This window comes from Nilaparvata lugens, chromosome 12 (genome assembly GCF_014356525.2).
Source record: "Nilaparvata lugens isolate BPH chromosome 12, ASM1435652v1, whole genome shotgun sequence".
In the NCBI taxonomy this organism is placed as follows: Eukaryota; Metazoa; Arthropoda; class Insecta; order Hemiptera; family Delphacidae; genus Nilaparvata; species Nilaparvata lugens.
In genome coordinates this window covers 11089406-11233584 of record NC_052515.1, presented here as the reverse complement: position 1 = coordinate 11233584, position 144179 = coordinate 11089406, and the positions used below count along the sequence as shown (strand labels likewise).

The 144179-nt window shown below is 34.3% G+C and overlaps 4 protein-coding genes, 1 long non-coding RNA gene and 2 pseudogenes across 6 annotated transcripts; 5 read left to right on the top strand and 2 right to left on the bottom strand.

Moving 5' to 3' along the window:
- The first annotated feature begins 12602 nt into the window (after positions 1 to 12602).
- On the top strand, positions 12603 to 20697 carry LOC120353820 (protein Abitram-like). 2 transcript variants are annotated; one of them, XM_039438886.1, is made up of 3 exons: positions 12603 to 13037; positions 14537 to 14607; positions 17201 to 20697. In XM_039438886.1, the coding sequence occupies exon 3, from the start codon at positions 18325 to 18327 to the stop codon at positions 18994 to 18996; it is 672 nt and encodes a 223-aa protein (XP_039294820.1). In that variant the 5' UTR covers positions 12603 to 13037; positions 14537 to 14607; positions 17201 to 18324; the 3' UTR covers positions 18997 to 20697. The 2 variants fall into 2 exon arrangements, with proteins under 2 accessions (XP_039294820.1, XP_039294822.1); XM_039438888.1 differs by lacking the exon at positions 14537 to 14607 and having other exon boundaries at positions 12759 to 13037.
- An 8412-nt stretch (positions 20698 to 29109) lies between these two features.
- Positions 29110 to 60473, top strand: LOC120353920 (uncharacterized serine-rich protein C215.13-like). The gene is given in 30 exon segments (XM_039439454.1): positions 29110 to 29221; positions 30766 to 30873; positions 32165 to 32218; positions 33282 to 33497; positions 35005 to 35278; positions 36545 to 36678; positions 37125 to 37217; positions 37838 to 37861; positions 38623 to 38649; positions 40681 to 40734; positions 41690 to 41734; positions 42790 to 42831; positions 43578 to 43592; positions 44228 to 44236; positions 44238 to 44303; positions 45474 to 45497; positions 46635 to 46847; positions 47486 to 47602; positions 48266 to 48301; positions 48807 to 48848; positions 49870 to 49926; positions 51245 to 51277; positions 51876 to 51899; positions 53270 to 53296; positions 54251 to 54304; positions 55097 to 55144; positions 56269 to 56310; positions 57033 to 57047; positions 57871 to 57969; positions 60062 to 60473. Coding segments are annotated over 30 exon segments (2343 nt in total). The 5' UTR covers positions 29110 to 29176; the 3' UTR covers positions 60368 to 60473.
- A 12231-nt stretch (positions 60474 to 72704) lies between these two features.
- Positions 72705 to 75906, top strand: LOC120353819. Its single transcript, XM_039438885.1, has 2 exons — positions 72705 to 73777; positions 74654 to 75906. Exons 1-2 carry the CDS (start codon positions 73463 to 73465, stop codon positions 75053 to 75055), a joined length of 717 nt encoding a protein of 238 aa, XP_039294819.1. The 5' UTR covers positions 72705 to 73462; the 3' UTR covers positions 75056 to 75906.
- A 23083-nt stretch (positions 75907 to 98989) lies between these two features.
- LOC120353919 lies at positions 98990 to 101119 on the top strand (annotated as a pseudogene).
- Positions 101120 to 101681: 562 nt separating this feature from the next.
- Positions 101682 to 104260, top strand: LOC120353918 (annotated as a pseudogene).
- Positions 104261 to 104353: 93 nt separating this feature from the next.
- On the bottom strand, positions 104354 to 126862 carry LOC111045042. Its single transcript, XM_039439453.1, has 14 exons — positions 126763 to 126862; positions 122495 to 122563; positions 119918 to 119956; positions 119144 to 119182; positions 118211 to 118231; positions 116267 to 116314; positions 113212 to 113253; positions 111826 to 111867; positions 109877 to 109897; positions 109205 to 109249; positions 108737 to 108772; positions 107661 to 107687; positions 106649 to 106711; positions 104354 to 104590 (listed from the first exon to the last, which is right to left on the bottom strand). The coding sequence occupies exons 3-14, from the start codon at positions 119942 to 119944 to the stop codon at positions 104354 to 104356; spliced, it is 648 nt and encodes a 215-aa protein (XP_039295387.1). The 5' UTR covers positions 119945 to 119956; positions 122495 to 122563; positions 126763 to 126862.
- Positions 126863 to 133078: 6216 nt separating this feature from the next.
- On the bottom strand, positions 133079 to 142526 carry LOC111045090. Its single transcript, XR_002605679.2, has 4 exons — positions 142421 to 142526; positions 138724 to 138770; positions 134289 to 134309; positions 133079 to 133144 (listed from the first exon to the last, which is right to left on the bottom strand). It is a non-coding gene; the product is annotated as an uncharacterized LOC111045090 (long non-coding RNA).
- Between the last annotated feature and the right edge of the window lie 1653 nt (positions 142527 to 144179).

Genomic DNA, 144179 nt, shown 5'->3' with positions numbered 1-144179 from the left:
CGTTGTTCCTCCCTCAGCACTTGATATTGAGGATCTAAAAAGTAGGATAACTGATGCAGTAGCTACATTCCGAGAAGACATCTAGCGAACAGTCTGGGATGAATTTGGCTACAGTCTAAATGTTGTCCGAGTCTCAAAAGGAGGGCACATAGAACACTTATAATACATCATCATAAACTTGATACTTCTGTGAGTAATTTTATGTAAAATTGGTGAGTGTGCACCAGTTTGAAAAATAAATATAAAACTGTTCAAAATTGGGTCATTCTTTTTGAAACATTCGGTATAGGAAAATAATTGAGACATATTGATTGTTGTGAATACCAATTTCAACCAAGTAATTCTCTCAACCTTCGTACTTATACAATAGCCTATTATTGTATTGATGTATTGTATTATCTTATTTGACTGAATCATTAATATCTTCACAATAAATTTTCAGGTCCTGCAGAGAAAATCTCCAATACTAAAGCAGTAAATAATGAATAATAGGTGAAAAAGATGAAGAATAATAGCAGACATGAAGGCTAGCGGAGAGAGAGAATAGAGCAATCGAATAAAAGAATCTGAACAAAAGATAGCCTTTGTTGAGCGTTTTGAAATACAGTAGACGTGAAGAATTCTTCATTCATTGTACTGTATAAGCGAGCGACTGAAGATGTCAAAGATAATGAACAATGTGCAGTGTGATGAACAAAGGCGAAAAATGAAAAGATTTTGGACGCGCGAAAAGAATAGGAGAGGGAGACAGAGAATGGGAAGAATAGTAGAGGAAGAAAGAGAATAAAAAGTAACTACTGTGTCAAAAGAAAAGCCGGTGATGCAATGAACGTGTCTTTGTTGGTCTAAATAGGTGAATGATAGAATTTTGTTCAGTGTTGGTGAATGTGTGAATGTGTGTGTGTGTGTGTGTGTGTGTGTATGTTGGGCTTGAGTCACCTGGTCTAGCAATATTTTAGTTCGAGGTTACAAAGAAAAGACGGAGAAACAATGCTGGTGAAAGGGGAAAGAAGGGGTATGTAAGAATGAAGGATGAGTAGGACAAAGTGAAGGATAATTATTGTAAGAGAGAAAAGTGATGATGAGGAGAAGGAGGAAAGTAGAATGAATGAGAAGTGGGAGAGAAAGATGAGAAGAGTGAGAATGATAGGAAGGGAAGAGAGAAAAGGAGAAATAGTTTACTGAAAATCAGAGAAAATGTAATAAATTTTTTCAGGAGAGGACAATAATAGAACATGAATTTAATAAATGGATTGGAACCGAAAGTGAGGTAATGTGAGAGAAAAAAAAGGAAAGGGGAAATCGCAATGGAGAATATGGCCAAGAAGAAAGTTGAGGAAAAGAGTGGATATAGACGAGAGGAGAAGGAGGCTATTGAGGACAAAGATAGACTATTTCATTCGTTGATGTGGCAAAGTTTGGACAGTAATGTCCACTCTACCAATCATCCAAGTCGTTTGACTATTTCATTCGTTGATGTGGCAAAGTTTGGACAGTAATGTCCACTCTACCACTCATCCAAGTCGTTAACAAAAAAACAAATACAATACAAAATAAAGGATTGATTGATTGATTGAGTACTTTATTTATGTAGATTACAATATATACACTGGCTTATACACTTATATACAATAGCTTACAATACATCAAAATTATAGATGAATTTACAAAATATAAATTAAGAAATTAATTATTGAGCTGTATAAGATATGAAAAACAGCAAGTTGAATAACAATATATAATATTGTTATACATCTACATAAATTGGCGGAGCTTTGGACATACCAATGTCCATTCTTCGGAAAGAATATTCGAAGTATCCTTCCCACTAACTCTCTACCAAAAGGATAAGAGATATAGGAATACAAATATAATAAGAAGAGAAAAAGATAGATTGAAGAATAGGATATGGAGTGAAATTAGAGGAAGAGGAAGTAAAGAAGAAAGCGAGGAGCTAAAAAAGTTCAAACAAAGGTTGAAAATTTACTAAAGCGAGAAATTTGGATTTCGAAATGCAGAGAAAATATTGACTATGAATGTGGAAGAGTAGAAGAGGAGTAGGATATAAGAGAGACACTAACGATAAGAAACTTCAAGAGGGTACATGAAAATAAAAGTGGGATAATTTGTAGAAGAAGGAGGAGAAGGAGAAGAAGAAGACAGGAGGAGAAGAAGAAGTAGTAGTAGAAGAAGAAGAAGAAGAAGAAGAGGAAGAAGAAGAAGAAAGAAGAAAAGAAGGAGAGTACGAGAGAAGAATGAGAGAAAGGGAAGAACAACAGCAACTGGTGGAGTTTACAAGAGAGAATGATTGATGCAATGCCACACAGTGTCTCAGTACACAATACTAACTGGAAGAAGATGGTACAGCGCATGACAATAGGAAGTCTAGTATTGCTCCATTAGGATAGTATGCCAGGAGAAAAAAAATTAGTCTGTTTAGGAGAAAGAGAGAGAAAATAGATAGTTGCAAGGGTTAAGATGAGACAGAAGAATAGGAAGAGAGGAGGTTACAAAGGAGAAGAATGTGTGGGAAAGAGAAAAAGAGTAAGAGAGAGTGTGTGTGAGAGAGAGAGAGAGAGTGAGAGAGAGAGTGAGAGAAGGAAACAAAGAAGAATAGGGAAAGAGGGGTGCAAGAATGAGGTAATAGTAAAGAATAGGTAATGCCGCAATCGCATAATAAGATGCTTGAAGATGGATAATGGATTTCAACTCTTTTATGCCTCCCAGTTTTTCTTCAGCTTCTATTTGTTCTGCGCCCTTCCTGTTTCTTTTCAGAGGAGTTGGGATCATTTATCAAAACCGATTACAAAAGATATCATCTCCCTCACGCGCTTCAGCATTGTCTGCTGTGAAAACAGCTGATCTATAGTTGAAGGGAGAAGATGGATTAGTGAAGGACATCTAAAAACTTGGTTTGAACTAGGATAGGTTAGGGCGCTCTCTAAGGTTTTGCTAGGTTGGTTTCTAGTTTCTTGTTTATGGATCAATTTGATAAGATCTTTCGTCCTTAAAGCAAATTGAGTCTAAAAAAGGTCTAATGGAAATTCGGCATTTATTCCTAATCTGAAGGAGAAAGTTGTTCTATTCAAAGATATTGAAGAGATTGCAGGAACTGTTTAAAGACAGACTTCTTGTTCTTGTCTAGATTGCTAGAAACATGATAGATATTATCATAGACTAACTAAACAGTTTAGATCTTAGAACAGGTTGAATCTGTGGTATTATTTTTATTTCCTCTCCCTATCATTTTAATGGTATCTTGTTGTGAGAAATAAATATAAGAAATGATACAGACTGTGTTGATTCGTACATGATGAAGTACTATTAGTAATCAATATGAAACAAAACTTATAAAAACGCTCGAAAAAGAAAAATAAACAAGATTCTTTAGTTGCTGCAAGAGTCTCCTGGATTAATATTAAAATTCGAATTTAACTATTCAAAGTGTGATAATAATTGGGAGATATAATACAATTCCTATAAAAATTGGAAGATAAGAATGTTGGAAGTTCAGTTGTACTATGATGATGTGGTATTTTTCCATAATAAAACAAGAACTCGAAGATTTGATTGAAATATAATTAGATGAAATAAGTTTTTAATACAGCCTGAATGGGAAGATCATCTTGTATATAATTAAAATTTTTTGATGAAATAAGTTTTTAATACATACTGAATGGGAGATTTCGGGTTCTTCAACTTGGATCAGTATAGCTAATTAGATCGATTATCGATTCGATATTAATAAAATTGTCAAAAAATAGCTTGTACCTTCCAAATTATGTTCATTCACTAAAAATTCTGTTTGGTCTGCTTCTAAAGTTGCATAATTGCATAAAAGTAAAGCGAATTCCACGAGATTTGTTATTGAATAAGAATCTACTGTTTTTGAGATTATGAGTATATTCAGGCTTCAAGGTAACCTCTAATGATGTTTATCCATAATGTTAATTCGAATTTAATGAGAAATATGGAACATCTAACTCCAAAAACAATGGGGAATAGTAACAATGAACTACAATTTGTAAAAGCGCTCATCTGAGATGAGAGTTGTTGAACTCAAGTTTTCACATACAATGTAACCGTAGTTGAATACTCTCATCTCTCTACGAACTATTGGATGGTGATGATTATAATGACGACATTTAACTGTATTTGAATGTAATAAACGTTCATGCAACCAGGCTCGAGTCTCTGTTTTGTGCTTTACTTCAAACACTCTTAACTTCCATCAAGTTCTTGACTTGCAGACTAAATGCCGGTTGCACAAAAAACGGTTAAACTTTAACCGTGATTAATGTCCAACCGTGATTAATTCCGTCTTTTCAAAAAGGCCCTCTCTGATTGGCTCTCGTGAAATTAATCACGGTTAAAATTTAACCAGCTTTTGTGCAACCGAGCCCAAGATAATTGTGGAAAATATGAAATCCTTACTCACTGAGAGAAGCAAGCTTTCGAATCACACATAGAACTCATTGTCAACAATTCAACAATTAATAATTGTCACTCCAGTGAGTAAATAGTGAGCAAGCATTCTCTACTCAGTGAGTGAACATTTCATATTTTTCACAACTATTTTAGTCTAAAAGTCATCATTTTAGTGTTAAAACCCGATGAAATCTATATAATAAGAGAGAGTAGGATTGTGTTTGTTCGTGTGTTCGTTTGTTCGCATCAAAACATGTCAACTTGTGGATTGCATACCGGAAAAACGGGAATGATTTAGATCTCCAAATTTTTCACATAGGTTCTAAAAATATCAATCTCGTGCACCTGGAAACCCAAATTTTAATTTTCCATCTAGATTTCTCAGAATTAATGTTTAAATTTCATTAATGGTACATTCGATTTCATTAAAAAATCACTAAATCATATGGTCGAGATTAAAAAAGGAACATCTGTTTCTATATTGCTTTCTACCTGAAAAACATAGTTTTGAAACTTCGTTTTCCTGATGCAATGTTTAGGCCTACACGTGGCATGGATTATTAATTTTTCAGATCGAAAATGTTTTGAGACAAATCAGTTTCATCAATGTTGTATCGGCAATATAAAAACGCATGCAGTTGATATGTATTTCAATGAAGGTGTTGTTATTTACATAAAGAAATTATATTCTTCCATTTTTATTTAATTAAAATTTCAAAATTATTCGAGCCCTGATAGAATGACTGACTCACTGTACATAGGCCTATTTTGAATTCTTCTAGATTTCATTACGTCAAGTTTTAAGAAAGACCCTTGCGAAGCACGGGTTACCTGCTAGTATTCAATAGAACAGTTGGTGATGGATCAAGACTTTTGACTTCGCCACTATAAGATAAAAATAATTCCGTTATACACCTGACTACAATATATGGAGCTCAGATAATCGCTTAGCTCAATCAATCTACGACTACAAATAGAGCAATCTAGATTCAAAATCGCAGGTGAATCCGGAAATGAGATCTCCAATCCAAATAAGTGATTCTTAACATGCAAGATAAAAGAGAACCGAGCATTTAATCGCTTCTCACGGAAATACGGAAGAAAAAACTATTAAAGAGACATTTTCTCACAGTTTGACTATATTTTTTGTCCACCGGTAGACCACAGGCTGGCTCATTCAGTTTTCTAAAACAAGGTTCCCAAGGATATGACGATTATTTAGTTTCAAAAGTGACCGCACTACTAAATTTATTAGTACTTGTAGCGTCCGCTATTCAGCTAAGAAGGAAAGTGGAAGAGGATAGCAGAAAAAAGAGGAAGAAGATGGTGGAAGATGGTGAGGAGGAGGAGGAGTAGGAGGAAGAAGAGGACGAGGAGGAGAAGGTGATGAAAGGTATCAAACGGGAAGTGACATTTTAAAGGAGGAAGGAAGAACAATCCATCCAATTCACAAATTCGGTCCCAGCTTCGGTACACTGTTCTATAAAAATTTCTCACGGGCTCATCATTCGTTGAATTTGGAGGTCCCGTTTCTGATGAGAGATTATTTGACAAAAAATATTGCTTCGGTGAGGAATGGTTCCAAATAGATTAAACTAGGACTTGCAATTAACAATTGCTTAACAATTATTATCAATCGATTAACAAATTCGATTGCAACAAGTAATTATATTCAAACATTATATATGTATGCCTCACTTTGGAAAGTCTTTACTCTACCTCTATAAGATAAAATAATTCCGTTATACACCTGACTACAATATATGGAGCTTAGATAATCATTTAGCTCAATCAATCTAACAGTATAATTGTAATACAAATATTACATTCTATACTCTTTGGCTACGATATGCTAGATTAACTTATACTGTCAAATACGAAAATAGTATCACATCACATTGTATTTCGAAATTATTATTCTCGTAGTTCGTATGATTGCATCCTCTGCTGCATGTAGAATTCAAACATGCAGTGTAACAATAATTCCAATTCATGTTTGTGCATGAACATGCTTGTGCATGAATAAGTCCAATTCAATCTGCATGCTTGTTGCTATTTTCAATTAACAATCAACTGTACGAAACTGCAATCCTGTTAACAAATTCAATGAAATGTGGATGTGACAAAACTATAACTGTGTTTTTACCCAATTATATTCAATAAACTTTATAGCAAGTAGTATTCCAAAGTAAGTACTCATATAGATGAATAATATGTACTTAGTAATTTGAAAATGATCTATATTTATTGTTCAGCTGTTCTTAGTGAGAATTTGTGTGTATTTTTGGCTTCAAAATTCATAAAATAACTTAATTAATACAATGTGCAGTGATAATTAAGTGTAATATTTAACTATAATTTGGTGTTTTAATTTTTCTAAATTTAAAATTTGCATCTCATATTTATTTTTGGACGAAAGTTGACCTTGAACTTCTTACAGAACAAAAATAACCTATTTTCTGGACATGTAATCAAAATTTGGGAATGGAATAGTTTTGGGCCAAGCCTGTTGTTCCTTCCCAATCATATTTATATGATTTGTTATTGTATCCACGTATAAATAAATAAATAAATATCTACTGTTTTACGATAATTATCAACACGAATTGACATGGGCTGCTTTTGAATTAATAATACAAAATAAAATCGTATATCACCCTTTATTTAAAAAAAAAACTTTAAAATAGTTGAACAACTAGTTTTGGTGATATATTACATCATCTTCAGGTTATAAAATAAAATAAAATTCAATAACTGTTTACCAAAACTAGTTGTTCAACTATTTTAAAGTTTTTTTAAAAATAAAGGGTGCTATAAGATTTTATTTTGTTTTATTTATCAACAAGATTATTTGCACAAGTTGGAGACAAGGCAATTGAACGATTGCTAGATTAATCGATTGGTAATATTTATTTATTCATTTATCATTTACAATCAACTTCAGGACAAAGAAACAGACTACAGTCCAAAACTTCTTTTCATCCCAATTTCATAGAATAAATTGTCCAAATAAAGGTTATGTGCGACATTCAATTCTTCACTAATTTCCACTTTGAAACAAAACACAAACACTTGAAACAATTAATTTTGATTTTAGAAAGATTGAGATCCGAATTTACAACAAAATTTCTTCTACTTAGTAATCAAAATCAAAACTTTCAACTAATTTTATCATGGATATAATTATTAGTGTATGCTTTTCGAGTATAGCTGAAACAAACGAACGAGCTAATAAAAGCGTAGTTTTGCATGCTGTTCCAGTACAGATTGAATCTATCTGTGGAATCTTTGGTTAAAATCCACTGTATTTCCTTCCAGATTTTCCAGACGGTTTTCCGATTGGAGAACGCTTTGCGCCTGTCTGTGAGGATCCTCCACTGACAAAGCGAGTCTGAAGCATTGTTGTGTTTGGGCTACAGCAGACAAGCGCTCTATTGTCATCCCCACCCCTGCCCGATTTTGGGGGAAACAGAAGTGGGAAAGGATGATGACGAGGAAGAGGAGGTGATGGTGGTGAAGATTGAAGAGCGGGTGAAAGAGGAGGAGGAGGAGGAAGAGTAGGAAGAGGTTGGAAGGAGACAGGACTACAACAGACAAGCGTCCTATTGTCATCACCACCTCTGCTCGATTTCGGGAAAGAAGGAGTGAGAGAGTATGAGGATGAGGAAATAGGAGTGATGGTGAGAAGAGGAGGTGGGAAGAGGAGGAAAATGAGGTGGAAGAGTAGGAGAAGGTAAAAAGGGAACAGAAGGAAAGGACTACAACAGATAAACGCCCTATTGTCATCCCCACCTCTACTCGATTTCGGAAAAGCAGGAGTGGAAAAGGATGAGGTTAAGGAAGGGGATAATTTGAAGGATGAGAAGGAGGTGGAGGAGTAGGAGGATGAGGTGGAAGAGTAGGAAAATGTGGAAAGGGAACAGAAGGAAAGGACTACAACAGATAAACGCCTTATGTCATCCCCATCTCTGCTTGATTTTGGAAAAGCAGGAGAGGAAAAGGATGAGGAAGAGGAAGGGGATAATTTGATGGTGGGGAAGGAGGAGGAGCAGGAGGAGGAGGAGGAGGAGGAGGAGGAGGAGGAGGAGGAGAAGGTGGAAAGGGAACAAAAGGAAGAGGACTACAGAGATAAACGCCTTATTGTCATCCCCACCTCTGCTTGATTTTGGAAAAGCTGGAGAGGAAAAGGATGAGGAAGAGGAAGGGGATGATTTGAAGGAGGAGGAGGAGGAAGAGAAGGAGGAGGAAGAGGAGAATGAGGAGGAAGAAAGAGAAAAGCATGAAGAGGACTACAACAGACAAGCGCCCTATTGTCATCCCCACTTTTCCGATTTTGGGGAAGCAAAGGTAATACAGGAAGAAGAAGCGAGGTGTTGGGGGAGGAGGATGAGTAAGAGGATGAGGACGAAGCAGAGGAGGAGGTGGTAACGAGGTGGGAGGAGGAGGGGGAAGAGAAACGCCCGTTTTCCACAACAATGCGCATGAATTTTCATTCCTCCTCTTTGAGCATCCCCTGGCATTCTCCCTCAAAGCTACCCACCCTTTGAAAAACAGACAATAAAGGGTTCAACAATGGTTCATAGGCTACTGTATATTATCTGCTCAGGCTATAGCTCAAAAATGAGATTCAGTACAAATTGTCAGCATTAATTCAACCAATTCATTTATTCCACAAACAAACATAAAACAAAATAACAAAAGAAATATATAAAAAGATGAAATAAAAGTGGAATAAAGATCCAATTAATTGAATGGGAGAATGGGGAAATATTTAATAGTATTTTTCTTGTATTATTTTTAGATGTTATAATATTAGATTATTATAATTGTGTATGTTTTTGAGAAATAAATTTTAAATATGAAAGATCGACCACCACCTCCGTAAACAAAGCCATAGTGCATTCGTGTGACGTCAGCACAGGTAGGGCTCCTACATCAATAGAAACACTAGCTGATATATAGATCAGCTGAAATCAACGAATTTCTATTGGTGTGGGAGCAAACTATTAGTGTGTGACATCAGCAAAGGTAGGGCTCCCACACCAATAGAAATTCGTTGATTTCAGCTGATCTATATATCAGCTAGTGCTTCTATTGGTGTAGGAGCCCTACCTTTGCTGACGTCACACGAATGCACTACGGCTTTCTTTACGGAGGTAGTGGATTGACACCATTTTCAAGTCTGAACCTTCGGCTGGCCACTAACATTAGAACATGCATTCTAAAGTAACATGCATTTTTATAATGCACATATTATCATCATCAGCGAGAGGCTTTGAACATGAAATAAACAGAGGATAACGATAAAAAATCCAATGGAAAATTACAAATTATACTGATAGAAAACCGTGAAAAACATGGTTTTTAGTCACTATCAGCCATTTTTCTCAAGAATATTACGGAGCTCCTGCAATTTTCCAAGAAATGAGACTAATGTCAGTTGATAGGGATTATAAATCCATGGTATAAATTTGAAGAAAATCGTTAGAGCCGTAAAGAAATATGGTTTTTTAGTAATTATCCGCCATCTTGAATTGAATTTTATTGAATTTCTTATTGTCGGATGCTCATGGTATAAGGACCTCAAGTTTAAAATTTCAAGTCAATCGGTTAATTAGAAATGGAGTTATCGTGTTCACAGACATACACACAAACACACACACAGACCAACACTCAAAAATCATGTTTTCGGTCTCAGGGGACCTTGAAACTTATAGAAAACTTGAAATTAGGGTACCTTAATTTTTTTTGGAAAGCAATACTTTCCTTACCTATGGTAATAGGGCAAGGAAAGTGAAAATGAACAACAAAAATCGGAGATACGAAAAAACAACCTCAAAAACTTTTGCTGGAAGCGATTCACAGCTTTGATGACAACTACAATGTATGACCACAGAATACAATATTATAGGAGTTTTCTCTGGTATGACGATTATGTATGATGCATATTCTACCGTTGGTGGCCAGCTTTAAATCTGTCACTAGATACCCGGTTTTATGATTGTGAAATTTTGCGTTTGGTGGAAAAAGCGTGGTTTTCCGCTGCAAGCTGTATTTTTCTTTCATTCCAATGACGCTGCAGCCGTGAAAATGGTCTTTGGCCCGGTTACACAACAGCCGGTTGAATTTTAACAGTGATTAATTCCACGAGAACCAATCAGAGAAGCAGTCTTCACAAAAACTCCTTCAAACCTTCAACTGGATGTCATTTTGAAGCATAGAATAGGAGACATTCCACAACACTGTGCTAATAATATAAGTGAATGTCTACTGCAAATAATATATTGTCCTCGCTTTCAAGCTTTTGAAGTACCGTATATTGATCATGAAAAGAGTTCATGATATGGATTGAATTTCTCGAATATTATAGTTTGGGTCAATCTGAACACTCTGGTGTTAGAATCAATCCGAAATCTCAAACTGTAACTGGATAACGACCGATATAAAAAATTCTGTCAATAATGCCAATGACAATTTTATAGTTCTAGCTATGTTCTATCACAGAGAAAAGATACCATAAGACGATATGCTATGTTATAGGGCATTCATGTTTCAAATTTCACTGTTAAATCAAGCCGTTAGTCCTAGTAGTTAATCAATTAAGTCCTAGTAGTTGTTTTTTGTGTCGCTGGTAGTCTCTTATACTGTGCCGTTCTTACACTCTCACCCCAACAAAACAGTGATAATCGACAGTAGTCGACAGCTATCAGCTTCAGTTAACAAAACAACGGCTAGAAAATGGCACATAAACGACCAATACCATGGGATGTCTGCTTATGCTATCTTTTCTCCATGGTTCTATTATTTTGTATACATACGTTACCTCATGCGTATGGAAGACCTCGTCAGAAACTGAAACCTCTCACATAGCTAAGCCACGCTGAAATACGTCCTATCTTGCAATGTTAAAAATTCAAGCTATGAATCTTGATTTACAGATTTGAAGCTTATATTCAACAATGGAAGATAGGAAGTATTTTAGCGTAGCGTAGCTAAGTGTGAAGAGACCCATAAAGAACATCGGGGAGCACATTATTATTGACTGACGTACGGTGCGTGAAAACATAACATTTTGAAGCTGAGAAAATTACCTGATTTTTATAGATTCAACACTTTCCAATAAACTCACCTGTTGAACAAGAATATTATCAAATAATTATTTTCAGAAAATGAAAGACAAATTGTAGAGTTTTGGAAGGTTGTAACTAATATTTAATATGAGTTTTAAAGGAAAAATTCATAATAATAATATGAATAAAAAATATAGAGAAAAAATTATGACAAAAAATTTAGAGGAAGGTTTTACAAATATTCTCGTACAAGAAAATTTTTTTGAATCATTAAGAGAAACGTCTGTACAGTATTAACCCCTTATTATCAATAACGCTCAAAATACTTGTAGAAAGTTCCCTTTGTTAATAAATTATCAATAAAATATTTTGTTAATTGGATTGATAAAATAGTGTTTTTTTGTTTGTTTCTGACTTTCATTGTGAAATGACGCCATCGATCCCACAAGTGTAGGTAATGGATGAAGAAGAAGGTATAAGTTAAGGTATTGATTTCTTCATTATTGAAAAAAGATCTGGCAACGTTGCAGAGCAAGAAAAGGATAGTGCTATCTGCTTTTTCGATTGATAGACAAGTAGCTAGCTATATAGTGATAGGTCCATGTTATAATGACAGTATTTGATCAACTTTGGTTTTGGTATCCTTGTCAATCATTCGACAAAGCCGGTGGTACTATCCTTTATAATGACAGTATTTGATCAACTTTGGTTTTGGTATCCTTGTCAATCATTCGACAAAGCCGGTGGTACTATCCTTTTCTAGGTCCACAACGATGCCAATTATGTTTTTGATAGTGTAGAAATATAATTAATTAATGCAGAGAATTGGCATCGCTATTCTTCTATCTTCATCCACTGTCATTATAACGTGGACCTCACTATAGTAACACCAATGATTAAATTTAATAATACCATTATAAGGTGAACCTCAATATGAGTAGAGAACAGAATGAAGAAGCTCCAAGGATTGAAGTGGAAATCGAGCTGAGACAGCATACACCATCTCTCGGTTTAAACTGAAACTACGTTCAAGAGCCGCACAAAAGTTCCATAGGATGCCGCACAAGTCCACAAACGTTCTCAACTCTGAATTATATTTTTCTGTTTATTTTGTTTTACTGAGAGAATTATTTTTGAAAGACATACCAATAAATTCTCTAGTTTTTATTTATTCATTTTTTTGTTTTATTTGTCTATGAGAAAAATACATTTATTTGGATTAGCTTTCCAATTTCTCGTTCAAGATGGCACTGACTTGAATATTTCGAGCGGCCTCTCAACTTTTGAAGGTTAAGTTCTTATTTGCTTGCTATTTCTGCATACAAACTTTCAATTTTTTATCCTAATATTGTAAAATACGGCATAGATAAATAATGACACTGCAGTATCTTCATCTACGAGCTACGAGGATAGTTTATTGAATTAATTCTCATTACTTGTGTAAAAAAACAAACTGTTATGCACGTTGACTTGTCACCTCATCTACATTCCCAAGAATGTAATTCATTGATTGAAAGTTACAGAAAATGTCTCGAAGAAGTGAGTATCGTATTCAATGTTTAGTTTTCTATCTTTTCAATTCTTTGCTTGAGACCATTGGGTACGTTTTGTTTAAATAGAAGTGTAACTCTGTACTTATACCTACCCTGGTCTCATGACTTCTTATGCAGGCCTATATTACATGTAAATTGAATTGCACATTAGTTCATTGACAATCATGCTGTAGCCCATTATCTTATTTATTTAGTGTTCAAGATTTAAAATAACAATAGTATTCAAGTAATCGACTAAAGCGGATAATTATGATTATGTTTTGATAGATTGAGGTTATGTTTTACTCAACCAACAAATCACACATTCGATATAAATTCATAGAAATTGAATTATGTTGAAACATCTTCTTTTAAGCTGCAATGAATTTTCAACATACTGAAGTAAACCTGGTCTACATTTACTTAGTTTTAAGTTCACATTAACAATTCAAAATGCTTTCAACTTGTTCACCATGATATGAATGTAGGTTAGATTAGTTTGTTATTGTAGGCATCTTGTTACTAGTTCAGTCTTCTCCGCATTCAGAGACCGAGGAATTGTCATTTTTTCCTCATTTTTGTGGAGGTCATGTGGTATCTGCTGCTTGACCAGGCAGGTGTTAGAATGTATTGTTCTCAATAAATTCCCTCAGCATAATATGGTCGTACTGTCAAATATCTCTTCAGTCTGGCAACAAAGATGTTATTGGTCTCCATGGCCCTCAGGTTGTTGGCAGAAAATTGAAGAAGAAGGCTCATGCATAGTCTGAGGAGTCTTTGAATTTATCAGGCGGTGTTGTGGTAGATCCATGCCCTTATTATTTCTTGTATTTTATTGATACTTGCCTCTCCTGAGTGCAGGAAGACACCTTAATCTTCCTCTCCACCTACACCTTCCAACACCTTACTTCATGTGTAGCCTAGTTGATAAGTAATGAAATTTTAACTACCTATTTATTTAATATTCTCATGTATATTAAGAACTCCTCTATTAATTAGGAATAGAATGATGCAGGAAATTATATGAATACCAACTCAGATAAAAAGTAAATTTTACATCCAAATGAGACCATCATTTGAGTTGGTCTATATTTTAAGCTAAGAGTATGATCACGTAGATGATTTCTAGGTGCGTTTATGTGCAAAGTGCAAGTGCACGCTTGGTTATGCAGCTATTTAGTATTTTGCAGATCAAGCGTGCAGTTGAGAAAAAATCGGGAAAGGGAAATAAGAATACTCACACTGATTGCGTGCACTTGCTGGTTGCGTTCAGTGTAAGCAGCTAACTTACAGACATCATGTCGAACAACGTGTTTCAATGGCTCTTTCCAGATTTTGTTTCTCGACTCATGCATGCATGATTCGACGTGTATTTGCACATACACACATCCAATGTGATGATACCCTAAGTTAAGGAATTCCAGAACCGTCTACTGACAAAGAAACCCGTTTTCTTTTTTCAGTTCATCTCAGTTCCAACTAATTCTTTCTTGTCTTTATTTTCAGAATAAATTCATGAAGTTTCTTCTGGCTTGTGATAGTATGGAAATTGCTATGGAAAATGCCTACGAAGAGAAGTGAGTAGGCTATACAAATTATTATCTCCAATCTCATTAGATATTCATTAATCTGTTGTATTATTCTAAGAAAATAAAAATGGATAAATCATTAACCTTCCGGCAGTCGCGCTGTTTTAAAAAGTACAGCATTGTCAGTTTTTTTTTTGCTGCACTAAACTATTGGATGGGGTGGTGTCAGTGAATGAGTCACCTATGCATTCCAAAACTTTCTCCCCATCACTCCACTGAGTTGCAGTACCAACCGAGCAATTGTTCAGTCTTTAGTTGCCATTTAGTCGCGACAGTCCATAAGTTGCACTGTGCATAAGATAGGGAAATACTGTATATGGGGACTGTAAACGAACCAATAACACAGAATTGATGGATTTGCTTGGTGTACCTTATTGGGCTATGAAATGGTAATCATCCAAATGTTCATATGCGTAAAATAATCCAAGAAGATGGGAAAAGTACTTATACAATTAATTAATATGTTTTGACAGTAAACAGAGTATATAACACTTGGAAATTGTATGTTGTAAAATGTACAACACGCGACTGCTCGTGTGATTGAGTAGGGCGCGACTAGTGGAAGGTTAAATAACATACAATGGCCAGTTTTACACTTACCGATTGAGGTCAACACTTATAAATTATTATATTATTATTTTCCTGTGATTCTCTGAGAATCAGATAACCTGATCGGCTAACAATCGGTAAGTGTGAAAACGACCAGTGTTTTATAAGAACACATAGTATCTTCCATCATTATAATGAATAGTTCAAGGATGAATAATATATATATATATAGTAATGTCCACCTTATAAATGACAGTATATGATTAAGGATATGATCACATTGAATGCGTTTATGTGCAAGTGCAAGCTTGATTATGAGATGAGAAACAAATCTGGAAAGAACAATAGGAGCATTCACACTAAACGCTTGCACTTGCTGGTTGCGTTCAGTGTGAGCAGCTACATACAAGTCACAACATGCTACATGTGTCAGCTATGACACTTCCAGCAAGTGTGTAATAGGCATGGCATAGGCCTACTGTGGTATGGATTTGTAATTTTAATATTCATTTATTTATTCATAGACAACAGATACAATGGAGGTAAAAACAACAGGCATTCGCCCAAAACTGCTTTAAACCTTAATTTGGAATACTTAGTCTAGAATTTTGATTTCAAATCGATTTTTCACTGCATCTGTGTTTGTATAATTCTTTCTATCTGATGACAGAAGATTGAGCCATCAATAGAAGAATTTTAACAATTATTTAGAACATTTTGTTCTACTAGTGAATCAGTTATCATGAGGAAGATACACACTATATTTTCTAGTGTGCTACTCAATGCTCTATTTACTCTATTCGTTTCGTTTCTAATAGATCTTACTCTAATCTATTCTATGACTTATAATAGCCTACCATTATAATGCACTGATTTTGATACTTTATGATGCGTTAAATACCTGAAGCTAGTCGTCTCTGAAAGAAAATAGAAGAGGATAGGCTTATCTTAGTGAGGTTCATGTTATAATGGCAGTGGAGGAAGATGCGAGAACAACGTTGCCGATTCTCTGGCTAGCCACTGCCTTCCATAAAGGATAGCTGATACCGATATATTTTATGTAATATCAAGCTGTTAAATCTTGTTTATAATAATAAATTATATTTTATTCGCCAAGAAAAATATTTTTCAATGATATTTAATTTCATTTATTCATGAAAACAGATACAATGCAGGTGAAAACAACAGGCATTCGCCCAAAACTGCTTTAAACCTTAATTTGGAGTACACAGTCTACAGGTTATGTAAATGATAACTTAATTCACACACTATTTTGATATGAATATTCATAATTGGGATTAGCCTAGTTATTTTGTTAATTATATTTCTTCATTGTTAATAAACGATCCGGCAAATTTGTGGAGCAAGAAAAGGAAAGCGCTATCTGGTTTGTCGAATGATAGACAAGGATAGCAACACTAATGTTGATCGAATACTGACATTAAAACGTGTACCTCACTATAGGAATTCAATGTAATAAACTTTCCATTGGCCCTATTGAAAAATACTGCATAATTTTTCGATGATATGAATTAATACGCTCCAAACCTGAGTACAATCCTACATATTTAAATAATAAAAATAATTATTCTCTGATTGGCTCTCATAAAATTGATCACAGTTAACATTTTACCGGCTTTTGCGCAACCGGGCCCTACAGTATTAACTATATAACTGATCTGATAACAATTGCTAATTCTTGTTGATAATATATTTATTTCTACAAAACAAGAAAAGAACAAAATAAACAAACAGCTTGTGCACTGTAAGAAACTGATAATGAAGTATAATATATGAAGGAAATTCATCATTTAAATATAAAAAGAGAAATAATAATACTGATAAATCTCATTTCTTGACCTACACTAGAGCTATAAGTAAAAAAATGTGTAAATAGTCAACCATGCAAGTATAAAAATCACATCTGCATGATGGAGTACAGTTAGAGAGCAATATTTAATCTATCTTGATCAAAATTTCGTCTACCAATTCAAAATTTTAAAAATTTTATCAATTCTAATTTTCATTACAGAGACTTGCAAGACATAAAGCTCACAACAAAATGGTGGAAGAGAAACGACGCAAAGCTAGTGCAAAGAGTGAAAGTGATTGATGAATTCGACACAAGATGGAGACTGATAATAAATAAAAATTTATTCATTCAAATTGAGGTAAATGTGAGAAGTGTAGAAGTAAGATAGTATATAAGAACTGACATCAACTTGATAATAAATACAAATTTTATTTGTTAATTGAAATCGAGGTAAAAGTAATGCTTTGACACCACAAAATATAGGTTGATAGTAAATAAAAATCTATTAATTTGAACAGAGGGTGGAAAGTTATTTTACTCCACCAAATATAGATCGAAAATTACTGAACATAATACTTACAGTATTTATTCATTTACACAAGTAGTACAAAATCAAATAATTGATTAGGAGATAATTGACAGGATAACAACCAATAGTGCTTCTCACTCCAAATTTGTATAGTTAGTACAGTCAATTGAATAATATCTAATAAATCATATTCAAATAATGTGTAGAGATTTCATAATTGAATAAGACCGATAATGAATAGAAATGTTATTTATTGATTCTCACATAGGATGAAGGTAGATTTGACTCGATAAATAAAAAACAAATAAAAAATAAACTAAACAATAAAATATGAATAAACAAGTAATTAGTTGAAAATTGAGATTGATTTCACGATTAAGTAAGACCGATAGTAAATAGAAATATGATTTATTTATTCTCAGGGTGAAGATTGGTTTGTTTCGATAGAATAAAAAACAAATAATAAATAAATTAAACATTAAATATAAATAAACAAGTGATTAGTTGAAAATTGAGATTGATTTCACGACTAAGGAAGACCGATAGTAAATGGAAATATTATTAATTGATTCTCAGGGTGGAGATTGATTTGACTCGTTAAATTAAAAAAACAAATAATAAATAAATTAAACATTAAATATAAATAAACAAGTGATTAGTTAAAAATTGACATTGATTTCACGAATAAGTAAGACCATTAATAAATAGTAATATTATTGATTCTCAGGGTGAAGATTGGTTTGTTTCGATAAAATAGAAAACAAATAATCAATAAATTAAACATTGAATATAAATAAATAAGTTCACGTTGAAAATGGAGATGGATAACGACAGTGAAAAACTGGCTAACTCTTTGGAGACTATCGAAAATAACTCCATGGATAATAACAGTGAAATACTAGGTAACTCAGTGGAGCCTATCGAAAATAGCTACAACAAAACCGAGATTTTTCCGTCAGTTGTCGACAGATACTACACAAAACGCTACGTCCTAGACGTCGGCCACAAATTCGGCGACTACTGCATACTATTCCACTCAAACCGCATCTGTGTAGTGACACTGGCTCCCTCGCATCCGATCCGAAGCATGAGGAAAAATATCGAAAGCCTCGACTTCCAGATATCGACTAGTATCGATCGACTCGACAATCGAGTTAGCGGAAAATCGAAACGCGGCGCCCAGCGGTTGGATGTGAACTCGGCGCTCTGCTTTGCCAAGTGCGCTGACGGGGAAATTCACAAGATATGCGCTGGAATCCCCGGGAAACTGGTGGAAATCAATGAAAATCTGCCGGAAAATCCAAGTCTGCTGGTTGAGTGTCCGGAGACGGAGGGGTTTGTGGCTATTGTGCTACCGTCTATACCTACTAGCGAACGGTTTAAGGCTGAATTGATGAATTATGAGCAATATTTAGAGGCAGTTGCTAAGAGAGAAGGTAGCTGTGGAAAAGAGGAAAGAAAACAGGGCGGAATTGATGAATTATGAACAATATTTAGAGGCAGTTGCTAAGAGAGAAGGTAGCTGTGAAAAAGAGGGAATAAAACAGGGCGGAATTGATGTATTATGAACAACTTTTTGTGTACTTGAGAAGTTGATATTGTGGTAATTATTCATATTGAATGAAAAAGACTAAGAAATTGTCAAAATCCACAGATTTATTGATACTTAGAAAGACCGGTTTCGGTTATTACACCATTGTCAATCTCTGATAAACTCGTTTATCAGATAGAAAGACCGGTTTCGGTTATTACACCATTGTCAATCTCTGATAAACTCGTTTATCAGATGACAATGGTGTAATAACCGAAACCGGTCTTTCTAAGTATCAATAAATCTGTGGTTTTTGACAATTTCTTAGTCTTTTTCATTCAATTATGAACAATATTTAGAGGCAGTTGCTAAGAGAGAATTTGAGAAAGGTGAGGTTTCTAAGTGAGAAAGGTTGCTAAGAGATCAAGTAGTGGTGAGAAACAGGATCGGAAATAATAGGGTTTACGACGGTACCGACTAGAAAACGGTTTTATGAATTTCATCTCATTTCAATTTTCTAATTTCATTTTCCATCTTCCATGGACCACCTATGAAAGTGGATTTGTCAATAAATTTAACGAATTAGTATGAACTGTAAGAGACAAGGTAGTAGTGAAAAAATACCTCAAAGATACCTCAAATGCCTGAAAAAATACTTCATTCAACTAGACGACATAAGCAGTTTTTAATTCTATCATATAAATGTCCAACAGGAAAAACATTCTATTATTTACAATCAAATTTTATAGACCGTGCATTGTTCTTTACATACATTTAGCAAAAATTCATTTAGTCTTTATTGAAGTTGAAATAAGTTTTGATTGATCAAAATTGGAGAATGCATACAATCACTTTCTTTTTTATTATTTTTTTCTCATCTGAGCAAAAAGTTAGCTAAATCTGATTATAAGTGCAGTATGAATTGAAGCAAGTTGGCAGGTCTTGTCCTGAATACTGTTATATTTAATTTGAAGTAACTAAATGGATTAATAGAAAAGCAAATATACAAAACTGATACTCCATCCTCCACAGGCTTAGCCTCGGGATTTTGCTCTTTTATTTCTACTACTTTGTAACTATTGATCGTTGTGTCAGCGGCTATTGATTGTTGATTACTCAATTATGCTTTGTGTTTCGTTATTTTCTTCACATTTGTTTGTTGTTGTAACACATATTTATGTTAATGTTTTTCTGTAAGTATGGGAAATGAATTCTATTTGATTTGATTTGAAAAAGATAAGGAAAATAGGTTTTACGACGGTACCGACTAGAAAACGGTTAGATTAATTTCATCACATTTCATTTTCCATCTCCCATTGACCACCTATGGGTATGTGGATTTGTAAATAAATTTATTAAATTATAAACTGTAAGAGAAGGTAGTGCTGAGTTAGAGGAAGGAAAATGATAGGGTTTACAACGGTATCGACTAGACAACGGTTAGATGAATTTCATCTCATTCAATTTTTTAATTAATTTTCCATTATCCATTGACCACCTATGAAAGTGGTGTGTGAATTTCTCAATAAGTTTATTGAATTATAAACTGTACAAGAGAAGGTAATGGAGAGAAATATGTAGGTAATATAGAATAGTAGGTTTTAGTTTAGGATGATTATCTGTTAATTTTGATTCAATAAATTGATTGTTGGAAAACACTTTTCTTATTTATCACCTCTTTACATATAGATGTGATAGGATAATACTTTTTAGTTGCACAGAATCAAGATTTCTGAAGTGATTACAATGTATCCTCGATGATAATAGTATTATTATATATTATAAGACTGAACAATATTCATTTTCTTAGTGAGGGCTACTCGTATTCACATAAAAATTAAAAAGCTTCTATATTAAAAGACTGAACAATATTAATTTTCTTGGTAAGGGCTACTCGTATTTACATGAAAACCTGTCAAATTTTAAAATTGATTAAATGTCAATCGAACCAATTAGAGAAGACTACTTTTTGAAAAAGCCTTCTCTGATTGATTCTTGTAGCATCTAATCACGATTAAAATTTAATTGGCTTTTGTGCACCTGGGCTCTAGTATTCGAATTGAGTGAATGAGGGACATAAATCAATCTCATAATTTCAACCAGAATTAATTGTAATCACTATGAAGGTGTGATTAGATGAGCTAAGTGATAGTAAATAAAATGATCATTTAAGATAATTCTATCAAATCCAGAATAATTTGAAAAAAATTGAGGCTTCATTTTTCTAAATGAGATGAATTTTCACTTTTCACTTAGAATGTTAATAACATTCTACTGTACAGCTTTGTCCAGTTACAGCGTAGAGAGTATTTGCTAAATTAAATATTTAAATTCTTCTTTCTTTATTTTAGCCCAGTCAATAAAGGTTTTTTCGATCCGAAAATTAAATAAAAGCTGAATCTCTCACCATCGATAGAACCCCCCCAGAGGGTCATTCTACCAAAAGTCCCAAGAAATCCCCCTGGAGCTTTCACCCCTAGCCACCCTCAAAGTTGAAAAATGCAGGTAATCACGGAAAATCAAATATCTCTGTAACCATTGATCGGAAAGAGTTCTATTATATGTCATTCGATTTGTTACATAATGGACTACAATATCAGTTACATTCATTTTCCCAATAAAACTAACAGTTTTCTTGATAAACTGATATATATGTTAAAATTTAGGGGGGTTGCGATTTGATTTTTTTGTTTTCTCCGATTAACTTCGAAGCAAGTGATTTAAAAGAAAAATGAGCCAAATAATTAATGTAGTCACTTCCATTGCGAATCCATTGATGTATATTGTTACGTATTTTCGATTTGATTTGACGCCGTGGAAGGGGAAACAGCCGACGCGGTACAACGCGGCTGACTCTCTTCGCCATAGTAAACAGTAAACAGGAAATCTATTATCTCTGTAACCATTAATTGAAAAAAAAATGTATCATATGTCATTCGATTCGTTATATTATTGACTACAATATTAGTCGTAATCATTTTCTCAATAAAACAAACAGTTTCCTTGATAAAATAATATATATGAAAAAATTTAGGGGTTTTTCGATTTGATTTTTTGTTTTCTCCGATTAACTTTGAAGCAAATGATTTAAAAGAAAAATGAGCCAATAATTAATGTCGGCAATTCAATTGCAAATCTATTGATGTGTATCATTATGTATTTGTGATTCAATTTGACGCTGTGGGAGGGGAAGCAGCCGACGCGGCTGACTCCCTTCACCATAGTAAACAGTAGGTAATAGTACTGCTTTCTACATTGCATCGTATTTACACTCTTGCGCTCGAAATAATCAATTTTGTCTATTGTTTTGACATTTTCTGAATCTAGATTTTCACTTTTCAATACTCTACAGATTATTATAATTGTCTTGATTTAACTACGCTGATGATAAAAATCAGACTTTCGTTGTATGCTCACAGAATTTATCTATTTTAAGTGTGTCATCTCAATACGAGTCACACGTAGTATCAAAATTTGAAAACTCTTAGTTTCAGATATTGATGTTCTTTAATGAAGTTCGTAGATTATAACGTGTCCGACTTCTTCACCTTATCCTTATTTTGTGAAAAATTAAGATTCAAAATCTCTTTTCAAAGCTTTTTTTGTTTCTTCTTGTTTGATTACTTTTTATAATTTACTGATTAATTTAAAAACACTAGTCTTGATAATGGAATGAGTATTTAATAAAATTAATGTAAAGATTTTAGAAAATAAAAGAAAAAGGTATTTGAAACAAATAGAAAAAAAACTAGTGATAATGCAACTTTTTCTAATAGGTACGAATTTCAAGGCTCTCAATATGACTTTTTCCCAACCACAAGCAGAAATTCCAATGATCATCATAATAGTACCTACGGTAATTTAATTAAAATTCTTTGTATTGTTCAACGTAAGATAAGCTACATCCTTAAGGTAATCAACTTATTTGGGATTATCATGTTTATGAATGAAAGCGATACTGTGATAAGAGATTAGTCAAACTAAAATATAAACATTATATACAATGCATATCTCTGATCAACTCAAATTAAAAATGATAGTATCAAGTCGAAATGAATAGAGCAACTGAATCAAAGTGACTATCCACTGTTCAATTTGCACTGTGATTTCCTTTTACTTCCAAATGGATTAAATTGCTTGACTCTCCAATGTAACAATTATTGTAAAAAAACAAATGGAATGTGAACGTCATCCAAATAGCATTTAAATTTGAATTTTCAGATCATGGAATTCAAAACAAACTAATTCTTGAGAGAATAGTGATGAATATTGCAAACAGTGCATGTAACATTGATACAAGCGATACAATGAAAAACATAGATAATACTGGGCTTATCAAATTCATGTTACCGTACCTTTAAAGCTTTTAAAATATAAAACTAACATTTTCAATTTTCTCTACTGGAGTAAAACATCGATAGAAAATAAAGAAGAGCCCATCATAACCACAAAATACTTGTACTAAAATTCACTTGAACTAACTCACTTCAACCCTTCAACGATCACAATCAACTAGAATGCTATGAAAACTATAATATTGATAATCAGATACCGTACATTTTTCAAATATCTTCACCCAACTAAATTTGTGAATGCCAAGTCATAAGAAATCATGTTTAATAGAATTAATTTTAATGCTTCAGCATATAAATAAAAATTGGTCTATTCTTTTGGTGCCCGAAGCAAAACCAATATAAATCAACATTAATCGACATCAAGAATAGCTTCTACCAACCTTCTAATTCCAGTATGATTCTGCTCATGCTTTACTTCCATTTATGAAGTTCTCATTGAGGCCCTTGTGTAATGAATGACAAGATGAGTGGAGTTGGAGCATTGATGTGTTAACAAATAATAGAATATGATGAATCATCTTTCAATTCATCTAATACGGTAGGCTACTTTTTACTTGGTTCATGATTCTTTACGAATTTTCCATCTCCAATCGACTGTACATCTAGTTTTCAATAAATTGAATATTCAACCTTCTATCCTACTTGTTCAACTTGTGATTAAGAGGGTAGAATGTAAAACACTTTCATGATTTTCCTACTTCTTATAAATGCTTACTCTTCCTTAATTTGTATTTTTGCATGGCTTTCATCTTTAGAATCTACTGAATTTTCATACTGGACTGTTTAGATATGTAGATTCAACTAGTAAGAACGGAAGATAAGCTACTTTTACAGAGAGAATCATAGAAAGTTTCAACTCAACAAGCGCAATATATAATTTTCATGCCTCAGCCGTCATATATATTTTGGCTCAACTGTAGGTATATTATCAACTTGGCTTGGAGAATATTAACTGTGGAAAACAGCAAACACTGCACGCAATATGATTTTTCAGGAACTTGCCACTGTTAACAATATTGTAATCTATGATTTATCTCTGTTTTTGACATTCATAACTTATGATGGATTGTAACATAGATTTATGATCGTATACATGAATATTTATCATATTATGTAATAGTATGAATATCTTATCGGTTGCAAACAATATCTTTGTCTGTCATAGAATGCATAATTAGAAGCACATAAATATAACAACGAAATGATGAGTTAATTATCACATTTAAATCGAAACATAGACATCAATAATGATGAATGTATTGTAATAAAGGCATTATAATAATTAATACACGTAGAAAATATTGATCTCCAGAACCAGCAATGAAAGCTGTATTGCTGTAATCAACTTGGTTGAATCTCGAAAATTATAATATTTAGAATTTAGAGAATTAAAAGGTGGAAATTTAGTTTCAGCGCATGTCTAAATAATCTGTAGAGTATTGAAAAGTGAAAATCTAGATTCAGAACATGTCAAAACAATGGACGAAATTGATTGTTTCGAGCGCGATAGTGTAAGATGCAACTCAGAAAGCAGTACTAGAGGTAGATATTACTGTTTACTATGGTGAAGAGAGTAAGCCGTGCCTTACCGCGTCGGCTGTTTCCCCTTCCACAGCGTCAAATCTAATCGCAAATACACAGCAATACACATCAATGGATTGCAATGAAATTACCGACATTAATTATTTTTCTCGTTTTTCGTTTAAATCATCTGCTTCAAAGTTAATCGGAGAAAACAAAAAAATCAATTCGAAAAACCCCTAAATTTTTTCATATATATTATTTTATCAAGGAAACTGTTTGTTTTATTGAGAAAATGAATACAACTAATATTGTAGTCAATAATATAACGAATTGAATGACATATGATAGATTTTTTTCCCGATTAATGGTTACAGAGATAATTGATTTCCTGTTTACTGTTTACTATGGCGAAGAGAGTCAGCCGCGTTGTACCGCGTCGGCTGTTTCCCCTTCCACGGCGTCAAATCAAATCGCAAATACGTAACAATATACATCAATGGATTTGCAATGGAAGTGACTACATTAATTATTTGGCTCATTTTTCTTTTAAATCACTTGCTTCGAAGTTAATCGGAGAAAACAAAAAAATCAAATCGCAACCCCCCTAAATTTTTACATATATATCAGTTTATCAAGAAAACTGTTAGTTTTATTGGGAAAATGAATGTAACTGATATTGTAGTCCATCATTTAACAAATCGAATGACATATAATAGAACTCTTCCCGATCAATGGTTACAGAGATATTTGATTTTCCGTGATTATCTGCATTTTTCATGTTTTAGGGGGCTGGGGGTGAAAGCTCCAGGGGGATTTCTTGGGACTTTTGGTAGAATGACCCTCTGGGAGGGTTCTATCGATGGTGAGAAATTCAGCTTTTATTTAATTTTCGGATCGAAATTGCTTTTTTGGACCTTCATTGACTGGGCTATTTTTACAGAAAGAACATTATTAAAGTGATCGGTAGAGATAAACGAGTTTACTTTGAGCTATTCCTCTCCCGAATTTAGATTAGATAACAAAGTCCGGAATAGGACTTGTCTTTTAGGTTTCCACTCCAACCTTTCGGTCCAAAATGTCTGTAACATACTTTCATCTATTATGAAATTGATATTTATTATTATTTGCGTCTAGCTCTCATAGTAGAAGTCGCTAAGGACGTCTACCAATACATTTCTGGGTACTCTCCGTTTTTTGTCCTCCCAGTATTCCTTCTCCTTCTCTCTCTGAGAATGCCTTCTTTCTAACTTCAGTCCATCTAGTCCTGCTCCTTCTACAAGCTTCCACTGGCCTCACCTCCCAATTTTCAAAGAATGTCCTATATTTTCCGCTGTCAGTTATACTTACTCTAAGAATTCTGGCTAGGTTGAGATTATTTTTAACATTATTTTTTTATCCAATCTCCTGAATTTATAAGGGAGCAGACATATTCGACTATTCTTCGTGTTATTCTGCTCACGGGAAGTCTTTTAATATGGCCAAAAAACTTGAGTCTTCTTTTTCTCATGTCCGAGACCATAATAGAGTGTTGTTCGACTACATAATTTTTCTGAAGTCTAAAGGTGCGTACAGATATACGCGCCGCGAACATGAGCAATTCACTTTTAATCAGCTGATGCCAAGCTTTTTATATCTGTATCTTACCGTTTCTGTAAAAATACAGATATAGTCAGCTGATTAAAAGTGAATTGCTCATGTTTGCGGCGCGTGTATCTGTACGCACCTTAAAACCATACTCTGTATTGATATTTATTATTTATACCAGCTTATTCTCCATTTTATTCAAAAAAGCAAGTCAACAATCATTTAGTACAAAATAATTGAGTAACAGTAATACTTTTTAAAGAATTTAGGATATAAATCCACACTTTTCTTAGGAATTTAAAACCTTGCGATTTCAAAACTTTCCATACTAAGGTTAATTAATACTATAAGAACAAAAAATAGCTTCTATACAATCGACCCAATTCTATCATATTTTTGTCTATTCTAAGGATGATTTCTAGAAAGCCAAATTAATTTCTATGATCTCATGGTAATATCATAGATAAAGGATAAGCATAAGCTATATTTCTTGTCTCTGGTAATATTCCGTTATGGCTGAGTTCAAGTAGATTAGAAGTCAAGGAGATTAAATTTAGACATGAAAATCGAAAATTTAGTTTGATTTAAAAAAAATAATTTGTGGAACAGACAATATTTGTCTATGTTATTCACCTTGCGATCCATAATTATACTTGAAGTATACCAGCAGGTAACCCGTGCTCCGCAAGTGTCTATTTTTAAACTTGACAAACTGAAAACTTGACCGAGTGGAATCTTGAAGAGTTTGAAATAGGCCTATAACCATCCTCTGTAAATTGAAAATCTATATGCAAAATTTCAAGTTAATAAGTCCAGTAGTTCAGACCTGATGATGCGTCAAACATGATTTTCCTATTTAAGCCAGTTTTTTCCTTCATTAAAGTATAGATTTTCTGTTATCGCTCTCACATTACTGGACAGTTATTACTGTCATACCTTGTGTTATTGGATGGGCACGTTAAACTGTTCCGGCTGAAGTATGACAGTCGTAAGGCCTATTGACGGCTTAAATGATATATTCAGGCGGTGGGACCTTCCCGCAAAGGACTCCCCACCAATAAAAACCATACGAATTTACTTTTTACTGTCATACCATACCTTCGAAGCCATGTCAAATTCCAAACCGGATAATTTCTTCTAAAATTAATATCTGACTATCTTAATAGCAGGAGTCAGTCAAATTAAATCTGAAATCATACCCATCATCACATCATACAAACGCTCAACCAACAAAAACAATACAAGAGTATTGAACGTCAACCATAAATTAGCTGCAATATAATCTCCCTCCTCCAATCTCTCTCTGTCTGTCTCTCTCTTCCAAATATTCTACTATTACACTCTTTATAAACCTCATTTCTCATCTTGAAACTATTCATCCGTTTCTAAACTATTCAAATTAAACAAACCTGAAACGTTCTGCACCTTCTTACTTCCCTAATTTGTAATCTCTCATCAATTCAACAATATGATCTCCACCTATTACCACACTGATTTACAATCTTATATCAATTCAACAATGATCTTCACCCGTTATTACGCTAATTTATATCATTCAACAATATGGTTTTCATATGTTATTAACCTAATTTTAAATCGTACATCAATTCAAAAGTGACTCATTAAAAATCAGTTTTGAATCGTGAATTGATCTGACAATAATTTTCACTGGTTATAACGCTAATTTCCAATCATCTTCCATTCAAAAATCATCTCTTCAATAATGTTAATATACGAGTTTTAAATCTTGGATGGATTTAACAATGATTTTCACTGGTTACAACGCTAATTTTCAATCTTTTTCAATTCAAGAACAGTCTCTTCTCATCAATTCACTGATTTTAGATTTCTTGAACTACTGTCTTGTTAGGCAGGCCTACTTCAAGCTTTGATCATCCAGTCGGTTTTATTATGTTAATTTGCAATTAATCCCTGAGTAAAACTCTACTTCTTAATACACTGAGTTTGAATCTTACATTGGTCTATACAACTTGTTATTATCATCTTTTAATCATCCAACACTGTATTCAACGTTGTTATTATACTAATTTGCAATCAATTCCTAGGTGAAACTCTACTTCTTAATACACTGGTTTTGAATCTTAAATTTGTCTACACTATTTGTTTGTTACCTTTAGTTTTAATCATCCCGCAATGTGTTTAACATTATTATACTAATTTGCAATCAATCCTTAGGTGATCTCTACTTCTTAATACACTGATTTTGAATCTTAAATTTGTCTATACTACTAACTTGTTTGTCACCTTTTAATCATTCCGCAATGTGTTCAACTTTTTATTATACTAATTACAATCAATCTCTGAAGTGGGATGCACATTAAACTGTCAGTTTTCCCTACAGTCTACATCAATGCCTCCCTTACAATCAATGATGACAATTTGAAGTGATTGATAATCTTTCCCCAATGTGCGATTCACTCAAAACTGTCAGAATTTCTTGTAGATTACATTAATGCTTCTCATTCTGTCAATAATGACAACAATAAATTTGAAATGATACTCGATTACCGAGCCCTATTCTTTGGAGTTGTGACGTGTGGTTGGATGGAGGTTTATGGAGCTAATTTTTTGAGTTTTTCGAGTATATAAGCGGTGACAAGCGATGGAGAAATCATCTTCTGGGGTGCATTCACTACAGCAAGAGCATCAAGATGAGGTGTTTCTCAGTTATCGCACTCCTTGCTGCATGCATTTCTGTAAGTATGCCTTCATTTTATTGAGAAAAAAATACTTAAAATCATTTTAGGAGTGCATTTTAGCATCTCCCAGCGCTTTGAAACTGTTCAAAACTATATTGAACACTATAAACATTCAGGAGAGCTTTGAAACTTTTTCGAACGCTCTTAAAGATTGTAATCATTCAGAATAAATTTATTGAAAATAGATACCGTAACATAAATTCAGCAGTGCATTTTATCACGTCCTAGCACTTACTAACAGTTTAAAACTTTCATTGAAACATTCAAGAACACTTTGAAACTTTCCAAATCCCTAAAAGATTTTAAGAATCATTCATTAGATCTATTTATTGAAAGTAGATTACATAGAATCATTTCAGGAGTGCATTTTAGATCTTTCTAACAGATTAAAATTTTCAATGAAGTATTCAAGAGCACTTTGGTATTTTTCAAACGCTCTGAAATATTTTTTATCATTCAGAATCCTTTATTGAATCTATTTATTGTAAAAAATTACATATACATAATTTTAGGAGTGCATTTTATCACCTTCCAACACTTTCGAACAGTTTAAAACTTTCAATCAAACATTCAGGAGTATTTTTAAACTTGTCAAACGCTCTAAAATATTTTAAATTATTCAGAAGCATATTGAAAACTTCTAAACACGTTTCAAACACTCTGAATTATATTCAAACGCTTGAAAAGATTTTTAATTGTTCAGAAAAACATTGAAAAACTTTCCAAATACTTTGAATTACTCAGAATTATTTTCAAACGCTTTAGGCTACAAGGTTTTTAGTTGTTCAGGAAAACATTGAAAACTTTGAAAAACGTTCCAAATACTTTGAATTACTCAGAATTATTTTCAAACGCTTTAGGCTATAAGGTTTTTAGTTGTTCAGAAAAACATTGAAAACTTTGAAAAACGTTCCAAATACTTTGAAACACTCAAAATCATATTCAAACGTTTTAAAAGAGTTTCAATTGTTCATAAAAACCTTGAAAAACGTTCCAAATGCTTCGAAACACTCAAAATCATATACAAACGCTTCAAGTTTTTTAATTGTTCAGAAAAACATTGAAAACTTTGAAAAACGTTTCAAATACTTTGAATTACTCAGAATTACTTTCTAACGTTTTACAGGGGTTTTAATAGTTCAGAAACAGATTGAAAACATTGAATCATAAGAAAATACCTGTTAAGCCGCGTTCACACCAAGTTATTAACTTAATCCTTAAAGATTCTATTTGAACGGAACTTGACAAACACATATGATCATCATGTGTATGATAAGTTATGTTAAATCTAATAGAATCTATAAGGATTAAGTTATTAACATTTTGGTTATAACTTTGGTGTAAACGCAGCTTCATTCCTTCAAATCTCAACACTTTGAAACATTATTTAGAAGCACCCAGAACCACTTTGACACCCTTGGAAATACACTTACACTTGCAAATATTGAGAGGCGTAAATACCCAATATGTATTTTATCATTTGATATGGATGCTTTTCATGTTTGTCTGCACTGAAAATGTTTTGTTGTTGTTGAATTTAGGCTGCAACATGCATGAGCTATGGAAGTTATGGTGGCGCCGCTGCAGCCTATGAAGCTACAGCTGGAGCTGCCCAGCAGTATGGCATGGAACAGTCCCAGTCCCAATACGTAAGTAAAACATTTAAAAATGTTCTAACAGAATAAAATTGTACAAAAAATAATCTCAAAATCTAGTACTTGAACCATCATCGACATGCTGAACATTCTCCCAATATGTAAGAAAAAATAAAATGATGAAAATGTTTTCAAAGCCGAAACTATACTCCGTGCAAATTTACTTCAGACTTGGAGGAATTTGCGGCGCAGAGAAATGGAGGGAGATCAGCCAATTGCAGTGTTGGATTGAGTCATAGGTGGAAGCGTAGTTGTCAATTTGTCGAATAGTCAGTCGAGTCTGTGATTGCAGAGAGGAAACTTCCTAAGTTCAACATGAGCGCTTGAATACTCACTGGAAATTGGAGAACGCTGGCCGGTACACAACGGCAACATAGCCGCCGTTGTATGCCTTCTCTGCTGCGCATGTCCATTCCAAGTGCGAAGTAATTCTGAACAGAGTATAGTGTTGTGTTTTATATGAGTGTTTATATAAGAACGTATTGATAAAAAGGGCACCATGTATATTGTATATCTCTATTAATTGACAATTCAAGTAGCCCTTTCAAAATACTTTATCAAAACATTTATAGGTTTTAACCGAATATAAGTGTACAAATTATTACAAAATCTAGTACCTGGAAAAGCCTGTAATAGCCTTGATGATATATGGACGTAGATTTTGATTTAGACTGTAGTATAAATTTGAGAAGGGACATTTTTAGAATTATAAAGCTGTGTTTACATCAAAGCTATTAACAAAATGTTAATAACTTAATCCTCATAGATTCTATTAGATTGAACGGAACTTGACAAACACATATGTTCATCATATCTATGATAAGCTATGTTTAATCTAATAGAATCTATAAGCTATTAACATTTTGAAAACACAAAAAAGTGGTTGACAATTTCAATGTGTGTTTTCATTATGGAAAAGTACCACAACATCACTCACAACACAACTGTAAGGTTAATATTAACATTTTGTTTATAACTTTGGTGTAAACGCAGCTTGAGTCTGTTTTTAGCCAGTTAGCATACCCTACCATTCTACTATATCATACCGTAGGCCTTTAGTAAATATACCGTACTACTGTATTTCTAGGAAGTAGATATATTGAAATCCACTTCAAACTTTCAGAATATGTTTGATGGGAAACATTGATGTTACTAATGTTTTTTACTGACAGTTGAAAGTGAGTGTGACTACAATATCCACCATGAAAATGTAGTACTACTATTATTTGATCAACGAATTGAAATTTCATTTTTTTCATAATTTATTATTGTTTTGTTTTCTCAGAGCGCAAGTCAGCAGGAATCATCATCATCATCCAGCTATGAATCTACAGAATACGTAAGTAACTTTGAACTATAATATACTTTGTCCATTTTCATTTTGACATAAATCACACACCATCAGAATGATCCAGAGATGAAAAATAATGTTGCCTAGTGTCTCCCGCTCCCGAATGTTGTCCAAGATGTCCAAGCCAAACTCGGTGTTTAGCCAAAGTTCTGCATTCAGTCATTATATCGCAATTACGCATTTCGTTGTCACTCTCGCTCTATACACTATTATACTTCTTATAATATATTCACTTCTTCATATATAGAGCTACAACAATTTTATTGAAATAAAAAAAGTTCTTTATTGAAGCCTACGAGATTCTTACAGACTAGAAAAAATCTATAAGAATTTCGTGGGCTATGCTGGTATTTTAAAAGAGTTCTGTATAACTTTGAAATATTTGGATATTATGTTGTTCTCTAAGGGCCGTTTGCACAGTGTAAGTTCAAGCTGAAGCTTAAACCAAATCTGGATTTTTTTTTGGTTTAACCTAAAATTCCGTTTGCACAGTATCAGTTTCCTCTAAGAGTAAAAAATCAACCAAAGTATTAAATTAAACATGTGGATTTTAGAAATAGATTATATTTTTAAACTGAAATTTCAATTTTCTAGCCGTTACAGCATATTCTACTGTAATGAAACCATATGTTTTCTTTACAGTCGAGTATGTTTCCTAGTTCCGAAATAGGAACAGCAAAACTGCTACAAAAAACAACCTTCAGCGCTCCAGGTGGAAGTTTTGTCAACTTCCACAAAATTCCTGATTCTGAATTTGTAAACTAGGTTATGTTTATAGAATGTGTGTAGTAACTTCAGCACAAGCTGGTAATGTTTTCTATTTCTCAATTATTCTTCTTCAGATTATCAGTACAAAAAATAGTGTACGCTACTTGGACGTGGATGGCTTTTGCAGTGCTCGAATGGAATTCTAGTCTCGGCTAACGCCTCGACTAGAAACATCATTCTCGCCTGCAAAAGGCCCCTTCCCGTCCATGTGACGTAAGATACCATTGCGGATAATTTAATCAATTCAAATTTTAAATTTATTTTTCTGAATTTGCATCAACAGGATTATGCTGCAGGTGCCACCAGTGGTTATGTTGGTCAATCTGCTCAAGCTGCAGGAGCTGCTTATGGTGCTGCCACTGGCGCTGGTTATGGTGTCGCTGGCGCTGGTTATGGTGCTGCTGAAGCTGCTTATGGTGCCGCTTATGGCAGTTCGGCTTATGGAGCTAGTATGGCCAGTGGAGCCTCAAACTACGCTGCCGCATCCTCCTCCAAATTCGTGAGTAGTTTCACTCAAACAATCGAACAAATATAAGAACCAGTTGGACACAAACTAAATTAATTTTAAACTGATAGACATTGCTAATCTAAACTGAACTAGTACTATATAGTAGTTGTGTGAGCAGTAGACCCCGCGTAGTTATAAACCACAGCCTCCTCTTATACTGTCCATCAGAGTAAATTCTGTCTGTATGTCGTGTTGGCGAGATATCAGTGTGAAAACGGCTAATATGGCTGTTGGGGATGGTGTATCAAAAATGCTAACATCAAAAGCTAACCTCCTTCAAGACATACAGGCAACAGGTCAGCCCGAGTTAAAATCAGAGAAAGGTCGGGGAAAATACTTTGTTACTTTCAGTTATGAAAGTCCACCTGACAGCTGATTTTTTAGTATGCTACTTTGACATACGTAAGTACTTGCCTGGGGTGTTGTGGACATCCCTGTTGAGTTCGACATAGCTGTATAATCAAACAAATCAACAAAATATTATAAAAGTTGGTTAGTCCTACTAAGCAATATCTAGTTTGAAGGTACTGGCACAAAGAGCTAGCTAGCTAACCACCACATCGAAAATGAATGAAATTTACAACACTGGGGTGTTTTGAACATCCCACGCGACTACCACACATGGGTCAGAATATTCAGATCCTTCTGGGGATTATTTTTGAGGATTATCTTGAAGGAGACAGAATATTCAGATCCTTCTGGGGATTATTTTTGAGGATTATCTTGAAGGCGACAGAATATCCAGATCCTTCTGAATATACCCATTGATTTTTGGTCTTTATTCATCTTCTTTTTCGTTTTTCAATTTTTATGTGGTTTCTTTGATTTCCTGTCTAGTTTATTTAATATTTACTAAACTCTCTACAGTGTTGTATATTTCATTTGATTTTCTTCAATCCCCTGTTAAGTTCAATTACAATTTGTGAAATTATCTTGAATGTTTGTATATTTAATCAATTCTGAAAAGGTTTTTCAACATTTGTTGAATTTACTTCAAAGTTTGCACACATTCTATTATCCAATCTTTGGCATATTTTCTTTAAGCTTTCTTATGCCTAGTCCTCCCTCACTTCCGCCCAGTGGCTTGCCAAGTCGCTGGTCAAGCTTACGCCAAGCTGGTAAGCTTGGCCATGTTGGTCTTGTCATCCACACTGCAATGTGGTCATTTGTGGATGCTCGGCTGGTCACTCGCCTTTGCTTGACAAAAATTGGAGCAAAGGCAAATGAAGGTGAGCGATGGCAAAGCAGCTATCCCCACTCTGGCACTTTTCATCTTTTCAGAATTTGTATTTATTTTATTGTTTTGTTAAAAATAATAAATAATGAAAGACGCATACATGTACATTTTGATGTATGTTTTGAGTTAAATATATTGCTGCATTGAACAATAGTGCGAATGCGACAAAAAACTCTATCCAATTTTGTTCATTTGATGCGATTTAATCTGATTTCCAGCCTACTTTGCTCACTGTTTTTTACATTTTGTGTTTTGTCAAAGAGCTCCGCTTCGTCAATGGCTGCCTCTTCAGCTTCATCTAGCGCCGCCATGTCAGCCTCTGCCTCTTCCTATCAGGCCAGCCTCGACTACTACCCAAAACTCAGAACTATTCCTTTCTTCAACAACGTCTTCCAGGCCATGTCTTGTGATGACATCTCATCTTACAGCAGCGTAAGTAACATAACCCAACCTAACAATAACAAATCAACAAATACAAATAACCATTCACAATGTTGTTCCAGCCAGCTAAAGTGCTTTTTGCTAACTCTGGTTTGTGAACGCCCCATCTAAAATCAACTGCTATAAGCCAAGGTCTATAAATACAGGTCATGGCACTCATGCTCCTTATGGAGCGGCCATTATGTGGGGTCTTTATAGCAGTACATTTGAAATTCCAATCTGCTCTTAACAAAATCATGCATTATGCTTTTTAAAAACAATATTCTGGTTCAGATAATATGTGAATTCAGGTTTTCGATTTTTAATACTGTAATGAAATTTCAATAATAAATGGTTCAATAATTCATTTTTTTATTATTAAAAATATTGTTATTATTCTTGTAACTTGTTATGATTCATAAGGCATTGGGACAGAAGGCTAACCTCAAAAACAGTTAAACCTCCCAATCAATTACAGTAAATCTAAAAATCAACAATTCAGTTCCTAGTTGGAATCTAAATTTGTTTATTCTGTCGGAAGAATTTATTTTACAATTCAAAGCCAAGCAATATCCCTTGAAAATATAACAAAATAACACATCATGTTGCTCAATCTATAATGACAACAGCTGATAAATTTGAAAGTTGCGAACTAGAACTCCATAAAATGGCGATTTTTCAATGCATCACGGGATTGTGTCATGACCTGTATTTATAGACCTTGCTATAAGCTAACTGCAATAGTGCTCCAAGCGGATAATTTACTCAACAACAAAAAATTTGAGTGAGGAGAAGAGGTTAGTTTGAAAAATTAGGGTTATAAACAAATATGGCCGCCGTTTTAACAGAGTTAGCTAGAGTTAGCAGACTCAAACCTGGCATGAGTAACAAAATAACCCACCTAAATAAAAAATTCCACAAATATGAATCACAAAGTTCTAAATACTCGAAGTACTTGAATACTTTAGTCTCTGTTTGGCTTAGTCTCTGTTTGGCTGGTGAAACACCAGCACGAAACGCGTCGCCACACCAATGAATGTGAGTGTTTTTTCACTTTAAAGTTATATAAGAATATAACAATAATAATCACAAAGTGTTTTTGTTTTACTAAGAATTATCAAGTGGTTAAAAAACATTGCTTTTTCACAAATCAAGCTGAATTTCCCACATTAGTATCAGTGAACATATCTGCTACAGTAAAAATATAATTTGCATGAGTTCTTATGTGACTATTCATACTAGCTTCTAAATATAATTCACATGAGTTCTTATGTGACTATTCATACTAGCTTCTAAATAATTTGCATGAGTTCTTAGATAGAAAGCTTTGATATTGACAATTTTTTTTTCAATTGCTTTACTCGAACGTAAAATTACAATATATCTAACAGATCTGTTAAGAGATGTAATTATTTACTTATTATAATGATTCCTTCATCCATTCCTTATATTTATCTTTTCATTTTCCAGACCAGCATGTTCCAAAGCAACTCCCTGTTTAAGAGCTACTTGAGTGTAAGTATTCATTCATTTCAATCAAAATTCATCATTCATTCGAACAATATTGATCACCCATTATATTATATTAATCATTTAACCTGTTATATCAATCAATCAAATAGCCTACAGAAGAAAATATTAAATAAATTCCTCAACTGTGAATTGTAGCTATGTTTCAATCTTTCTGGTGAACTCCATTTTTAATTTTCGTACCTTAAGCTGCGTCTACACCAAAGTTATTAACAAAATGTTAATTACTTAATCCTTATAGATTCTATTTGATTGAACGAAACTTGAAGTTATGTTCAATCTAATAGAATTTATAAGGATTAAGTTATTAACATTTTGTTAATTAATAACTTTGGTCTAAATCCAGCTTCAGAGTTGTGTTATGAATGGATATATTTTCAATATTTTAAATATAATAGATACCATTTTTATAATTATTTTTCGTTTTTCAGTGTGCCACCGGTATGAGCTTCTCAAGCTTCCAAGGTGCCGAATTCTCTAGAGTTTGCTCTGCCTTCTCATCGAACAAGGGTGCTTTTGTCGGAGTGAGTATCAAGAAATTCAAACTTTTTCTACCAAAAATACAACAATATTTTCAAAATTCTTCTCAATTTTTTATCTCAATGTCAACGTCAAGGCTCAGTTTTGAAACTACTTTTAGAACGAATAACGGTATAGAGAAATGAACGAAATAGAATACACATTGTTTTTCTATCAGAAATACACCAATATTTTCAAATTTTTTCTCAATTTTTCATCTCAATGTCAACGTCAAGGTTAAGGAATACACATTGTGACATAGAGATTATAGAACCCAGAGATATAGATGCCTATGGTGAAAGAGCTCCAGAATCCCATTTCTTTTATAAATTCATTGCCATTAGAGTTGACAATGTTACAGAGTAAAAATGAGATTCAAACAAAACTTAAAGTGCACTTCATAAGAATAAATAGTTTCGATTAGTTTCAGGAATGAATATTACTACAATACGTAATTATATAAATATGTATATTTCTTAATTCAATTTGCCATTACTATTTAGGAAAGATGTTTGATATTTGACTTTCATTTTTTGTGTTATTAATCTTTATACAGTTTTTGTTTGAACTTGTGAACTTTTCTTGTTTCACTATATCTTCAATTTCAATTTTTTTTTCATTACAGCTCGTCAGGAACTTTGCCAGACGCGTAAGTTTTACAACTTTTTCAACGTGTTTCTTAATAAATTCACATCCATTCTTTCAATAGTTTCTCCTGAATCTTGTCTTTAATCTTGCATCAATTCGTCCAAACATTGTCATGTATTTTGTACAATGATCGACTCCAATTTTACATCAATGAGTCTTCAAATGTTGAAAAATATGCATTTAACCGTGTAAAATTATCCAATAATTATGATATCATTTATCATAATATTATTTCATGATATGATAATATTATTTCATAATATTCCATGATATTATTTAACATTATAATATCATCAAAAATCGCCTTGACAATGTTACAGAGAATCGGGAAAACTTTTAATAATAATAGTTGATAATTAAATCATGACCAGCAAGAATATTCTCAGACAATTCTCACCGAAGAAAGTATAAAACCTGTCATGAGATTTGAATTATTTCTTCAAAGATGGCTGTTTTAAAGTTGCCACTTCGTAAATCTATAGTATGAAACTATAGGAAGCCTACTATCACATTATTTTAATCATGAATTATTATAGTACAAACTCAAAACACTTATTGTATGACTTCCTAAAATTTCTACAAGAATTATTCATTATTTGAATAAGTTATATTTTAGTGACTCTTATATTATTATGTTACTCTTACACGAGTATACTAACATTTACAAATACAGTAATGAAGTTTTAAAATTGATTATTGTTGTTTCACTTTACAAATGCCAGTTATCTAATTTTTTATGTGTTTTTTCTTTGCCTCACACAGGGTTACATCTACAAATCCAGCTTCGCTGTAAGTATTACTATATTTTTCAAGTTTATTTATTGTAAAAATGTCCACTTCCTACATCCTATTAACTCATTTACCAAAATATATATCATTTTTGTACTGCTGTTTCTTTTTAATTCCTTTATTCATTTTTCTATACTCAAGTATTAAATTTTTTGTATTCATCACAATATATCTCTGATAACATCAATTTCTCATAATTTTATAGGTACTGCAGTACATATACCAATTTTTTATTCAATTTTAAAAGCCAACGTTTCTAAATGTTGAGATATTATCCGGATATTATGAGAGACAAAGTGGGAAATAGACTGTATTCTATTCAGTTTTGGGCTTTATTCATTTCCCAATCATTCATCGTTGAGAATGATATTGCATCTATCAATGTATAAATGAATAGAGTAAATAATTTAGCTATAATATAATAATTATATTGAATTATTCTATAATATATTATATGGATAATATATCATGTATCCATCTACCTATCACAGACATTATATCCCAGAAACGAAGAAATTCATTTGAACTGATTAACCTCAATCCTTGCACAAAGGATTTTTTAGTGATTGTAATCTAAGTAATATTTTACTTGTACTTTTGCTTTGAGCATTGAAACCACAAATAGCTAAATAATAGTTTTAACCTGATTGAACGATAACTATAATGAATTTCGAAATATTACTTATATAGATACCAGGTGTCCCACGGAGAGGTTTACACGTTTGATTTTATATTACGTGCCCATTCATGCACAGAACTTTTTCAAATTTTACACAGTTTACAAAGTAGGTTCTAAAAATATTCTGGGAAAATTTCAAATCCCTAACCTTATAAACAAAATGGCTGCATATTGGAAAACGATACTTTAAAAACATTAAAAAGGTGTTTTTGGTTTTATAAAATATTTTTATTGTTTCACTTTAGGGCAATATAACTTTTTTATAAAACAAGGCCTAATAAAAAACCTTAAAAGTCCAAAATTATTGAAATTGAAACCCATCCACAGCAACACACTGATAACAGCGCTCAAGAAATGATTCGTAAGCTCTTACAAAGAAACTCTGCGGTATCAGGAGAAGTTCCTCTTCTATTGTTTGCTTTAGTTCCACATCATTATTGAATTTATAGGCATAAACTTTCTCCTTCAAGTAACCCCATAAAAATAAGTCGCAAATAGTTGAATCTGGTGATCTGGTGGCCAATCTCAAAAATCACTTCCACGACCAACCCAACGGCCATGAAGTTTGTCATTTAGTAATAATAATTGGTTAATATGGTTTGCGAAATGAGGTGGAGCACCATCTTGTTGCAAGATTGCTTGATACCATCAAATGAGGCAATACTAGTAGTTCTGTGAACAGTAGACCTCACGCAGTATTCTCATCCACAAGTACCTGATTGAAACTATAGACCTTATGGAAATGGCTTCTCCACACATCTGTGTAATCACTTGTCAGCTGATTTATGATGAATAATTCTATAGTCTAATTTTTACTCTAATATTGGCGTATGAAAGAGGCTCCTTTTTCCTTTTATATTATCCTTGAAATGCAAAATTTCCAAAAACCTTGTATATACGTCGACGCGCAATTAAAAAAGGAACATACCTGTCAAATTTCATGAAAATCTATTACCGCGTTTCGCCGTAAATGCGCAACATATAAACATTTAAACATTCAAACATTAAGAGAAATACCAAACCGTCGACTTGAATCTTAGACCTTACTTCGCTCGGTCAACTACTGCAACTTAGTAAACAAATGAGATAATAACTCATGAAAGTAGTAAGCGAATTGGTAAAATTTTTAAATTTGCCGCCATTTTGTTTCTACGAAGGTTAGGGAGCTGGAATTTTCCCAGAATATTTTCAGAACCTACTTTGTAAACTGTGTGAAATTTAAAAAAAAACTGTGCAAGAATGGGCTCGCAGTATAAAATTGAACGTGTAAACCTCTTTGTGGGACACCCGGTAGATTAATGAATGTGTAATAATAATTAAAATTGATTAATGATTGTTTTCTTCTTCAACAGACCTCTCTTTTGTCCTACACACAATCCACAGAGATGTGGAGTGCTGCTTCCCGTGTATGTATTCTCAATTATCACTTATCATTATTATCATTGCTAGTTATTAATTCATTTTAATGAGGTTTAATAAAACCAGATCAATTACTTATAATTCAATAATATTTGAATTTCCATTGTTCATTCAATCATTATTGATATTTTCATATAGTTTTACGATTAACATTATATTGAAAACCATTCACTAATATTCACAAATTTAGAGTGTTGGAGCTCTCATTCTTTTAATACGTCAATTATTCTTTTGGAATCTTCTATATTGAAAAGGATTTGAAAAACTACGATTAACATAACTAATATTGAAAACCATTCAATAATATTCACAGATTTAGAGTGTTTTAACGCTCTCATTATTTTAATACGTCACAATTATTCTTTTGGAATCTTCTATTGATAAAGTAGTCTCAAGTATTTTGTAATATCAATTTATTATTTAATAATTTATAATATTAATAAAAATTTAGGAGACTGACAGTTTTTGGCTTTGTTGTCCTCTTTCAATAATTCTCCACGTTCGTTTTATACTAGTTTTCAAATAATTGAAGCAATGTGAATTTCATTCTATTATAACAGTTTTTTTTTCTTTTTCCATCGAATAGTATTACCTGATTTTGCCAATATTCTTAAAAATTAAGCTTTTAGTTTAGTCGTTCGATGATTTCTCTAACAGTCACACCACTTGATATGTGCACAGTTTTATAATGTTGGATGAATAATTACCAATTTCGTTTTTTCTATCTGATGAGATGAATAATAGATATTACATTATGAATTTCTATTTTTTTCCTGCCAGAAATTGGAAGTTCCTTAGAAGTATTACACTTTAATTATGAAATAATTCATCAATTCACTAGAACATATTCAATGAAATTGGACGAGGTTTACAATTTAGTAAGTTGATATTTTTTCCTTATATTTTAATATGATGTTCCATAAGTTTTATTTGTGATTCCAGTTCTCTTCATTCTCCAACATGCAGACTTGGTCACAGTGTGGAATCGTGAGTAAAATTAATAATTGAATAATTAATTATCAATCTATTCACACCATAAAACCAATATAAGTTCGCTTAAAATTTTAGAACATTTCTTTGGAATAAAATAGCCTGTAGGCTACTTCATGCATTCAATCTGTGCTGGGGTGGAATAAACTATTATAACTATTTTTGTTTCAAGTGAGGTAAAACATTCCCTCAATATTTCATTGGTATTCATTAATTATTACAGTCTAAATGTGTTATTCATAATTTGGAGGATATAATTTTCCTCTCTCTTAAAATTGAATTCTTTTTATAAAAAAGATGGTAGCCGGTATTCAGTTTTATTTATTCATTTATTCGTATGGCTTTATCGGCAGAGAAATCCATTTGGATGTTCTGCCTCGCCGTATTTCCCAATGTCATTTCCTATAAACACTCAAGTTTATAGGTTATGTATTCGGATCTTTATGTTTTCTCACTAGAAATTTGCACTTTAACTTCCTGAGCTTTTATTTTATAATGTTTAAAATCAAGAAAACTATTTTCAAACACAAATTCACATTGTAAAAGCAAACAAATATAAAATTTTGATGATAATATTGAACTGAGAATTTCACATTACAAATTTTTCAGTTTTATTGAATTCTTGTCTTATATAGATAATAAAATTAGTAGAATTGATGGTGATGTGAAATCTCTCCATAATAAGAAAACAAAGATATTGTCAAATTTCACAGAAAATACTGAGTACAGCTGATGATGCGTTGGTTAACTACGTGAAACCATGGTTCTGTTTTAAAGTTTTTAATAAATTTTCTGTGAAATTTGACAATATCTTTGTTTTCTTATTATATAGATAATGTTTATCGATTAAAATCCATAGATAAGAAGAACAACAGATCTTTCCATAAGGAGCTATTTTTTGCTATTGGAATACTTGATAATAGAATAGAACAATAAATTTGAAAATCTGCGTTACATATGAGTGAATCCATACATATTGATCCAATTCATGGTTTATAAAATTTAAAATTTTTATTCGTTTTCTAATTTTGTATTTATTTTTCTGTTCACAGAACGCTTTCTTCCAGCACAAGGCTTACAGGAGTTATATCATGGTTAGTATAAATTTTAACATACTTTGAAATAATTTTTTGTCATTGAGAACTCATTTAGAGAGACAGATTCCATGCTCTCTTTTATCTTAGAATTTTACTGGAAATAACTAATGTACCAAATCTCTCTGATAATTTAATTTATTTTTATCAAATTCAAATTTATTTCTCAAAACATACACAATAATTATAATAACATCTAAAAATAATACAAGAGAAATACTATTAAATATATAAAATTTTAAATTACTCTGATGATTTGTCTACTTCACCCCAATACAAGAATCAGAGGTTAATACAACTCGGAATATCTTCTTGAAATGTATTTATTCAGGGCTACTAATTTTCATCTATAAAATAACAATATAGTACCCTTTTTAAAAAGTTTTTAAAACTATTAGTTTAATTTGTCATTTTATATTGAAAACTTTTCAAAAAAGGTTACTACAATGTTATTTTATGGATAAACAACAGCTGGGAATGTCTGTTTCATTATTTTTTGACACGATTATTGAAATTGATATTGATTCCAAGAGATAACACTAGAAACTATACTAAGTTATAATTCTTAGTTAAATAAAGAAATATTCATGTATATCTCTTTATTTCCTCTTCACCTCTAGGTTTCTCAATTTTCTCTCTAAGAGCAATTCCATCAGAGTAGAATATATAAAAATTACATCTATTTGGAAAGTTTATTCTTGTTAAAATTTGTAATTCTAATGATATTCCTCTTTCATTTTTTTCAGAATTTCTGTGGTGTTGTAAGTAGAACCTCGACTTTTGATACTTACAAATAACAAGATAAGTACCTAGATCTAAGTTATAGTAACTATTGAGTAAATAAATAAATTAGTGAGAACAACAAGTGCCAAATAATCAATTGGAAATTTAAGATACAGAATATTTTTATTGTAACAATTATTCAATCGTTCAAATGTTGGCAGTTTCGATGATATATACATATTTTACAATAATTATTACAACTTTTGAATTTTTAATCTATAATGGCTCAATAGAATGAATACTGTAATATTATTCTTTCTTCATTATTTTTGAATTCTTTTCAGTTGATCAAGAGTGATCTTGGTTAATTCACAGCTTAAGCTTCCATTCAAGAAAAGTTAATGAATTAATTTTATTTCCTCCTTGAAAGTAGGTATAACAAGTAGCCTAACAGCTCGTATTCAACTTTCAATATTATTATGATTTTTCTGCCTCTATTTCATCTTCTTGTTCTTCCTCCTCATTCCTCCCTCTCCTCCTCCTCATCCTCATCCTCATCCTCATCCTCCTCCTGTAAAATAGTTTCTCCTGCTATACCCATTTTAAAACTCATCATTCTCTTCCGCCATTCTTCAAAATAATTTTTCAACTTTTTACATCATTATTTTTAAAGCAATCCTGGGGACGAAACTGCTATTTCAAGAACCCTTTCCGGATACTTCAGATCTAACCCAGTCGCAACCTCATTGGTAAGTTTATAAAATTGTTTAAAAATGTCTTAATTATCCGTGAAAATCAAATTCTTCCATATCTTAAAACGTCGCAGTATATGGTACATTATCAGGATAACTGCTACTCTTTCAACTTCGGATAGACATATAGATTTAGGTGGCAGCCAGTTTTTACAAAACCTGCCGATCAGTCTCCCAAAAATTAAATAATTTTATAACTTACAGTATATGTTAGGCCTTTATTAAGGCCTATACCTACCTATATGGTAGGCCTATGGTAGGCCAGGATAAATAACTACTAGCCCAGACAAGAATAGACAGACTTAAATCTATGCTATCAGGTTTTCAATTTTAAAGTGATGCAAGATTGGTTGAGAACCAGTTGTATCTTCTGTTTATTATCAGTATATTGTATTAAATTATTAATACACATAAAGATTTCCTGGTGGCTAAACCAGCATCAATAGCCTACTTAAATACCCTGGAAGCATGCCTCTAATTTCCAGGTCAAAAGTAACTAAGATATTTTCATTCGTTTTATATATGAATTTTCTATTGTTTTCTTTTTTCGAATTTTGTGATCATAAATGTGTTGTGTATACTGCCATACGCTAAATAAATAAATTAAATTATTGAGGCAGTAATATATTGCCGATTATATATATCAGCAATTGATATATTATTAATATATTGAGAGATTGTAGTATATCATTGGACGAATCATTGTGATATATTTGCTGAAAATGAAGAAGCATTTTCTAATCTCCTTGTACTACTGAAGTTGAAACCTATAACATTAAACGCCGCTTGCTTAAAATATAGCGAGAATATTATTCTGATTATAGTTATAATAACTATTATTCAGAATATAAGTTCTAATGGCAATATTCATACGGTCGGGCTGAGTGAGAATAGCCCCATTAGAGCTCATAGGAATTATATTTTCACTGAGATAGTCACGTTCACTGTGTGGGAATTCAGATTTATTCAATACAAACGTTCTTTCAAGCTTTTGAAAAGTGATGAAACTCTTTTATCGCCCTCAGACCATCTTCTATTCAATTATTCATTGATTGTATATTTATTGAATGAAAAAGACTAAGAAATTGTCAAATATATTGAGTAAGAGATTGTATATTTGCATTATTCTCAAACATGTTTACTAACTGATTTTTCTTTTCTTTTCAGTTCTTCAGACATCTTCTCCTCAACGTGAGTATTCAGCACATTAATTGGTTTGATTCAAAATTAACTAGTATAATTAAAAAAAATATATTGATAATGTCAATCATACTTGATAATTTCAAAATGAGGAAGGCTAAAAATAAAGAAGCCTTTCAAACAAATGTAAATTCAATTTGTGCAGACAATATCACTTTCACTGCTCTTATAACTTATTGATGATTCAGCAATGAATGAATTGAAGTTTTATAATTTCAGTGTAACATTCACTGTGAAATGAAAATTAATGAGTGGTCATTATAGCAATCATACATAGCCACCAATTCTAATCTACAAGATATTTTGTTGTATTTTATTCAGTCTCTAAAAGAGAAATTAAGTTGGAAAACGTTCTTTACTTGATGTTCAGATGAGTTAATGCTCATCGTGTTGATACGTCAAACATTCCTCAATATTTTTCTGAAATTTTTCAGGAAATTTCATTCCTGAAATTTTTCAATATCATTAATAATAGGATAATCTATGATCGATAATCTGTCATCTGTTATCCATTGAAGCACTACCGTACCTCCATAAACTACCTCCGTAAACAGAGGTAGTTCAACACACTTGTAGTTTACCTCTGTTTGCGGAGGTACGGTAGTGCTTCAGAGGTAGTTTACGGAGGTAGTGATTGAAGAGATTATTTTTTCAATATCATTAATAATAATATTCGTATGGTTTTTATTGGTGGGGAATCTCTTACGGAAGTTCCACCTCGCCTGAATTATCATTGAAGCTGTCAATGGGCCTTATGACTGTCATACTTCAGCTGGGACCGACTGTTAATCGTGCCCGTCCAATGGCACGGGAGTGACCTGGTCAAAAACTTCTGGTGTTGAGCGGGGTTTGAACCTGGGATCTCTATGCTGCTACGCAAGCACTCTATCCACTAGACCACGGATCACTACATAATAATAATTGTACATATTTGAACGTTATGGATCTCACTGAGGTCTTTTATTAATATTGGAATTTTGTATGACATGAGCCCAGTTCAAAAACTTTTGGTCATGAGCTGGATTTGAACCTGGGATCTTTATGCTGCTACGCAAGCACTCTATCCAGTAGACCACGGATCACTCCTTTTTTTATTGATGTTGGAGAACGTTTTGATTTGTTTTTCAGAGGGTGAGCTCATCATGCTCGTTCCAGCAGTACGCCGCTTTGAACCAACAGTCGTACATGGCTACCAGAAGCTCCAGCTTTGCCTACTACGGAGGTTTCTACAATGCCTTCCAACAATCATCATCGTCATCGTCATACGCCAGAACACAAAGCATGTCATCTTCTTCATCATCATCAATGAGCTCTTCCTCCTCATCTTACTCTGCCTCAAGGGTCAGTCAATTCTCCTCATCTACTCACAAATTACAATTCCTCATTATAATTTTAAACAAGAATGAACAGTTAATATTCAGATATACTGGTATCAGCTATCCTCTATAGTAGGCAGTGGCAAGGCTGATAATCGGCAACGCTGTTCTCATAATGAAACTGGTAATATAGTCAGTGGGAACCTTAGTTTACAGCATGGAACATGTTATCTCTTACGTCATCTCAATCATGGAATAAAATAGTGTGTTAATACTTTGCCAAGTCCGCCTCCTCATGGCAATATCACTGCAAGCAATTTCCAAGCAATAACACTGCAAGCAATTGGGCATCAATGATAGTTTGGAATGATCAAGAATACGGTTATCATCATCACTAAAAATGAGTAGGCCTATTATTAAATTGAAAAATGACAAATTCAATCAATCAATTATTTATACAAATAAATTGATTGATTGATTGACAAATTCAATTTTCAGTCCACCAACTATATTGAGGATGAGTGTTAGGTTAGGTCTAACCCAACCTAACCTAACCAAACAGTTTTATTATATGGTAGGCTACATTTTTCTATTTTTGTATTTGTCATGTTTATCACTTAATTTGATGAATAAATAAATTGAATGGAAATATGTGTTTTCTAGTCATACCAATCAGTCCAGCAGTACTACAGCTCCACCCTCTACCAGAGCAGCCTCTTCCGTGGATGCTTCGAACTTCAATCCGTTGACACCTCCAAACAAGCCGGTTTCTACAGCAGTGTAAGTGAAAAATGACTATAATATGTTTTATCTATTTAAAAGCTTATTTACCTTTGTCTCTCATTTTTTTTCAATTCCTCTAGGCTAGAACTAGTTTTGATTCGTGAAACTTTGAATTATAATTTGTCCTGTCAATGTTTCTCTCAAATTTTTCATAATATTCAATTAATTCATCTCAAAACAAACATAGGAAGGCTCACAGACTACTTCCAGTACGAGCTTTTATGACATAGACTATATGATAGCATAGCAGTATAGGCTACAATATGTAGTATCCTTTTATATTGCTGTTTTTTTTTTCATAAAAATGTATCTACTATTGAGAAATATATCATAGGGCACGGTGTGGGAACACGAAAAAGTGGTAAATTGTTCTAATTCCAGTGGTAAATTGTTCAATCACGTGACTATTGCAAAATGTTCCCATGGAACGCCATTTCAAAATCGTTGGTTCAAGCTTTTGGCGCGCAATTATGAAGTTGATTTATACCAAAATGTGTCGTGTACTATAAGATATCTTGCAGCTTATTTTTTTTCAATTCCTCTAGGCTAAAACTAGTTTTGATTCGTGAGACTTTGAATTATAATTTGTCCTGTCAATGTTTCTCTCAAATTTTCCATGATATTCAATTCTCATCAATCAATTTTCTTTTCAATTTTCAGGTCTTCAGCCAGGGCTACGACTATTCAAGCAACTTCGTAAGTATAGGCTACAATTTATAAATAAAAAAAATAGAAAACTTACATATAGAAGTTCAACAAGACATGATGTGATGAACCCGTGAGGGCTTCAGCAATTTTATAACATTATATTTTCGAATGGAAGATTGCATACACCTTTTAAAATTGAAATAAATAAAATCAATACAATTATTTATATGAAAATTAAAATTGAATTACTCTCAAATTAATAAAACCAATATAACTTTTTATAAGTAGGTCGAAACTAGTTGTTGAAATGTTCTAAAGTTTTTAAAATGTTTTAAATAAAAAGGGTACTACAAGTTTTATATTGTTTTTATCAACAATATTTATGTTCAATGAAATCTGAAAAAAATGACTATCTGTGTGGCAAAGTTTGGATGGTAAAATATTCACTCCACCACTTAACCACGTTATTTTGTATTCCAATATCTCTGCACTATCATCCAAGTTTGTAGCATTGCTCACTTCTTCACTAATTCACGTATTTTCATCTATTCAGGGAACCTGCTTCCAAGATGCCTACTACCGTAAATACTTGTTGGTAAGTAAGAATTTATAAATCTATTTGATTCTCCAATATCTAGAGAATATTCTTTGAATATTTTTAATTTGTTCAACGTCAATTAAACATTATTTCCATATTGAGATAGTGATAGCAAAATATTCTTAACGGAAAAATTTTACTGCAAATGACATAGAACAAACATTACAATTTTGTAAAATGAAAGATCGTTGGAAAATTGATAATAATAATAATAGGCTAATAATAATAATTAATTCCAATGTTTATTTTGTCCACATAGAACAAACATTACAATTTTGTAAAATGAAAGATCGTTAGAAAATTGATAATAATAATAGTAATAATTAATTTCCAATGTTTATTTTGTCCACATAGAACAAACATTACAATTTTGTAAAATGAAAGATCGTTAGAAAATTGATGATGATAATAATAATAATAATAATAATAATAATATAATAATAATAATAATAATAATAATAATTAATTTCCAATGTTTATTTTGTCCACATAGAACAAACATTACAATTTTGTAAAATGAAAGATCGTTAGAAAATTGATAATAATAATAGTAATAATTAATTTCCAATGTTTATTTTGTCCACATAGAACAAACATTACAATTTTGTAAAATGAAAGATCGTTAGAAAATTGATGATAATAATAATAATAATAATTAATTTCCAATGTTTATTTTGTCCACATAGAACAAACATTACAATTTTGTAAAATGAAATATCGTTAGAAAATTGATGATGATAATAATAATCAATTTTCAATGTTTCTTTTGTCCACATAGAACAAACATTACAATTTTTTAAAATTAAAGATCATTAGAAAATTGATGATGATAATAATAATAATTAATTTTCAATGTTTCTTTTGTCCTGTATTATGTTTTCTTCTTCAGCATGAAACCTTTTTACACATAAATTTTGGAATTCATTACTAACTTCTATCATAAAATAGATTATGTATTACTAGTGAATTTAGTACTTTTTTCTTCACAGATATTTATTTTTATTTAATATTTTTACAGGCATGCACTGGATATTACGGCGAATACAACGCTCAGATGAGCAGCACCCTCTTCTCTGTAAGTCCACATCCAGTATCAACTCATAAATTATTTATATTTTTATTTTAAAATAATGATAATTCCAATTTCGTATTTCCAATATTTATATTCTCAAAGAATAATAATTCCAATTCTGTATTCTCTCCTACACCGATACATATTATACAATAACCTATATACTTATTCACTTTTTATCTTATTGAGCAATCATTTGATGATTGGGTTTTATTCTCTGCTTGATAAATAAATAAATAAGGCCCGTTTCTAGTAAACTTATTGCATATAATTGACCATTAAATCTATAGAGTTTTTGAAAACCTATCATGGAAAGGCTCAACTTATTTTCCAGAAACTGACTCTTCAAAAAGTTTTCAAGAAACCTCAATTTTTTCGCTAGATTATTATTGAAAAATACAGTCTGTTAACAATTTATCTGTGTTGAATATTATCATAGATAAACAATAGCGTAAGTAGATATCCCATGATATAGGGCGTTTATGTCGCAACTTTTACTGTTATCTCAAGCCGATTATTATCGATTACTGTCGGTTTTTACTGTTTTGTTGGTGTGAGAGTGTATGAACGGCACAGTATGAGAGACTACTAGCGCCACACAGCTTCACGGGAAAGAATTATGTGGACTATCGTCTTGAAATAACAGTAAAAGTTGCAACATAAACGCCCTATACCATGGGATATCTACTCTTGCTATTGTTTCTCTATGATATTAACTTCATGAGAATCTCTTATTCATGGTTGATAATTGAGAAAGTTCTATTATCTTTAAAAATGTATAAATTCAGGACTACTTTCTTGTATTTATAAAATAGAATTATAGTAAAAAAATTATATAATAATAATAACAAATAATATAATAAAATATTCTATTAATTTCAAAAGGGTACTACAATTCTATTTTATCATCTTATTCATTTATTCTACAATCTTCTGTTCGGAGTTGCATCGGTGTATTGATACATATGCAGTATCAACATTGGAGTAGATCAGATCATTGTTATATTATACAGTGTAAAAAGGGAGATATCAGAATATTATTGGTACTTTTCGGATTGGTTTCTACTGTTTTGCAGATTTGACTCCTAGTGAGATCTATTGTCTATACATCTTTGTCTACAGAATTCTTACGTAATAATTATTTAGCTGTCTGAAGTTATTCACACTATTATCCGATTTTTAATTATTGATACGTGTATCATTTTAACAAGTGGCTAACTAGTCAATACAATGAGTTCACTCTAAACACTATTATAAGATTCATTTCTTCCAGCTTCTATTATTTTTTTCATTCAAATTCTGTATTTTTATATGTCCACAGTACGCCCAGCAGCATCCAGGATTCTTCGCCAGGGTAAGAAATTTCAATTTTTCATTTCACATTTAAATTTTTTTGAAAATTTTACATTTTCATTTCCTCAGACAATTTCAAAATATTACTTTTTTACTCTGAAACAAGTATGTTCATTGCCCTTGTTCCATCTTCCATCAATATTATTCATTATCTGCTCACATTATGTACTCACTGCCGGCGCACAAGTTTTCTTTGCCGGTAGTGCCATTTTGTAAGTTAAAATATTTATTTTATCAATCTGTATTATTTTATGGCAAATAAATGAATTTGAATTTGAATTTGAACAATGGAATTTTTCTGAAACACTGATGACATTCGAATTAATAAATCTTCATCAAATATCTGTATTCTATTACTTTTTCAACCAAATTTCTAAAATTTGACAGATAATTACACATTACTAGACTTGATTTGACCTGTAAACTGATATTTTATTTTGTTCTTTGAATCATGTTTTACAACACAGTTCGTTACAGTACTTGAAGAATGGCAGAAAAATGAAAATTCAATTTAGCTTATAATGTATACAGTTATTTTGCAATATTTTAATAAATTGTTTCTTTTTATCTAATGATTTGCTTTATTATTTTTTTTGCAGAGTACCAGGCTTTATGCTAGAAACGTGAGTAAATGACAACCATGGCATCAACTGTAACTTCTCCTTAATTTTTTCACTTTTAAATGTGAAAATCTCACTTAGAGATTATCTCCTCCTCTAATTTTTCACCAGTACTTCCATTTCAAGAATCGTTTTCTCTAGTACTTTCTCCTTCATCTTTTTATTTTCCTCCTCTTCTTTTGTATTTATTCAAATGATTTAAAATAATTTATACTCTATTAATATGTTTTACTATTTATAATCAACTTGAACTGGATTGTAGCTGAAAAGTTGTGTGATTAGAATAGAATACAATTCCAACCATTAAAGATTGAAGAATAGCTTACTATTGAACGCATGTAATGCGAAGAGATCTATTGGAAATTAGTTTTTCTCAGTAAAGTAAGAAATTTATCAGATAGTAGCATGCTTTCAACCTAATCACTTAAAATAATTATATTTCTTGATTTCATAAAACAACATAGAAGTTGCTCAATTCAAATGAACATATCAATTTCAGCATATCAAATACAGCAAAGGTTTATTTATTCATTTATTTACAATGTCAAGGAAATTACAGAACAAGCCAATATCACAATATCAGAATAGCACAAGCCATCAAGCTCAAGTCATAAATAATTCGATCACTCAATTTCAACACAGTTATCTCAGATTCATGTATCGTTCAAAACGTATAAACTATATAATTATAACTAATGGATATATATAATTATTGAAATATAGATTATGGCACTATTAATATTTGGAAGCCACTTGAATAAGACAAGAAATGAATCACAAGATTTGATTCAGCATATTATATTCTATAATGTTAAACTTTTACAAAAATTACAATGTAAAGCTGCGTTTACACCAAAGTTATTAACAAAATGTTAATAACTTAATCCTTATAGATTCTATTAGATTGAACCAAAGACCTTAAAGAGATATAGACCCACAATGCCTAAGCCTTCCCAATGATAGCTCTTACTTGAAATTGAAGGCCGCCATTGGGGTATTTTAGCACGAGATATTATATCTATATATTTGTAATACTATAGATTACAAAGGCATTGGTATGTGATAATCTTATAGGTTGCCCCCTCAATGGCCGATTTCAATTCCAAGTACGACACTAGCGCTGCATGTGAGTCTATGCATCTTTAAGGTCTTTGGATTGAACGGAACTTGACAAATACATATGTTCATCATCTGTATGATATGTTATGTTCAATCTTATTGAAACTATAAGGATTAAGTTATTAACATTTTGTTACTAATAACTTTGGTGTAAACGCAGCCTAAGATTCTTTTAATGTAATAATACCAATTCAGATTGAAACTATCAATAACTGATAGATATTAATTGTTTGTTATTTTCTTCATTATTACAGGGTGCTTTCTTCTCATCACAAATTGGAGTAAGTTGAATTCTAATATTTTTTCAATTTTTAAAATTTATAAATCAACCAGGTATTATATTTTTTGTAACATAACAGATTTAGGGCCATATGCTAACACTACGACGCTCGCTAAACCACGTTTACTTGTAGATATGGTTGCATTTATCATAATGTGTTCCATACGAGGTTCAAACGAACAGCTGACATTTCTCCGTTTAAAACATAGAGAAACAATAGCGTAAGTAGATATCCCATGGTATAGGGCGTTTATGTCGCAACTTTTACTATTATCCCAAGCCGATTATTGTTGATTTCTACTGTTTTGACCGGGTAAGAGTATATGAACGGCACAATATGAGAGACTGCCAGCGTCATAAAGCTTCACGGGAAAGAACTACGTGGGCCATCGGCTTGAGATAACAGTAAAAGTTGCGACATAAACGCCCTATGCCATGGGATATCTACTTATGCTATTGTTTCTCTATGGTTTAAACCGAGTGACTGCATACGGCCTCAGTCTATGGTAACGTATTCACTCATAGGAAAAATACCTAGCTATTCTTAGGATAAGAAGTAGTAACAGTTGTCTGAAATTATGATTCTCATTAATTTATCATAATTTTATACTAATGATTCTCTAACAAATTGTAATTGTAATGATTCTATCTTTGATATTCACAACTTTTTATTCTTGCTATATAACTTAATGATATTTAAGCGATTCAAAGCACACATGAAAAAAACATTCTACCTGAAGAGTTGTAGAATTTTCCTGATGCTGCCTTCCAACTTTTATATATATATATATATATATATATATATATAATATATATATATATATATTTCCATTCTCAGTTCTGTTCTAGAGGAATCAAACTTCTTGATGCAAATATCTAGTGCAATTCTTGATAGTGTTGTTCGATTCTGTCTATTTTTCGTCTATTATATTGTTTATTCTTTGTTTGTTTTCAGAAAATGTTCGTGGACCAGAATTCCAACTTTTTCTTCTCACAGCAGGTCCAACAGGTATGTATGAAATTATAAGTTGATAGGAATAATTGGAAAATAACAAATAATTCTTATCAGAAGCCACCTTACATATCATAACAGTTCAGAGATCTGAAATCTTTTTATCTAATTCTAAAATGAATAACTAAAAATCAACTTATCATTTGCAGAATAACAATAGTGAACAAACTTTCTAATGGAAAGTTCTTGTGTAAATGGGGAAAATAGTTACTTTTGAACAATTGATTATGACATAGAAGTCAGGTATTTATATAAATAAAAGCTATTAGCTTCTACTTACATTAGTGTAGCGCTTTTATCTTTATAAATACCTGACTGCTATGTCGTAATTAATTATTCAAAAGTGATTATTTAACAAGCAGCTCGTAATGAATCAAACATTGAAGAGAAAAATAGTTATTTGTATATCTAGAGTGAAAAGTACTGTTTTTTCTCCCCGAGGGAAAAGTTTGAAGCCCGAGGCGAAGCCGAGGGCAACAATTTTTCTGAGGGAGAAAAAACATTTTTCACTCGTGATATACGCAATATTTTTCCTCCACCTACATTTTTATAAAAACTGCAAATAAAAGTAAATATTTGAAACTGGGCGTTTCATTTGAGAATTGAATAAATTGATTATAATATGGGTCTATAGTTTTAAAATTCTTTTATGGAGGATAAATAACATAAAAGTTCATTTCAAGAATAAATTGTTGAAGGAATGAAGGCTCATTAGGATTAATCTAATAATTGTGAAATTCCAATTTTATTATTTATTATGTAACTTACTCATTAATTTTTATTTTGCAGTACCGTTCGCAATTCTTGAGCGTCCAAGCTTGGAATTCATTTGGACTGGTGAGTAGGCATATTTCCTATAAAATGTTCTGCATTTCAGTATCATTCAGATGTATTGTAAAATACTTTGTGACGTAGCCTTATGTACGACTAGCCGTCAGGCTCGCTTCGCTCGCCATATCCGTCTAGCCAGGGGGCTCCGCCCCCTGGACCCCCGACTGGATCGTCCAAAAATTGGGTCAACGGGCTCGCTTCGCTCGCCTACATAATGTAAACATTGCTGTCTATTACTTGATGAAAGAAGTGAGAAAACGCAAAAACGCTATTTTTGGGCGTATCTTTGGCGTTATTTCAAATTCCTTCTAACACAACATTATTACACCCTAGCTTAGCTTCTGTACTAAATTTGGACAATTTCTGTTCAATTATTCTCGATAAAGCTGAGAAACGTTAAAAAACGCTGGAAAAACGCAGATTTTGGGCGTATATTTGAAAATTTTTCCAAATCTGTTCTTAGTGCGCCTCTAAAGGGCCAACTGAACATACCTACCAAATTTGAACGTTTTTGGTCCGGTAGATTTTTAGTTCTGCGAGTGAGTGAGTGCCATTTCGCTTTTACATATATAGATTGTATCTTCAGGCTAAATGAATTGATTGATTGATTCTCTGAATCAATAATTATTGTCAAGTATGAATAAGTAGGAGGAGGAGGAGGAGAGGAAGACCAAGACGGTCTTGGAGGGATGAAGTGTATGAGGCTATTGTAATGAGGAATTTGAGGGGTGATGAATGAGAGGACAGACAATCTTGGAGGCCTCTGCTACTACTAAAAGAAGGAAGACAGTAAACTACTGTAAAATCCTAATTTTATTAATAAATAAATATTTTTGAATATTATAATGTTATAAAATTTGATATATTTGTAATTATTCATCAAACCTATTCATCTTTGGATGCTTGCCAACTTCGTAATCAATAAAAATCGTATACCAGATACATCCGATTTTTCAAATGGACTCCTAGTTTTGTTTGGAAGTTATCAATGATAGTTGCATTTTTCTATAGGAAAATAATCTAGGGTCTCTCACTCACTATCTCTTCATCTGATTTCTCATTTTGTTTGCTACAATGATACTTGATTTTGTTTATTTTTCTAATTACTTTTTTTTCTGTTTTGTTTTCAGGCCAATCTCTTCCAATGTCGTTACTACCAACGTAAAATCTGCGTAAGTATTCTATGTTCTTCCAAAAAATCATCACTTCAAACAGTTTATGCCAATGAAGAATAATGCACCGTAAAATCTCTCTCTCTCTCTCTTTATTCATTTATACAATAAGTACATTATCAAAATGATAATTATAAAAATTTTTTAATAAAATAACAGAAAACTCACAACATACTACCCTGAAGTAGAATTCACCAATGTTTATTGTGATTAGCATTTCAATATGTTTGAATAATTCTTCATGTTATTTTTTGTGATAGGCCTATACCACAGAATAGGTACAGAATGGAATCTTGTAATCAATCGCCTATCTAACCAATGCTTTTTACATGACTCCAATACTAAACACGTCACGTGACCTTGGGAAGTTCCAATCCTGTTCTTCTGATTGGCTCGTGGCAGTGAATGAGATCAATATTGATCCGGATCATTAAAGTGATCCGTACCTACCATCAATACAATTACAGTGCGGAGCTTCCTAACAAGATGGCTGATTTTAGCGTCAGGGTACTAGCCAAGTTTCCATACTGTATGTATACTGTGCCTATACCATACTAGCAATTCTCATGCTCTTTTTCATAGCGTGTATTTGATCCAATGATTTGAGAATACTATAACTTCTGTGAAAATTATATTAAGATCAACTAACTCAAATTTAAAAAACTAATTTATCACTGCGAAATAATCACTTATCTAATATCTGTTTTCTTTTCTTTTTTCAGAGCTTCTTCGGATTCGTAAGTTGTCTACTTTATTCTTATTGTTATCCTACAATATTATATTTTTACAATATTCTTTACATATTTTTACAGCCCACTTTTATACTTATGATGTAGTGATTGTAAAAATGATTCGGTAAACAAGAAAAAACCTCTCTCATTTCAGTCCAGTTTTACACAAAAAAATTCTACCAACTTTTGTTAAATCCTGCTTGCACGATTTATATACTTCCATATTCATATTATACATTCTTTACATTAATTTTCATATTCTTCATTTAGTGGGCATACGCAGTGTCGAGGTATGTATTTCACTTAGTATTTATGGACAGTACGTACTCAAGTTTGCAAGAATATATACTAAATTTATTTGCATTTTTAAATTTTATTTTGTGATTCAAAAGATGATAACTCAGAATTCATGGTTGATATCTATTGTACAGTACTCGGATTCATTTTTTTAATATTTCAATTCAAAAGATATTCTTTTAAAAGATATTGCTTCAACTCCGTTCAACTCTAGTCGATTCCTTTTGAGCTCGATTTCAATTGAATTAATCTCATTTTCATTTATCCATCAACATTTGTACAAGATTTTACGGAAGGAATCAACAGGCAGATGTTTAATGTAAAATTTTTAATTTTTTTGGGGATATAATAGTTTTGGGTCAGTCCCAATCATATTCATAATATGATCTGTAATATTGTATCCACATAATTAAATGAAAACAGATTGAAGCCCTGAACTTTTTAAACTCCAATTTATAAAACACACAGTCAAAAATTATAGGTTATAAAATAGTCACATTTGATTTATTTATTGTATTTTATTTGGTTGCAGTCTTCCTACAACTACCATCAAGTGTCCAATGCGTTTATCTCACTCTTCAATACCAACTTCTCTGGAGGTCTTCTTGCTTTGAGACATTTGATCTACAGGGTAAGAATCTAGTTTGTTAGGTTCGGAATCCACCTGAAATAACCTTTCCATGTCCTGTTACATTTTAGAATTCCTGATTTGAACTTATACTTTGCAGCACCTGATACATCAGCTACGTCTTACATACAGTATAACATTCTCATTCATTTATGTAGTATAGAATCCTCATTCTTCTTACATACAGTATAACCATGGAGAAAAAATAGCGTAAATTATGCTATTGTTCCTCTATGGTATAACATTCTTATTTCTTGTTTCTACTCAATTATTATATACCATAGTTATTACTTCTTTAGAACTAGTAAGTCGCGGTGAAGATCGATGCCACTAAACAACTGGATCGAGTAGTATATCTATCTATATCTATCTATCTATCTAACTGTGCTATCATGAAAACATTTGGAGTCTTTGATATGGATATAGAAGAACGCTAGCGAGCTGAAATCTACATATAGACCTGACGGATCATGAAGAGTATGGTACCTATTCTAAACTTTGAAAAAAACTAATATTTTGAGACCAAAAATAAATATTTGTTGCCAAAGTATTGATTTCAACTGTTTTCTTTGTTGCATAAATACATCGGACTACTAATTTCAACTATAGTTTTTGTTGCATAAATACATTGGACTGATGATTTTGTTGCATAAATTCATCGGACTACTGATTTTAACAAGAGTTTTTTGTTGCATGAATTCATGGGACTATTGATCTTATCTGGTTTCTTTGTTGCATAAATACATTAGACTATTGATTTAAACAGTTGTATTTGTTGCATAAATAGCCTACATTAGACTATTGATTTAAACTGTTGCATAATTACACCGGACTATTAGTTTTATCGGTTGTCTTTATCCTTTATTCATTCTTGATTCATTTATACAATAAGTATATTATGAAAATGATAGGGAGAGGAAAAATAAGGTAACCTTGTGCTATTCCTCTCCCAAATTTAGACATAGTCCGAAATAGGTCTTGTAGTTCTTCAATTAACAAAATTTTCAGTCCTCAAGTATTTTCACAAAGTGGATATTGTATAAATACATCGGACTATTGATTTTAACCATGCTTTTGTTGCATTAGGCCTATTTGACTAGTGTCTTTGTTGCATAAATACATCGCACTATCAATTTTAACTGTTGTTCTCCTTGAATACATTGGACTGTTAATTTTAACCGGTGTCTTTCTTTCATACATACTTCGGACTTTTGATTTTAACTGTTCTTTTTGTTGAATACATCGAACTATTGATTTAAAATATTGAAAGTTTCAAGTCTTTAGCTTGCAGGGAAATTAGCGAAAATTGCGTTAAAAAATGTGTACCGCGTAGGCCTACCTACCTATACAGATAGACAAGATCCTAAGCAAGTTGAATAGAACGTTGTAAAATTTAGGAAAGAAATAATACCGGCTTTGCATAGTGTTTCTATCCTACTTATGAAATAGCCTAATATCATGATTTCTACTATGATATCAATGAATGAAAGAAATGAAATGAGAATAACTATTCACCAAAATGGAAACCAATGTTATCTCGTTGCATACATACTTTGGACTTTTGATTTTAACTGTTGTTTCTGTTGAATACATCGGTCTATTGATTTTAACTGTTCTATTTGTTGCAGAAATACATCAGACTATTGATTTAAACTGTTGTCTTGGTGCATACATCGGACAATTGATTTTAAATGTTGTTTTGTTGAATACATCAGACTATTTATTTCAACTGCTGTTTTTGTTGAATACGTCAGACTTTTGATTTTAACTGTTATTTCTGTTGAATACATTGACCTATTGATTTTAACTGTTGTTTTGTTGAATACATCAGACTATTGATCTCAACTGCTGTTTTTGTTGAATACGTCAGACTTTTGATTTTAACTGTTTTTTTTGTTGAGTACATCAGACTATTGATTTTAACTGTTTTTTTTGTTGAGTACATCGGACTATTGATTTTAACTGTTGTATTTGTTGCAGAAATACCTCAGACTATTGATTTGAACTGTTCCATAAGTACATCGGACTATTGATTTATACTGTTGTCTTGTTGCATACATCGGACTGTTGACTCTAACCTGTGTTTTTGTTGCAGAAATACATCGGCTCTTCCTTCAACGTCCAGGCCTACCGCAGTCTAAGAAGCTACAGTTATGCCAGCTCTCTGGCCTACAGCTGTCCATTCTACTCGCAGTGGTCTAGCTACTGCAGTTCCTTCTCACAGAGATCGCAGTTCAGTCGCTCAGCTGCCTCCAGTCGCTCGGCTTACATGCAGCAGCAGCAGTCAGCTTCTAGCTCAAGCACCAGCTCCTACCAGGCTGGTGCCCAGTCGGCAGCTGCTGGATACGCTGCTCAGTCGGGATACGCTGGTGGAGCCTCTGGTTTTGGTGGATACTACTGAGAAGCCCAACATCTTGCACCATCTTGATGGCACACTCTGTAGTTCAACTACATACAACATATGCATACCCTGTATCATTACTAATAAAGTAACAGCAACTTAAAAACTGGTTTTCTTATTTTAGAATTCTCTCATCCCTTGGTTCTAAACGTAGATAGATAGATAGGGGTACGCGACTAGGTGCCACCCCAACTACTTGTCCACTTTTAAAACCGGTTTTTAGGGGACAAGTAGACATGAGCCATACCCGTCTACTTGTCTCATTTCTGAGGAGGTGACAACTAGTTGGGGGACACCCTGTCGCGAGGGTGCGAGGTGTCAAGTAGTCGTCTACGGTCACGACAACCTATCCCCTTGACTCCACTTAACAAGAAATCACCATTCCAGCTGCCTCTTCATTTGAAAGTTGGAAAATGAAGCCTAACTATCAAGTTCTATATGAAAAGGCATAAAGATTCCTAATTTTGATATAATAAGTAGAGGGGTTTAGATACTTTAAACGCACTTTTTTGCTCGAAAACCCTCTCCCCCCTCGTCCATCCCGCCTCCCCTTCCCCCTGCCCACAGGGTGGGGGGGAGTTCTAAAAAAAAATTTCCCTTACCCCTGCCCAGTGGAGATGAGGGGGATGAAAAGAGAGAAAGATATATATCTCTCTCTCTCTCTTTCTAAAAATAGATTTCCCCTTCCCCTTGTCTAGTGGAGATGAGGGGTATGAAAAGAGAGAAAGATATATCTCTTTCTCTCTCTCTTTCTAAAAATAGAGTCCCCTTCCCCTTGTCCAGTGGTGATGAGGGGGATGAAAAGAGAGAAAGATATCTCTCTCTCTCAAATAGATTTCCCCTTCCCCTTGCCCAGTATAGATGAGGGGATGAAGAAAATGAGGGAAAAAATAATTTCCCTTTGAGAGGGAAAAATTCCCTAATGCTATACTGACAGATTAAAGTGAATCCTTCTCTCTACATCTGTTGCTATGCTGACAGATTGAAGTGAATTGAGAAATTCCCTATCACTCTACATCTATACTGTCAGATTGAAGTGAATCCTTCTCTCTACATCTATTGCTATACTGACAGATTAAAGTGAATCCTTCTCTCTACATCTATTGCTATAGTGACAGATTGAAGTGAATTGAGAAATTCCCTATTGCTCTACATCTAATGCTATACTGACAGATTAAAGTGAATTGAGAAATTCCCTATCACTCTACATCTATACTGTCATATTAAAGTGAATTGAGAAATTCCCTCTCTCTCTCTCTCTCTCTCTCTCTCTCTCTCTCTCTCTCTCTCTCTCTCTCTCTCTCTCTCTCTCTCTCTCTCTCTCTCTCTCTCTCTCACATCTAATGCTATACTGTCATATTAAAGTGAATCCAGAGAGAGGTCAATGATCTTTACATTTCAGTTCTGTTACAGTTCTTTTACATTTTTTATCTGCAATATCGTACAAGCATTTCCAAAGTTCATCGGAATTTTTAACAACAGATAATGCTGAATCATTTGTACAATCATAATGTAGATGGCCACTGTCTAGTATATCGAGCAATTCGAATATCTCAGATAAAATTGGAAAGTGTACATTTTCTGTTTTTGTTAACGGTAAATCAACATCTTGACATCCTGTTGAAAATTTAATATTCTTCGCAATTGAATCAAATTTGTTAAATGAAATTCCCATCAAGAGACGAGTTAATTTTTTGAATTTTGAAAAACCATAACACTGCATGTTAACGGCTTCCCAGATGTTTGACATGTGTCTCTGTTCTATAAATTAACAATGTGCACGTGTTGTACCTACAACTTGAAGACAGTCATGTCTTGCCTGTATAAAAAAGATCACACCACACACGTTGCTGTTGACAGGTCTAGCTCTGACCGAGTACTAAACTAAAAAGTGAGTTGGAACATTTGATTGAAAAATCATTTGAATACAGAAAAAGTTTATTTACACATTTCACCAGCACAACTATTCATAATTTCATCTTCAATTTTAATTAACTTATCTATACACAAATTATGAGGACGATAATAACATAGATAGTCTCTTATGTCATTTAAATTAACCATGCTTAGAGAAATGTCTTTTAATTGTTTCGCCAAACTATAATTTTCACGAGTTGATTTCCTAATTGCACTTTCACACTCATCATACCAATCAATACAGTTTTTTAACCTCACTTCCAACTTATTGTCAGCAGTCAACCACTTTCTCGGATCCATGATAAGCGAATGAACAAAACTAAGTGTAGGCTGGCACTATTATAGAGTAATTAAGTGGTCTTTCTTCATTAATTGCAGACAGACAACATGTACATGCTTTATGCAGTCTCAATACATGCATGCAATAAACACACTGAATCTCTTTTCCATTGTAGAAGAATCCATAACGAGCAAAGTTTCTTTTCTGCGAATTTGTGTACATTGCGGCCATTTTCATACTTTGCATTCGATTGTTTTCACACATGAAATTATTTGTTTGATACATATTTTTAAACAACAAAGAATTATAATGTTGGGCAGAGAACAAAGCACAATGTCCATCTGGTCTATTTTTATGAATGTTACACACACCATAACACCATGAACTAGTGAAAAAGCTGAAATCGGGTTTTGCAAAATCCTCTGGTATACATTGAACGTTAGTATGTAATCTTCTTAAAAACTTTGCTTTCTCAGTTCCTTTTGTGAAAATTTTCTCATAACCTACAAGGTAATCACGTATTAATGAGTCAGTGTATTCTAAATCTCCATCCTCCCATTTTATTTTATGATAGTGACGTTCTTACCATGTTACATCGTTATACAATTTTGCACTCAATTCTGTCTTTGCAAATGGTGATTTGAAATGGAATACAATATAATTATTAAACTGATCAATTATGGCAAGTTCTTTCACAATAATTTGATTACAATCTTGTTTAAACCAGTGAAGATCAACTGTAGCAATTTTCGTACTTGCTTGCTTGTCCACTTCATTCTCTTCTGTGGGCTCATCGAATCCTCCATCTTTCTCCCTCTCCTCCTCCTCCCGTTTCTGCTCCTCCTCCACCTGCAGCGGCTTCTGGATTGGTGTACTGCACCTTGGTTCATAATAGAAACTATCGGAATCAAGATCGCACTGGATACCAATAGACTGAGTTTGCGCTTTGTCAAAAATATCAGAACACAAAGAATAGGACATTTTAGATGTTACCTGTTCAAAGGTGAAATTGATAATGAACCAAATTTGTCAGAGTGCACACCTTATATAATATTGCAGCTGGTGCACTCTATCAATAAAATTACTGAACTTCTTTCACCATGCTCATCAGAGGTGTGTACTCCATCACACGATCGCTAATTAAAACGCGATAGGCAGAAGTATTTGCAGGTACTGCACTATTAAATTCCATTTCAATACGAACATCTGTTGATGATTTCAAATGATTTGCTTGGTGCGAACAGTCCACAACAATCAGCGGTGTTGATTCACAAAACGTTTAAAAGTCAATCTCTGTTCCGAGTTTGCTAGTGATTGAATGATTATAATACGAGGGCACGAAATCCAAAAACATCCGGTATAATACCTCCTTTTTACCTAGCAGATTTTCATATGGATAATACTCGCTGTTCAAATATACTTTAACATTGTAAATACCGCAGCTATCGAAATTAGATATTGATTTTTTAATTTTATTCTTACGATCAGTTTGAAATGCAATTATAACATATTTTGGACTATCAAAACTCGATGTGGTGCAGACTGCCCAAGAATGGTTAAGTGAATTTTGCAAATTTGGTAATTCACAAATTTCCCAATGCCGGAAACCTAATTTCAGTGGAGTGTCAGCATCGAGCAGTCCCAAAAATTTCAGTCTTACATGATCTTCTAAAGTTATGTAGGGCATTCTCCATTGCAGTTTTGTAATTTTCACACTAACGCTTGTTCCACTTGCGGACTCAACACAATTTAGGTCTGTCGGTGACCTCAATAAGACGAGTTCCTGTTTCAAATTTAAAATTATTCTTTGAAAATCTTCAAAAAATGGGAGGATTAATTTCAGCGGTACACAGAAAGTGAATTTATTATCTGTTAGCTCATATCCTGCTCTGTCAAAACCAGCCAAGTGATATGTGTTCTTATCGAGCGTATTCTTCACTAGTATAGCTTTGATTGTGGATGTTAATCCAATCAATCTTGATTTAGAAAGTTGCTGACCTGCTAATTCATATCGTATTTCGTCAAAAAGGTTGCCGATTACACGTTTGCTCGTATAATAAGTTTATTCTTCTTCTTCTCATCAATATTCAATTTATTCTTTAAAGATTTTATAATATCCTCAACTTCATATGCACCCGTATCCAGCTCAATTAATCTATCACCATATTTGAAGCTGGAATTTGTTCCTTTGTTAATGTTTGCAATACTATTGTAACTACAAAAATTAATCAATCCAATTTCCCATTCACGATTTTTATCCAATTCTATAATTTCTTGTAAATGTTCGTAGAGGTTACTTGTGTTAGATCTCAATGTAATAACAACCATCTTGTAATGTGTGTTCAGCACAAACACTTAATTACAACTGATTTGCAAGAAACAATAATGTAAGATGACCACAAAAATTGCTATTTAATGGTTGCATGTGCTCTACATTATAAAATATATTTACTCCAATTTCTTTTTTCCAATATTCGTCCAATTTGTATGACAGTTGTAAATTTCCAATTGGATCAAAATACCAAACATTGGAACCGACTTTTTTATATGCAACCCAATGTGTACCATCGTCGCTTTCCCTCGCTAAATTCACAATGGCATTCTCGTTTTTTAGAATTTTTTTGGGTAATGCATCTAGCATATATATACCTCTTAGCCGAATCTGTAATAATTTCGACCAATCAATCAAATCATAATTACTCAATTCTCCTTCAATATTCATGTCTTCTTCTTCTTCTTCTTCCTACTCTTCTTTGTTGTTCTACGTTTCTTAACTTGTTTTTGAGGGAATAAACTCACTCCATATGATGATGGGGGTGGTAGAGGGGGTGGAATTAAAACTCTCCCCCCACTAGTTATTTGAGGAAAAGGCTTCAAAAAATACCCTTTTCCTGCAATATGCTTTTTCAACTGAGCTATAGCTTTGCGTCTAATATCATTACTATAACTTCTCCTCTCATTCTTCTTCTTCTTCTTCTTTCTCAAAGACCCACCAAACGCCGCTTCAGCTTTCATGACGTTTGTAACAAGATAGCTAAGTGCTTTCTTGGCAGGAGGTGTTTGTGGATTTTTGAAAATGTCCCACGCAGCGTTTGCTAGAGCTCTGTCAGCTACCGCTCGAGTTTTATTCACTATTTTGTGTATACGCTATATCATGTACCTTACAGGCTCTATCTAATGAGTTTTGTAAAATGGTAAACCTTTGCCCCACTGGTTGGGTGACATTATGTGAAGTTGTGCTCCTTGGAGGGTTATCTCTTATGGTAGAGCCCCACGTTATGAAGCTATAACTGTGTAAGGTGGTAAATTGCAAATCCCTTACAAATGATACGATGCTCTTGATATTTATAAGAGCAGTTGTTAAATTCCCTCTTTTGTGAATAAATTCACAAAAAATTAAGGCCGTCCGGCTTGCAAAATTACTGGTTTCAAACCTCAGCTCAAGCTCAGTGGTAGATACATGAATTTTACAAATAAAAGTAATCACCATAAGGTTCAATGACCTGTGATTAATAGTTCTTACCACTGCTTCTATGAAGTTCTTGAAGAATACCAGTGAGGAAATTAAAAGAATATTTGATGACTGATTATCAGTAACCATGTACCCACTAGAGAATAATAAAGACCAACTATAGTTTTTTTCTAGTTGATTCTTAAAACACTCATCATGAATACAGGTATTCACCAATTTATCCTTCCAAAATTCCTTAGAACTTACAACGCCAGTTCTTGAAGCTCTCTGGATCCTTATATGATATAACTGGAACCTTATTAATATAATTTTCAATATACTAGTTCTGGCAAACTAATATGATTATCATCAAAGGATGATAAATACTGAGTGCTTTTAATAAGATCAATATTACTTGATTCAATAACTTTATATGCTGCTGAATATCTATTGGTACTAAAACAGCTCAAACTGTATATCACGAGATGAGTTAGGATATAATAAAAAATTCTATAGTTTTGTATGCTGACATAAAACACAAAATATATTCCCATAAAACAGTGTATATAAAACATTCGATATATCTATAATTTTTCTTAAATAAATTCTTTCTAAAATCTGAATAATTATCACAAGATTTGATAGCTTTCACAGTAGTGAGTTTCAAATTCATAAACACATTATATTCAATACTGATGCTTAGACTTCCAGTCAATTCAAAATTCTACAAATATGAACCTGTTTGGTTCATAGATTTGATATGATATACTTTGCTCAATTAGCAAAAATAATAATTAACAAATTAATATCAAACATGAGATCTCAGGGATTTATATGAGTTCGGGCCGTGCATGGAAGTAAGCTTCCTACATATATCAAATAAATTTATAAAATGTTCTTATGAACTATGTGATAATACTCAACACGTTGTGACCTCTTATTGGATTTAAGTTAATTTTAATAGCGCTTTTAATTAATTTCCCCACTATACGTAGAAACCTAAAACGGGCTGGTTTGACTTATCACTCACATAAATGAAGTTCTTGGCAGTCTCGTGGATTGAATTAATTATTTCCAATAATTAATTAGGCAGGCTCCTTTCGTCTCTGCTGGGCTAGCGCGTGGTCCAGATTCTTATAGATTTCTTTCCGAATTAAAGATATATTTATGGAAACAATTACGATTACGAACTCTTCAACAACACTGAGTTCACAGATAATTTAACATTTAATACAAATATTTCACATTATTTAAAAAGGGTTTGGCTTGGTAATGTTAAAATTTAAAAGGAAGAAAGAACCCTAAACTCTATGTGCGTCCTCTCAGGTGAAGAGCTTAAGCCAGAAGAAGGAGGTTTTCAGAAAAATTTGTCTCTTCCTAGAATAATTTTGTAAGCTACTCTCTGATTGGTCTTCAATTTAATAAACTCAATACAATTGGTCGCCTTGGAATCAGGGCTTCCTCTTTTTCTTATAATAGAAAAAATTGAATAAAAAGTTTTTTTACAAATATATGGAGTGTTTATCTTAAATTGATTTCATAAATAATCGTAACATACAATTTTAATAGATAATACATTTAGTTTTTTATATGAGTTTTGTATACTCTGAATTTTCGTGCTTTTGTAGATTATAATAAATATTTATACAGAAATAATAGTTGTTCGCATTTCTACACATCAACTTCCTTTAGTATACATAATATATCCTTTGTGAGTAAATTTTATATAATTCAACCTGTTATACTGGTTGATCGAATGATCAGCTGATTCGCTCAGCATTGATTCTAATAATTATCGATTTATTCAAGATCGACTAATTCTTTTCAAAATGTAAACAAATAATTCTAACCTCAATGTCCATGCAAACTTTTATTTTTTATAATCCACCAATAATAAGTAAGCCGCTTTATAATTTTTTAATCTTGCCAATGGGTTCTCATAGTTATAGAATCACAATTATACATGTTTTCTTATCGTTTTTGATAATACTATTACTCCTAATCGCTAATAATATTCGATTTAAGTTGATTGATCCTTTGACTAGGTCTAACCTCCTTTCCCTTTTATAATTCTATTAAATTTCATTGGTTCATTTTAAAATATTTGATGGTACTAGAGTACCACGTGACACAATACGCCCTCTGATTTCTGATATAAAACGACAATTCAAGAATATAATATAATTTTATGATCCTGTTGGTTTTGGATCAGAAATCACACATGTTACAAAGCCTGTTAACAAATCTACTGAGAATCCTGTCTCCTAACAATTCAACAACATATACAATAATAAATAAATTCAATTCAAATATATACACCTTACATCGGCCAATCTCCTACTACACACAATACACAAATATAAATTATCTCCTCCTCCATACACAATATAAACATTTTTTCCAATCCATGCTTCGCCCTCAGGCTGGAAGCACATTTGAACGTTGATGCAAAATCATTGCCAACCTAACAACCTTATAATTCTCTGACTTGCAGAATATAATATTTCTCCTCCCTCGACATAGAACAGTGGCTTGTACATTTTGATTTCAATCTCTTATTGAATTTGGGCTTTACTTTTATACAATGAATATTTTTAAAGGATAATCTTTGATAAATTTTATTAACAAGAACGTCTTATTCATTTGATACATTGAAACTTTGGCTTAATGCTTTTTGGTGGTAACTATGCGGTTTGATCATTTGGCGGATAATTTTATTTATTTTCTCAATTAGATTTACACATAAATAATAATAATATAATATTTTTTATAATATATTTACATACAATTCACATTTATATGACACTTGAGCTTCTTATTCGGGGTATCAACTTGGATGATTTAATAGGCATTGACTACTCGGGTTCTTGCGGTGAACAGGCAATGTTCGCTGGCTTCTGTTTATCAGCTGTCGCCATTTTGATGTCTTTAAGATATACAACGGTAAGCTGGTTTTTACATTAGAAGTTATTCATTCTCTTGCTTCATTAGTGAGGATGGTATTAAAGGTGGTTTCTAAATTTTTTATTTCTTTATTTTCAGGTGTTGTTATTCGAAGTGGATACTCGTCTGCTAATTAAGTGTATTGTTGGCATTCGTCTGGTACATATATCTCGTCAGGTAGGCCAATGACGTTTCATCAAAATATTATTATTTATATCCTTATCGCTTAGTGTCCTGATAATACGGTTTGAGATTAGAGATATTTTCCCACCAAGTTAAATTTGGTTTGCATTCTTCATACAACTGAACTGTATTACGTTCAGTTACGGCTGCTATTTTATATGGTCCAGTTATATGAAAGAATTTTCTGGTAGTTTTCTCCAATGCATTGGATAATCTATGGCTTTTTAAAAGTATTTCATCTCCGACACTGTATTTGAACTGTTTGGATTTATTATCATGATAATGTTTTCGTGAGGTCACTGACCTTTCTAATCTCTGTTGTACAATGTGACAGATGTCTAGGTTAGGACGAGTTAAAGCATTCGACGGTGGGAAATCTATCAACTTTTCAATAAACATTTTATTTCTTTCTACAAAAATAACCTCTACTGGTGTATATCCTGTATTCTCATTGATACAATTGTTGAAACATTCTTCCAGGAATGATAAATATCTAACCCAACTTTGATGTCTTTGTGCAGGGACACACGATCCGGCGTAACTTTACAAATGTTAATAAATAAAGAAGTGGCATGGGTGGGGACAGCGCCGTCCGGCGTTTTTGCCGTGTCGTGTGTTCATCTCCATATAGTACAACGCCCTGCTACTGCTTTCCGGTGGCAAAACCGGACGGCGAAGTAGAGAATATCCGGCAATATCGCCGGGTCAATTTCTCGCCGGGCCGGCGTTTTCGCCGTCGCCGGCGCCGCCGGCATCATGTGTTCTGCCCCATGCCTTCCTGTGTACTTCTTGCAACCGGACAGCGAAGCTTCGGATGGCGAAAACGCCGGACGGCGATGTCGCCGGATCGTGTGTCCCTGCACTTTCAGAGCAGTACGCCCTCATGAATCGTGAGATTTCTGCCATACGGCGCTCCATGGGATTCGAACTAGGAGAGTATGCGGAAGTTCGAGATATTTTTATATCAGCCAGGTCAAGTATTCTTTTCCATTGTTTACCACAAAAATACGATGCATTATCTGATAGAATGCGCTTAGGTTTTCCTACTTGTGGAGTCCACTTATTCACTACGCAATTTGCTAGGGCTTCACCTGTTAATTTACTGATGGGAAAGAACATGGTGTATTTAGAGAATGTGCATGTTAACACGAATATATATCTTTTCCCATGTTGTGCTAGGGGTAGAGGACCATAAATGTCTGCTGATACTAACTCCAATGGGGCAGTCGGCAATATAGGTATCATTTCTCCCCTGACTTGATATTTTAGATGTTTTGTTTTCTGACACAGGTCGCATGCTCTTAATACTTTGACTACCTTTTTGTGCATACCTTTCAAATAACAGGCTTCTTTTACATATCGTTATTCTTACTCCAAAGTGGCCAATTCTCTCATGTGTTTCCTTAATCACTCCCTCCGCTATTTCCTTAGGTATTATGATTCTCCAGTTATAACTTTGTGGTGTGGTGCGGTGAAATAGGAATCCACGGTATCGTGTGTACTGTCGCAGGTAGTTGGGCAGTTCAGATGGTCCTTCGTCCAATATTTCTAAAATTTGTGACAGCTTGGAGTCTTCTTTTTGCGCGTTCTAAATCCTTCTGGGTGTTAGGGTATTCTTGTAGACTTTAGGTTTGATATTTTCGGGATATGGTATGCTTTCGTCCATTTCCATTGCGTAGCATTTCAGGTTTGTGTCGTTACAGTATGTGGCATCTAGTTCTCGGGATAGAAAATCGGCTGTTTGGTTTTGTTTTCCTGGTAAGTGTGTGAGATCGAGGTCAAACTCTTGAAGAGTGAGAAACCATCTTGACAGTCTGTTGTGGTTTAATTTAGCTGTTTTAAAAAATGTGAGAGCTTTGTGGTCAGTATTGATATAAATTTTATTTCCCAACAGTAGCATGCAGTATTTTTTACAGACTTCTACTATACTTAATAACTCCTTTTCTGTAATCGAATAGCGTCTTTGTGCTGGGTTTAGTGATTACTGAAAAAGGCTAGTACTCCTTTGTCTCCTTCGGCACTTTTCTGAAATATTTCTGCTCCTATGGCGTAATCTGAGGCGTCTACATTTATGTAAAATGGTTGGCTCCTATCGGGATGACTTAGTACAACTATTTCAAGGAAAGCTTCTTTTAATTCTCGAAATATCTTCTCTTCTGCTTCTGTCCACTTCCATGCTTTGTTGGTAGATAGTATGTGACTTAATTGGGCAGTGTAGTGTGACATGCGGCTGTTGAAACGTCTATAGAATTGAAGAAATCCAATGAATTTCTGTAGTTGCTTTCGGTTAGTTGGTGAAGGGAATTTTCTGATGGCTTCTAATTTACTGCTATCTTGGGAGATGCCGTCTGGGGTAATGATATGTCCCAAATATTTGACTTGTTGCGCAAAAAATTCGCATTTTGATAATTTCAATTTGAGTCCACATCTGATGAGGCGACAAAATATTATGTTTAGGTGTTGACAATGGTCCTGAATATTTGTTGAAGAAATAATTCCATCATCCACATAGAGTGTACAGAAATCCATGACATCTTCTCCTACGGCTTGATGAAGGCAACGAATAAATATGGCCATGGCATTCCTCAGTCCAAAAGCTAGGCGGGTGAAGCAGTAATTTCTTCCATTGAATAAGAATGATAGATAATCTCTTGATTCTGCTGCTATCTGGATCTGCCAATAACCTGCGCTTAGGTCAACTGTAGAATATATATTCTTCCCACTAAAGGTTTGAAGTACTTGTTCTATCTGGTCTGGGCTCTCACGGTCATCTTCCAGAATGTTGTTAAGCGCTCGCGCATCTAGACATAATCTCACGGTGCCGTCTTTCTTAGCAACACAAACAATCGGTAAACTATATTGAGAGGTTGATGGTTCAATAATCCCCAATTCTAACATTCTGTCTATCTCTGCTATAGCTGCCAGGCGGTATGTAAATGGTATTGGATAAGATTTTCGGTAATAGGCTTCATGAGGTTTGACTTTGAGTTGGCATTCAAAGTCTTTGGCTAGACCTGGTTGTTCTGAGAAGACATCTCTATTCTCAATGAAAACCTTCGCGACACTGTTTTTTGTATTTAAATCCCATTCGGCATAACAGTTTATCGTATCCAATAATTTTTCAAACATTTCTTCAGAGGAAACCTCTTTATCAATCACGCCATCATCTGTTGTCGTTAAACTCAACACTTCAAAATGCTCCATGGTTTCTTCCATTTCATGAATACCCCAAGTCCTAGGAACGCCTTCCATGTGATATGCAAATTGTACTATCCGATTTTCTCCTGGATGTCTTTTTAAACTGAGAGGTGTAATAATTTCGGTGGTGGTGGTTTCAGGGCTTGCATGGAATTTTAGCGTATGGAAATTTAAACAGGTTCGAAAATACTGTAGAAAATCAGCGCCTATTATCATTGATGGACCTTTGACTGGTAACACTAGGAAAGTATATTCGAATATAATTCCTTCTATTTCCACTTCTAAGAGACATTGAGTGGTTACTTTTATTCTTCTGCCAGGATTAATACCGGAAATGTATACATTAGTGAGGGGTAGTGTAGCCATTGCATGCTTATCTTTGTTGTTTAAAAACATGTCCTCTTGTAATAAACAGCATTGTGAACCACTGTCAATCAGGGCTTGTAGTTTAGTCCCATACAACTTGCATTCGATATAAGTTTGTAGCTGGCTGTCTGATGTCACATCGGTACCGTCAGGATTTTCTAGGAGTGTTTCATGCTGATCGTCCCGGAAAGTGGTGTCTATGTGGAGAGGTTTGGCATGTTCCTCTAATTTGGCAGATGAATAATTATCCTTTACTTTGGGGGTGTCATATAGTCATGTAGTTTTAGAAGCACTTATTTCTTGATTTGGTGGTGGGTTATTTGCATGTTGATTTTGGGTTGTCTCTGTTGTATGTGCTACTGTGTAAGATGTATTTGTCCGGTTATGATTTTGATGTGTTTCACCTTGATTCTTGTGACCTCCATCTCGCTTGTAATTATTCCCATTTAAACGATCTCTGCCATCATAATATGCTCCTCTATCCTGTTGTTTACTATTGTAATATTGAGATCTATTTCTAGAATTATTTTCGAAAGGTTGACCTCTGCCAGTATTTTCAGGGTATTTTGGATATTGAGTGTTTACTCCGGCATTTGACATTTGATTCTCACCATTATAATTTTTTCTGAGACTATTGCTATTATGTTAAAGAGAATGATTGGAGTCTCCTGTGCGATCTTTTACCTGACTGGATTGGATACAGTGTAAATGTTCCATTAATTCTTTGCAACTGGCAATCGAGGATACTTCTAGTGTCATGCGAACATTGAAAGGAAGCTTTTTTGATAATATACTTGCTAGTGATGCATCCGCCATAGATTTGTCTAGTTGCGAATTTTTGCACATCATCTTAGCCACAAATTCAGTATATGATTGTCTGCCTCTATTATTATATGTGCATGATATAATCTCTGATAGTGCGTCCATCTGCTTACGTTCGCTCCAATACTGCTGCAGGAATTGGGAGATGAAGTCCTCCAGGCTATTGATATCTCGCATCCGGCTCTGGAAAAACATCAGCGGCTCGCCGAGTAATAGACTGGACAGTTGGAAACGCCATACTAACCAAGAGGTGGGTATCAATTCCTGAATGGCTTTTATTTGATCTATGAATGGTCGGGGTTGCATATGATGGTAGGAATTATCTAATTTTCCAAGACTTTGAAAAAGTTGAGCGCCGTTTACTACTTCAGTCGGTGTATAATGCATCTGACTGACTGGGATATTTTCCATATGCATCTCTATTCTGGAGACTCATTCTTCATTTGCAATCCATTTGTCATTCATAATTTTCTTATTGGCATTCACTTCATCATACAATCCGGTTAGCTTCAACTGTTGTCTGCCAATGGCATTCTCTAACATGCCCTATCTCTCTCGTGATTTTGCCCCCTCCTCTGCTAAATTTGCTTTACCTGTCTGCACGTTACTTTGTTCCTTGACTATTTTCGCTATTTTATTATTATTTTCCTCCACTTTTGACTCTATCTCGCCCTTATTTTCCAACACCTTCTCCATGACAGTTCCCATGATAGTGGTGCGTAGCTCCTTACCCAATACGTCCACCTGTTTTTCAACAACACTCATTTATTTGACAGGTGACGTCATCTATACGAGTTTCTAACTTTTTGATGACTGCAGATTGTGTATCTATTTTGGTGTCTATTATATTTCTCACTTCCTCCCTGAAGCTAGAAAATTTTTCATCCATAGCTTTGACATCCTGTCTGACTGTTTTGATATCTTCTTGTAGGACTTTGGTATTTTCCTCCAATTTATCCTGGATTGTTTTGATAGTTTTGCTGTTTTCCCGGGCTGTTTCTGCTCCTTTAGCTTGTCCTGCTAAGAGTTGACCAAACATGAGTTGTATTTCGTTTGTAGAATCATTTGCGATAAGATTGGTAACGTAACCGACTGAAGAGTCTAATGTTGTATTGCATTTTTCCAGGTTGGTGGCGGATGGCGGTTGACTGGTCACGTTGGATGGCGATTGGGTGGCAGCACTCCTCGTTCCCTCGGCGACGCTTGGAGCAATCTGCGAAGATGCCGGTACCAGGTTGGACGCCCTCACTCCCTCATCTCCCTCAGCCAGACTCTCATCGGAATTAATCACATCGACGACGTTATCGATCTTCGTATAAGACAATTGGGCCAAGTTTTGCAGGTCGAAATTGATGGAGCATATGCTGCCTCCCTCTCTCTCTCGTGGGGTCTCCGCTGCATTGTCCTGGGGTTGTTGATTGGCCGGTGTCGTAGCTACATAGTTTTGGGGGTGGTCGCTGAAGTAGGAAATTTGCAAGTTAGCTGGCGACTGGCTCATGGTGACGATATTATGGAATACTTCGAATAAATTGCCAAGTGTACTGCCAAATTTCAGGAATATTAAAATGGATTTAGTGATAGTGCCTATTCTGGATAAAATTGTGTGGTGTTAAAAGTTTCAAGTGTCATGTACATATATTACGAAACAAACATCAAGAGACAGGTATGACTTCCAACCTGTACAAATTACATTAATATAGTTCTTAAAATTTTAGTTAGGGTCTTATCTTCCTTAACAACAATAATATTATAATGCCTCAAATAACCTATAACCCTGGTCAGCATACAATGTCTAGATTCAAAGATCAAGATCAAAATTTGGTTATAAGATTTTATGGAAATTTCCATCCAATTTTTTCTCTATTATGAGAATTATGTTATCAAACTCGTGTGATACAGTTTGTCTGTATTTATGCAGCTTGAAAAATTTCAATTTGAAGAGCAACTCAATTATTTTAGCCAGAAACTTACAATAGATCATCAGATATATCTTGTCAAATCGACTTCAAGATTATATTTCTTGCAGCTTTCAGTTTTATCAATAATTTCATTAATTATTGATAGTAAGATTGAGTAGGTAAGCTTTTCATCATGCCCCACGTTGGGCGCCATTATGTAAAATGGTAAACCTTCGCCCCACTGGTTGGGTGACATTATATGAAGTTGTGCTCCTTGGAGGGTTGTCTCTTATGGTAGAGCCCCACGTTATGAAGCTATAACTGTGTAAGGTGGTAAATTGCAAATCCCTTACAGATGATACGATGCTCTTGATATTTATAAGAGCAGTTGTTAAATTCCCTCTTTCGCGAATAAATTCACAAAAAATTAAGGCCGTCCGGCTCGCAAAATTACTGGGTTCAAACCTCAGCTCTAGCTCAGTGGTAGATACATGGATTTTACAAATACAAGTAATCACCATAAGGTTCAATGACCTGTGATTAATAGCTCTTACCGCTGCTTCTATGAAGTTCTTGAAGAATACCAGTGAGGAAATTAAAAGAATATTTGATGACTGATTATCAGTAACCATGTACCCACTAGAGAATAATAAAGACCAACTATAGTTTTTTCTAGTTGATTCTTAAAACGCTCATCATGAATACAGGTATTCACCAATTTATCCTTCCAAAATTCCTTAGAACTAACAACACCAGTTCTTGAAGCTCTCTGGATCCTTATATGATATAACTGGAACCTTATTAATATAATTTTCAATATACTTGTTCTGGCAAACTAATATGATTATCATCAAAGGATGATAAATACTGAGTGCTTTTAATAAGATCAATATTACTTGATTCAATAACTTTATATGCTGCTGAATATCTATTGGAACTAAAACAGCTCAAACTGTATATCACGAGATGAGTTAGGATATAATAAAAAATTCTATGGTTTTGTATGCTGACATAAAACACAAAATATATTCCCATAAAACAGTGTATATAAAACATTCGATATATCTATAATTTTTCTTAAATAAATTCTTTCTAAAATCTGAATAATTATCACAAGATTTAATAGCTTTCACAGTAGTGAGTTTCAAATTCATAAACACATTATATTCAATACTGATGCTTAGACTTCCAGTCAATTCAGAATTCTACAAATATGAACCTGTTTGGTTCATAGATTTGATATGATATACTTTGCTCAATTAGCAAAAATAATAATTAACAAATTAATATCAAACATGAGATCTCAGGGATTTATATGAGTTCGGTCCGTGCATGGAAGTAAGCTTCCTACATATATCAAATAAATTTATAAAATGTTCTTATGAACTATGTGATAATACTCAACACGTTGTGACCTCTTATTGGATTTAAGTTAATTTTAATAGCGCTTTTAATTAATTTCCCCACTATACGTAGAAACCTAAAATGAGCTCGTTTGACTTATCACTCACATAAATGAAGTTCTTGGCAGTCTCGTGGATTGAATTAATTATTTCCAATAATTAATTAGGCAGGCTCCTTTCGTCTCTGCTGGGCTAGCGCGTGGTCCAGATTCTTATAGATTTCTTTCCGAATTAAAGATATATTTATGGAAACAATTACGATTACAAACTCTTCAACAACACTGAGTTCACAGATAATTTAACATTTAATACAAATATTTCACATTATTTAAAAAGGGTTTGGCTTGGTAATGTTAAAATTTAAAAGGAAGAAAGAACCCTAAACTCTATGTGCGTCCTCTCAGGTGAAGAGCTTAAGCCAGAAGAAGGAGGTTTTCAGAAAAATTTGTCTCTTCCTAGAATAATTTTGTAAGCTACTCTCTGATTGGTCTTCAATTTAATAAACTCAATACAATTGGTCGCCTTGGAATCAGGGCTTCCTCTTTTTCTTATAATAGAAAAAATTGAATAAAAAGTTTTTTTACAAATATATGGAGTGTTTATCTTAAATTGATTTCATAAATAAATCGTAACATACAATTTTAATAGATAATACATTTAGTTTTTTATATGAGTTTTGTATACTCTGAATTTTCGTGCTTTTGTAGATTATAATAAATATTTATACAGAAATAATAGTTGTTCGCATTTCTACACATCAACTTCCTTTAGTATACATAATATATCCTTTGTGAGTAAATTTTATATAATTCAACCTGTTATACTGGTTGATCGAATGATCAGCTGATTCGCTCAGCATTGATTCTAATAATTATCGATTTATTCAAGATCGACTAATTCTTTTCAAAATGTAAACAAATAATTCTAACCTCAATGTCCATGCAAACTTTTATTTTTTATAATCCACCAATAATAAGTAAGCCACTTTATAATTTTTTAATCTTGCCAATGGGTTCTCATAGTTATAGAATCACAATTATACATGTTTTCTTATCGTTTTTGATAATACTATTACTCCTAATCGCTAATAATATTCGATTTAAGTTGATTGATCCTTTGACTAGGTCTAACCTCCTTTTCCTTTTATAATTCTATTAAAATTTATTGGTTCATTTTAAAATATTTGATGGTACTAAAGTACCACATGACAATTTATACCTTGATCACCTCTCTTTAACCTTTCATTAACCTTTGTGCCAGGGCCACACCACTGGTATCCGGGAATATGAATTTCATCTTGCAGATTATCAATTACCTTATTTAGAATAGTTGATGTCACATTACCTGCCAAACCTGACACACCCTTAAAAACTTTTGCCACTGAACTCAAGATTCCTTTACCTCGTTTTCTCGAACTCTGCTTTCTCCTACATACCATTTTCTTACCTTTCAACTCAATGGTTGAACATTAACTGAGGTTAATTAATTAATTAATCATTACACCAACTTAATCAAAAGAAAATTGAATTGGTTTAATTTTCAATCGAGTTGGAAATGAATTCACACACTATTGCTATGATACATTGCTCGAATGATAAGAATATTATTTCAAATAACAAATAATCTGAAAAGGTGAAGGCAATTTGAAAAGGGGGAAATGAGGCCGCCATCGCGCCGACCCACATCTGCAGGAACACGTGCCAAAACTGATGTGGGAGGGAGCGAGTCACCGAAGCGAGCGCTTGGCTGTACGGCTGTGTGTGTGTGTGTGTGTGTGTGTGTGTGTGTGTGTGTGTGTGTGTGTGTGGTGTGTGTGTGTGTCTGTGTAGCAGTAGAGACTACTGAGCATGCTCACAACAAACTATAAAAGGGGCGCTCACCTTATTTAAATATCATTCACAACAGAGTGTAAGCAGGTGAACCATTTCTTCTGTGTTTCTACTATTCATTGTGAACTTATCAACAACAACAACAGGTAAGAATTGAAAACAATTTTTTATCAAATATGTACACAATTTATTATTATTATTAATCACTACATTATAATATACTACTACTACTACTTGTAAAGCTTGTCACCACAACATGGTATGAGAATAAGATTGTTAAATTTTAACAATCTTAACGTCAGTCCATGTAGCGGTGACATGCTTCAATACTATTCCTAAATTCTTACAATTACTATTAAATTTTACAACTTGAGCAGGGGAAATTATGGAAGAAAAGTTTATTTTTAATATTATGTGTCTGCCATGGTGGTTTGTCTCCTCTCGAGCCGAGATGATGCTGTGTGGCACATCTTCCGCCAGCTCGCGGAGAGGAGTCCACAGTTTAGCCATTGGTGTATTAACGATTGTCACAAACTCCATCTCATCCTCCTCCCCTCGCCGCACCTCCTTCATCAGTGGGACAAGCAATGAGTTGTCGTCCATTCCAGCACGTTTCTGTTGAAAAATATTTGATTAGTGTCTTATTTGTTTCAGATTATCATCAAATCAGATTCGGCAAATCATACTAGAGAACTTGATCAATAGATTATTGATCTCTACATCAGATTATTGTCATAATCTCAACTTGACATCATTGGATTGGCATTCTCTGCATGAAGTGAGTAATATCAGTTATTGAAATAATATTTCCTTGCTATCAAATAATTTATGCATGATCGAGTACTTTAAACAATAATATCTCATAATTCAATTTCTAATCACTTCAAATAATATTGTAACAAATTGATGCATGAACGTTCTAATTGGTTCAAATAATATTGGTAACAAATAATTGTTGCATGATCGATTACTTTAAACAATAATATCTCATAATTCAATTTCTAATCACTTCAAATAATATTGCTAACAAATAATTGATGCATGAACGATTACTTCAAACAATAATAATAATATCTCATAATTCAATTTCTAATCACTCCAAATAATATTGTAACAAATAATTGATGCATGAACGTTCTAATCACTTCAAATAATATTGTAACGAATAATTGATGCATGAGCGATTACTTTAAACAATAATAATATCTCATAATTCAATTTCTAACCAGTTCTAATAATATTGGTAACAAATAATTTATGCATGATCAATTACTTTAATCAATAATATCTTATAATTCAATTTCTAATTAGTTCAAATAATATTGGTAACAAATAATTGATGCATGATCGTTCTAATCACTTCAAATAATATTGTAACAAATAATTGATGCATGAACTTTCTAATCACTTCAAATAATATTTCCTTGGTATCAAATAATAATAATCAAAGGCTTGTATGTGCACAATTTTTTTTTTTAACAATCAATCATGGAAAAAAAAATCTGTACACATACAAGTTAATAATATTTGTTGAAACTAACCTTTGTTTGAGAGTAGATTGACTCGTCCTCATCCCCGCTAACTTCAGCCTCCTCCTCAAACCTCAACTTCCTCTTCCCCTGCTTCTGCTTGATGCTGTTTGAGAGGGTGGTTAGCACCGCTCGCTGCGGTGCCCAGGTAGCAGCTGGAGCCAGGCGTTGAAGAGGGCTGTCCCCCCAGCACGATCTCGCCGCCCGGTGATGGTGGTTCTACATTAAGTGGTGAGGGGACGGCTGCAGCAGCAGACAACTCAGCAGCGATGGCAGCTTTCCGCTGCCAGTAGTTGACGATGCGCTGGTGTGCTGGTGGGCTATCTCGTAGGATGTATGAAGATGGTGGAGAACTCATCACGAAGTATACTCGAATCTGGCTCTGATGTAAATGACAATTTTCCTCTCATCACTTCTGTTTATATACCATACGTTTCTCTCTCTGTTCCAGGCTTGTGCGAGTGAGAGCAAAGCATGCTACAAGGCGAAAAAAATTCAAATTTCTCCCCTACAACACGTGCTCCCACATCATTATCGACATCATTCAGATTTGTAAGTATTCTCTCTCCTATCATAAAAAACTGCCACATTCACTCAAACATCCTATATTTTCGAATAGCATCCTTGTACATGTGTTAGAAGACGAAAAAAATCTCGTCTAGAACTCAGCATGGGAGGGTGTCTGCTGAGTGACATCCACACCTGCTAGAAGCTGAAAAAAAAAATCTCCTCCATGTCTCAACATAGGGCTCACTTAAACAATCTATATTTTGAATAGCATTCTCACCTCTCGTGATGCTTATTGATTTCTAATATTATCAGTTAATAAATATTTCATTGTTTTCACAGCATTTTCTCACCTCTCAACATAGGGCTCACTCAAACAATCTATATTTTGAATAGCATTCTCGCCTCTCGTGATGCTTATTGATTTCTAATATTATCATTATTAAATATTTCATTGTTTTCACAGCATTTTCTCACCTCTCAACACGGGTTCTGACCTCATAACCAGTTGAGCTCTCATTGAGGCAACACACCTGAGAGGTTAACAAGCAATCTGAAAGGAAGCATACTTGGTATCTACACCTGTGCAGTCGAGGAGATACCTGTCATTCATGCAGCATCAACCAGTACATGTAAGTACATTTTTACTTTGATTTTATCCTCTGTGGAGGAGAGGAAAATTGTGCTCGGAGGACAATATTTGTCCTCGGAGGACAATATTTGTCCTCGGAGGACAATTTTTGTCCTCGGAGGGGAGGATTTTTGTCATCGGAGGACAGTTTTTGTCCTCGGAGGGGAGGATTTTTGTCCTCTGAGGACAATTTTTGTCCTCGAAGGATAAAAAACCTTCTACAGCATACTGCATGCATGCAATTTTAGCTCATCTTTACGATGTGGTATATCTGGATAATCCTCTCCTCGCCCTTCTTTCTCACACTCTTCATATAAACAAAACGGTAAATGCATTACTTTTTCAAATGGATTTTCGATAATATATTTGCAATAGACACATTGCAGATAGTATGGATTTTTATGTAAGAAATAACCATTTCTCGCAAAATACTCTGCTTTATCGGATAATGATTTATAATAGTCACAATGTATATGATGCTTTTCAAAATACTCTCCTTGAACGGATGAATCTTCTACACAATTAAAAGTTGAATATCTTTCTTCATATTGTCATAGAATATTATTATCGAAATTCTCCTCTTCAATTGTTATATTATCTTTCCTTCTCAATGCGCAGTTCGGACTGTACCTTGCATGTTCTATTGCTGGTATGTCACTTTCTTCCCATTTTCCCAAACAAATTGAACAAAATACACAGCGCACAATGTCTGGCACACATGTGAATATAAATCCCTCTTTCGCCATGTTTTCCGCAGACAAATGTGGAGAAGATTTCGTCCATCTTTTATCAAAAGATAATAATCTTAATCTTTCATGCAACATTATGTGATCTTGAGATATCATTTTCACACAGCCTTCTTCCACCAATGCCAATTCACAACTGATTTAAAAACATACAGTTGTACTCTATCACTCTAATTCTATGTCATCCTGATAGTTATTCTTTTGTTTTTCAGAATCTAACATCATGCCGAGGGAAAGAAGAGTACATGGCGTCAATTCTGCAGCGGTCCGTCATCACATAACCATCGACGATCCCGAGGAAATCAATATCGAAAACGTGCTCGAGAGATCGAAACGGCGCATTTTCGATATAATTAGGGAGCATGCTGCACGCCATGATGCAAACGTGAAGTGGTTCATTGTGTTGAATGTTTTGTTGTATAAATTAGTGGTGATGGATGACGAGGTTAGCGAGACTGTCTCATCTCTAATAAATCTTCATAGTTACTCCAACATAGCGCTAAACGTGCTTGAGAATTATGAAGATTTTAACGAACATTTCATGTTGGCCGTGAGAAAAATCCTGTCATCTTTTGACAACTTTGTTCGACATGGCAGCGGTTGGGTTTTGAAGAAAATTGAGTCACTGGATGTGAACATGATTAAATTTAATCCAATCTTCACATCCAGTTTCATTCAAACACTGCAATTTCTTAAAAACAGACTTTGCGTTATAAATGTCAAAAATCTGTCTGACAAAAAATGCTTTTTATGGTCAGTCCTCGTGTATTTCCATCAGAAACCAACGAACTCGCACTTGACTGTAAAGTATTTGAGCAAGTTTGCTCACACACTTAATATGCGAGGTGTAAATTTCCCGGTGACGACATGCGATATTAAGAAATTTGAAAAACTAAATCCGGATATTGCAATTCACATCATTGCGTATGACAACAAAAAGTTTTTCCCCTACCGCACAAGCATTTTCCGCACTCGTAAGCACCAAATTAATCTTTTAATGCTAAAAGCTGATGCAGGAAAAACTCATTTCTGTTTAATTAATACCGCGAACGGGAAAAATGGATTATCACGTCTTTTCTCTCACCTTTCAAAACACAAGGGTCAAGTACACATTTGCAATTTCTGTTTCCATAGATTTATATTGAACAAATCTGAAAATTGTGATGGTAAAGCAAATTTGATGAAACATGAACAGCTTTGTTCCAAGTTTCAATCACAGCTTGTTTCATATCCTAAACGTGGAGAGACAATTAAATTCAAGAAACTAGGCGCGACGTTGAAGAAAAAGTATACCATTTACGCGGATTTAGAAACTTATGTTGTAAATATCGATAATAATGGTGATGATGATGAATCCAATTGGGATGAAATCAGCCATAGCTATACAAAGAAAACAGTGTGACATATTCCCTGCGGCTATTGTTTTGTTGTTATCGATGTGAACGGGGAAATCACTTACGGACCTGTACTCCATAGATCGAGTAGTTTAGATGAAAAAATCATGGAGAAATTTCTTCAGGAAATTACAGATCTCGGCGACATTTTGTATGAGGATATGAAACGAGAAATTCTGATGCAACATTTATCTGAAAGTCAAGAGTGTGAATTTCAAAATTCGGTAAACTGCGGGCTTTGTGCTGGACCGTTTTTAGACAGCGATATTAAATGTCATCACCAAGCGCATGAAACCGGAAATTACCTATGTGCAGCACACGTTTCTTGTAATTTATCGGCTCGTACTCCGGAGTACATTTCGTGTTATTTTCACAATTTCTCCGGGTTTGATTCACATTTCATTCTGAAAGCACTCGGTAAATGCAAAAAAGAAATTTCCTGCATCGCAAATACGTCAGAGAGATTTTTGACACTTTCAGTAGGCAAAATTAAATTTTTAGATTCCTACAAGTTTATGAGCGAATCCTTGGAAGTATTGGTGCATAATTTAGTGGAAAGTACAGACATGGAAAAGAAGTTTGAACGTTTATTTTCAGTATTTCATGAGCCCCCACGCGAACACAGACAACTCTTGTTGAAAAAAGGAATATATCCTTACTCATACATGAGTTGTCCCAAAAAATTCGCGGAAACATCGCTTCCTCCCATCGAATGTTTTCATAATGATTTAACTGATACACCTCTGTCTCGCGAAGAATATGAGCATGCGCAAAGAGTGTTCTCGACATTCAAGCTGAAATCGCTCAGTGAATATCACGATTTCTATTTATGTTTGGACGTGATGCTATTAGCAGAAGTTTTTGAATCCATGAGGTCTACACTTTTTAGCTCATACGGCCTTGATGTCACTCATTTTGTTTCCCTCACGCACTTTACTTGGAATTGTATGTTGAAACACACTAAAGTCGAACTAGAATTGATTACTCATCCTGACATGCATCTCATGTTTGAGGCAGGGATGAGGGGTGGGGTGTCATTTATCGGGAAATGTTATTGTGAGGCGAATAACAAACATCTACCCAAGACATATGACCCTTTAAAACCAAGTAATTATCTCCTTTATATCGATGCAAACAGTTTATACTCGGAAGCTATGAGCCAAAGCTTACCTGTTGGAAATTTCAAATTCCTCTCAGAGGAAGAAATTTCCAAGCTTGATTTCGCAAATTTGGACAGCAATTCAGAAACCGGATATATAATAGAATGTGATCTCAAGTATCCGAAAGAGTTGCATGATAAGCATGCCAGCTCCCACTCACACCTCTCCACCAAACACCACCACACGAATTGCTGTCAAACTATCAAACAAATGAGAATGGTCAAACTGGAACCAAAAAGCTCATGAACACACTTTTTGACCGTGAAAAGTACATTGTCCATTACCTCAATTTAAAGCTCTACCTTCAGCTCGGCTTGCAATTATCAAAAGTACATCGCGTCATTAGCTTTTCCCAATCTCCCTAGCTGAAAAGCTACATCGACTTCAATATCCGGAATAGGCAGAATGCGAAAAATAAATTTGAAATATCCTTCTTTAAGGCCTGTTGCAATCTGATCTTTGGCAAGACGATACAATCAAGTCGCAAGCATATCAATGTTAAAATTATCACAGATGAAAAATGGTTAGATAAGTACATTTCAAATCCGTTATGCAAACGCTGGCAAATAATTAGTCCAAACATGATCGCGGTTTTCTCTCACAAGTTGGAACTAAAAATGAACAAGCTTGTCTATTCCGGATTTTCCATACTGGAGTTGAGTAAATTCCATATGTACGATTTTTTCTATTGCAAATTACAAAAAATTATACCGTGGGATCGCATAGAACTCTGTATGACCGATACAGATAGTTTTCTTTTAAACGTAAAAGTCAAAGACGTGTATCAGTTGATTAAAGAAAATTTGAACCTTTTTGACACTAGTAATTACCCTCCTTACCACCCATGCTTTTCCATGGAGAGAAATAAAGTTGTAGGAAAGTTCAAGGATGAGACAGCCTTGAGGCCTGTCCATAAATTTGTAGGGCTTCAATCAAAACTTTACTCTTATTTAGTATGTAACGAGAATGAAGAACCTGTAAATAAATGTGTAGCAAAGGGTGTACAGACTGGAGTGAAATGTAGAAAACTTGATTTCAATTTATATAAGAAATCACTGATTGAACATTGTGAACACATTGAAAAATTTAATATGATGAGGTCCTATAATCACACCATGTATCAGATTGAATGTGCAAAAATCTGTTTGAGTCCTTATGACGATAAGAGATATATTGCTGAGAACGGTGTAGACACTTTACCTTTTGGACATTATAGAGTGCCAACAACGCTCTGAACTGATTGCTCAGTATGTCCTACGACAAGCATCCATCACCACTAATTTTGATTTCGTGTTGTAAATATGAATATTATTAGATCTAAGATAGCATTAGAACTTCATAGTGTACCACGCGTTAACTATCCCACTCGCAAATATGAGTTGAAAAGTGAAAAAGACTTGCTTCAAGCCGATCTCATTGAGATGAGCAGTTTATCACGTTTTAATAAAGGTTATAGGTATATCTTAGCTGTTATTAATTGTTTTTCAAAATTCGCATATTGTGTACCATTAAAAGACAAGTCAAGTCAATCTGTATTTGATGCACTCGAGCCAATCATTTCTAAAAATAAGGGAGTTAAGTTGTTTCAATCAGATCAGGGAACAGAATTCTTAAATTCAAAAGTTAAAGCGTTATTAGATAGATACAGTATTAAACATTATCATGTTTTTAGTGATAAGAAAGCTTCCATAGTTGAAAGGTTTAATAGAACAATTAAAGCAAAAATTCATAGATATTTAACTGAACGTGGAACCAAAAACTGGATATCACAGCTAGACAGTTTGGTTCGCGATTATAATGCAACAATGCATACTTCAATTAGAATGAAACCTAAAGATGTGAGGAAAAAAGATCGTAATCGTGTTTTAATGTCTTTGAATTCTGCATTCAATAGACGATATAAATTGAAAAATTCAAAACCAAAATTTAAGCTAGGAGATGTTGTACGAATCTCAAAGAAAAGGGTTCTTTTCGATAAATCTTATAACATAAATTGGAGCGCAGAGTATTTTGTAATTCATTCTATATTTCCTTCTCAACCTGTAATGTATAGCTTGCGAGATCTAAACGGAGAAGTAATTAGTGGTAGGTTTTACGGAGAAGAAATTAAAAAAACAGAATTCAACGAATCGGAGAGACAAGTATATCTGATTGAAAAAATATTAAAGCGCGACAAAAAAGGTTTGCTTGTTAAGTGGATTGGATTTTCAACGCCTAGTTATATTAGTAGAAGTCAACTATTAGATGAAAAATAATCTATTGTAATATGTCATTGTAATACATTCCATTCATATCACATTGTAATACATTCCATTCAGTGTAAATATGACAAAGATTTGGTGTAAATATAATACGTCTTTATCAAAAAATGCTTCTCAGTTTCATTTTCATAATTTGCTAAGGCTTAGATAAGGGGGAACACATGCATTCTCGTGAAGAGGGTGCGGGAGAGAGAGGGAACGATATATTGAAGTGAGAAACTTCTATCAGTGCACTGCTGTGAAAGAGGAGAGTGAGCACCTGTTGCTTGCATCCCGATGTGATAAGCTATACACAGCCATGTGGTGTCTAGCGCACAGCCTCCTCCTCCTTGATAACTTACGAAAAATTATTAGTTCCTTATCAGATCACATGCTGTACACGTGACTAACATGAGTAATATCCTGATTGTGAATTTCGACAATGTTATAAGACAGAAAGAAATGCTAACATGGTGTAAAAATGGTAAGTTGTTACCTCATAATGCAAGGATCCTTATAATAGGCTCTTCAGGCTGTGGCAAGACCAATTTGCTATTTAATTTAATTTTTTCAAAGAATGGGTTGAGATTTAAATTTATATACTTGCATACGAAGAGCGAGTATCAAGATAAGTACTTGTTTTTGAGAAAAGTCTTTTCAAAAATGAAAGATATTGAATTTCATATAAACAACAATTCTGAATCTATACCTCATCCAAACAAAATATCAGAATATTCTTTAGTTATATTTGATGACTTAAAACTTAATCATGTACCTCAAATAAGAGAATATTTTACTATGGGCTGACATCGTAATATTGACACTGCATATTTAATTCAGAGTTATGGAGCTACACAGAAACATTTCACTAGGGACAATGCAAATATGATTATAATCTTCAAGATAGATTTATTGAGTCTGAAATTAATTCACAGAGATCATGTTGGAGGAGATATTTCTTATAAAGATTTCACTAAACTTTGTCATAAAGTTTGGAATCGTAAACCTCATAATTTTGTAACTATTATGACTGAGTGTGGAATTAATAGTGGCAAGTACCAAGATTCGCTCGATACGTTTCTTACCGTTCAGTAGAGATTAATTCTTTGTGCAGTCATGTTGTCTAAAACACGTAGCAGAAAGCTGAATAGAAAGAATGTTGGTTTAATCGATAAGATTAAGAAATTGAGAAAAGTAATCAGCGACAAGCATAAAAGCTTAGTTAATTTTGAAAAACGATCGGAGGAATACAATATGAAAATGCTCTCACCGTTGATAGAGCCCATAATTGAACTGGGAAAAACAAATCTAGTTTTCACTCTAATCATGGTGTAAAACCAAAAAAGGAAGAGGTAAAAGAGGAAGAAGAGAGCATGGAGATTGATGATGAGGAGTCGCGTTATGATAAAAGCTATGGGAGTTCAACAGGCAATCTTTTAAGCTCAACTAAATTTGAAAACAGTTTACTTGGTTCTATTAAAAACGATGAGGTGCTGTCACAATATCTAAAAACGTTTCATGCGGAAAAATTGAATAATTCAATTAGTTATGGAATTTCATACAATTCTAAAGATGACGTGTATTATATTGGAAATCAGCAAGTAATATTCGATAACGGTTATATAGATATTTATAATGAAAGATTTCGTTTAACACATGGTCTACTTAAGTTATTATTCAGTTCAAGACCGGATTCAAATCTTTATAATCAGAGAGATCTGGATAAGTATAAATAAATCTTAACACTTACAGGCATACATTTAGATCGAAGAGGCTATGTTAAACGAAATCAGGGAATTAAATCGCAAATGATTCAGAAGTTATTTCCCAGTAAAAAAATTAGTAAAAAGAAGGGATGGGGTTTATTGAAATCTGCAAAAAATAATTCTCATAATAGAATTTATCAATACTTTGATAATTTTGACAAATTAGTGGAAAGATTAAATTTACTCTATCCCTCAAAAGCTTCTGGCAACACTGGACATGATGTTGAGATTGCCTCTATAATTGAAGAGCTAAAAGAAGCAAAACTAATTGTTTAGTGTTACGATGACTCTGCATCGATTTGGTCGGATTGATACACCTAGTGCTGGTGGTGGTGGTGCTAATCTTACGTGCGATATTGATTCAATAACACAGAAAATAATCGAATCGATAAATCAACAAGGAATCAGCGAAGCTGTGAAATTTTATTTAGTTTCACAAATAACCAAACTCGTTTCGGAAAATACCAAGAATATCGGAGTGAGCATAATTGAAAGAGAACATATTCTAAGTTCATTACAAAATTTTAGCGCCAATATCGATAAAGTTATTGCAGAGAACTCTAACTTTAGAATCTGCTCTAGGAGAAGTGAAAACTTTAACAGACAGCTTTTCATCCCAGTTGAACAGTATTAACAACGATAAAGTTGATAAAGGTTATTTAGATGAGAAATTAAAAGCCCTATCAGATGAAATTAAGAATTTTGAGGTGATGGACAGAAACTATCTCAATACTAAATTAAAACAGCTTAGTACAGAAATTTTTACTAAAGTAAATGAAACACACCCATTGCCAATTGATAAGCAATATTTAGAATCTACTTTGCAGTAATTGACTAGTTCTTCATTAACAAAGGAAGAGTTTGGAAAACGATTATCTGAAATGGCGAGTGCAATAAAAGCTAATATTATGGACGGTATTGAACAATTCATCACAAAAGATGCTATTGCTATTCTGATTAATCAAATTGCAAAAAAGTGTGCAAATAAAAATTATATAGGAGATTTTATTAAGAAAAACAAGATGGAAGTCGCTGTGAAAAGTGTTCGTGATGAAATAGCTGAGGCAATTAAAAATTCGGAAGAGGGCTCTGTTATGAGACTGCCATGTTCGGCTGCATTCATAGATTATCTTAATTTATTCATCCACAGGGTGGCTTACGATATTGTGTCCGGATACGCACGTGTGAGCTTTAATATGAACTGGATAGAAGCTAAGCAACATAACCTTACAGAAAATCAGGTAGCCGAAATTATTACAGCCAAAATGGGTTTAGCACAGTAAAAAGGGGTCATATTGACTCCGAAAACATAAAATCTTGTAAAAGGATAACACTTGACATATTATGAGAGAGAGAGAGAGAAATTTGAAGCACAGTGAACTTTAATGGTTTTCTTGCTAACACATGCTGCTTCAAGATGAAGGCCCAGTATAAAGGGTTTGGACTCTGAAAACATAAAATCTTGTGAAAGGATAACACTTGACATATATTATGTGAGAGAGAAATTTGAAGCATAGTGAACTTTAATGGTTTTCTTGCTAACACATGTTGCTTCAACACAATAAATCAGTCTAGACATTTTTTCATGTGTCTATGATTGAATGTAACAGTTTTTCGATGCAGGAGTTATTATGAACTCGCTCTTATCTGTAGAAGGGGACCTCACAGGGAGCAGAGCATTGGCGCACGTGTCATTTGTCTGAACAAGGGGAGTGTAGCAGGCACGCACAGGGGCGGGCGCACGCGTCACTTTAGTCTAAACAGTTGAACCGACAACATGTTGTCTAACTATTTTGATTGGAGAAGTTTCAACGAGTTCTCTGTAGAAGCAAATCCACTAGCTGATTGGGGTTTTGAATTTTATCCTTATGATTGGTTTGTGGTAACAAAGGTAATATTTGTCGATAATGGCGAAATTCACCTTAAAATTATCGATGTTGATAGTGAAGGCGACTTTAAACACACTATTGAGTTGCCGAAAGAATATTCAGTGGTTTTGAATAAGGATAACATCAGAAGTTTTAATTCTCGTTCATGGGAATTGAATGTGAGCGGAAATTGTATCTTCTTAAGACAGTTTCATGGTAACTATAGGCATTGAGTATTATTTCCCCCGAGTGAAATAGGTCTGAGAATATGTAAGTATTTTTTAGATATGCTAGCTCATTCCAATTATACTTACATATTGTCGGAGAAAACACTTAAACAATAACGACTGGGATGTTTGTACAGCAAAAGAGCTCAATTTTTACACATTCATAAACAGTTTGATTGAACTCTTGACTGTCAGTTGGAAACCAAGCATAATATGGACATTATAGAACTTAGATTATTGTAGAGATTCACTTTAATCTGTCAGTATAGCAATAGATTATTAAGCAATAGATGTAGAGAGAGTCATTGACCTCTCTCTCTCTGGATTCACTTCAATATGTCAGTATAGCATCAGATGTAGAGAGAAGGATTCACTTTAATCTGTCAGTATAGATGTAGAGTGATAGGGAATTTCTCAATTCACTTTAATCTGTCAGCATAGATGTAGAGAGAAGGATTCACTTTAATCTGTCAGTATAGCATTAGATGTAGAGAGAAGGATTCACTTCAATCTGTCAGTATAGCATTAGGGAATTTTTCCTCCTCAAAGGGAAATTATTTTTTCCCTCACTTTCTTCATCCCCCTCATCTATACTGGGCAAGGGGAAGGGGAAATCTATTTGAGAGAGAGAGATATCTTTCTCTCTTTTCACCCCCCTCATCACCACTGGACAAGGGAAAGGGGAAATCTATTTTTAGAAAGAGAGATATCTTTCTCTCTTTTCATCCCCCTCATCGCCACTGGACAAGGGGAAGGGGAAATCTATTTTTAGAAAGAGAGAGAGAAAGAGAGATATCTTTCTCTCTTTTCATCCCCCTCATCACCACTGGGCAAGGGGAAGGGGAAATCTATTTTTAGAACACCCCCCACCCTGTGGGTGGGGGGAAGGGTGACGGGATGGACGAGGGTGGAGAGGGGGGAGGGGGTTTTCGAGCAAAAAAGTGTGTTTAAAGTATCTAAACCCCTCTACTATAATAAGATATTTTCAACATCATGTCTTTGTGAGTGAGCCTTTTCAACCATCGTGCAATCATGAATAAGTATAGAAATAGACTGTATAGAAGCAAGTGTATTTAAATAATCATTTATCCCCATATTAATTACCAGACTTCATGTAATACCTCAGTTGATAACCAGACTGATAGCTTCATCTGCCATATCATTGATGGATGAAAATTTGACTGTCCTAGCATTAGGCTCAATTTACTCGTAAACGGTGCGTCTGACGGGAAAATATAACTGAACAAAATGTGTTTAGAATTGTGTTCTACATCTGGTTCAGTCATCAAAACGGCGTATTATTCATTTACTTCTGTTTTCAACCAACTCAAAAAAATTTGTCTTAAAAATAGCAAAGACGGCGAATATCTCCCGAACCATGAACCGTGCGTTTGACGGGAAAATGTTACTGAACCAAAAGTGCTTAGAATTCAATTCTACATCATAACCAGTAATAAAAGTTGTTTGATCCCTCCTCCCTATGCCGCGGGGGTGTAAGTTGTGCCAACTCTGTAGGTGACAAGTAGTCAGGGTGACACCTTGACGCCAGCGTGCAAGGTGTCATGAAGACGTGAGCCATCTCCGTCTACTTGTCTCCTTTCTAAGGAGGTGACAACTAGTCGGGGGGACACCCTGACGCGAGGGTGCAAGGTGTCAAGTTGTCGTTTACGGTCATGACTAGTTGGCACCTTTGGTCCAGTAGGTGTCAAGTAGTCGGGGTGACAACTAGACGGCTACCCATAGATAGATAAATGCACTTTATTTACACTTTACAATTTCACAAGTGATGTGGGTGAAATTGAGGCAATGAAAGCCCCCTTTTCCACTTAACCCACAAGTGGGATCACGTAGTGGAGTGGTGAAGGTAGATTTTATCAGATACGCCTGGTTTTCACTATACTGAGGTCCACGTTATAATGGCAGTGGAGAAAGATAGGAGAACAATGTTGCCAAACCTCTGTCTTGTCAATGCCTTCTATAGATGGTAGCTGATACAGGTTTATTTATGTAATATTAACGGTTCATTCTCGTTTAAAATAAGAAATTATAATTTATTTAGCAACAAACAATATTTTTCAACAATTTAATACGGTAATGAATTTTCATAATTACAATGAAATATTTTGTTAATTAATTAATAATTCTACATTGTTGAAAGCTGTTCCGGCAACAGAGCAAAGCGAGAAAGAGATAGCGCTATCCGCTTTGTTGAATGATAGACAAGGATAGCAATATCATTGCTGATCAAACACTACCATTATAACGTGGACCTCAGTATAGTAGAGTTAGTGGTCGAGTAACTGGCATACTAAAGCCTGGTTTTCATTAGTAGAGTTAGTGGTAGAGTTCCCTGGGCGATACTTACTATCTTGTGAACTCTCCCTATGAAAACGTTCATGGTAGAGTACTAGTGCAAGATAAATTACTTTTAACATGAAGAGGAGAAACCCATTCCTCCCTCCACAGTTTGCAGCATGGACACAGACGGACATCCTGCGCACAATTGGATGCGCCATGTCATTTTGCTTCATGTTCTTGTGATGAAAACATCTCTGTGACATACACAAACCAATATACCTGCTGACCAGTACACTACTTGGATCATTGCCAGCAATAGATGGAGGGGAGTGTTGCTGCGTCGCGTTACAAAGCTCTCTCACTCAAACACAAAAGAAGGAGATTGCTGCTAGGTAGTGGGAGTGATTGGTGGAGGATAGAGCATCGGACCTCTCCCTCTTCAAGAAAGAGCCGTGTTAAAAGTAATTTATCTCACACTTTAGTTTTTAGTAGAGTAGGATAGCACCGTGGGATAGTACTCTACTGTTGTCTTCCTTGCATAAATATATCAGACTATCGATTTTAACAGTTGTATATTTGTTGCAGAAATACATCAGACTATTGATTTAAACTTTTGTATAAGTACATCAGACTATTAATTTTAAGGGACCCAAGAAAGTAGAGTCATGATAGAGTACTAGATTTTAGTAGAGTAGAGTGGGATATCACCGTGGGATAGTACTCTTCTCGGTTGTCTTCATTGCATAAATACATCGGACTATCGATTTTAACAGTTGTATTTGTTGCAGAAATACATCAGGATATTGATTTAAATTTTTGTATAAGCACATCAGACTATTAATTTTAAGGGACCCAAGGGAGTAGAGTCATGGTAGAGTACTAGTTCTTAGTAGAGTAGAGTGGGATAGTACTCTACCACTTGCCTTCCCCCACCACCGCTTCTCACTCTACTCTACCACTACTATGCTAATGAAAACAGTCTCGAGCTAGTAGGATACAGTCATGGTGTAGGCTATCAAAATTGATTATATAAATAATGGTATACTTATAGTATGGTATATAGGCTACTATATAAATTATATATACCGCATATATCAATGCTTTTTGTAAGATCTTTGTGGCTGAACAGCGATAATAAATGTTTTGTATCAACATTTCAAGGTTAGTTCTGTTCATCAGACAACACACTTTAGACTACATAGAGTATTCTCAATTGTAGTGAAAACAGTTACTCGACCAAGTAATAAGAGTAGAGTTAGCTCGGTAGAGTTAGTATGCCAGTTACTCGACCACTAACTAACTCTACTAGTGAAAACCAGGCTTAAATCTACCGAGCTAACTCTACTCTACTTACTTAGTCAAATAACTGTTTTCACTACAATTGAGAAAAGTGGGTAAAGTGTGTTGTCTAGTGAACAGAACTAACCTTAGAAACTGCTCTACTTTACTCTACCCGACTCTACTCTACCAGCTCGAGACTGTTTTCATTAGCATAGTAGTGGTAGAGTAGAGTGAGAAGCGGTGGTGGGGGAAGGCAAGTGTTAGAGTACTATCCCACTCTACTATTCTAAAAACTAGTACTTGAATAAAATTAGTAGAATTGATGGTGATGTTATGAAATCTCTCCATAACTAGTAGTTCTGTGAACAATAGACCTCGTGCAGTTATAAACCGCAGCTTCCTCTTATACTGTCCATCAGAGTAAATCCTATCTGTGTCATGTCGGCGTGATATCGGTGTGAAAACGGCTAATGACTGTTGGGGTTGGTTGGTGTATCAAAAATGCTAACATCAAGAGCTTATCTCCTTTCAAGACATACTGGCAACAGGACAGCCCGAGTTCAAAGCAGAGAAAGTTCAAGAGACAATACTATGTTATTTTAGTTATTAATTGCATGCGTTATTGCACATGCGTCATTTCATAGTGCATAAAAATTGCATTCAATGAGGCATGCAATTAATAGTCTACACAGCTTTTTTACCAAGTTACATTGAAATATTGAATTGCATGCATCATGGCATGCAATTTATAATCTTTTGACAGCTGATTTATGATGAATAATTTTAGTCTATAGTCTGATTTTTACTCCAATATTGGTGTATGAAGGAGGCTCATTTTTCCTTTTATTTCATCCTTGAAATGCAAAATTTCCAAAAACCTTGATATATGTCGACACGTGATTTAAAAAGGAACGTACCTGTCAAATTTCATGAAAATGTATTACCGTGTCTCGTCATAAATGCGCGACATATAAACATTAAGAGAAATGCCAAACCGTCGACTTGAATCTTAGACCTCACTTCGCTCAGCCAATAAGAAAACAAATATATTGTCAAATTTCACTAAAAATTTATTAAAAACTTTAAAACAGTACCATGGTTTCACGTTTAACAACGCCTCATCAGCGGTACTGAGTAATGAGGATACAGAAACATGTATGTTTTAAAGTTTTTAATAAATTTTTAGTTAAATTTGACAATATCTTTGTTTTCTTATTTACTAGTACCTACTTTAACATAAACTTCTCCATTGGGAGAGTTCTCAAGATAGTTAGTACTTTCCCAGGGAACTCTACTACTGACTCTACTAATGAAAACCAGGCTATAAGGTGAGAGATTCGTCTATTTTGAAATACTCTCATTCCTTGGATCCAAACTCAGTGGAACGGTGAAGGTAAAATCATAGAGAAACAATAGCGTAAGTAGATATCCCATGGTATAGGACGTTTATGTTGCAACTTTTACTGTTATCTCAAGCCCATAGTCCACATAGTTCTTTTTCATGAAGCTGTGTGACACTCATAGTCTCTCATACTGTGCCGTTCATACACTCTTACCCCAACAAAACAGTGAAAATCGATAATAATCGACAGTAATCGGCTTGAGATAACAGTAAAAGTTGCGACATAAACGTCCTATACCATGGGATATCTACTTACGCTATTGTTTCTCTATGGTAAAAGGTAGCCGAGAGTGTTTGAATAATGCAAAAATAAAATTTATATATTTTCATCTTCCAGCTTTGTCAATCCACCATGTTTTGATCTTGAACCAAGGTTATCAGTGATTTGGTGATAAATATAAGGAGAAAGGAATGTTGTAAAATACATTTTACTAGCTAAAGTTGAATATGATTTTGTAATAGAAATGGTATTAAAATGAAAAATGAGAAGTGGAACAACTAATAATAATAATAGGGAATAAGATTGAAGAGTGGACATACAACTCTAAAAATGTTCTTATTATTTTTCCACTCCCTAAAACCACTTTCCAAAGAAGGTAAGAGAAGATAGTGCAACCATAGAGGAACAATAGCGTAAGTAGATATCCCATGTTTATGTAGCAACTTTTACTGTTATCTCAATCTGATTATTGTCGATTTTTACTGTTTTGACCAGGTAAGAGTGTATGAACGGCACAATATGAGAGACTACCAGCATAATAAAGTTTTACAGGAAAGAACTATGCGGACTATCAGCTTGAGATAACAGTAAAAGTTGCGACATAAACGCCCTATACCATGGGATATCTACTTATGCTATTGTTTCTCTATGGTGCAACTGAAATGATGTAGGCTATTCTCATTTTCAAATTTCTAAAACCAGTTGCAGGATAGTCATCAAAGTTGAACATGAAAATAAATCATCATAGCCTATGCTAATTTGGTAGCTGTCTCATTAGAATACTGTTTATAGATAAGGATTACCAGAATCACAAGAATATTTAAAAAAGGAACCGAATAACAGGATAATGACAAAGCTATAAAATGATGAGAAAACAATATGAGCTACAAACATTAAATTTTATTGACAAAAATGTCAAGTCATAAAAGTGCAATAACATAATTATGATAAAGAAAAAATATGATTAAAATATTTCAATTATACTACTATCAAGTTGGCCTATTAAGAATCACAATATTTTGATTATATTAACACCAAATTATAATAGGTTACAATACATTGATAATGCCACCACAAATCTACAATTATATACTAAAATTGAAACAAGTTAACTAAATACAATAGAAAGTGATAAACAATTGACAGCTCTTAGGCTAGGCACACACCAGTTAGTAAAGACAAGACATGATTAGACTCATTTAGTCACAATACTTCACATAGTTGCTTATGAAGCACCACACACCGATTAATCATTGCAATTAGACATGTCTTCATAAGCAGCTATGTGAAGTATTGTGACTAAACTTCTGTCTGATCATGTCTTGTCTTTTCTTGACTAACTGGTGTGTACCTAGCCTTAGAATACAACAAAATGCTAATTCAGCATGTATAACAATAATAATAAAGAGCTTGAACTTGATCTCTACTAATTCAAATTCAAATTCTATTCATTCAAACTCACAATATTTTCAATCAGAATCATTAAGAAAAACAAAAACACACAGATCAGTAAGATAAAAAATAAAATAATAGAAGATTAATAAAATAAATACTGGTATGTTTTATTAGAAGGAAATTTGTGAATTGGAATAAAATATACTACTTGCTGGAATTAGTATAAATACTACTGAACAACATTAATATAATTTTGCATATATTCAGAGTGAACATCTGTAAAAATTTAGATCTACACTAGAGACGATGTTCTCGTGGGATTTCTCCATAATATTAAAGGGATGTAATGAGCTGTCGTAAGTTCCACATTATTTATTTAAGCCTAATGATAGTTCCAATACACTATTGAAAACCACCATCAGTTATCTTTTTACTTTCCTTGCCCTATTGCCATTACATAGGTAAGGAAAGTATTGCTTTCCGAAAAAAATTAAGGTACCCCAATTTGTAAATTTCTATATGTTTCAAGGTTCCCTCGAAAAAAATGGTTTTTGGGTATTGGTCTGGATGTGTGTGTGTGTGTGTGTGTGTGTGTGTGTGTGTGTGTGTGTGTGTGTGTGTGTGTGTGTGTGTGTGTGTGTGTGTGTATGAGTGTATGTGCGTCTGTGTACATGATATCTCATCTCCCAATTAATGGAATGACTTGAAATTTGGAACTTAAGGTCCTTCCCCTATAAGGATCCGACACAAACAATTTCGATCAAATGCAATTCAAGATTGCTTCTCATGAAATTAATGACGGTTGAAATTTAACCAGCTTTTGAGCAACTGGGCCTTAGAAATTGAGATTGCTAAGAAGGGCTCAATAAAAATATCAACAGTAATAATATTATATTGCTGGGTTAATATTGGATGATAATGGGAAAAATTTGGAAATAGTTATCCTAATTGAAAATCAAATAATTAGGAAGTATTTTAGTACCCTTTTTTATAATTAATATGGAATGATAGATTGAAATTCAAATCAAAACCATGACTAGTTTCCATGTTCCATACTTCCTGAGAAGATGATGTTTTAATCTATTCATGTTATACTTTTTTATTTTTAATCTATTATTTATTTATATTAATTTCAAAAAAGGGTATTATAATACTATTTTAAAAATAATAAGAAGGTAACTCTTCTGAACAAGGGATTAATGAGATCCCAGCATGAGTTTTCTTGTATATTGGTTGGATTTTTAATAACAATTCCATAGTATAACTGAATCACTAATTGCAGAAAGGGAACATGTCCAGTTTTCATAATTTTACAGGAGAGACAAAGAACTTATTTAAACCTGAATCTAAACCTGTAGTAAACGATTATATTCAAAACGTTGTCATTACAATGCTTTCAGTTGGACATGTATCCTTCCTACAGTAAACGATGTATCTTACATTAAATAGCTGATTTTTTGAAAAAAAAATTTTTTTTGAATAAGTTGGACATGTTCCCTTTCTGCAATTGGCGATTCAACTATTCGTTGAATTCTATAGTAACTCAAAACAAATTCAGTTCTGTTAAAATCTAGATTTATATTTAACATTTTCCAAGTAGGCTACTTATTCACTATTGTACAAATCCAAAGATTTTTAAACTACGCATATTATAGTATAATTTATTGAAACAACTACCGGCCGGAAAAAAGTAGGGATACAACATTAATAAACAACACCACAACCATCACCACTATCATTTCTTCATTGCAGCTACACCCTGTTCCCACACCTCCACCAATAACATCAAAACCACCTCCTCCTCATCTTCACCCTAATCCACCTCCTCCTCCACCACCTCCTCCCACTTTTCCACTTCCTCCTCCTCCTCCGCCACCACCAACACCTCCACCACCTTCTCCTCCTCCACCTCCTCCTCCTCCTCCTCCTCCTTCACCTCCTCCTCTTACTACTCCTCCACCTCCACCACCTCCTCCTCCTACACCCCCACCATCACGTCCAACACCACCAACTCCTCCTCCTCCTCCTACAGCACCACCATAATCTCCTCCAACACCACTAATTCCTCCTCCTCCGCCTCCTACACCTCCACCATCCCCTCCAACTCCACCAACTCCTCCTCCTCCTCCTACACCTCCACCATCGCCTCCAATACCACCAACTCCTCCTCCTCCTCCTCCAGCACCCCCATAATCTCCTCCAACTCCACCAACTCCTCCTCCTCTGCCTCCTACACCTCCAACATCTCCTCCAACTCCACCAACTCCTCCTCCTCCTCGCCCTACACCTCCACCATCTCCTCCAACACCACCAACTCCTACTCCTCTTCCTCCAGCACCACCATAATCCCCTCCAACTCCACCAACTCCTCCTCCTCCTCCTCCTACACCTCCACCATCTCCTCCAACTACACCAACTCCTCCTCCTCCACCTCCTACACCACCACCATCTCCTCCAACTCCACCATCTCCTCCTCCTCCTCCTACACCTCCACCATCTCCTCCAACACCACCAACTCCTACTCCTCCTCCTCCAGGACCACCATAATCTCCTCCAACTCCACCAACTCCTCCTCCTCCTCCTACACCACCAACTCCTACTCCTCCTCCAGCACCACCATAATCTCCTCCAACTCCACCAACTCCTACTCCTCCACCACCTACACCTCCTCCATTCCCTCCAACAACACCAACTCCTCCTCCACCTGCCCTTCCACCTCCTCCCCCTTCCCCATATCCATCCCCTTCACCACCTCCTCCTACACCTCTTTCAATTCCTACAACATCACCAACCCCTTCTACTCTTTCTCCCCCTCTAACACCTCCTCCATCCCCTACAACACCACCAACTCCTCCTCTCACTCCTTCTCCTCCTCCAACACCTCCTTCATTCCCTCCAACACCACCATCTCCTCCTCCACCTCCTTCTTCCCCACCACCTTCCCCTCCACCACCTCCTCCTACTCCTCTTTCAATTCCTAAAACATCACCAACCCCTTCTACTTTTTCTCCCCCTCCTACAACTCCTCCACTACCTCCAGCACCACCAACTCCTCCTCCTCCTCCTCCTCCTGCAACATCACCATCACCTCCTACACCACCATCACCTCCTCTATTACCTCCAACACCACCATCTCCTCCTCCAACACCTCCTTCATTCCCTCCAACACCTCCTTCATTCCCTCCAACACCACCATCTCCTCCTCCAACACCTCCTTCATTCCCTCCAACACTACCAACTCCTCCTCCTCCTTCACCTCCTCCAACACCTCCTTCATACCCTCCAACATCACCATCTCCTCCTCCAACACCTCCTACATTCCCTCCAACACCACCAACTCCTCCTCCTTCTCCTTCACCTCCTCCAACACCTCCTCCATTCCCTCCAACACCACCAACTCCTCCTCCTCCTCCTTCACCTCCTCCAACACCTCCTTCATTCCCTCCAACACCACCAACTCCTCCTCCTCCTCCTCCTCCTTGACCTCCTCCACCACCTCTTTCATCCCCTCCAACACCACCAACTCCTCCTCCTCCTCCACTTCCACCAACACCTTCTTCATTCCCTCCAAAACCACCAACTCCTCCTCCTCCTCCTTCACCTCCTCCAACACCTAATCCATCCCCTCCAACACCACCAACTCCTCCTCCTCCTCCTCCTTCATCACCTCCTCCAATAACTCCTCCATTCCCTCCAACACCACCAACTCCTCCTCCTCCTCCTTCACCTCCTCCAAAACCTCCTCCATTACCTCCAACACCACCATCTCCTCCTCCAACACCTCCTTCATTACCTCCAACATCACCAACTCCTCCTCTCCTCCTCCTTCACCTCCTCCAACTCCTCCTCCATTTTCTCCAACACCACCAACTCCTCCTCCTCCTCCTCCTTGACCTCCTCCAACACCTCTTCCATTCTCTCCAACACCACCAACTCCTCCTCCTCCTCCTCCTCCTTCTTCACCTCCTCCAACACCTCCTTCATTCCCTCCAACACCACCAACTCCTCCTCCTCCTCCTTCACCTCCTCCAACACCTCCACCATTACCTCCAACACCACCATCTCCTCCTCCAACACCTCTTTCATTCCCTCCAACACCACCAGCTCCTCCTCCTCCTCCTCCTTCACCTCCTCCAACACCTCCTCCATTCCCTCCAACACCACCAACTCCTCCTCCTCCTCCTCCTTCACTTCCTCTAACACCTCCTCCATTCCCTACAACACCACCAACTCCTCCTCCTCCTCCTTCACCTCCTCCAACACCTCCTCCATTACCTCCAACACCACCATCTCCTCCTCCAACACCTCCTTCATTACCTCCAACATCACCAACTCCTCCTCCTCCTCCTCCTTGACCTCCTCCAACTCCTCCTCCATTCCCTCCAACACCACCAACTCCTCCTCCTCCTTCTCCTCCTCCAACACCTCCTCCATTACCTCCAACATCACCTTCTCCTCCTCCAACACCTCCTCCATTACCTCTGACACCACCAACTCCTCCTCTTTCTCTTTCACCTCCTCCAACACCTCCTTCATTACTTCCAACACCACCAACTCCTTCTCCCCCTCCTTCAACTCCTCCAACACCTCCTTCATTCCCTTCAACACCACCAACTCCTCGTCCTCCTCCTTCACCTCCTCCAACACCTCCACCATTTCCTCCAACACCACCATCTCCTTCTCCAAAACCTCTTCTATCCCCTCCAACACCACCAGCTCCTCCTCCTCCTCCTCCTCCACCTCCTCCAACACCTCCTACATTCCCTCCAACACCACCAAGTCCTCCTCCTCCTCCTCCTCCTCCTTCACTTCCTCCAAAACCTCCTCCATTACCTCCAACACCACAATCTCCTCCTCTAACACCTCCTTCATTACCTCCAACACCTCCAACTCCTCCTCCTCCTCCTTCACCACCACCAACACCTCCTTCATTCCCTCCAACACCACCAACTCCTCTTCCTTCTCCTCCTTGACCTCCTCCAACACCTCTTTCATTCCCTCCAACACCACCAACTCCTCCCCCTCCTCCTTCACTCCCTCCAACACCTCCTTCATTCCCTCCAACACCACCAACTCCTCCTCCTCCTCCTTCACCTCCACCAATAACCCCTCCATAACCCCCAACACCACCATCTCCTCCTCCAACACCTCCTTCATTCCCTCCAACACCACCAACTCCTCCTCCTCCTCTTCACCTCCTCCAACAACTCCTCCATTACCTCCAACACCACCATCCCCTCCTCCAACACCTCCTTCATTCCCTCCAACACCACCAACTCCTCCTCCTCCTCCTTCACCTCCTCCAACACCTCCTCCATTCCCTCCACTCCTCCAACACCTCCTTCATTCCCTCCAACACCACCAACTCCTCCTCCTCCTCCTTCACCACCTCCAACACCTCCTTCATTCCCTCCAACACCACCAACTCCTCCTCCTCCTCCTTCACCTCCTCCAACAACTCCTCCATTACCTTCAACACCACCATCCCCTCCTCCAACACCTCCTTCATTCCCTTCAACACCACCAACTCCTCGTCCTCCTCCTTCACCTCCTCCAACACCTCCTCCATTACCTCCAACACCACCATCTCCTCCTCCAAAACCTCTTCTATTCCCTCCAACATCACCAACTCCTCCTCCTCCTCCTTCACCTCCTCCAACACCTCCTTCATTCCTTCCAACACCACCATCTCCTCCTCTAACACCTCCTCCATTACCTCCAACACCTCCAACTCCTCCTCCTCCTCCTTCACCTCCACCAACACCTCCTTCATTCCCTCCAACACCACCAACTCCTCCTCCTCCTCTTTCACCTCCTCCTCCTTCACTTCCTCCAAAACCTCCCCCATTACCTCCAACACCACCATCTCCTCCTCTAACACCTCCTTCATTACCACCAACACCCCTAACTCCTCCTCCTCCTCCTTCACTTCCTCCAACACCTTCTTCATTCCCTCCAACACCTCCAACTCCTCCTCCTCCTCCTTCACCTCCTCCAACACCTCCTTCATTCCCTCCAGCACCACCAACTCCTCCTCCTCCTTCACCTCCTCCAATACCTCCTCCATTCCCTCCAACACCACCAACACCTCCTCCTCCCCCTTCACCTCCTCCAACAACTCCTCCATTACCTCCAACACCATCATCCCCTCCTCCTACACCTCCTCCATTCCCTCCAACACCAATAACTCCTCCTCCTCCTCCTTCACCTCCTCTAACACCTCCTTCATTCCCTACAACACCACCAACTCCTCCTCCTCCTCCTTCACCTCCTCCAACTCCTCCTCCATTACCTCCAACACCACCATCTCCTCCTCCAACACCTCCTCCATTACCTCCAACATCACCAACTCCTCCTCTTCCTCCTCCTTCACCTCCTCCAACACCTCCTCCATTCCCTCCAACACCACCAACTCCTCCTCCTCCTTGTCCTCCTCCAACACCTCCTCCATTACCTCCAACACCACCTTCTCCTCCTCCAACACCTCCTTCATTCCCTCCAACACCACCAACCCCTCCTCCTCCTCCTCCTCCCCCTTCACCTCCTCCAACACCTCCTCCATTCCCTCCAACACCACCAACTCCTCCTCCTCCTTCTCCTCCTTCAACACCTCCTCTATTACCTCCAACACCACCATCTCCTCCTCCAACACCTCCTTCATTTCCTTCATTTCCTCCAACACCACCAACTCCTCCTCTTCCAACACCTCCTTCATTTCCTCCAACCCCAGCAACTCCTCCTCCTCCTCCACCTCCTCCAACACTTTCTCCATTCCTCTCAACGCCACCAACTCCTCCTCCTCCTTCTCCTCCTCCAACACCTCCTCTATTACCTTCAACACCACCATCTCCTCCTCCAACACCTCCTTCATTCCCTCCACCACCACCAACTTCTCCTCCTCCTCCTCCTCCTTTTCCATTTACTCCTCCTCCTTCTCCCCCTCCTCCAACACCACCACTCCTCCTCCTCCTCCTCCTCTTCCTCCATCACCTCCTCCATCTCCATCAACACCACTTACTTCTCCTCCTCCTCCTACATCTCCCCCAACACCACCACTCCTCCTCCTCCTTCACTTCCTCCAACACCTCCAACTCCTCCTCCTCCTCCTTCACCTCCTCCACACCTCCTCCATTTCCTCCGGCTGCAGTTGATGTATCTCCACTTCCCTGAAAAGATGAGAAAAAATTCTTCACAATGTAAAACTCCTTCTTCCCCTTCTCCTCCACCTCCTCCATTTCCTCCGGCTGCAGTTGATGTATCTCCACTTCCCTGAAAAGATGAGAAAAAATTCTTCACAATGTAAAATAGTTGGTTCCATATCATTCAACCTACATTACCACCAATTCTTCTCATATATTATAATATTCTGTGAGATATCATTACATTAATCAAACTGAACATTTAGTAATTGCAGTAGGGGTAAAGTGAGAGTTCTGAAGAAATGCTGGAGAAAAGCTGGCTCGAAGCTGGCTCAAGGCTGGCTCAAAGCTGATTCTTAGTTCTATAACCTCGCCCAATCCAATGTAATCTGAACCAAGAATCAGCTTTGAGCCAGCTTTTCTCCAGCATTCATTCAGAACTCTCACTTTACCCCTACCAATTGCTTCATTTCATCACTTTAGAAAAATTGGACAGTGTATCTACCACAATCATGTCTACCATGTAAGCTTCAGGCTTGACTATGGGTAATGTGTTTTATGATGATCAGTGAAGAGTCAAACTACAACCTCATTTGGGTTCCAAACCATACCAATACCTACTACTACTTCAGCCCCACAACTGGAGCTATGATAAACTATGACATCATCACATGTAGATCGATGATCTACTGGCCATAGGTAAGCAAAATAAGAGCGTTGATGCTTGTTATCACATCTGTTTATGGTACCTAACCAACAAAATTCCAATTGCAAATTCTTTTTCACGGTCTCCATTTCAATGAATATGGTTTGTTTATCATTCTTCTAATATTCGTTTGTGAAAAGTAATAATGAATTTGGGGATTTAAATCATGAGATACTGTTGTGTACCTAATTGTTGCGAGAATTATAACAAGACTCCAAAAGTTTCGATCCATACAGTATTTTCTTTTTCGAAAGATGAAACTTTGAAACGAGAATGGATACGAGCGATAAGAAGAAAGAACTTCAATTCTAGAAAACAACGGTTTACATGAAGTGTAGAAGAACAGTGTAAATAAAGTGTGAGTGGAAAATTTAATTAAAATGTGAAAGAACAGTGTAAATAAAATGTGAAATAACAGTGTAATTAGAGTGTGGAAGAACAGTGTAAATAAAGTGTGTGAAAGAACTTTTGAACTAATAAATTAAAAAGTAAATGCAAAGTGTTGGAACTGTCCATAACATCATAATATTTAAGATTTTTCCTAACTGAAAAACAGTCTCCTGATGGGTTTCTTTGTACCACAGATTTATTGTGATTAAGTCTGTGGAAGCCTTTTCCTAAAAAAAGAGTACATCTTATTTGTTTGACCTTTGATTTACCTCTCCTTCGATTCTGAACTGGTTATTATTAAGTATTTTTGACTGAGATTAATTTATCAATAGCTCTATCACTGAATCGAATATGTCTATCAAGCTGTAAGTATGGATAAATTATTGCATTTGTGGAATAAAGTGTTTTTATTTCATTAAAATTTCTATTTAATAAAATAGAAATCTGGAATTCAGATCTGTAAGTATGGATAAATTATTGCATTTGTAGAATAAAGTGTTTTTATTTCATTAAAATTTCTATTTAATAAAATAGAAATCTGGAATTTAGATCTGTAAGTATGGATAAATTATTGTATTTGTGGAATAAAGTGTTTTTATTTCATAAAAATTTCTATTTAATAAAATAGAAATCTGGAATTTAGATAGTATTTCACACAATAAGAAATCGATACAGTGACAAAAATCAGAGATTATACATTGATAAGCTAGTAGAAACTACTATGATTCTAAGAAGAATCAATCTATATGTTATATTATGACGTCATTAATTAGTTGTGGGGCCTGAAGTAATAGTAGGTATTGACATAGAGAAACAATAGCGTAAGTAGATATCCCATGGTATAGGGATTTTATGTCGAAACTTTTACTGTTATCTCAAGCCGATTACTCTTGATTATTGTCGAATTTTACTGTTTTGTTGGGGTGAGAGTGTATGAACGGCACAATATGAGAGACTACCAGCATCACACAGCTTCACAGGAAAGAATTACATGAACTATCGGCTTGAGATAACAGTAAAAGTTGCGACATAAACTCCCTACTACTACATCTACTTATGCTATTGTTTATCTATGGTATTGACCATACTCACTTGGAACTGGTAGGATGAGACAAACGTCTGAGCCGCTGAGATGTCCAATGCTGTGTTTTGTGCCTGCAAAATAAATTCAGTTTTCATTGAATGGTGAAAAGTATTTAAATCTATGTTTTTATGTAAGGTATTCATTCATTTCGAGAATGTCAATTATAACTTTTTACTTTTTGTGTAGTTGAGAAGTTGATATTGTGGTAATTATTCATATTGAATGAAAAAGACTGAGAAATTGTCAAAAACCACTGATTTATTGATAATTTAAAACTAATTGTCACAAACCACTGATTTATTGATAATTAGAAACTAATTATCAATAAATCAGTGGTTTTTGACAATTTCTCAATCTTTTTCATTCAATATTACTTTTTAATTACTACTTCTCATTTGACGTGAATGTACAACCCGTTTGTAGTTTGTATGGCTCTTGAACAAATTCAATTCAAAAAAGTAAATTTGTTTGGCTATTGCCGGTGGGGAGTCCCTTGCGAGAAGGTCCCACCTCTCCTGAATTAAATAATTCAATTATATGATTTAAGCACTAAATGGGACTACGACTTCAATACTGCAGCCGGAACCGACAGTTAACATGCCCTTGTCTTTCTTCCTGTTGGGTTTCATCAAGGATAAGGTTTATGTTCCGTCTCTACCAGACAATCTTAATGACCTCCGAAATCGGATCACATTCGGATCGCTGTGGTTGTACAAGTTACGCCTGATATGCTGGTACGAGTGTGACAAGAAATCGATTATCGGTGGGATGTATGTCGCATTACCAACGGCTGTCACATCGAACCAAAATAACACCCACACCTCAAATTTGAAGTGTTTTTGTTACAAAATGACACCTTTCTCAATTCTGTATGTGATTTCAATAAATATTTATGTGCTTTCAAAGTTGTAAAGTCCTTTATAATCACTACATGAAATATAAACTACACTTTTATAAACTATATTTATAAACTACACATAAAATATAAGATTAAAGAAAGATATTCTTAAAGATACTCACCACTTTCTTGAAGATGAAATAGAACGCCTGAAAAACACATTAACACTTAATTATTATCAAGATATTATTACACACACTCTTGAAATTAAAATTATATTGATTGAATGACTTCTAATTGACGTTAATTAATTGAATGACTAACATTAATTAAATGACTGTCAAGATTTAATGACTTTCTGATGCCATGAGCATATCTGACTCAATATGCAATGTTTAAGCTGGGGACACACCTGCTTAATGCAGCCCTCCGATCCTACTCAGATCATACAGTTGAACGACTGTATGATAGCAAACAGACAACGGACTTTATTTATATCTTTTCTGTATAGGGCTACTTTTTATAAAAATAGAAAGAAAAATAAAAATCTCATTGATGCCACTTTCAAGTGATATAAAGTACATAAATAAATACTTATTTAATAAAAGTATTTATTCATTTACTTCATATCACTTGAAAATGGCATCAATGTCCGAAACATGTTGTGATTAAATTAAATAATTCATAAAGGGTACTGAGATTTTTATTTTTCTTTCTATAACGGACTCTATTATTTGTAAAAATTTATTTGTAATATTTGACAAAACGTTATTTGATTCTATTTAAGACTATAGACTAGATGAAATACAAAAAATTGCTTGGTGTCTGCAAGTATTTCTTGATCTACTTACCTAATAACCAACATTTTGATTTGGACAGTATAGAATAAATTGGAAATGAGACAGTTTTAGGCATGAGCCTGTTGTGCCTTTCCTCATCTCATGTTAAGTATTCGTACACAATGTGATAAATAAATAAATATATGAGAAGGTTTCTATTCCAGTCAATGTATTTAAGTATAGGTATAGCCTACTAACGAGCTAGTTTGGATAAATAAATATTAATTATTCCCCGAAATACATAGACTTAGTAGGAAAAACATGATTCACAATTTTTCTATTATTTCAATGTAAGCCTATATTGATTTACAATCAATGTGATTTCATGAATAATTATTACCGTAATGATAAAAAATGAGTAATATTTCACTAAGTTTATACTAAGTTTAGGTACTTGTTTGTATTTTGATTGTACTTACAACAGAAATGTAGGCTGCCTCTTGTACGAAGTAGTTCTGAAATATTGTAAGAGAGCTTGCATGAAACATTTGCATAAATACACTACAGAATGAGAAGTGAAATGAATGCATAACCTTTTTTCTAAAAATGTAGAATTGTAACAGTTCAAGTTCAAACTTCGGAAGTGTCAATCCAATTATTGCTAAGATTGGTAATCTGTTTTGATTTCAGATTAGTTTTTGACTGATCTTTTCTGTCCTCTCACACTGAAATGTATATATTCCAAATCAAGAATGAATTAAATTGATGAGTAAATAAAAATTAAAAATTATTGGACCTAATAACGATATATACTGGAATGATTTCAGTAAATTGGTAACATAGTATCACATAATAAGAGCTGCTATTTCTGTGACTGGTAGATTGTTTGAATAAATATGATATTCATCTTATAGAATGAAACTATAAGAAAGGAATATTTCACTTACATCCACCAGGTAATTCATCACCTCATATGGTTGTGAAACGTCTCCCTGTAAAAATTCATTATTTGAGCGATCAATTAGTGTGTTATATGACTGTGTAATCACATCCTCATTTAAGCCTAAGTGGATATAATGTTTTTCTAGTATAATATGTAGTGGATATATATGATACAAAATAAAAATGAAAATCCAAGTAACCTTTTTTAAAATTGTTTATTTACGACATGTTTCGGCCATGATGCCATTATCTATAGATAAATTATTTAAAAAAATAGGTATTTAGATTTTCATTTTTTATTTCTATTCAAGAGTAGTCCTAACTAAAAAAGATAAAATATATATATATATAATATATATATATATATATATATAATATATATATATATATATATATATATATATATATATATGAAAGATAATATGTGGATATAATTATACATCACTCTAGAGAAATTTTGCTTCAAATATTTCAATATTTTCCAAACTGGAAAAATTGGGAAAGATCGAAATGGAAATAGGCTAAACTACTACTACATAATGCAGAATTTTGAAAATGATAGCCTATAGAGAGTGTGCATTGAAACATGAAGGAACATCGATCAGGCTATGGAGATTTAAATAGAAATGCAACACATCATTTGAAATAATTGATTTATCAAACAGAAATTTACTTACAGAAAACCCCTGGCAGAATATCTGAAAAAGATGAAATAATCATTCGAATTATCTATTTTTAAATTTAAAAAAAATAAAAAATCAATGCAATATGACAAAAGTATACAGTCATGATTAGTCCTTTACACTAATATTAGAGTGGGCTACAGATTGAGTGAAGTGTTGTAAGCCCAACCAACCATAAGACCTTTGGAGTATCGGAGGCATAAATTTCTGATCACTCTTCTATTTTTCATCTTATAATTTTATAACTGGCTGTGTATATCGTTTTTTTATACTTTTCATCTTCTTTTCATTGAAATTATGTTGGAAACTATTGTACTGTGTGAAGGAGACAAAATGGGGTTTTACCTGTTGTCTCCATATATAAATAAATAAATCAATTAGAGATAGTGTATTTCAATTCAGTTCAATTCAGTTTATTTCCAAAAACATATTACACGAATAAGAAATACAATATACAAACATATTTTGGAATCCCCCTACTAGACTATCCATCTGTGTGTAGGGGGGGAGTTCCACTTTATACATAATAAGCTTAATCTGCTCATAGAAGTAAATAATAGAGAATACACTTATATTATGGATGTATTATTAATATTCTGATTATAAAATAGATAATATATGTGCTGATGTATATTTAAGAATGAGTATGTAGGAATATGTATGTAGGAATAAGTATACTTAATACCTTGATTGATAAAAGAATAAATAAAGAAGAAATAACAATATTTTTTTGAAGACCGCAGTGGCAGGGATTCCAGAAATTCTCAGAAGAGAGAATGAAAAAAAAGCATAAACCAGAAAGGCAAAACAGTCAAATCGGTTATATCATGATAAAATAAATACCAATCAATTGTCTGGAAACCTTGAAGTCGTGTTGGTCACCAAGCATAACGAGATTGGAGTAGTTCTTCTGAAGCTTCCCAACCAATCTGGTACAGCCAGATTTCATTAAAATCAACAGAGAAAGTTTGAACTTGAATTAAATAAAAACTCTTTTGGAGTGAAAATGCACTTACATTGGTAGTGAGGATCGTTTCGACCTGTTGTTGGTCATCATCAGACTGTGGGAATTTACTCTAATGTCAATTTACTATTTGGCAAAATAGTCAACAATTCAAAATTACCGCCCTACTAATGCATCCACCAACCCCCACCCACACCTATTCCCCCATCTTCATCCCTTACCACACAGTCATAACCTTGACATTAGAGTAAATTCCCACAGTCTGATGATGACCAACAACAGGTCGAAACAATCATCACTACCAATGTAAGTGCATTTTCACTCCATAAGTTTTTTTTAAAATTCAAGTTTAATTTTCACAGTGAAAAAGTATGGATATGCAACAGAGTAAAGAAAGTTTACTAATTCGATAGTGAATCTTTTCATTGATAATTGATTGATTGCTTGATTGATAAAATCCAATATTTTTTTGGGCCATTTGTTTTTTTATTTTTTTTTTTATTTTAGCAGAGTGATTGGAACTTATACTTCACAAAGGGACGGACTTATAACACTTTACAATACAAATTGATTACTTGAACTAAAATTTCATCTTGTTCAATTTCAACTCGTGTTTACTCTTTCAACCTTCTTCCAGCCCTGTTTTTCTCCATTCTGACTGAATTATATCCTATACAAATACATTTCTCTTATAATTACCATGAATTATATAGTGGAAGATGAAGTAAAATTATTAAGATATTAGGTAGTAAAAAATGTGACTGTGCTCTATAAGTTATATTATGACAAAATTATCACAAGTCTTATTATTGTATTTATTATTGTGAAACACATAGGAAATTTCAAATTCCAATTCGACAGTTACTTAGAGTAACACTAATCAATGGAAATGAATTGTCTTGTATTTATTATTAAATTGGACTTATTCTCAAAGTTCCTCTGTAATAAACAGTTTTAAAATATGTAATAACTAACTCACCAGAAGGAATTGCCTATACTCGTCAATCAGAACGATGGTGATCTGAAATGAAAAATGAATATTAGTGTAAGAAAATATATTATATTATAAATTACTGTAGTATATGGAAAATATTCAGCTAATTATAAATACTGAACAGTATTGAAAGAATCTCTATAGTGAACATTTTTGAAATTGTTCTCCAAATTTAGTATAGAAAAACTAGCCTATTAGTCACACATCACCTTAATAAAAAGCTTTAAGAAAACATTACTTTCTATTACTTTTATATATATCATGAAATCTGATGAAATCTATATAAATAAAAATCGCGCCTCAAATTTTGAAATTCAATAACTTTTTCATGTGTGCACCGAATTTGATGATTGTTTTTAGTTGTGTTCGTTATGTTCAGGACCAGGTTTATGGCCTATCAAATTTAAAATCTGACTTCAGGACTCTTTCCTACGGTCTTTCAAAGTTTACATGTAATCCTCTATGGGAGAAGATTTGTGAGCTCGTCACACATAGAAATAAAAATCAGCTGTTATAATCATTGCGTAATACAATAGCTGTCGGTAGATAGTAGACAAGAGTGTGTGCTGCTCCATAACCGCCCATGTATTTTATTCTAAACGCTCCGACTAAAAACAAAATGAGTGTTCTGTGTGTAACCATCCAGCAGTGCGGCCTCAGGTTAAAGACTTACATGCTCTAAAGACATTGCTTTGTTTCGAATAATTGTGCCGTCTTCGGTGTTCATAATTAATTGAATTTAAGTAAATTATTTATTTTGCAGTTGGAAAATTATCTATATGAATTAAATGCCGCATTGTGCCTCCTCAGGTGTGCATCCAGCTAAAGTTTGTCATGAGATGCATTAAACTATTTGGCGGTACGAAGTTCGCCGGGCCAGCTAGTATAGTACATAATAAAAAATATGACTCATTATACTCCGAAAAGTACCTGAACGATATTAAATAAGAATATTTAACAAGTACGTATAATAAGTTTAATTAAAGTATAAAAGCAATTTCAATCCTCCTTCATGAATATCAAGTTTGGAAATATCATTTTACTCTATTCACCAATTTATTTTACTAGAAAATTTCGAAATATTTAATATTTTTCCACTAGAGTTATACGGTAACTTGAGTAAAATTTCGATGGAAAATGTTATGTTCATAGAAGAAGTACTATAAGGAATTAGTATAATATAACTTAACATAGAAGATGGAGAGTGATATATTTATAGAAGAAAGACTATAAGGAATTAGTAAAATATAACATGAAAGATAAGAAGTTATGAGAGAGAAATGAGAATGTGTCAAGAAAATTGTAAAAATTTAACGTGTAAAAAGTTTGTATTGAGAAAATCAGAATATTATTAATTAAAAGTTCACTCACAAATGTTATCTCTTCTCGGCGAAACTCCTCTAGTTTACTTTTCTGTGAAAAATAAATTAATTTATGAGATTTTTCAACATAAATAGGCTATAATATGATACTAATAATAATAACATGTAGTTATAATTTTTGGTATCTTTGGTACCGTATCTGACGGTATCTTTTCTCCAACTATGCTAAAAATTATTAAAAAATAATTACTATATATTTTTAAAATGTTTCCACACTTTTATGGAAATATTTTCCAAGTGGTTTATTATTCTCCATTTCCACATGAATAATACTGGAAATTAAAAATCTAATTAGGCTACCCCTTTTTTAACAAGTGTTTCAAGTTTTATTGTTTACATAAGTAAAAAAGAACAAAATACAAAACATCAACAAAACATACTATCAGATAAGTTAAATTTAACAAACAATTTAGAGATACTACTTCTGAGAGGTTAATTTTACACTATATTATAATTTATTTATTTATTTGAGATACATATGAGAGCACATGGATAATATCCCACAATTTCTCTTAACACATAACACAAGTAAAACAATTGAAAATGCAGTATTTAATGCATGATGTAATGTATCATTAATAAAGTAGAAATTAACTTCAAACTTATAAGTACACAACTCATATAAAAATTTAAAAATGATGATGTAACTGATGATGAAAATGAACCTTAACATGTTCTGTGAGAACCGATTCAAACAAAAATACTATCCACAAAAGAGCTTCCGCAAAGTCCTTGTCAGTGAATAGGAGTTTGATAATGGGACATATGAAAAAGATAAGACACATACACACACGCATTCACACAGTCATCAATTGATTTGTCAATTGTCACATCAGAGCATTCCCCTCATTACATAATTATATCTTGGTGATATAAACTTCATTTGAACAGTAGGAAGGAAGCCACCATCTATAAATTAACCAATAGGTAGGTTTGAAAATGGCATTAATATGTTGAAACATGTTGTGAAATAAAAGTTCAAATTAATATGTTGAAATATGTTGCAAATAAAAGTTCAAATTAATATGTTGAAACATGTTTGTGAATAAAAGTTCTTAAAAAATGGTATTAAGATTTTCAATTTCCAGATAAATAAGAGAGTACCACTCACCAAAAAGTTAATGATTAATACTGTAAAATTATTTTTAATCACCAAGTAGCCTACCACTTTCACTACGGTACCTCATCAGTCTTTCTCTCAGATGAAAATAATTCTGAGATAAGAATCTGCATGGATCAAGTTCAGAGATGAGAGGTAAGAATTAAATATGAGAGATGATACCATAAGTGCTGAGTCATCTATATAATAAGAGAGAGTAGAGTTGTGCTTGTTCGTTTGTTCGCATCAAAACATGTCAACTTGTGGACTGCATAGGCTACGGTACCGGAAAAACGGGTTTGATTTAGATCTTCAAATTTTGCACATAGTTTCTAAAAATATCAATATTCAACTCTGTTGTAGTTCTGACACTGTGTTACTTGTGAATATTTGAAAAACACTTACTTTTCTTGGAGTATTGAGGAATGCATTTCACTCCTGAAGAGGAGCTTCATCAGGCTTTATCAGGCTGAAGCTCCTCTTCAGGAGTGAAATGCATTCCTCAATACTCCAACAAAAGTGAGTGTTTTTCAAATATTCACAAGTAACACAGTGTCAGAACTACAACAGAGTTAGTATATAGTGTTTCGTCATGGAAAGCAACATCAATATCAATATTTTATAAATGGGACTAGGTTCTAAGACCTATTTGAAATTGGAAATAACTCACAATAATTGGAGACTTACATCACACTCACCAATTTTCACGTTATTCAAATTTATAAGACTCTTGTACTGGAACAGCCAAAGAAACTATCTATTTTCATCTATTTATTAATTTATTTGTGGATACAATGCCAAATCATATGAATATGATTGGAGAACAACAGGCTTCGTCCAAAGCAATTTATTCAAACATTTTTTTGCTGAGGTGATGCCCACATGATCTCTAGGCTTGTGCGTGGGTAATGAGACGGATGATAATGAGATATGAATGGGCCAACAGTTTTAGGTTGGTTCCGAACCACCGGGAAGCGATTTTACAACTCATGAGTCGTAAAATAATGAATAGCATGTCCAAAAAATAGGTTATGTTTCCAAGTTCAATTTGAAAGTTGAAAGTTTAAGTTCAATTTTTTGTCTCCTACTGATTTTTAAGGCTGTGCAAAGGTTAAAAATAAACTTTTTACTCGTGATATTTTTCAAAGTTTTTCGATTTGTATATCATCAAGCTATCAAAATGAAAAAAGTTTTCTCAGGAAAACATTTTTTTCCGATCATTACTTTTTAGATATGAGCGCCTGAAGTTTAAATTTTTGGTACGGAACATTTCAAATTCGGTAAGAGATGAATCCATGAGATTTAGAGGATAGATTCTTCATGATGTTGTTGATCTAGTGAAACAAAAATTTTCCAAAAATATCAATTTTAAAGATAGTAATTCAATTTGATAATAATAGTCAAAAATAACTTTGAGTTGAGTTATTTTTGGTAAATTGAATAAATTTTTCAAAAATTGATATTTTCAGAAAATTTTGTGTTTCACTAGATCAACGATAGATACCATGAAGAATCCATCCTGTAAATCTCATGGATTTATATCTTACCGTAACGAATTTGAAATGTTCTGTCCCAAAGATTCAAACTTCAGGCGCTCATGTCTCAAAAAGTAATGATCAGGAAAAAAATGTTTTCCTGAGAAAAATTTTTCATTTCGATAGCTTGATGATATACAAATCGAAAAACTTTAAAAAATATCACGAGTAGAAAGTTTATTTTTAGCCTTTGCACTCCCTTAAGGAGGGAGGCTTCATTATTTTTTTTATAACTACAATACAATGTCTACTTATATAAGTTATCAATAATTGTCATAATAATTATGACAATTCATTAGTATCATTCATTAAGTATCATTTCATTTCTTATTGAACACAAAATCAGCTTCAGCCAATTATGCCATATTATGTAGCCTAAATATGAAATTTTAAATCAATTATGTACTTACATACATGTTGATATCCCCACTGCCTGTTGCATCAAAAGAGCTGAAGAACTGTAATTAATAATTCGCATAACTATTGATTATAATGATAACATATTCAATAAATTATGAAAACAGCAACCTATCAACATAGAATACAGATTTCGGGAAGCATTTTTATTGGAGTGCCTAGCCTATAGAAGGGTATTGTGAAAATAGTGAAATCTATCAACAAAGTAGCTCATAGTTATTTGGATGGAATAGTAGCCTACTGAAGTATACTGAACCAAGAAGATGGCCGAAATCTCGTTGTCACAGTGAGTGATTAATTTATTTATTGGAATTCTGACTGCTAGTCGTTCTTTTTAATAGAAAAAAGTGATTCAATAATAAGCAGTTCTTGATGGGAAACAACATTGAAGAGTACTGAAGTAGGCTACTTTGTAGAGAATGTACTTAAGATGAAATAAACAAGATAGAATATCCTGCAATGCTTATACACGAATTATGAAAATAATATCCCTTAATCTTCCGGCAGTCGCGCTGTTGTAAAAAGTACAACAGTGTCAGTTTGCTGCACAAAACTATTGAATGGGATGGTGTCAGTTAATGAGTCACCTATTCCAAAACTTTCCTCCATCACTCCAGTGAGTTGCAGTATCAACCAAGCAATGGTTCAGGTGCCATTTAGTTGCAACAGTGCATAAGATGGGGAAAGACTGTATACGGGGACTGTAAACGAACCAAAATAACACAGAATTGATGGCTTTGCTTGATGTGCCTTATTGGGCTATGAAATGGTAATCATCCAAATGTTCATAGGCGTAAAATAATCCAAGACGATGGAAAAATTAATTATACAATTAATTAATATGTTTTGACAGTAAACAGAGTACATAACACTTGGAAAATTGGATGTTGTACAAAATACAACACGAGACTGCTCGTGTGATTGAGTTGGGCACGACTACCGGAAGGATAAACAATGGTGGATTGAATTTGGTATTAGGAGATACTCCATTGAAGCTTACAAACGTGTATTGTTGAAAAATAGTTGAGTATTTATATATGCTTTAATGTAACAAGAATGAAGTGCTATATTGAGAATAATAATAAGAAAACTTACGAATTATGAAAAAGTTGACTTGTTATTACTGTACACAAAAGAGAATCACATACAAGGTTATTCTAGAAAATAATGTAATGTATCAAAAACTCATGAACAATGGATTTGCAATGACTGCGGTGAATAGCACTGAGATATAAATATCAACTAATAAATGGCAAATAATTTTGGGATAGTAGTTCTCATCGAATTTCCATCTAGCTGTTAACCCTGTTGTCAATGTCTGCAGTAGCAGAAGTCTTCGGGGTGATTTACAGCATTTATTCAGGATTTTCGTTAAATAATAATTAGATATAAATATGATGGGCCTATAACATAAAGTCTGTGATAAAAAATAAATAAATTCGTATGGCTTTTGTTGGTGGGGAGTTCCCTTTCGGGAATGTTCCACCGCCTGAATATATAATTTAAGCCGTCAATGGGCCTTACGACTGTCATACTTCAGCCGGGACCGACAGTTTAACGTGCCCATCCGATAACACGGGAGTGATCTGGTTAAAAAACTTTTTGGTAATGAGAGGGGTTCGAACCCGGGATCTCTATGCTGCTACGCAAGCACTCTATCCACTAGACCACGGATCACTCCAGTCTGTGATAAATAAAAGGATTAAAAAGTGGATGAATTAAAGGGAAACAAAAAATATCAGAAGGTATTAAAACAATAAGCATAATCAAGGATAATTTCTTCCACAAATTGGGATAGTTTTTGCTATACTTTTTCGAACGATGCTATGCATTTGTATAAATGTTTTCTGCAATGAATAACTCTTTAATCTTGAATATTAAACACATTTAACTGAATTTCGGTACATATATGAGTTATTTTAGTAGATTATACTCACATATTTGACCATTGAAACATCCTGAAAAAGGAATAAATAGTTTTATAAACTTTCATTTCAATAGGTAGGCTACATATTTTTCATGCATATAAAAAACTTCTACAATTCAAAGTATGTATTATCAATAATATTATAATCTTCTTTTAACTCAATCGTTTGATTGGTTGGCAGCCTCTATCTTTTTTCAAATTTCAAATTCAAATTTATTCATCAAAATAGACATATTTACAAAATAATAGTGTAACAATAGTAAATAAAGAATATACTCCCTGCGTGGATGATTTGTCCGTGTGCAGGGAGGAGTCGAACTAAATCAGACACTTGAAATACACTGGTTTGAATTGAGGAAATTAAGATTGTTGGACATAGTTTCGAATTGAAAGTGAAATATGAAAGAAAAAATATATTTATATGATTGTAGTATGAACATACAAATGATAATAATAAATTTCAGCTTTCAGATCTAAATCTGTCCATCGCTACTCTCTCCCATTAACAATTACCGGTACCATAAAGACTTCAATTTTCAATTTCAATTTCAATTTATAAAACACACAAAACAAGACAAAACAAAATTACAAAGAATTACCAAACAAATAAAACACAATGAAATGTTACAAATATAAAAAACTTAAATTTACTTCATCAAAAACTGAATTCTTCTTTTTAAATCATTTTATTGAACAGAAAACAAGTTTCTAGGATGTAGGCTACAATATGTGAAATGTTCACTGAAGAAATAAAGAAATTAAAAGAAAAAGAATGACATTTTATAATATAAAAAGACTATAATTGAAATAAATGATAAAAGAAAAAGAATAAAATTTTCTGTTTCATTCAACATTTTTTTTATTCGAAAATACTCATGGAAGATGTGTTATTTTGTATTTAATGTTTTCCATTGATTTTATATATTCATACTGTTCTACTCACAACTCTTGGAGTTCTTCTTTGTCCTTCTCCCATTTGAGGCTGGAAAATAGAAAGAATAATATTGTTTTGTATTAAAGAAAATCACATTAAAAAAGGCATTAGAAGTATTGGAACAAGAATGCAAATGGGCCAATATTCATCGAATGATAGACAAATCATTGAAACTATTAAGTTCGTAGTATGATATAAATGGAGCATTAAGACAAATGAAGTACATATGTACAAATAAGGTACCGTAGATTAAATACATATTAAAAGAAAAAAATCATAGGAATTATTATGATCATAGAATGATACGTATACTCTGGAACCAATATGCATATTATATCACATCAGGTAAAATATATATAAATATGAGTAATCTAAATCAACAAATCTTTACAAAAATAAATAATATAAAAGTAATGTGAATGATTTGAATGTATCATGTATGCTAATAAAAATTAATTAAATAATTCAATTTATCCTCGAGTGTTTTTTTGCTACGGCACTTAACAAATCGTTACGGTCGATGGGTCAAGACCAATATAATTGTCATACCGGTTTATTCCTCAATAATGATCTTATTTAAGTTATAAGATCTTATAAATTAGATTATCTTATCTCTAAAATTATTAATAATTGTATGTTCTTCCTTATTAAGACTAGTTGAAAGAGAACAAAATGCATAAAACAGTGTTGAACAGTTCAAGCTATCTATTTTACAAGTTTTCACAAGATATGCGAGGCAATCAGAAATACAGATATAAAAAATTATACAATATTCTCACCTACCTTTTTAGGTCTTCCTACATTGAACATTTTGTTTGAAATCTGTAAAACAAATTGATTTTTTTATTTTTTTCTCTGAAAATCTAAATTTATAGTGTTTCAGAGATGATAGACTTATATTAGAAGGCTATGTGAATTTTCTAGATAATATATTGCTCTAATCATCTAAATAATCAAGTAATGGGTCCACGTTATAATGAAAGTGGAGAAAAACAGGAAAACAGCGTTGCTGATTCTCTGTCTTGTCAATGCCTTCTTGCCCGAGAAATATATTGCCTTCAACACGTTAAGTCCCGTGTTAAGTCCCAGCTGTCTAAAAGACAGTTGTTGAGTCATGTCAAACGCCCTGAAATTGATCAGTTGCGACCTGTAAACTCTGACACCAGACCTGAGCCAGCCAGGTCCCTCAATATTATTATTTATTTATTCATTCATATGCAAATACAATCCAGGTAAAAACAACAGGCATTTGCCCAAAACTGCTTCAAAAACCTTACTTTGGGATACACAGTCTAAAGGTTATGCTACTTATGTAACTTAAATGATAAATTTAATTCATTACCGTATATCCATGCCTTCTAAAGATATAACTGAAACTTGTACATCTGTTGTAATATTTGCTGTTTATTCTTGTGTAAAATGAACAACTACATTTTCTTCACCAAGAAAATATACCACTCTCCAATGAATCAATAATACATTATTATAATTAGTATTTCTTGAATTGAATATATTTCTGCATTGTTTTAAAACTATCTGGCATCGTTGAAGATCTAGAGAAGGATAGCGCTACCTGCTTTGTTGAATGATAGACAAGAATAGCAACACCAATGTTAATCATGTAGCCTACTGCCAGTATAACGTGAACCTCACTAAAGAATAAATGGAAGGAATGATCCGCTATAGTGAGGTCCACGTTATAATGGCAGTGGAGAAAGATAGGGGAAGAACGTTGCCGAACCTCTGGCTTGTCAATGCCTTCTATAGACGGTAGCTGATTACAGGTTTATTAATGTAATATTAACTGTTCAATCTCGTTCAAAATAATCAATTATATTTCATTTATCTGGCAACAGAGCAAAGCGAGAAAGAGAGAGCGCTATCCGCTTTGTTGGATGAAAGACAATGTTAGCAATTCCATTGCTAATCACACACTACTGCCATTATAACGTGGACCTCACTATATACCAAATTTACAATGGCGGATGGAAAACTATGCTTATAAGTAGTTTAAATTCTCAAGTTCAACTTTTTCCAATAATTTTCACATCAAATTTGCCAATGCAGCAATATAAGCGGAGTCATAGAGCTGCTATAAACGTTGATATAGTATTATAGTTGATATTTTAAAGTAGTTTTTGCCTTGAAGCGATTTCCTACACAGCTACTTGTCAAATTTGCAAGATAAATATTGTGATCATTCAAATATAGTGATTCACTAAATATAAAAATAATACGACAGGATAAAAAGTTAACATCACGAATTCAAACGGGGTTTAGATTATGAATCTAAAACCGATAAACCAATAACATGTTTCAACCCTGCACTAAGTGCTCGATGGATATCGTCTCAAATAGGCTACTGTGAAATAATTCAACAATTAATATTGCAGCCCCAAATTATTACAGCCTCACTTAATTTCACTGATTATTTCTTCAAAGGTTTTTTTGTTGAAATAGGATGTAACGTAATACGAATCATCAATTAGGGCAAAGCCACATGGAGCGTTTTTTCAGGAGTCTTTAAAACAGAGCTTCCAGATATGACAGGGCAGGAAGCTCCGATTGGCTGTTAGCGCCTGGAAAAATGTTACCAACTCAAATTGGTTATTAATGAATGGCTAAGACAAAACCCATCATACAATTTAAGAATTTATGGATTGAGATGTTAATATTGTTACCTGATTGTGTTGAAAATTTATTGAGGTTTAAATGTTTCATAATTTATTGAAGAAATTTTGAGTTTAATGTAGGTATTGTTTTTATATTGACTAAGCCTATTGCATGTTTCTATAATGTTTAATGACTAATGAAAATTATTATTTTTACTCTTAATGTGGCTTGGCTCTTTCAAGGTGACCTTTATTACTCTTCTATTTCCTCAGTTCTACCCCACTGACCCATTTTGCATAAGTAATTATGATTTATAAATATATTTAATGAATATTATAATAGATTATTTTCTGTGTAGTTGAGAAGTTGATATTGTGGTAATTATTCATATTGAATGAAAAAGACTAAGAAATTGTCAAAAACCACAGACTTATTGATACTTGGAAAGACCGGTTTCGATTATTACTCCATTGTCAATCTCTGATAAAATAAAGCTGTTTTATTTTATCAGAGATTGACAATGGAGTAATAACCGAAACCGAAATAAATAAATAATAACCGAAATAAGACCGTTTTATTTTATCAGAGATTGACAATGGTGTAATAACCGAAACCGGTCATTCTAAGTATCAATAAATTTGTGGTTTTTGACAATTTCTTAGTCTTTTTCATTCAATAATAGATTAAACTGTAATAATATCACTTAAAATTATTTCCTCTTTTGCACTAGCTGATCAATTAGCTTACCCTTTGATGTAGATCCGTAATAACAGGTGGACTGTAAGGATGCCACCAAATATTGTTCCCATTCTGATTCTGTGGAAGAAAAAATATAATTTTATTGAAATAAACACAGAATTATTACGGTAGTGAGAAAACAGCGCGCAAATCTGTTTGTATACTATAAATGAAAATATGAATCTCAGTACCTTTTTAAATGATTTTGTCGCAACATGTTTCTAACATTAATGCCATTTTAACGTGATTTATATTTTTTATTCATATTAAAAGTAGCCCTGAAGAAAAAAGACTGTTTACATATAGTCCAGTCAATATAGACACGAAAAAGAGGGTGTGCTTGCAATTTATATTGTAGTTCTGATTTTCTAATATATTATTTGGGTACATAAGAGAAGTCCAGAACCAATTTCTTCATGCAAAATTTCCTTATTTCACAAGACATGCAGCTTTGAATATAGAAATTGACCATTTTTGTGTATTGGAATATGGGCTTAACACTCAACAATAAATTTTCCATTTTTCGACCGAATTTGACTCATGATGCATGATTTTGAACCGCCTTGACGAGCTGAGAAGAATGAAGTAGTACGATGAAATCTGAGCGTTGTGTCAAAAGTTATAAGTGTTTGAATTTTGATCCTTGAGGTGTCCTTTAGCGCGCCTCTCCACTAGGAAATACTGAAATGGAGTTGATCCAACGGGTGATTCTCATAGAACATAATCTCATGAACTAATGTCATTGTGCGAAATATCAATTTGAGGACAATATAGTTGGTGATGATGATTGAAACACCTATTGAAATTAGGTGTTTTTCACAATACAAGGAGCATTGTTGTCAGGTGTACCTGGAAATCTATATGAGATAGAGCGCTCTACCTTATCTCAGATTGTAGAGTACAAAAATACGCCCAGAGGGATTTTGAATTATACATCTAAATGGTGACAGTCGGAAGATATTGTTGATCAAAAACTGAACTTCATCAAAATTGATTTTCTCTTCAAATTTCACTCATTTTTGAAAAATCATAACTCAGTACTGATTGGAGATAGAGAGTTCCGAATGATCTCATTTCATTTATAATTTTATAATCTAGAAGAAAAGAAGAGAGCAAATTTTTCTGTCCGATTACGAGATTTGGCAAAAATAGCTGAAAACTGGAAAATGAGCCGAAAATACAAGGTTTTTGGGCCACTCTGTATCTAGCACAAGGAAATTTTGCATGAAAAATGGTTCTGGACTTCTCTTATGTACCCAAATAATATATTAAAAAATCAGAACTACAATATAAATTGCAAGCACACCCCCTTTTTTATGTCTATATTGACTGGACTATATAAATTGCATGCACCAATGTATATAGTGACTGGACTAATACTATTTATGCTTGTTTTGTTGAATAGAGAATTTTAATTTGAAAGCTGGATTCCTACATATTAGTTAGTACATGTCAGTGAACGTGTCTGATACAGTGAAAATATCATCCCCATGGGATCTAATAAGACTATTCTCACTGAGCCTAGCAAGACGAGTATGAATAGTACATTTAGAGCTAAGAGTAGTTATATTCCCATCACAGTGAAAATTAGTGAAAATTAGAAAATTAATCAAAAACACCAGCTTTCCCTACAAGATTCAAATCCTGAAAACACAATTATGTAGGTTTAAACTGCCCGGATTGCGACAGCCTATAATTGAATTCTCAAGACAGAATCCTTCAGGTAATCAATGCCTTAACTCAACAACTCACTTCACAAACGGTTCAAGTATACGGGCCTCGAAAGAAAAATTCCAAATCTATTTTTATGTGAAAAACACATGCAGCCTTGATTCACAGACCAAAAGTCAACTCACTCTTGTTTGTATAGCTTGGAGCTAAAACCCATGATATTGCCTTCACGAAACGTGATAAAACACACGTTTCATCTTTATACATTGGAGATCTTCTCGCTTTATCAATTATATTTAATAATTAAATCCGCGACCAGATTTCCAATTCACAAAATAATATTTCAAAAATTGAATAGGTTTTGATGTCATGTATGACAAAATTCATTCCCATAGGATCTAATGAGACTATTCTCACTGAGCTCAGCCAAACGAGTATGTAGAGGAGTATGTATATATGTATTAGAGCTCAGAGGAGTAATATACCCAACACAGTGTAAATATCATTCTCATAGGTTTTAATTGAATGACACCCGCTGGTGTCAGGCTGATGAAGCTCCTCTTCAGGAGTGAAATGCATTCCTCAATACTCCAAGAAAAGTAAGTGTTTTTCAAATATTTACAAGTAACTCAGTGTGAGAACTACAACTGTGAATCGCTCCCACTCAGCCCAGCCAGCAAGTATGAATAGTCCCGTTCCAACTCATAGCAATAATATTCTATTAATTTAAAAATGCATATCATGAGAGCGCAAGAAATAACATCCCATATTATATTGCTCTCTCATGAACAAATGAACAATATATAGTTTAAAGGGATCAGACCGAAAAAAACTCCATAAGCCGTAATGTTAACATATGTACCTTTTACTAGAGATCTATCTAACCGATCAACCTGATATTTTGAACACTGAATGACATGACCTTTTTACATACTTTAGCACATCAAGCTTTTCAGTTTTCAACCATTTTTTGAGTCGTCCATTTACAAAAGTGGCTACTTGCCAAAAGCAACATTTTTCAGGAAACAAGAAAAACCTTCATTTCATTGAAATAATGAGTTAATCAATTACTGTTAAGTTTATAAAATCAGTGAATAAATTAGAAATACAATTTACAAGGTCTCAGATTACAATTTTTCTGATTTGTCACTGTGAAAGTGTTTTATAATGTGTATTCCAGTTTTGTGCCAACAACATGCAATCAAAATCTCAATTTCTCAAATTTTGTCAAGAAGGCACTTTTGGAAATGGACGACTCTTTTCACTAAGTATGATTTTTTCTGAATGACTGCCCGAAAACACAGTATTGAATTACGAAAAGGCATAAGTTATAAAATGGGATTTAAAAATTTATTCCCAAATTACCTCTCGCTAAAGAGTTCATAATAGTGCTAAGTAGTACTGTACAAAATTTTAGATGTCTACTTCAAAGGGTTCCTGAGAAAAAGGTACATATGTTAACATCACGGCTTATGGAGTTATTTTTTGGTCTACTCCCCATAGAATAGAAAATATTAAAAGAAAAAAGTCTCTACAAAATGTCTCTCTTGAAAGAAGAGTGGAAAGTTGAAGTAATACAAAAAGTGAACACAAAACTTGAAAAAGTAAACTGGAAATAGACAGACATCCACACAAATATTTCTTCCCATTAAATCTCAACATATTAATATGAATTTTCCCTATTTCGATTCTGGTAACTTAATAGTAAAATCATAGAGAAACAATAGCGTAAGTAGATATCCCATGGTATAGGGAATTTATGTCGCAACTTTTACTGTTATCTCAAGCTGATTACTGTCGATAATTGTCAATTTTTACTGTGTTGTTGGGGTGATAGTGTATGAACGGCACAATTTGAGAGACTACCAGCGTCACACAGCTGCATGGGAAAGAACTAAGTGAACTATCGGCTTGGGATAACAGTAAAAGTTGCGACATAAATGCCCTATATCATGGGATATCTACTTACGCTATTTTTTCTCTATGGTAAAATCTTGAAGACATGTAGGGCATAGAAGAGCGTCAATTAGTGTTTCAGACACAAATACTTTTTCCCATTAAATCTCAACATATGAATATGAATTTTCCCTATTTCGATTCTAGTAACTTATCCAATGTAAAATCTTGAAGACATGTGGGACAAAGATGAGCTTCAGTTAGTGATTCAGTTTGAATGTGGTCTTCAAATTAATGTATAACTTTGGTAAAGTTATTACGGTGAGTCTAAAGTTTTCAAATGTGTCTTACTCCAATATTAAACGTCTTATTTCGGTCTCATATCTTATATCTCCCAGCTCAATGAGAAGCCTTTTCTTAGCCTTAATTATCTATATTAATTAACTAGCCTATATTAGCCTATATTAACTAGCCTATATTTAATTAATTAATTAATTAATTAGCCTTAATTATCTATAAATAACTCTTTTAGTGCCGGTTGCACAAAAGCCGGTCAAATTTTAATTGCGGTTAATTCCACGAGAACCAATCAGAGATTGGTCTTTTCAAAAAAACCTTTTCTGATTGGTCCTCGTGATATTAATTACGGTTAAAATTTAACCGACTACTGTGCAACCGGGCCTTAGCCTTATTAAATTAGCAAATCTTACTCCTGGCGAGTTTGGTGCTTGATTTCCACCTCCTCCAGGTCCTCCTCCTCCTCCTCCTCCTCCTCCTCCTCCTCCTCCTCCTCCTCCTCCTGCTCCTCCTCCTGCTCCTCCTCCTGCTCCTTCACCTCCTCCTCCTCCATAACCACCATTTACTCCTCCTCCTCCACCATCACCACCAATTCCTCCTCCTCCTCCATCACCACCAACTCCTCCTTCTCCTCCTCCTCCTCCTCCTCCTCCTCCACCTCCTCTCCTCCTCCTCCTCCACCTCCTCTCCTCCTCCTCCACCTCCTCCTCCACCTCCTCCTCCTCCTCCTCCTCCATCACCACCATTTCCTCCTCCTCCTCTTCCTTTAGGCTTGGGAAAACCACCCTGAAAATTAAAAAAAATTAACCGACAAGAACAATATCATAGCAGATAACAGAATATGGGTATAACCACCTATTATAGGATCTAAGTGAGTTAATTGAGATGAACTAACCGTTGTACGGTATTTGAAAATGTCTGGAAAACATTATGATTGTTTTCATTCATTAAAACCCAGTCTAAATTACACACCTAATAAATACATAAAAACATTTCACTCATATGGGCTACTTTTGTACAAATTAATAAAAACTTGTAGTACCCTTTATTATTGAAAACTTTAAAATATTACAACAATTATAGTGTGGTCCACGTTATAATGGCAGTGGATAAAGATAGAATAATAGCGATGCCGATTCTCTGCATTAACAAATTATATTTCTACACTGTCAAAAACATAATTGTCATCGTTGTGGACCTAGAAACGGATAGTACAACCAGATTTGTCGAATGATAGACAAGGATAGCAAAACCAAAGTTTATCAAATACTGTCATTATAACGTGGACCTCACTATAGTTTCGGCCATAACTTAGGTAATTTTATTTTCCTGCAGATACCTTGAAAAGTGACCATTTGTGCACTGATTGCAGGCCGCAAAGAATCACTTTTCCGCACTAGTGCGCAAAGTGAGTACTTTGCGTACTCCAGATTTGCAGCATGACAACGCAAAATAGTTAGTAGGTTAATGGAGCACCAGTGCAGGAAAATCAAAATTAAGTTGGTAACACTCATAGTGAGGCCCACGTTATAATGGCAGTGGAGAACAGCGTTGCCTTGCCATTATGTGCCTTGATTATAGTTATTTCAATGCTTACATAAGATAAACCCCCTTCAAGCAGTCACATAAATTTTCAATTGAATTACTAATCATTATAACTCAATTATTATTATTCAATTTTAAATAAATTAAGGTTTTTATTAATAATAAAATTACACAGAAAAACATTTGATGGATTTCAGGGAATTTTACCCATAATTACCCACTTTTCATATTCAATGGTAACTGTAGGAAAAATTTAATGTGAAATACGTGCGCAAAGTTCGTTTGCTGCACTCAAGAAACCATTCCGCCCACGCCTACGGCTCGGGCATAACGTTTCTTTCGGTGCAGCAAACTGTCACTTTGCGCACTAGTTGCACAAATAACTATTATTTTCCACATTTCAACTTGAAAATGACCCAAGTTATGGTCGAAACCAGTTGTTGTAGTATTTCAAAGTTTTCAATAATAAAGGGTACTACAAGTTCTCATATTGTTTCAATCAATTTCTAATAGATACATTATGATAGTCATTACAATACAATATATGAGAAAATATAAACACGACAAAAAAGGAAAGAAAAATAATATCAATTCATACATTCATAGATACGATATCATTCTCAACTAATTATAATGCCACTCAACTAAATTAGGCACTTTTTCAACTCATAATTTCTATAATATAAGAACTCATTCTATTGTAGAATACAATTTGTCAACTGCAGTAGACAATAGAGCTTTCAACTTTGATTATAGTTTCCATTGTGAGGGAGATAGATTTCTACGAAAATGTAGGAAGATTGTAAAATCTACTCTTTGAAGCATTTTAAAGGAGTCACAAGGAATAAGTACCTACATAATAAATATACACATTGGAATTCTCAAGATGTACCGGTATAGTTTTGTGATCGAATTTTCTAGATAAAAACTTCAGCTTCAGTGTTCATCTGTAACAACTTCATTGTGACTTGTGTTGGAAATACTGATATGGACTACCTATAGTACCGTATATTTATTAAGTGGATCCCGTTTTAATAACTATGTTTATCAATTACTGCTGTTTATTAGGCTACTATTTGCCAATTTTGTTGTACAATTTTTTTTACTATTTTTAATTTTATTGTATCTAGCCGTTTGTTACAACACTTTTTGTTTCATGAGAATAAAGGATTATTGATTGATTCAATAAAATAGCCTACTGCCATTATCGTGAACCTCACTAAAGAATGGAGGGAATGCTCCCCTACCAAGATTACAATGGCGGATGCAAAACTAAGCTTATTAGTAATTTAAATTCTCAAGTTCAACTTCTCTCAATAATTTTCACATTAGAGTTGTTTGTTACTCATTATGTTTCACATCAAATTTGCCAATGCAGCAATCTGAACAAAGTCCTAAATGTTGATGTAGTTGACATTTCAAAGTAGATTTTGCCTTGAAGCAATTTGCTACACAGCTACTTGTCAAATTTGCAAGATAAATTGTGGGTGATATAGTTGACATTTTAAAGTAGTTTTTGCCTTAAAATAACTTGCTACACAGCTACTTGTCAAATTTGCAAGATAAATATTGTGATCAATCAAATACTGTACGGTAGTGATTCACTAAATATATACGACAGGATAAAATGTAAACATCACGAATTCAAACGGGGTTTGCCTCTCCACAAAGCCCTATCCACTGCTTCCTCTCTCCTCCAACCACTCTCCCGCAAGTCAGCCGCTATTCTTATCTCCCCATCTCATCCTAGGTCTACCTCGTCCTCTCACACCATCCAAAACCAAATCCTTTTGTAATACAAAAATATATTCAATGAATATTATAATAGATTATGGTAATATATCACATAAAATTATTTCCTCTTTTTCACTAGCTGATCAATTAATTAGCTTACCCTTGCCCTTACCCTTTGATGTAGATCCGTAATAACAGGTGGAGTGTAGGGAGTCCACCAACCATTCTTCCTATTCTGATTCTGTGGGAGAAAAAATATAATTTTATTGAAATAAACAGAGAATTATGAAATTAATAAATAAATAATCATTATTATGGTAGTGGGAAAACAGCGCAAAAATCTGTTTGTGTAATATATGCTTCTTTTGTTTTGTTCAATAAATAATTTGAATTTAAAAGCTGGATTCCTACATATCAGTGAACTACAATTCCTACATATCACAGTATCAGTGAACTACAATTCCTACATATCAAAGTATCAGTGAACTACAATTCCTACATATCACAGTATCAGTGAACTACAATTCCTACATATCACAGTATCAGTGAACTACAATTCCTACATATCACAGTATCAGTGAACTACAATTCCTACATAGCACAGTATCAGTGAACAACAATTCCTACATATCACAGTATCAGTGAACTACAATTCCTACATATCACAGTATCAGTGAACTACAATTCCAACATATCACAGTATCAGTGATCTACAATTCCTACATATCACAGTATCAGTGAACTACAATTCCTACATAGCACAGTATCAGTGAACTATAATTCCTACATATCACAGTATCAGTGATCTACAATTCCTACATATCACAGTATCAGTGAACTACAATTCCCACATAGCACAGTATCAGTGAACTACAATTCCTACATATCACAGTATCAGTGAACTACAATTCCTACATATCACAGTATCAGTGAACTACAATTCCTACATAGCACAGTATCAGTGAACTACAATTCCTACATATCACAGTATCAGTGAACTACAATTCCTACATATCACAGTATCAGTGAACTACAATTCCTACATATCACAGTATCAGTGAACTACAATTCCTACATAGCACAGTATCAGTGAACTACAATTCCTACATATCACAGTATCAGTGAACTACAATTCCTACATATCACAGTATCAGTGAACTACAATTCCTACATATCACAGTATCAGTGAACTACAATTCCTACATAACACAGTATCAGTGAACTACAATTCCTACATATCACAGTATCAGTGAACTACAATTCCTACATATCACAGTATCAGTGAACTACAATTCCTACATATCACAGTATCAGTAAGCTTTTCTGATACAGTGAAAATATCATTCCCATTGGATCTAATGAGACTATTCTCACTGAGCTCAGCCAAACGAGTATGTAGTAGAATTAGAGTGGTAATATTCCCAACTCAGTGTGAATATCATTCTCATAGGTTTTAATGGGATCATTCCCACTCAGCCCAGCCAGCAAGTTTGAATAGTCCCGTTGGAACACATGGGAATAATATTTGATTAATGTAAAAATGCACATCATGAGAGCACAAGAAATAACATATCCCATAACACATGAACTATTATTAAGGAAGTGTATACATCACACATCATTCTGAATTATAATGTATAATAGTTAATTTATAAGCCGACATGATATATTCTTGCATTCAAATAAGTTTATCTGTGCCAAAGTAATAAGAAAATCCCACAGTTTTTGTTTGAACGTTTTTCCACTTCTCAACTTTCAAAACATTTCTTGCTATTCAAATTCTAGTATCTCATCCAATAAAAAAGTCATGAGGATATGTGAGACATGAAAGAGTAATTATTCAATCACTTTTTGCTATTAGAAAAAACGACTAGCAGTCAGATATTTTACAATAAATGAATTAATCACTCACTGGACAACGAGATCTTTCGGCAGGTTCACCATCATCTTGGTTGTACTCATAGACAAGTAGAAGGATAGGATGGCAATTTTTAGTGTGCTGTTGGTTTCTATTAGATTGGTGTCTGTTGGTGCTGTTGGTGTCTATTGGGTTTGTTGTGGCTGAGAAGGTAATCAAAGAGGATGTGGGATTTGAAGTTGGTTTGTTCGTTTAATATGCATTGTCTATTGCTTTTAAATTGGGTGTATTTACTTGTCTATGAGTACAACCAAGAAGATGGTGGACCTGCCGAAAGATCTCGTTGTCAAAGTGAGTGATTAATTCATTTATTGTAAAATATCTGACTGCTAGTCGTTTTTTCTAATAGAAAAAAGTGATTTAATAATAAGCAGTTCGTGATGGAAAACAACATTGAAGTAATTATTCATAAAACCACTTCAATTGTATGGGATACTTTATTTAAAACAATTCACAAACATGAAGTACTCTCTCATTTGAAACATTATCTCAAACTTTGAAATATTTCAAACAACTAGTTAGTGCCTTTGATCATTTGAGACTTTTAATATTGGGGACCGAGCTTTGCTCTGGAGTACAAAAGCATAAAAAATTATTACGAAAGAATGAATTATAATAATATTCATAGTTCATACAGAAATGTTCTATCTAATCACAGTGAATTGAGATTAATTCCCAGAGGAATGCAAAAATATCCTTCACAAAGACCCGGTTGCACAAAATCAGAGAAGACCATTTTTTCAAAAAGATGGTTCTACTGGAATGAACCAGGATTAAAAATAACCCGGCACTAAGTACCTGATTAAATGATTACAAAAGTTCAACAGCTGATTTGCATAAAATCAGAGAAGACCATTTCAAAAAGATGGTTCTACTGGAATCAACCAGGTTTTTAAATGTATAACTTTGATAAAGTTATTACAGTGAGTCTAAAGTTTTCAATATTGTTTCTCACTCCAATATTAAACGTCTTATTTCGGTTTCATATATTATATTTTATAACTGCTATCTCAGTTATGAGAATCCTTTTCTTAGCCTTAATTATCATGAATAACTCTTAGGCCCGGTTGCACAAAAGCTGGTTAAATTTTAACCGTGATTAATTCCGCGAGAACCAATCAGAGAAGCCGTTTTATCAAAAACGCATTCTCTAATTGGTTCTCGTGAAGTTAATCACGGTTAAAATTTAACCGGCTTTTGTGCAACCGGGCCTTAGTCTTATGAAAATCTTACTCCTGGTGAGTTTGGTGCTGGACCTCCGCCTCCTCCTGCTCCTCCTCCTCCTCCTCCTCCTCCTCCTCCTCCTCCTCCTCCTGCTCCACCTCCTCCTCCTCCTGCTCCTCCCCCTCCTGCTCCTCCTCCTCCTCCTCCTCCTCCACCTCCTCCTCCTCCTCCTCCTCCTCCACCTCCTCCTCCTCCTTCTCCTCCTCCAACTCCTCCACCTCCTGCTCCTACTTCTCCTCCTCCTTCTCCCCCCCTCCTCCTCCTTCTCCCCCTCCTCCTCCTTCTCCCCCTCCTCCTCCTCCTTCTAATCCTCCTCCTCCTCCTTCTCCTACTCCTCCATAATCACCTCCTTCCAAAGGTTTGGAAAACCCACCCTAAAAATTAAAAAAATATTAACCGATGAGAACAATATCATAGCAGATAACAGAATATGGGTATAACCACCTATTTTAGGATCTAGGTGAGTTAATTAAGATGAACTAACCGTTGTACGGTATTTGAAAGTATCTGGAAAACATTGTGATGTCTCTCATTCATTATTTCCTGGCCTACACACCTAATGAATTCATAAAAACACTTATATGGGCTACTTTTGTACAAATTAATAAAAGCAATATGAAAACTTGTAGTATCCTTTTATTATTGAAAACTTCAAAATATTACAACAACTAGCTTCGACCATAACTTGGGTCATTTTATTTATTTTCCACATCCCAACTTGAAAATGACCTAAGTTATGATCGAAACTAGTCGTTGTGATATTTCAAAGTTTTCAATAATAAAGGGTACTACAAGTTCTCATATTGTTTTTATTAATTTCTAATAAATACACCATGATAGTCATTACAATAGGATATATGAAAAAATATAAAAGCAACAAAAAAGGAAAGATCAAATAATAATAAGTACAGTAATTAATTCATACATTCATAGATCCAATATCGTTCTCGACTAATTATAATATCACTCAATTGAATTGGGGTACTTTTTCAAAAAATAATTTGTATAATATAAGAACTCATTCTATTGTAGAATACAATTTGTCAACTGCAGAAGATAATAGAACTTCCAACTTTGATTATAGTTTCCATTGTGAGAGAGATAGATTTTCACAAAAATGAAAGAAGATTCACTCTTTAAAGCATCTAAAGAAAACACAAGGAATAGCAGACCCACCTACCTACATAATAAATATGCACAAATGCACATTGGAATTCTCAAGATGTACCAGTATAGTTTTGTAATCGAATTTTCTAGAGAAAAACTTCATCTTCAGTGTTTATCTGTAACAGCTTCGTTGTGATTTGTGTTGGAAATACTGATATGGACTACCTATAATAATATTTTATTAAATGAAGTGATTTTTTCAGAGAAAAACATGATAAATTAGGCTATAATTTCATGATTGAGAGTGGGTTTAAAACATGTAATTACTTTGAAAGAATTGTTTGTTAGAGGAATATGATAATCGAATCACTAACAACAAATAACAATCAAAGTTTTGTTTTGAGATCTTACCTGGAGAAAGGCTACCAATGTCTGGAATAAGAGAAACAATCATATTAGAAAATTGTTATGATATGATGTGAATTTCAAATATTTCATATAATTGTGAGAATAATATTATCTTTGCATTATTTTCAGGAAAAATAATCAACGTGAAAAATTTACCAGAACCTTAAATTTGAATTTGATGAACATGACAATTAGATAATCAACTGTATAATATTTTCTTCAGAATATTCAATACAGTATTATTTGATAAATGTAGATTTAAATTTGGTGAATATATTGTAGAATGATGAAGTGTAGCATAAATCTGAAAACTAGAAAAACATATCAGAAAATGTATGAATAATTCAAACTTGCAATAAGCAACCGTCCACATAGAAATAAATCTGTGATCTGCGATTCTCTAGGTTTCTATATCTATATCTTAACAACTATATATTCTAGTCCTGGTTTCAACAGACAGCAATAGTACCATTGCTATCAACTCTGCACCAACTGTTCAATTAAATTGAAATAAATTTCATCATATCATAATAAATTTCACAGCTATCAAATATATATTAAATTTTCAATTAAAATAAATTTCATTCAAGTACAATTCTACAATTCCTTTCTCCAATTTTAGTCTAATTCTTTTTTTATTTCTAATTTTTAATCTTCTCTTTTCAATCAATTCATAAGCTACACCTTTCCTTATTCATAACCCACTCAAATCATAAATCTCTCGTTTGTAACCGCCCCCTAAATACCCCCATAATATACCCTGAATCTGTACCCCTTTTCTCTCCATCCGTCTGTACCTCTTACTCTGTGGTCGCTACTGCTACAATTGACTCTCCGTGCTCTGTGGTCGTAACCGTTGGATTTCAAACTGTACCACTCTCTGCTCGGTTGAGAAAGGGGACTCAGTTCCCGAAAACTTCCGTTTATAATGTAAGTTTTTGAGTGTTTTCAGTCTATTTATGTCTTGTGTCTCCTGTTTTAATTTAATATAACAGTTATATAGATATAGAAACCGATTGATCACAAATCTATGTGGCTGAGTCCTAAGATTAATTTCTCTTCAGAAAAATAGCCTTGAGAAAAATTGACTACTTCGGCCATGAAAAATGTTGCAGCTCAATATAATTTTAATTAACATTTCATTTTTTGTCGCCTTTTGCAACGAATTGCAAGAGCCCTGGTTTTTAGGGCACTATTGAATCTAATGGACCATCAAACCTATACCTACAAAAACGATTTATGTGTATTATCTATTTCTGGAGGAGTGAGAAAGAGATGATGAAGAAGAAGATGAAGAAGAAGAAGAAGAAGAAGAAGAAGAAGAAGAAGAAGAAGAAGAAGAAGAAGAAGAAGAAGAAGAAGAAGAAGAAGAAGAACAAGAACAAGAAGAAGAAAGAAGGAGTAGATTTCAATGGCTCATCAGATTTAATAGTGTTCCAGAAACCAGGTCTGATAATTATTGTTCAGAGGAAACATCAATGTCTTGACCACAGAAAAGCGAAACGAAAAAGCCAAAACGTTTTCCCTTTCATAAACGAAAAAGTCTGGTGTGGCGCACTCACACAACTTTCCTTGCCGTTATGAAAATTGATCACCTGACGCTAGTGTTCCCGCGCATCTCAAGTCTACTATTCAAATTGAAATTCAAATTTATTGATTCTCAAAAGAATATACAACACTTTCAAGACAAAAAAAAAATATATATATAAGAATATATATATAATCATATATATAATTTTAAGATATGGGACTTGTGGCAGTTGATAGAGCTATCGATGACTATTTCAGGTATAACTTTAATTGAAATCGTTGGAGCCGTTTTCGAGGAAATCGCGAAAAACCCTGTTTTTGACAACATTTTCGCCATTTTAGCCGTCATCTTGAATTGCATTTGATCGAAATTGTTCGTGTCGGATCCTCATAGTGTAAGGACCTTAAGCTCCAAATTTCAAGTCATTCCGTTAATTGGGAGATGAGATATCGTGTACACAGACGCACACACACACACACACACACACACACACCAATACCCCATAACCAATTCCTTACCTATGGTAATAGGTCAAGGAAAGTGAAAATTATAGATTAATTCCACTCACCAGTAGAAAAAATCTGATGACGTGACGTCTCCTCATGTCTGAGGCGCTGGTTGAATTTATCACTAACTCAACTCAATCGATATCAACCCATCCAATATTCCATAGCATCTAATTCACCTTCGGTGAGACAATAATTCGTTTAATAATTATTATGCTAACAATCAGAGCCAGTACTTGTTCTTCTAACACTTGTATCTTGTTAGGAAAATTTTATTCAACAGTTGCAGGAAAGATTTGTGCGTATATGCACTTCTGGTGAAGTGAGAAAGAGATGATGAAGAAGAAGAAAAAGAAGAATTGGCATTAAGTGACGTAATGAAAGATGGTGATATAAAAAATGAAGAAGGATGAGTAGGAATATTGGGAGGTGATCTTTACAGAAGACAGAAGTAGGAGATGAAATGGAGAGAAGTGAAAAAAATAATATTTAAGATACAAGTTCTTAGTATTTTTATTTAATCAAAAGAAAATTGAGAATAGTAAGCAATCAATGTAGAAGAAAGCTTGAACAAACTAAGATGGTTCATTATTCAAAAGCTTGATTATTTAGAGAATCAGCATTCTTGAAAAATGACTCAATATTCTATATTCAATTGGTATAGAGCCATTTCCACTGAAAAATATAATTAGGCTATTTATGAATTTGAAAATCGCTTCCTGGTGGTTCGTGACCCATCTTGTCAGAAGCGCCTCCAATATCCAAGAAGGCACATAGAGCAATCTCCTTGGCAGCAAGGCTGTCTGATGCAGGGCTGCTCAACAGGATCGATAGGCATGCTGATTCCTGTGGAGGAGAGTACCTGAAAGCACTCCCTTCCTAAAGGTGCGTACAGATATACGCGCCTCCAACACGCTCCGCAATCGCTCCGATCATGAACGTTACGGGAGATGTTAGCTGTTCTCGCGTTCCTCTCTTGCTCTCCGGTCGATCATCAATCGATCTGCTGGAATGTCGTTCGGTTGCGGAGCTGAGTGAAAGTCTGTACGCACCTTCAGATGTCTTTTCACGAGTCTCTCCAGCGTCTTGAAGAGAAACTATGTGAGACTTATGGGACGAAATGATTTCGCAGTTGAGTAGTCTACTCTTCCTTTCTTTGGAATGAAGACCACTCTACTGGGGCACCAGGCTAAACTAAAAATTGAGATAGAGATGAGGGAATTGAGAATTGACATTGAGGGTAGAGATGATCAATGATTGCAGTAGCCAATACCACCGGCAGGATTCGAACCCTTGAACCAGGTGGTTCTGACAGACTGGAGTTTGTATAACGCTCCAGACCACCAGACCAATCTGGTCAGGGCAGGAATTTAGATGGGAGAATAGAATAGAATAGAATGACTGCCTTTATTTTATACTTTTATTTTCGGGAGGGCGAAGTTAGGGCGCAGTCGGCCCTCTCTTACACTTTACTCTCTATTCAAGATAACAATACAAAAAATACAAATTATATGATAAAGAAAAAATATTACAAACAATATGAAAAAAACAAACAATATCTACTAATTTAAAATAATAACAAATTTTAAATAATTGAAGAGAGAAAATAAATTAACTTGGAAAAAAATATATATAACAATACTGATTAACAGTATAAAAAAGAGATCCTGATGTATACAAAATACAAAAACGACAACTATAGTGTTTGCTATACATTCCATTCCTACATATTATTATAAATCTAAACTTTGTGGTGTGAAAAAAAGCAAATCAAATGAGGGTCAAACCAATGAATAAATAACAAAATTGAGTTAGCAAAGATGACAAAAAACTACAATTAAGATCAAGAAATATTATTGGAATAGAATAAGCCTTCATCAAGCTATGAGTTCCTACTGTTACTGTACTATTATGAGAAATAATGAAATAATACTAAAATGAGAAACTGACTACTGGCTACTGACTGGACCACTGGACTACTCGAAAACAAATATAGATCTAATATTCTATATAAACTAATAGAAAATGAATATTCTTCTAATTCAATTCAATTCAAATTCAAATTCATCTATTTGCCATGAAATAATACAGATTGATAAAATAAATATTCTAACTTACAAAATGGAACTGCCGGCAAAGAAAACTTGAGAGGCATTGAGTTCGAACAACTAGGTACAGCAAACATGTCAATAGAAAGAAAAAGAGCCTATTCAAACCACTAGAATAACTAAAATAATGGAAACCAGGTCACATCTCAATACTTACAAACGATAAGACAAAGTAACAAAATCACAAGCAAATGACAAACTTAAAAAGACCAATTCAAGGAAGCCATGACAATTTTTTTCAATTTGTAACTTTAATAAGAAGAATATTAAGAAACAATAATTAATTCACTCACCAGGAGAAGAAAACTTGTGACGTGACGTGCCCTCATATCTTAGGCGCCTGTTGAGAATAGAATAAAAATAAAATCAGTAGACATTGCATTGCATAGCATCCTATTCACTTTTCACGAAGAATCAACAATCAACCAATTATGGTAGCTACTTGTTATAGCACTATTGAATCATGTTAAGATAATTCGAGTCAACAGTTGCAAAGACGAAATGTAAGTTCAGATCCGGTAGAATATCACTATATCGGCACTGTGAAGAAGATTTCTAATAAAAAGAAAAAAAGAGGTGGAGTTGGTGGAGGAAATGATGAAGTACAAGGTTGAACTCATGGGACTTGGCGAAACAAGAAAGAAGGGACAGGGTGAGATACAACTAGAGAAGGGCTATTGTCTGAGATTCTCAGGAGTGGATAGAGCAAGACGAGCAGGAGAAGGAGTTGGAATAGTGATCTCTGAAGAACTAGACAAGAAAGTATGCGGATGGAAAGCAATAAGCCCAAGGCTGATGTATGTTGATTTGGTAATGGAGGAAAAAGTAACAATAATCCAGATCTATGCTCCAACGGATGACTATGACCCTGCTGAAAAGGATGCGTTCTATGAACAGCTACAAAAAGAAATGGATGAAGCAAGAGAAAGAAGCAAACATGTCATTATAATGGGTGACTGGAATGGAAGAGTAGGACGTGACATGAGTAGAGGACAGGGGTGTATTGGAAAATTTGCTGGAGACGAAATCATTAATGACAATGGTGAAAGAATAATTGATTTCTGTGTGGAAAATAACCTAATGATTGGGAATACATTCTATAACCACAAAAGAATACATCAAATAACATACTCGGCCCTGGGAAGGCAAGCAGAAAGCACAATTGACTAAATGGTATACACTAGACAGACAAATTATGCCATCTGTGATGTCAAGGTAATTAGAGGTGCAGAGCTTAGCACAGATAACTACTCGTGATGGATACCAAATTCGCCTTACCGAAAGCAAGAAAAAGTTAAAGTTAAAGTTAAGACAGAAGAATTGAGAAAACCTGAAAGAAGAGATATGTTTGAAAGAAAAATGGAAGAAGAGCTGATATGGGGAGAAGAGGAATTAGCAGGAAAAGGAATTGAGGAGATATGGCATGCCCTTAAAATCACAATCATAAGAGTTGGGAAGGAAGTGTGTGGTTGTAGGAGGATTAAAGGGACTGGAAATAAGTGCACAAAATGGTGGAATGAAGAGGTTAAGGCAAGAATAAAAGAGAAGAAGGATGGAGAAAGGAGAAAGTATGTCAGAACAAAGAATGATGATGACAGGCAGACATATGTCGAAAAAAGGAATCGTGCTAAGGAGGCAGTGAAGAAGGCCAAGGAATTGGAAGAAAACTTTCGGTACAATAACAGGATATTTTGGAGTACTATTAGAGGGTTGAGACGAACAGCTGGGAAAAAGATACGGAATATTGCTAATGAAGAAGGAGGGATAATATCTGATCCTCAGTAAATACTAGCAACATGGAGACGTCACTATGAGGAGAAATTTGGAGGTGGAGAGGAAGAGGACATGGATGGACTGGCGGAGAGGGAGAGGGAAGCAGAGGAAGGGACGGGGATGTAAGCAGGATGGAAGTTGAGGAGGCAATAAGGAGAATGAAAATTGGAAAGGCAGCAGGTATTGATGAGCTAAGCCCTGAGTACATAAAGTATGGAGGATCAAAGGTCAAGTTGTATTTGTGGGAACTATTCAAAAAGGTGTGGCGATACAATGAAATACCTGGTGATTGGGAGAAAAATATTATCATTCCCATTTATAAGAAAGGTAGAACGGTGGAGTGCGACAACTATAGAGCAATATGTCTTTCTTCAGTGGTGTTAAAACTATACTCCAGGATTATAGAGAAGAGACTGAGAGGAGAAGTCGAGGAGAGACTGGAGGAAGAGCAAAGCGCATTCAGAAGGGATAGGCAGACTCAAGACCACATTTGTGCCGTGAGAAGGGTGATAGAAATGTATTTGGAAGAAGGAAAAGAATTATATTTGGCATTTATTGACCTCAAGGCCGCATTCGACTCAGTGCCCAGGAAAGAAATATGGAGTGCCATGAGGGAGATGGAAGTGAGTGATAGACTGATTCAAGCTGTACAGGCACTATATAAAAAGACCGTTGGAGTAGTAAGGCTAGATGGAGACCTTTTTCAAGAGTTCAATATGAAGAAAGGGATGAAACAAGGGGATAGCCTGAGCCCACTGCTTTTTATAATATTTATGAATAGCATTCTCAAATATTGTAAAAGAAACACTCCAAAAATGAAGGTTAGATATAAAAACCTCAGACCAGTGTATGTGCAGGCCTTGATATTTGCGGACGACATGGAGACCTTGATATTTGCGGACAACTAATGGAGGATAGTGAGAGTAAACTTCAAAAGGCAGTGGATGTATGGGAGAAGGTTATGGCAAGAAGAGGTATGGAGGTCAATGCAGGGAAGAGCAAGGTTATGAAGATAGCGAGGGGCCAAAGAAATACTCTGGCAATTACATGTAGAGGACAGGCCCTAGAAGAGGTTGATCAATATGAATATCTTGGTACAGTGATCAGCAATGATGGGAAACTGGACAAAGAAATCAGAAACAGAGTGAAGAAAGCCATGCATGTATACTTCCAACTAAACAACACATTAGTAGGAAAAAGAGCAAGTCTGTCTATGAGCAAGCTGTCTATGGAGACGAAGAAAAGAGTCTTCAATTGTGTATTTGCTCCTATTCTAATGTGTGGAAGTGAGAGCTGGGTTACCCTCAAAAGCCATCGGAGTAGGATAACTGCCACCGAAATGAGATTCTTGAGAAAATTGGTGGGCAAAACGAGAAGAGATAGATGGAGAAATGAAAGGGTAAGACTAGAGGTAGGGAGGAAGGCGCTAAGTGAGGACGTAAAAGAAAAGCAGCTCAAATGGTTTGGACATGTCACCAGGATGGAGGAATGTAGAGGAGTAAAGCAAGTGGTGGAGGCCATGAGAGGGGGAAAAAGAAGGAAAGGTAGACCGAGAATGAATTGAGAGAGTTATCTTGAAAGTCTGGGTCGCGAGAGAGGGAGATCCATGAGGGAAATGAGGAGAATGGCTGAGGAGCGGGAGGTGTGGAAGAGGTGGACCGAGGCTGGGACCCCTACGCTGTAGCGGCAGAAGGGAAAAAGAAAAAGAAGAAGAAGAAGAAGAAGGATTCGAACCCTTGAACAAGGTGGTGCTGGCAGACTGGAGTTTGTTTAACCAATACGTACTATTACTTCGTAATAGTAGGTATTGGTATAACGCTCCAGACCACCAGACTAATCTGTTCAGGGCAAGGAATTTAAATGGGAGACTTTGTGGTGAGAAAAAAAGCAAATAAAATGAGGGTCAAAACAATGGATAAATATCAAAATTGAGTAAGCCAAGATGACAAAAAACTACAATTAAGATCAAGAAATATTTATTGGAATAGAATAAGCCATCACCAAGTTATGAGTTCCTACTGTTACTGGACTATTTATTATGAGAGATAATGAGAAATACTAAAATGAGAAACTGACTACTGAATCACTACTGACTGGACCACTCGACTACTCGAAAACAAATATAGATCTAATATTCTATATAAACTATTAGAAAAATAGAAAATGATTTTTCTTCTAATCAGAAGAATATTAAGAAACAATAATTAATTCACTCACCAGGAGAAGAAAACTTGTGACGTGACGTGCCCTCATATCTTAGGCGCCTGTTGAGAATAGAATAAAAATAAAATCAGTCGACATTGCATTGCATAGCATACTATTTACTTTTCACGAAGAATCAAACAATAATTATGGTAGCTACTTGTTATAACACTATTGAATCATGCTAAGATAATTCGAGTCAATAGCTGCAAAGACGAAATGTAAGTTCAGATCCGGTAGATTGAATATCGCTATATCGGTACTGTGAAGAAGATTTCTTATTAAAAAAAAAACAAATATTTGGTGGAGTTGGGACTTCTTAGTCCTCTCCAACACTCATCCCTGAATAAGGATACACAGTGTTGGTGAAAATTATCAGCTTGATATCCTCTGCAAGGATCATTTGACAGTGGGTTTCATTGGGGATCCTATTCGAATTAAAAAAAAAAATACTTTAATCTCGCTTCAAGATTTTGGTCCGCCATCTTAGAACCGTCATTTTGAAAACAACTCCATTTTTCCAAATGAGAAGATACAAAAAAACTACTAAAAGGTACTTAAGTGTGTTTGAATGAAAATGTATGACATTTTCTGATCTCTAAACAGAATTTCAAGAGGAGATTGATGGTGAAAACCGCACATCTATATCTCAAACTGTTCCAAAGCTATTCACATTTAGGGCCGGTTTCCGAGCTCGGGATTTAGCCAAGTCCTAGACTTTAAACAGCTGGAGTCAGAAAATTGGCTTTCCAAAATGGGGCGTAGTCACAGTCATTGTCATAGTCACGTTTGAATTAAATTTCGAAAAACTAGAAAATTGAACACAAAATAAAATAAAGAGAAAATAGTGTAAAGTTTCAGCTATTTTGAATTATTTAGGAATGTCTAATTTCGTCAAGGAAAAACATTTCCAATTATAGAAATGAGAAAATAAAATCTACGACTACTGCTATGAAAGCTGCGACTACGCCCCGTTTTGGAAAACCAATTTTCTGACTCCAGCTGTTTAAAGTCTAGGACTTAGCTAAATCCCGAGCTCCGAAACCGGCCCTTTAAGATCCTAATAATGTAAATCATACAAAAATGGGATGATATAATCATATTTAACATTTTGCAAATCAATCTTACCTGTTCAAAATGTTAAATATGAGAGTGGATGTTACGGTACTATAAGGGTTTACTAACACTTAAAAAAGTAAAATTTGATAGTTTAGATTTTCAATGTACTCATTCATTTCATTTTTTCAAATTATCCATGTAAAATAAATTCTTGGAGACCATCCCTGTAGATGTAGTCTACGTGATGATAGTAAAAGATAGAAATATGAAAAAGGGGCCTCATATCTAAGGCGCTTGTTAAGAATAACATCAAAATCTTCTCAGACGACATTTCACGCCATCTTATTTACTTTCCTTATAGAATCACCCAATTATAGTAGCAATTGAAGCTATTTGTTATAGCACTTGAATCTTGTTCAAGTGCTATGGTCCGAGTCAACAGTTGCAAAGATGAGATAAAATATTATAGACGGGTAATGATCCGTTAGATGAAGATGGAATATCGGTACCATATTTATAAGAATAAGAAGGTCCAGATGTAGTCTACGAAGAGATGGTAGAATATGGGAATATGAAATAGATGGAACTAGAATAACGAAGAATATTATGAACAAGAAATCGATATAGTATAACTCGGCTAAGTTACCCCTACTAGGGGTATTCACAATGTTGTTTTAGCCAACTAAAGTGGTATTTGATAACTCTGGATTGTGAA

Bases quoted from the DNA above. Each gene is read 5' to 3' on its own strand.
- LOC120353820 (XM_039438886.1), top strand. From the start codon at position 18,325: ATGGAGATGGATAACGACAGTGAAAAACTGGCTAACTCTTTGGAGACT.
- LOC120353819 (XM_039438885.1), top strand. From the start codon at position 73,463: ATGCGAACATTGAAAGGAAGCTTTTTTGATAATATACTTGCTAGTGAT. The intron at 73,778-74,653 runs GTGGGTATCAAT...GCATTTTTCCAG, and splicing joins AACGCCATACTAACCAAGAG to GTTGGTGGCGGATGGCGGTT.
- LOC111045042 (XM_039439453.1), bottom strand. From the start codon at position 119,944: ATGTTCAATGTAGGAAGACCTAAAAAG. The intron at 111,868-113,211 runs GTGAGTGAACTT...TTTTCATTTCAG, and splicing joins GCCGAGAAGAGATAACATTT to ATCACCATCGTTCTGATTGA. The intron at 108,773-109,204 runs GTAAGTGAAATA...ACAATATTTCAG, and splicing joins TGATGAATTACCTGGTGGAT to AACTACTTCGTACAAGAGGC.